At 38.0% G+C, this 144179-nt stretch overlaps 1 protein-coding gene across 1 annotated transcript; it reads right to left on the bottom strand.

The window, feature by feature from the left end:
* Window positions 1-22844: 22844 nt before the first annotated feature.
* gjb5.S (gap junction protein beta 5 S homeolog) lies at window positions 22845-24801 on the bottom strand. Its single transcript, XM_018249582.2, has 2 exons — window positions 24628-24801; window positions 22845-24075 (listed from the first exon to the last, which is right to left on the bottom strand). Exon 2 carries the CDS (start codon window positions 24066-24068, stop codon window positions 23262-23264), a length of 807 nt encoding a protein of 268 aa, XP_018105071.1. The 5' UTR covers window positions 24069-24075; window positions 24628-24801; the 3' UTR covers window positions 22845-23261.
* Between the last annotated feature and the right edge of the window lie 119378 nt (window positions 24802-144179).

Raw genomic sequence — 144179 nt, 5'->3', positions numbered from 1 at the left:
TACTTGAGCCACTGGTGGGGGATCACTGTTGTAGAGCATTTCCCAAAATTCAATTTGATGGTCTTTGGTGTTTTTTCAACCCAACACAGTAAGAAAACACATGAAGTAGCACCTCCTTAAGTTTAGGTGAAGCCTTGCATTCGATCACTCTCTACTTTGTACCTTGTGTGCAGGCTGAGCAGGCTAAACCTGTTTTAAATACACAGGAATTTATTCCTAGTTTTACTCTTTGCACATTTTTTTTTAGAGATTAGTGTTTAGCTATATACTGTTTTATATATAAAAGAAGAAGATGCACACCAGGATTTGTATACAAAAAGTTAAAATTCCATATTTATTGGTTTACATTAAAAAATCGGCCAATGTTTCGGTCTGCTCCTAAGACCTTTATCAAGACCATATTCTTAGTAAAGCCATCATGTTTAAATAACTAAAAACATGTCACTCACCCATTCGTGCACATCCCTACGATCATGTGACTGTGAGGAAACCCAGCACCATGCAGATAAAACAGATATATATTGTTGCTGCAAACGTATAAAAAAAACCTTGTTACACAAATATTGTTACAAAGTAAAACAAAACATACAGACAAATCTATGAGGAAACATTTTAGAGCTTAATGGCAACAATGTAACTAGTAAATGCTGATTAGCGCTCATTTAAAAAACATAGTAGAGAACAAAATTCATTCAATCCTGACTTTAAAAAACATAGTAGAGAACAATATTCATTCAATCCTGAATTTAAAAAACATAGTAGAGAACAATATTCATTCAATCCTGAATTAAATCAGCGCTAAGAATATGGTCTTGATAAAGGTCTTAGGAGCAGACCGAAACGTTGGCCGATTTTTTAATGTAAACCAATAAATATGGAATTTTAACTTTTTGTACACACATCCTGGTGTGCATCTTCTTTCCTCTGCTATTTGGATAATTTTGCCAGTAAAGATAGCACCCAGGTATTGACTCAGCTAGATATATATTACGGTGTGCGTTAAGGACTTCTGGACTGTATATATATATATATATATATATATATATATATATATATATATATATATATATATATTTTTTTTTTAATTTTGTTTAGAACTATTCGGTTACTGGTGAAGGCAAACACAAAAGTGTGATCACCATAGATAAATAGATAGATAGACAGATAGATGATAGATAGTAATTTGTGACCCTCCATCTAATCCACATGTTTGGTAAAGTAACTAGAAACGGCTACTCCCAACAATAAGAATTTTTATTATAAAGAGGGGCAGCTAACTGGACAGTACATTTCCAAAATCCCCCAAATAGTCTAATAGGCCGACTCCATCCCACCAACAGAAGCATATGAAACCTTATCCTAAAAGCAAAGTTCCATCTGGAATGTGAAACAACTGGAATGATTTAAGGGATATCTATCTAATTAAATAACACCAAACAAAGCAATTTTACAAACACTGTTGATGGAACTTTTCCCCCAAGTATAATCCCAAAATTGCAACACTAGAATGAATTACATGCTAGTATGAGGTATTGTCCAAGGGGCACATTTACTAAAGGGTGAAGTGGCCGCTGCTAGTGAAAATGCACAAGAAATCTCAACTGCAGGGACATCGCCAATCGCAAAAGAGACCGTCACTAGCGTACGTTCGCACCTTATCGCAAGGTGACTTTTCACTAAAGTATGAATTTTACAGAATTTAACCTCTTTCGCCAGAGTTTCCTTCGCCACCTTAGACCATGCGAACTGATAAAACAAAGCTTCATCTTTCTCAATCTTATGTCAGTGACATCATATCCTGTATGCCAGAAATGCATTAAAGTTGTAAAAAACGTTGATTGCAGGATTGCATTCAGAAGTCTGAACTATTAAAGATTTTTGTGTTAAAAAATTTTTTCCAGACATATGAGGGCCATGCCACATTTGTTTTAGGGTGGGCTCATGCAGGGTCAGACTTTGGGGCCTGAGGCCAACCGGGGCTGCTGTTTCAGGGCCCCCCCTGCACACGTAAGGGCGCACGTGCACTGTGTTTTTAGGGCCCTTCTTCGGGCAGGTCGTGGCAGCTCAGGGTGAGGATCGGGGCTAGCGGGGCACACGAACCGGATTTTTTGCCGGTGCCCCCACAGCCCAGTCTGACCCTGGGCTCATGTCTAGGGCATTAGAGGATCTTTTATGTCTTTATTGTGTTTCCTTGGACATTTATAATAAAAAGTAGCCACTTCAACCATTTGCACCAACATCACTAATAAAGACGTCCATACTACTTTTATGTACCCACTCTATTCAAATGAACCTAAGCGGAAGAGTACTATTTAAAGTTTCGCTAGGCAGAAATGAATGCTAGTGAAACATCGCTATGAAATGCTTGTACTGCTAAAGTAACACTAGCGAACATTCGCCAGTATTCAGCTGCTAAGACGCAACTCCGCATTTTAGTGAATCAGCAAATTGGTAGAACACTTGCTCCTGGTGAAGTGACGTGAAGTGTGGCGAAGTGGTTGCTGGCGAAAATTCACCCTTTAGTGAATTTGTCCCCAAGTGTAGTAGGAACAGCAAAAACTTAACAAAGTAATTAAACAACAATAATGCAAGCTTTCCCTTAGGACATTGACTCACAGGACATCTTGTCTATTTGTCTATCCCTTGCCTTGAGCTGAAAGAAAAAAACTATATTGTACTTAAACTTAAGGTAACAAGTCTATGTTATCTAAGTATTTTACAACTGCTTAAAGTTAGGGGTCATTTACATTACAGAAGAATAGATAGTGTGCATTTGCAAAAACAGGCCTCAATCAGACATTTTTTTCACACTTCAAGCAAGCATCACATACACTTCCTTGTCAATTGACTTGAAATATTGTTGACACTGTGGCACATTTACTATGGGTCGAATATCGAGGGTTAATTAACCCTCGATATTCGACCATAGAAGTTAAATCCTTCGACTTTGAATATCGAAATCGAAGGATTTACCGCACTTCGACCACCTACTTCACCACCTAAAACCTACCGAGCACCAATGTTAGCCTATGAGGACCTTCCCCATTGGCTTTTCTGATTTTTTTTCTGATCGAAGGAAAATCGTTTGATTGATGGATTAAAATCCTTCGAATCGTACGATTCAAAGGATTTAATCATTCGATCGAACGATTTTTCCTTCGATCAGAAATTACTTAGAAAGCCAATGGGGAAGGTCCCCATAGGTGGAGAAGTAGGTGGTCGAAGTTTTTTTTTAAAGAGACAGTACTTCGACTATCGAATGGTCGAATAGTGGAATGATTTTTAGTTTGAATCGTTCGATTCGAAGTCGTAGTGGAAGGTCGAAGTAGCCAATTCGATGGTTGAAGTAGCCAAAAAAATACTTCGAAATTCGAAGTATTTTTTATTCTAATCCTTCACTCGAGCTAAGTAAATGTGCCTATGTGTATTGACACAACCAATGGAATCTGAACAGCACTTTCATTGTAACAAGCTGTGCTTAGATGAACAGTTTGTCTGTTTGATTTAACTAGTTTGTGTTGAAAAAGTACAGGATGTGAAGAGCTTGAGAGTACAAATTGCCTTTAATGTGTGATGATAAAATGTAAAGATGCATTATGAATTCTGGATTCACTGGTATATATATGCCTCTAAGAATTTCAATGTCCGTTATCCGTTATAATGAGCAGTTCTCCCACATTAGTGGCTGTTAGTGCTACAAATGCCACTAAAATAGGAGCTATGTCAGGGGTGCCCAAAAGGTAGATTGGGATTTACATAAGAAATAGTTGATTGTTAAATATACCAATAAACATTTTCTCATAGATCAATATTTAAGTAATATTTTCCACAGAGCAGAATGCGAACAATGCTTTTTTGAAGTAGATCATCATGGGACAACAACACTAAAAGTAGACCCCGCATTCATAAAGTATGGGCACTCCTGAGATATGTCAACCTCCTCTGTTTATGACCAACCTCTCACTTTCCCTCCCCTTCTGATATGAACCTCTGTTACAATTTCCTCAAACAGGGGGTGCATTTATAGTTCAGGTGTTGCAGCTGAAAGGGTTCCAAAGGGCACTGATCCGGTGAGAAAAACTTCAGGGGTAGCCATCTTCAACTCAGCAGCAGGCAGTATCTGTATAGAAGAGCATTTTTACTCTACAGGCCTTGTCTTCCAAGTATGTCCATTTTCTTGAACAGTCCCAGTGTTGGGTCTCAGTCACTCCTACCTTTCCCTATCAAGTCTCCATGCCCTGTCCTACTAAAGAGCCTGCTTAAACTGGATATTCAGTCTTAGGGGCAAATTCACTAAGATTCGTAGTTGCGCCAGGCGTAACTTCGCCGCACTTTGCCGCACTTTGCCGCACTTTGCCACACTTCGCCAGGCGTAGTTTCGCCAGCGCTTCGCAAATTCACTAAAATCCGAAGTTGCGCTCAGGGGTAGCGTAAGGTTGCGAAGTTGCGCTAGCGTTGATTCGCTAAGTAAAGCGAAGTTACGCTAGCGAAGGCTCATTTGCATACGGCGCGAAATTCAAATTTCAATGGAGGAATACGTATCAGCACTACAAATGGCTAGAAAACCTTCAAATCATCAAATAAAATTTTTATTTTGCACTACACATGTGCCCACTGTCTAGGTAAGTTGCCACGAGTCAGGAAATGTAGGGGGGAAGGAGGGGATCTTTTTCAGCCTATCACCCATAATGTAGAAAACACGCCAGCGTCTTTTGGGACTTAGAAAAATTTTTGACTTTTTTTTTAAACAATCCCTATCTACTCTATTGCGCTTCGCCTGGTCTGAGGTGGCGAAGGAAGTCTAGCATAAAAGGTAGCGTTCAGTACACTGCGCGCGTTAGTGAATTTGCGTAGTTACGTCGCTAGCGAAACTTCACCAGACGTAAGGGTGCGAAGTAACACTAGCGAAACTACGCCAGCGTTCGTTACTGAATTTGCGCAGTAACGAAAATGACAAACGCTAGCGAAGTAACGCTAGCGTTCGGCGCTTCGGCGCTTAGTGAATTTGCCCCTTAGTATGATGCTGACGGATATTCGAAGACAATTTGCAATTGGTCTTCATTTATTTTTTGTGGTGTTTGAATTATTTCGTTCAGTTGTTCAGTAGCTCTCCAGTTTAGCATCATCTGATTGCTAAGGTCCAACTTGCCCTATCAACTAAGTAGTAATGGGAATGAGAGACTGGAAGATGAAAAGCAGAGAACCTTATTAAAATGATAAGTAATAAAAATTAATCCATAGCCTCACCGTGCAATATTATTTGTCTTACAGTTGTCCCGAATTGTGGGAAGAGCCAGAAGAGGAAAGGAAATAATTAAAAAGAAAACATTCTCCTTAATAATGAAGACCAATTGAAAAGTTGCTAAGAATAGGCCATGCTACATAGAAAAAATAACATAAAGGTAAAATAACCCTTTAACCCCCTTTTGTTTTTCTGGAAACTGACACTATAAGGCTGTAAAAACAAAAGACACATCACCAGGCATCACAGTGTAAAAAACAAACAAAACCAAAGTTTTTATCAAGCTGTTTATTGATATTCAGTGATAATGTACTTGTATGTAAACATGTGGTGTAAACAGAGGCAGTGGTTTTAAAAATGCTTTCATCCACTCCTTTTTTCCCCCACTTTTTTCCCATAGGAACTTGCTGAACTTCAGAGCCGCTTGAATTTTTTCAATTGACTTTAATGGATTACACACGGTCTGAAGTGGTACAAAATATTGGCATCAAATGCAGTGTTTGGGCAGAATACATTTGCAGTTTATTTTACACAGGTTTTTTTGTTGCCATTAATTGTTTACACTGTATGATAAATAGGTCCCATCATGTAGACATATGAGCTTTGCTATTTGCTCTGAGCAATGCTCATAACAATGTTATATGTGTTTTTAAATATGATATATGTTTTCAATGACTTATGTTCCTGAATATACAAAGTTACTTCCATGTGTAAAAGAAGCTTTGTTCAAATTTTAAGCCCTGGCATGCACCCCAGTTTTTTGCCTCATATGGACATTTTTCATTACGTTGTGGATGATCTTACCTTCTCAGTGCAATCATGGCTGTTCATAAGAACAAACAGAAATAGGTAAATAAATAAGACCTGCTGCGCAGTACAATGGCAGTATACAGTATTTCACTGAACACTCATAGGAAAATAAAACAGATGTAAAGCCGACTTGGAAACAGGATACAATTGTTCTTTAAGCATGAAACTTTCATCTCTTACTAAATCTCCTTAAATGAGCCATAAGTTATCCCTGTGACACGTGGGCCAACTTTCAGTATTTACTAGAGGTTTGTAGAATTCGTCCATAAACTGATTTATTTTTTTTAATTTTTTTTACTGTAGATGTATGCAACAATGTATGCCCAAGCAACCCAGACCAGCTGATGTTCGCAAAGGCTTTTGTGAACATTTGCAGTGTATGTACTAAAATTTCGCAATTGCAAAGCATATTTTGCGATGACATATTTAACGAAACTTCAGAGCAGGTGTTAACACTCACTTTTTCTTTGCGAATATTGGCCAGCAACTGATTTTACATTGTTGCTCAGTGCATTTTTTGGCGCATTTTCGCCATTCTGCTAATTTTTGGGGAAGCAACACAGGTCAGATTTGCCCATTGTTACTTCTGATCTCAAAATCCATAATGTTTTCTTAATCCCTCAGAAATTAATAATGTAAATGGCTTTAGATTCTGCAGCAAAGTTAAAACCTTTTTTTAGGATAGGATCTCTCACCACTGTGTACTGAACAGCTAGAATCTCAGTCTTTCTTTCTTTGCAAATGCTCTTTATTGAAACAATTAATCCCGTAGACTGTTTGATGGAAATTGTAGAACACAAAATGAGAATCTCAGTCATTAACGATCCTCTTTCCCAAACATCAATCATTGTTTACAGGTACAGTTGTTTTTTCACAGTGCTCACTGCAGCTTTCGAACTTTTCGAATCATAGATTCAATAGATATATGTGTTTGTTTCCCTATAATGAAATACTATTTTGTGCTCCTTAAGGATCCAGCTGACAAATTTCCATTATACCTGAGTAGAGTGTACACTAGGTTGCATGGCCTCATGTCATATTGTCATAACAAACAGACAAAAGCTGTCAACAGGTGCAGAAAAGGTGCTAATTTTTCCACGAGCCATGATAAGAAATGTAAAGGCAATAGAAAGAATGCAGAATACCATATATCTATTAGGCAAATCACTGTGGTTTGCTTCTAAATATACCTAGTAATTGTTGCTCAAACATCCATTTTATTAGTCATTAATTGTGACATTTCCAGAATATATTAAGCAATATCTTAAGTTCTTTATGGCATGCATGGGTCCAGCTTCTAATCAGGGTTGAATCTGTTCTCTGAGATGACTCCTGCAATGCTTCCCCCCTCGCTTACCTTTCCTACACCAGAGCAGATCCAGGGAGGTGCATTACTAGTGCATAGAGCAAAGTTGCCAAAGTCAGAGATTTGCCACTCAAAGGAGATATATAATGTTAAAACAATAATCTGCCAACGCATTACATTACTTTAACTATAAAAGGAAGATGCTTAAAAATATGTTTGGAGCTAATTTCTTTAAAAATTCACCCAAAAACCCAACTAGCTCTGCTCATCTGTTCCACTTCCTGCCTGCTGAATTCTCAGGCTGTGCAGGGAAACACTCAGCACACTGCACTGTAGGATAGGAACCAATCAGCTGCACTGAGAGGAAACATGGGCGACCAGTTGGAGGCGTAGAATATAACGTAAGTTATAGAAACATCGTACCTACAAACTACATGCATTCATCACAACACGACTGTCCAATGCGAACGCCGCATGCTGCGTCTTCATCTGACAGTCGTTTTGTGTGTAGTTTGTAGGTGCAATGTTTCTATTACTTACATTATATTTGGCGCCTCCGACTGGTCTCTTGCATTTCCTCTTGTCGTATCAAAAGACATCGCGCTGTGGAGTTTGGGCCTAATAGGTAACACAATTTTTTATAGAGCTGTTATTAAATTGGGTCATGTAGAGTATGCATGATTAATCATAGCTTCTCCACCAGCCATAAAACACTTCACTCAAACAAGATCAGTGGTATCATTCTCTGTAGTCTAGTTACTAACAAACAATATCATCATCTGAGCAGAGTTTAAATAGCAAAGCCATTTAAATGTATGTACGTGTATGTAAAAGTAAATGACATATAGTAAAAACTTGGTTGGGATACTAGGTTGGGAAGCTAAGTTTGTGCAATACATAGTTGCTTTGTGTTAAAGCAGAACTAAACCCCAAAAATAAATATGGTTAAAAATGCCATATTTTGTATAATGACATTATTGCACGAGCCTAAAGTTTCAGCTTCTCAATAGCAGCCACGATCCAGGATTTCAACTTGTCACAGGGGGTCACCATCTTGGAAAGTGATGCTCAGTGGGCTCTGAGTAGCTTTTAAGAAGCTAAGCTTAGGGGTCGTTGCAAATTCTCAAGCAGAAAATTAGATTGTCCTGTAATATAATCTGATGCTACAAGACTGATTATTAAATTTTGATGCTAATTACACTGGTCTCTGTGCTGCCAAGTAGTAATTATCTGTATTAATTACTAATCAGCCTTATATTGTGACATTTATATTCCATGTGTACTGTATATTGTGAGTGGGTCCCTAAGCTCAGTAACTGACAGCAGCACAGAGCATGTGTAGTGAATCAACAGAAAAGAAGATGGGCAGCTACTGGGGCATCTTTGGAGGCACAGATCTTTACTGCTAAAGGGATGTGGGGGGGACTTGGACTGGTACAGACGCCCAAAACATAATGTGCAACATTTCTAGGCTACTTCTTTAGTTAAGTTTTAGTTCTCCTTTAAATACTGTACCTACCAAAGGCTGGCTAGAAATAGGATTTTTATAAAGAAAAGGGTTTACCTTCAGTTTACTGATCCTTATGTACAGAGAAATATTAGTGTAGGGTCCTTGTTATTGTCATTTTTATTTATTTGTAGATTTTGTGTATCTTGTTTTTTTGTTGCTAACTGAACCAGTTATTTTTGCTATGGGAAGGAAACCTCAATAAAGACATTTAATAATAAGTAGAGCTCATATACTCATTTTTGTTCAATTTAAGCTGGGGTGTGAACCCAGAGGAACCAGACACAGGTTCATTTTCATTATTCTACCAGCTCTAAACTAAAAGCTAATAGCCATTTTTTTGTTATGGGTAAGTGCATAGGAGCACATTTGCCTAGTGTTAATATCAAAGCCACACTAAGTTTTGGCAGCCAAATTTTCATGAAAAATGAGTACCTATATTTACCAAGCAATAGTTTTTGAACCTACCTTTCCTAAGGGATGGTGAATCCATATTTTAGTCAGAAACCCGATTCTTGCAAAACGTGCTACAAAAAACCCATATTTATACATTGCAATGTGTATGTGATAGAAACCCAACCAACTAGTCAGCAACAAGCAGAAAAAAACTGAGCAGTGATCTATTGAGTAAACATGTTTATGCTTGCTTAAATTATTCTTAACATTGAGTTGATTGAACCTTTGTTTAGACCAATAGCAACATTTTTTTCAGTTTTACAAAGTCCCTTTGTATTCTTTGTCTCAGTACAACTGTAGTGAGGAATATTCTTTAGAGCAGGGGTGCCCAGACTTTGTCACCTCGTGAGCTACTTTTGACACCTGACTTCCATCATGAGATCTACCTTAAGAACTCCTAGCAGGATGGCACAGAGGCAACTCCATGCATAAATACCCCCAGTACCCCAATTCGCCAAAATGCATTAAAGTCTATGGGCGACTTTTGCATGGGACAATTTTTTTACACGTGACAATTTTTCCCACAGTCTACCAGGAACTTTAAAGGTATTAACTGGTAGACACCTTGGGCACCCCTGCCCTAGAGCATTTATGCATTAAGAAATAATGTGAGATATTAGCATGGTATATGAAAAAGTGGCTGTGCTGTAATTATAACTATAGTTCTCCAGCCTGACCATGGTGAAGTTACTCTTTGTGAAAATTTGTTTTATGCTCTTGATAAACTGGTGAATATTCAAAATTTCACACTATAGAAATTCACCTGGTAAAAAAAAATGCATAGTGCAACAAAAGGACGCACTTTGAATGCTGTGTTCGGGTGTGTTTAAATTGCTGCAGGTCTCCCTTTGCTAATTTACAGCTAACGTGAAGGACATATGGGGGAGACATGTAGGTATTCGACCTCCCACCCCTACCCGCCAGTACCTTGTGCATCATCAGGGCCCTGTCCATACCACCTTCTCTAAGACAGATGAAAGTACAGGGCTGGTGTGCATGAAGTCTGCGCAAAGAGCAACACATCCCTGAGCGCCAGTGCTCTGTAGGTGAGCAATAAGTGGCATGATCTTGCACTCAGGGGCATTCTAAATGACCCCGTGACATTTGCCAATGCAAAGTTTATGTGCCAAAACAAAACGTTTGGTGCAAAATGAAAACTTTGCCCTCTGGTAAATATGTCCCTAAGTACACTCTGGCAGTAGTTTGATGCGTGAAATAAATCTTTTCATGCTATATTCTTATATAAACACATGAAGGAGTTTAGTCAGTCTGTCACATGTATACATGATATCAGCAGAACAGTATACACATCTGCAGTTCAGACTTTGCACTTGTAAACGTGCTTCTGTAAACATTTAAATCCATGTCACTGAAAATCTACAATTCAATGCTTACAAAATTATGCAATAGAAGACTTTTACTGGGAACCATCAACTTTTTCTGCAACCAGGTCACTTAATAGGATTGGTTCCTAATGCATTTTAGATGAATGCCCTAATTGGTGCACACCCAACAGTATGTTGACATGAAGTAATGAATATGCTGCATGACACTCCCTTAAATATTTATTTATTTTTACATAAAAATCTTGGAGAAGGCTGTTTGGTGAACTTACAAAAACCAAGTAAAAATCCGACACTTTTTCATAAACACTTGCAATCAGAGGTCACTGATTCTAGCAGCTTCCAATAGATGTAAATACACAAATACACCTTAATGCATACATTTCTCTATGCACGTAAAAATAAATTGTATTTTGCAGGGGAATTATAAGAGGGACATACATGACACAACTGTTCTGTTAAAGGACGGCTAAAGCTCAAGAAAGATATTTCCCATTTATTCAACTACTCACAAGAATGTGGTATGGTAGTCATTAGTTGGAGACAGCTCAACAGTGGTTTTGTTCTACACTTTTTAAAAGACCAAACACTATGGCTTATTATGACATTTGCAATTTAGGTTTGGTGCTGAACATATGAATGCAGATTTTAGCAGGCAGTGATCCTCTTTGAAACAAACCTTTACCCAAAACCCAGTTGGCAAAGTAGTAAGTAAAATACCTTTTATGGTCATAGATGTGAGTTCAGTTGTGGGTATTAAAAAGCAAAAAAACAAAAAAACCTTATTTAGAAAAAATGGCATTTTCATTAAGCATGGGAACACTCACAACTCAAACCTCCCCTTAATTAAATACATCCCCTTTGAATGCAATAAATTCACAGAATTAAATCATGCATGCCTGTATACAATTCATTAACCAAAACAGCAAATCCCTTTTTTGATTTGGGCAGACACCATGAAAGTTTACTTGTAGAGTTTCTGTATATATTTCATTTATAAAAATGATTAATATATTGAAATATTAAACTAGCTAGATCAGTTGGATTTGCAGTGTATTTGTCTGGTCACAGGGTAACTGCAGTTGATGTTATTAATTGTAACAACTGAAATGGGGCTTTGTTTTACCATTTTAAACACCCAAATACACTGCCCTTTTGACATATTTCCATTAGTTTGGAGTCACCTACATACTGGTGTTCAGGAAATAAACATTCTCAGATTAGCCGTTAGTAACTCCTGTACATACAAAAATACAAAGCTATACAGCAATATTGAAGTGCGCTAATATCATATTTCTTCATTTAGTCTAATGTGGTGAAACTGTGCAAACGGCACAGTAAGTTGTGGTTACAGTTGTGGTTTGATCTGGGAAAACATAGGCTTTTGGGAACGTTAGTTGGACTTTTGGGAAGTCAGTTGGACTGGTTGTGTTGGTTTAAAAATAGGCTGTATTTTATTGTTCAACTTGGAGCTTCTGTCTTCTAAGGAGCTGAATTGTTGACACAGAAAGGTTTGGCTTACTGTAAGGTGTTTGTTATTCCTAGCTCTATCTGCCTATTTGTATTTTTCCTTGCCATGTCTTTTAAAATCCTTCTAGAGTATCTGTCACAGAACATCTTATATTATTATTTCATAGTTACATAATTAAATTGATTTGAAAAAAGACCAAAGTTCATCAAGTTCAACCCCTCCAAATGAAACCCAGCATTCATACACACACCCCTCCATACCCTCACATAAAATATATATATATACTCATACACTAACCATAGATTTTACACACCAACATCTGGCAGTGCATTCCATAACCTCACTGTCCTCACTGTGAAGAACCACCTACATTGCTTCAAATGAAAGTTCTTTAATTCTAGTCTGAAGGGGTGGCCTCTGGTGCGTTGATCCACTTTATGGGTAAAAAGGCCTATAATGTCCTCTAATGTACTTGTAAAGTGTAATCATGTCCCCTCTCAAGTGTCTTTTTTCCAGAGGAAACAACCCCAACCTTGACAGTCTACCCTTATAATTTTTCCATCACTCCAACCAGTTTAGATGCACATCTCTGCATTTTTATCCCTTGAGTTTATGTTCTTTTTTATGCAAGACAATTACATAGTAAGTTAGGTTAGAAATAGACACACGTCCATCAAGTTCAACATTTTAAGTTATATATAACCTGCCTAACTGCCAGTTGATCCAGAGGAAAGTAAAAAACCCATCTGAAGCCTCTCCAATTTGCCTCAGAGGGGGAAAAAAAATCCTTCTTGACTCCAAGATGGCAATCGGACTAGTCCCTGGATCAACTTGTACTATTAGCTATTTCCCATAACCCTGTATTCCCTCACTTGCTAAAAAGCTATCCAACCCCTTCTTAAAGCTATCTAATGTATCAGCCTGTACAGCTGATTCAGGGAGAGAATTCCACATCTTCACAGCTCTCACTGTAAAAAAACCCTTCTGAATATTTAGCCGGAACCTTTTTTCTTGGGTGACCTTGTGTCAGTTGGAAAGATCTACTGGTAAATAAAGCATAATAATTAATAAATACGTTATTTGCTTTAGTGGCCACAGAATGACACTGCCCAGAATTAGACAACTTGTTATCTACAAAAAACCCCAGATTCTTCTCAGATAACGAAAATCCCAACACACTGCAATTTAGTATAACAGAGTTAAAATTGCAAAAAACAACAAATATTTGCAAGATTTAAAGGAAAAGTAAACCCTCAGAATTTTTTCCTTTGCCGATCTTTTACACCGTTCCTCCACTGGATCATCAAATCAAGATACAGTTAAAGATCAGGAAAAAACAAATAACAGAACCTAGTGCAATATTGTTAATGTTCAGTGCAGTCACCAAAGTGTTACAACACTAATCTGTGTGTGTCTTGAACCATAGAAAGTCTATGCACAGATTTTTTTGTGTGTGTTATAAAGTGCAATAGTGATTTCTGCAAGGTGCTATCTTCAAAATAAAATTATAATTAAGTCAAACAAAGTGATTTCAGTGCTTGCTTCAAAAGGTAAAATGAATTAAAATAAGGTGCAATGGTGTTGTCTTCAATCAGTAAAAATCATCATATGGCTTCTCCACTCTCTGGTGGGATTGGCAATTTACAAGATTACTGATTTCAAAACAGCATATCAACTCCAGGGTATTCCTTTTTCTGTAAAGACATTAAAAAGCAGGGACAGCTGCTAGAAATGAACAATTTGTAAAAATACTTCTCCATCTCTTCCCCATCTAGCATCTCCTCGCTGTTAATTTGCATCAAGCATCGAAACATTAGCTGGCAGAAGGGCCTAGGGAGAGGACTGACTACAATGCAGCCAACCCAGTGGCCCTCCCTGTCCCCTAGCCCACCCCCCTCGTGGGCCAGGGTCTGCTGCATGGTAGTTAGGCCATTACCAGAAAGCCACCAAGCCAAAGTCATGCTGCCTCTGGTGGTTCTGGTCAGCATTTCGTACACCAAATTTTAAGATTTGCCTCCGTTTTTTTGTGGTCCCACCAATGTATATTGCATAATGTATTTCCCTGATTTTAAAATTTTCATAGATTTTACACCATTTAACACCAATGTAAAATGGAGGTTCTACTGTATTACTTAAAATAGAAATTTCAAGCAAGAAATAAGTATACAAAGGCATTCTTCCGTGAGAATGCCACCAAGTCTGGCTCCATGTTCTTCACTCTTGCAAAAGGAGATAAAAACTTTAAATACAGTGTTTTTAGAACAGAACAACTAAAAAGTAGTATAGCATTCCTGATTTTTTCCTGTTTTATTTCAATGTAATATTATGAAGGCCGAATTACACAATAACCTCCATATGTATGATAACAGCAAAATGTCTGATATTTTTCAATCTTCTACCCTAGAGACAAGGGGCACAGTGGGATAGTTTTGGGAAGAGTTACAACCCCCTTTAATAGTTTCTCTTGTCCTAACATTAGTTTGTGGTGGTGTTGTTGTATTGTAATTAGCAAGCCTGTAAACTATCATTTGAGAACAAAATGCGCTTGATAAAAATTGTTCTCACAAACTGTGATGTGGCAATAGGAGGAAAGACATGGAAGATATCATTGAAAGGCAGGTGCATTTATACTTTATTAAATTGATTATGTTATTCATCAATAATAGGCTTTTGATATAATGGGCATTTGACAAAATGTTTCCCTATTCCTACCTAACAGGTTGGTGGCAAAAAGCTTGATAATACCACTGCATAGATTGATGTGTAAATTACTATGACCCTGTCAGTACACCCAATGTTCAGGTGATAACTTTAAGGGGCAGGTTTATCAAGGGTCGAATTTCGAAGTACAAAAAACGTTGAAATTCCACCATCGAATTAAAAAACTTTGAATTCTAATATCGAATTTGAAATTTTTTCAACAAATTTGGCAATCCTGCGGTTGAATAAAAATCGTTCAAATCGAATGATTCAAATGATTTTAGCGATCGAAGGATTTTTATTCGACCTCTAAAGACTTAGAAAATGGTTGCAGAAGGTCCCCATAGGCTAACATAGCACTTCACTTCGGCAGGTTTAATTTGGCGAAGTATTGAAGTCAAAGTTTTTTTAAAGAGACAGTACTTCGACTATCGGATGGTCGAATATTTGAACGATTTTTACTTCGAATCAAAGTCAAAGGAAAATCGAAGTCGTAGTATTCTATTTGATGGTCGAAGTATCCAAAAAATTACTACGAATGTCGAATTTTTTTACTTCGAAAAATCCCTCGAATTCACGTCGACCCTTAGCAATTCTGCCCCTAAATTTAGTAAAATGTATAAGTGAGTAGTGAAATTTAGTAATGAGCATTTCTAAGTGACCACGTGGCCAGTGGTTGCACCAATAGCAGCAATTTTAGGTCACTATATACAAGAGTATTTTCAAACATGATGTCACCTGTGAGTGATATCAGACATTTTATATACAGTATGTATCATAACCCCTGCTGTAATTTATAGTTTCTTTATCTTGTTTCATCTCCTGTTTCTAAAAAGACAAAGCCTATGGCAGAATTCTTCCACTCCAAACTGTACATTCTAAAAAACTGTTTCTGACACCCAAATGAACTGCATTTATTACCAACTCAGGAATGTTATGTTCAGTCTGCACACTTCTCATCTTATAATGAGCCAAGAAGAATTAAACAACAAGGGATAAGCAAGGACTTGCTGGTTCTAAACATTCTAATGGGAGCTAAATCCTTTGCCTTTTTTTATTTGCATTGTTGTTTTATTGATACAGCTGCATTAAGATATTATTGTACATCTGCTGCAACATGCTTTTGTTGGCCTTATTTGAGCATTGCTACCCAACCTGTTATGGCAAGTTCCAGTAAATAAATAAGATTCAGCCAACAATGAAACATGACTTGGGCAGCTAAGGTTTTGGGGAAGGTATGAACATTTACTGGGTAGTTCTTGCTGACCAAATTTTTCCACTACAGTTTCCGCCTGTTTGGGGGAAGGCACAGATGCTAAAGACTAAACGCTTTAAATTTTGCCACGCATCACCACTCAACAGCGAGATTTTGTAGGACGCTATGAAATCTGATCTCCCACACCTGTATTATAATTTCGGATTAGATTGGAGTTGAATGGAGTCTTTTGTTCATGCGTTTACATCCAACAGCCAATGTATTTCAATTAGAAAAAAAAGTCTTTCCAACCCCATCTTGTCAGGTGAAGACACAGCATTCTGTGTTCCTATCCGACAGGCTTGTTGCATCGGTTGACAAATCAGTCCCATTATATTTTAACCCATGCGACTACATCTGAATTATAGAATGTGTTATGTGGATCCAATACCATCCTACGAAATCTCCCATGGAGTTTAGCCCTAACTGGGTACTTTCTATCAGAAACAATTTACTCAGCTTAGAATCTGTTTTATAAATAGGAGGGTACTGTTTCAAATGCCGGTACCAAAACAGTGGGAACTGGATTATGTGCAACTGGTGTTATATACTGTACTGAAAATCATCACAACATTGTTCTTGGCATATCCACTATATTGTGATTTGAGGTTTTAAATCACTTATTGTCTTTTAAAAGTCTTGTGATTAAAAAGCTGAAAAGCTTATCAGTGCTCATTGGGTACAAATGATAGGGAAAGAGGGAAATGAGAACTAGTTAAAGAGGGAAATGAGAACTAGTTAAAGAGGGAAATGAGAACTAGTCAAATTGTTGAAGGAAAGAAATGAAATAGACCAGAATGAACTGGATACATCTAAGGCATTTCAATTAAACCCTCTTATGTTTACTGGAAATAAAAGTATCGTTTGTGGCATTCAAATAAAAAGAATGTTGATATTTATCACACAAGTAAAACTGTGTAATAAAAAAGACTGTGTTATGTAAAAACTGAAAGCAAGATAAAATATAACGTACTTTATAAGTTTTTGCACAGTGACTTTTTAAAATATAGTAAGGGGAATGTCTATGCATAAAATCCTTGGTTACATGCCCAAGGTCATACACACATTTCATAGGGTCAGTTTAAAAAAAAACAAAGTAATATAAATAGGGCTCATTTGCTATGGACAGAGTTGGATATGCTGGTTTGTTTGAGGGCACAAAATTGCTCTCTCAGTGCTCATACGCAAAATATTTGCACCCCTGCAGCCCAGCACTGCCAGGTACAAGGGAATCTGTACTTTACACTTGCCCATTGTTTAAGCATGACTTGACAAGAAGCAGGCACAAGGTGCACACATTAAATGGTGGACATAAGGTACAAAAAGAGTAAATCACAACTCTATGTGCTCAATTTGCAAAGAACTACATTTGACAGAAGGGCCGGAACTAGGGGTAGACAGAAAAGGCAAGTGCCTAGGGCACATTGGTGGAGTTGCAAGACACACAATTCTTCTGTCACCTAGTACAAGAAACCGGACAGCACAGACTGGACCAAAGTCAGTAGTCACTGTTTAATAATTTGTCACCCCCACCGCCTGGTGGTCACTCCACCTCTATTGTTTGTCAGGGTGCGTGCTCGAGTGAGGGAGCGAGGTGGCCTGCAAGGTTAGGTGGTTAGGTGTGTCTAGCAAGCTTGGCCCAGCACCTCCTGACAGCACTAGGTGCTCTAGCTGAACATAGTTACAAAGTTAAATTGGGTTGAAAAAAGACAAAGCCCATCAAGTTCAACCTCTCCAAATGAAAACCCAGCATCCATACACACACCCCTCCCTACTTTCACATAAATTCTATATACCCATACCTATACAAACTATAGAGTTTAGTATCACAATAGCCTTTGATATTATGTCTGTCCAAAAAATCATCCAAGCCACTCTTAAAGGCATTAACTGAATCAGCCATCACAACATCACCCGGCAGTGCATTCCACAACCTCACTGTCCTGACTGTGAAGAACCACCTACGTTGCTTCAAATGAAAGTTCTTTTCTTCTAGTCTAAAGGGGTGGTCTCTGGTACGGTGATCCTCTTTATGGGTAAAAAGGTCCCCTGCTATTTGTCTATAATGTCCTCTAATGTACTTGTAAAGTGCAATCATGTCCCCTCGCAAGCGCCTTTTTTCCAGAGAAAACAACCCCAACCTTGACAGTTAACAGAGATTTTTCTGTTACTGTGGTTGTGTGCTGGAGAACATTCTCATTTTGAATACAGGTATGGGACCTGTGACGTAAACTGCTCGGGACCTGGGGTTTTACAGATAACGGATGTTTCCGTAATTTGGATCTCCATACCTTAAGTCTTCTAGAAAATCATTTAAGGGGCTGATTCATTAAGGGTCGAATATTGAGGGTTAATTAACCCTCAATATTCGACTAGGAATTGAAATCCTTCGACTTCGAATATCGAAGTCGAAGGATTTAGCGCAAATTCTGCGATCGTACGATCAAAGGATTATTCCTTCGATCGAACGATTAAATCCTTCGAATCGAACGATTCGAAGGATTTTAATCCAACGATCGAAGGAATATCCTTCGATCAAAAAAACTTAGGAAAACCTATGGGGACCTTCCCCATAGGCTAACATTGACTTGGGTAGCTTTTAGCTGCCGAACTAGGGGGTCGAAGTTTTTTTTAAAGAGACAGTACTTCGACTATCGAATGGTCGAATAGTCGAACGAGTTTTACTTTGAATCCTTCTATTCAAAGTCGTAGTCGAAGGTCGAAGTAGCCCATTCGATGGTCGAAGTAGCCCAAAAAATACTTTTTTGAAGTTTTTTTACTTCGAATCCTTCACTCTAATTTAGTGAATTGGCCCCTAAATGTTAAATAAACCCAACAGGCTTATTTTGCCTTCAATAATGAATGATTATAGCTTAGTTAGGATCAAGTACAAGGTACTGTTTTTATTACAGAGAAAAAGGAAATACTTTTTAAAAATGTGGATTATTTAGATCAAATGGAGTCTAGGCCTTCCTGTAATTCAGAGCTTCTGGATAACGGATCCCAACCTGTACACAGCTATAATTGCAGACTTCTGCCAAGGTTCTAGAAACTCCCCATATAATGTAAGAACTGACATTTGACATTACACTCTTAAAGTGCAAACTTATGAACAAATTTACAGTATTTTGTATGAACATGAATACAACTTGCATGTTTATTCAGTACAGGTGTGGGACCTGTTATCCACAATGGGGTTTTCCTAATAATTTGGATCTTCAATAGGCTGGTTTTGCGTCCAATAGTAAGTTTGGAACAAGTTTGGAACAAGTACAAGGTACTGTTTATTACTACAGAGAAAAAGGAAATAGTTTGTAAAAATTTGGATTAATTGGATAAAATGGAGTCTACGGGAGACAGCTCTCTGGATAATGGGCTACCGGATAATCGATCCCATACCTGTATATGTATATAGTTGAGCTAATGACAAATGATTGGGCCCAACATTGTTTTCTTGAATGCAGGTTTTCCTGCTGTACTTGAAACTACTGTAAATATTGCTACTCCACCAATTTGTTTTTAGTGTGTGTTCTATATTACTGTACTCATGGACAGTAAAATAAAGTGGTTATCAATTAAAAAATGTAATCTCATAAAGTCATCGTAGACTTTACAGCAACTGTATGCACTTGCAGAGGACATTTGGATTTATTCAACCCTCTGCTTTACCTTCAGTATAGGTCATCCTGGATGACCTGCCAGTTAAAACTTAATACAGTCCATACCCATAGAGTACAGCTGCTACCCCAACCATTCTCTTTTGCTGGCTATTCAATAAACCTGTGCCCAACATAGGAACATAGAATCCAAAGCCCCAGCAGTTGTCACTACCGCCAAGAGTACCATACTTATCAGTAATACCAAGGTTCCCCATATGAATGTGTAAAGGGCACCCAAAGAACACCTGGGTACCCACAGCCTATAAATGCAATAGTAGAGAAATTAGCTTTGTACCACAAAGACAGGATGTGAGTGATCATGACCATTTACTGATATAGAACTTTAGTATATGAACTCTTGCATGCTTAAATAAAGACATGTGGACTTTCTACCTCTTAGTCACAAATACATTAGTAATGTCATTCATTATATACTAGATAAATCTCGTCTGGTCCTGAACATTTCCCAATACCTCTGATAACCTCCTGTTTACTGTTCTTCCTGATTCTATACTAATTGCAGTCTCTTGAAAAGTGATGCTCTTTTTAACACATCTAAAAGTATTACTCTGGCTTCCCTGTCCCAAAAGAACTACAGAGTCCTCTTCCATAATTCTTCTTTCAACTTACATCCATAGATTTGTGTTTTCCTAGTCTCCACCTCTCCATAGAGTTTCCCTTCTATTAACACTTACAAGGTGGTAGGTGGCTCTTCATGGTGAGGAGGTTTTGGCAGCATCAAACTGTTTGCCAGAGGCCCACTGGGGCTACTGCCCCTCAGGGGCCCCCACCTCCCGCTCGCTCCCCAGGCCAGCTCCTTACAGCTTGCTCCTGCCTCCAGCCCCTTACTACTCTCTTTCCTCCACACACACTTAGAGGTCATTGATAAGGGGAGGGAAGCAAGCAGGGGAGTGGCAGCATCTACAGGTAGGTATTGGGGGGGGGTTCCAGGTGCCCTGCTGGCCCAGTCCTACCCTGGGTTTTGGAATGCCCTACTAGATGATGTTGTGATGGCAGATTCTATTAATGCCCAGAGTGGTCTGGATTATTATATCCAATAACATCTACATTTTGTTAGTATAGATATTGGTATGATATAGTTTATATATGAGAGGGTATAGATCAGTAGGTATTAGTATGTGCATATATGTGCAATGGGTTACATTTGGAGAGGTTGACCTTGATAGAATTTGGTCTTTTTTCAGGCCAACTTAACTATGTACCTATGTATGCTTTCAGCATTCAAACACATTAATTTTCTATACCAAAACATTGCTAAGTCTTAGCACCGTCCCTGCTTTTATTATAGATTCACAGTCACAAGCATTCAAAGGAGGGTGATTTTTTTATTTATAATTTTCTATAAAAAAAAGCAATATAAAAAATAAATATATATATAAATATACATTTAGATATGGAAATGACAATATCACCATATTGATCATGCATATAGCTTCAGCTTTGTTTGGATTTAGTGTATCAATTAATCTGTTTTCTGCATGGTGTCTATAAGTCTTGCCAAGAATTTGATCATTAAAATATTCAAGCAAACTTCAGTGCCATCTTCTTTACGCTAGTAACGTATTATAGTTTTCTTGTAACAGTCTGACCCTTGCCTTGGTATCTTCTAGAGAGGCAGTTTCATTGGTATAGTTGTTGGGTGAGCAGTATGTGTGAGATATCCCCATTTCATTCCAATGACATTGCTATATCTTCTAAGACATTATTGCCCCTTGCCCCATGGCTATAGTTAAATAGTGTATTTAAAACCTTAAATCAAAGTAGATATAGAAATTAGGTTAATATATGTACTTTATCCATAGTTCAGCTATGATCGAATTGCATAATGGTCTCTGTGAAATGATTGATTTTGTCTACCATCCCACTGTGCAGTTTTCCTCTAAGTCAGACAAATATGGAAAACCAAGCTTAACCAGTAATTTGACGTGATGTAGACTGGGAAATGCAAGAGCCTCAGCAAAGGAGCTGTGCCATTATTCCTTGCCTAGGTGTTAATATCTGGATGATTGCCCAGAGGACCTTCAGCACGTTGCTAGCAATTGGGTAGGAAAAATCAGAAGTGTCAATTCACTTTGTATATAATTATTTTGCAATATGTGCAGCCTAGCTTATTGATTTTATTTTTTATTGCTCTGGTAATGCAGTTAAAGCAGTTAAGTTGCAGAGCTATACATTTCCCTGGCATGAGACAGTGGATCTGTGCTGTATTCTCTATAGCTGTACTGTCAACCATTAAGGTATTTCAAAGATCAGAAACCGCTGTGCAAGTACAGATGATTTTCCATTATTAGTGCAACCTTTGTATCATCAGATCAAGTACAAGAACCCTGGGATCTTTGTGATGTCACTGGCTGGCGACTGAAGTGTCTCTAAACTGTAGTTTACAAATGAAGAACTTCATAATGAAATACTTTTGATACAGAAATATGAAAACATTGCCTATGGCAGTGATTAAAAAAGCAGGTATATTTTCCTTAAAGGGATCCTGTCATCGAAAAACATGTTATTTTCAAAAATGCATCAGTTAATAGTGCTACTCCTGAGAATTCTGCACTGAAATCCATTTCTCAAAAGAGCAAACAGATTGTTTTATATTCAATTTTGAAATCTGACATGGGGCTAGACATTTTGTCAATTTCCCAGCTGCCCCCAGTCATGTGACTTGTGCCTGCACTTTAGGAGAGAAATGCTTTCTGGCAGGCTGCTGTTTTCCTTCTCAATGTAACTGGCAGGCTGCTGTTTTTCCCTCCCAGTGTAACTGAATGTGTCTCAGTGGGACATGGGTTTTTACTATTGAGTGTTCTTAGATCTACCAGGCAGCTGTTATCTTGTGTTAGGGAGCTGCTATCTCGTTACCTTCCCATTGTTCTTTTGTTTGGCTGCTGGGGGGAAAAGGGGAGGGGGTGATATCATTCTAACTTGCTGTACAGCAGTAAAGAGTGATTGAAGTTTATCAGAGTCACATGACTTGGGGCAGCTGGGAAATTGACAATATGTCTAGCCCCATCTCAGATTTCAAAATTGAATATAAAAAATCTGTTTGCTCTTTTGAGAAATGGATTTCAGTACAGAATTCTGCTGGAGTAGCACTATTAACTGATTCATTTTGAAATCTTTTTTTTCCCAAGACAGTATCCCTTTAAATATCTCAGATAAAGTGCCTATCCAGCTACATAGATAATGTACACATTTCTGCATGGATTCTTCTCATGTATCTTACAGAAGGAGGCTTATTTCCACTCAGATTGTCTTTCTTTTGAAAAATTTCTAATCTTGTTACATTGGGAACACATACTGTACAATTATATTCTGTGCTATCCCAGGTTTTGCCCTATTATTATTTGTATATTCTATACGCTCTCATTTTGAAGTAAAGCCATATTCCATTTGTTCTTTAAACAGCTCTTACAATAAAAACAAAGAAAAATCCTTTGCTTCTCTGATTATTTAACTTCAAACCAGCGAAAGCAATGCTGGAACACATCCTTCCATTATTTTAATTCAGTCTCTGCTGGTGTTGTCAAACGAATGCATGGATGTAATTGAGACATTTTTTCATTCATCTTGTTGTTGGCATGGAAAATCTCTTGCGTCTCAATGTATGCAAAGACATTGTTGTGAGTTCTGGATTTCTTGTTACTGTGTCCCAGGCACTCTCGACACCTTTTGCCAATCAGATACACCATCTCACAAAGATTTAAGAAAATGCAGAGTATTGTAGTGGCAACCATGAATAGAGTAAATATGTTTTTTTCTGTGGGTCTTGATATAAAACAGTCCACAATGTTTGGACATGGCTGTATGGAGCATTTAACCAGATTGGGGAGAGAATAGTTTTGGTAGATCCGATGAAAGACATAGAGGAAAACTGAATCCACTGCTGCTTTAGCTAGAAGGCTTAATAGATATGTCCACCACAGGCCTCCTCTCTTTTTTCCTGTGTCTAAATAAAGTCGGCCACTATTTTCTCCCAGTTTCTCTATGTGTTTTCTCTCCCGGTCCTCTCGGTAAGCAACATGCATTATGACAAGAAGGGATGGACAGGTGACCAGGATAAGCTGGAGAGCCCAAAGTCGTATATGCGAGACAGGGAAATAATAATCATAGCAGACATTGGTACATCCTGGTTGTTTAGTGTTGCAGTCGAACTCTCCCTGTTCATCACCCCAAACCCTTTCTGCTGCAACCACATAGACCATAAGCCTGAAAATGAATACAATAGAAAGCCATATGCGGCCAAAGGCAGTAGAATAATTGCTCACGCCACTGAGAAGACCTTGAAAGATTGCCCAATTCATGGTGCACCTGTTAAAAAAATCATAATAAAAAAATTTGCATTTATTGTGTGAATACGAGGACTATTAAAAAGCCAGGCCACTATACACATATAGCAAAGTTGCGCACTTGCGTGCATGTGTGGTGCTGCCGCCATTCTCAAGCGCAAGTTGTGTCTGGTGAGCAGGTGAGTCTGGTCTAAGGGTAGGCAGAAAAGGCAGCTGCCCAGTGCCCCCCCATTGTTGCGCCCTAGGCAGCTGCCTCTTCTGCCTACCCCTAGTTCTGACCCTGGACCCAGCAATATCTAGTTACACCACTGCTTACTGTCATTGCTTTTTGTGTGACTACATGGCGGAGGGTACAGTATGGTATATCACCTTCCTGCACATCAAAGCATGTTTTACAGATCTTAAAAGAACTCAACTTTAATATGGGACGCCCATAATAAAACAGATTTCTACAGGACTGTATGGAGTGTAGTTGTATTGTATGTATTTTGTGGAGTATTTTGTGGAGATTCTCCTAAACAAATGGCACATGGATCCCATCCTGGGTTTCTATACAAAAATATAAAGCACTTACCTTCATCTGTTGGTATTAACTCCCAGCAGGTTACGCTATCCGCAGCACATTGCAAACATTCAGCTCAGCCAGAAAAGAACACTTTCCATTGTGTAGAATTGCAAACCGAGGGTATGTTTCTGACATCTGAGTCACAGGGAGTGTCGAAATTTTCGAACAGCACAGCTTTCCCCTCAGCCTACTAAAAAAAAAGAATAAAAAAGAAACCGGATCTGTAAGTTTTTTTAGCCAATCCAAGGGCAAGCATCTGACAGAGGTGTGTGTTTAAATTCCTCTATGCATGAGAAGATTAACCCTTCAGTAATGGTGGCTTCCAGTAAATAAGGCTTTTTCAGCCACATGGTTTAAATGGGTTGTTCACCTTTGAGTTTAATTTTAGTATGATGTAGATAGTGAAATTCTGCATTTGGTTTTCATTTTTTATTATTTGTGTTTTTTTTGTTATTTAGCTTTTTATTCAGCAGCTCTCCAATGTGCAATTTCAGCATCCTGGTTGCTAGTGTCCAAATAACCCTAGCAACCATGCATTGATTTGAATAAGAGACTAGAATATGAATAGGAGAGGGGCTGAATGTAAAGATGAGCAATAACAATACAATACATTTATAGGCCTACAGACACGCACGGACTTCCTTGTCTGGTGCCATTAGGCCGCCAGGTCCTAGAGCCCGCCAGATCTGTTGTGCACCATCCTCATCCCTGTGCGAGTGCGCGTGCGCAGGCACGCATGCGCCGGATCGATGGGGAGCTGCAGCTCCCCGGGGCTCACTACGGTGCGGCTGGGCAGCATGCTGTCCCTGAAAATTTTCCACCCTAGGCCCTGGCCTTTGTGGCCTCACCACAAATTCGGGTCTGCCTACAGAGCATTTGCTTTTAGATGGGGTCAGTGACCCAATTTGAAAGCTGGAGAGTCAGAAGACAAAGGCAAATAATTCAAAACTATAAAAATACATACAAAATGAGAAAAAAAGTTGCTTAGAATTGTTCATTCCACAACATACTAAAAGTTAGTTGAATCACCCCTTTTAGCATCAACCTTTATTTATAGTATGTAGTGCCACTATATCAGAGTTCATTTTACAGCGATTGTTTATCATTCACAGTCCCTGCCCCAGTGGAGTTTTAGCTCCCTATCACATTCATACACAGTAGGTAGAAATTGCCTGAGGAGCCAATTAAGCTGCCAGTGTGTTTATGAATCATATGAGGAAACTACTGTTTCCAGGCAAAACACATACAGAACATACAAACTGCTCTGTGGCTTGGGAATGCTAAGAGTTGTTGTCAGCAACTCTGAACAGCAGCAAGTTGCCCATGATACCTGAAATTTGTCCCCAAATTTTCTGCACTGGGTTCTTCTATTTTCATCTTCTTTCAACTGTTAGCCACACTTTACACTGAAGCGTCACATTGAGACTTTTTTTTATAAAAGGTCAACAATTTTAATTAAACAATATGGATTGTGATATTTACAGCAGTGTGGTGATTAAAGCTTGAAGAGATTTAAAAATAAAATAAGGTCAGCTGTAAAAAAAACAAAAAACAAACAACTTTATTATTATTCATGGTTCATTATTCGAAAGTAAAGTCAGTGTTAACTGCCCTTATTTTTACCTGAAGTTCTTCAGCCAGTGCTGAACTAAAAGGTCTACACATAGAGAAAAGTTTAACTAGACATTTATGTTTCTTCTTCTTTCCTCCTTGCTCGTGTACATATGCAATCTGTGCTGCATGTTAAACTTATCTTTACTTTGCTGTTAACGTTTATTATTAACATGTCACAATTCTTTTTTTTCTTTCCTTGAAACGCAGTGATTATTTTGCCCATTGCATTTTGTTAAAAATATTTTGAATTATGAATTTAAAACAAGGGTTCCGGCATCTCTCCGCTAAGATGATGTTGAAAATACATTTGATTGGGAAATATTACTGATTTTGCAAAATCCAGCTGGGATTCCATCAGTCTTAATATAAATAAACATACAGATCATCACACACTGTAATAAAAAACTACTGGATTTAAGATAAAACTGTTCTGAATGTATTAGGGATTTATCTATTGCAAAGAAAAAACTGAAATTGATTGATTTCTATAATTGTACTGGTGGAATTTGGAGGGCCAGACTGACTTCTGTTTAAAGAATAGTTCACCTTTAAAGGAAAACTATACCCCCAAAATAAACACTTAAGCAACAGATAGTTTATATCAAATTGAATGACATATTAAAGAATCTTACCAAACTGGAATATATATTTACATAAATATTGCCCTTTTACATCTCTTGCCTTGAGCCACCATTTCGTGATGGTCTCTGTGCTGCCTCAGAGATCACCTGACCAGAAATACTAAAACACTAACTGTAACAGGAAGAAGTGAGGAAGCAAAAGGCAGAACTCTGTCTGTTAATTGGCTCATGTGACCTTACATGTGGTTTGTATGTGTGCACAGTGAATCTTACGATCTCAGGGGGTGACCCTTATTTTTTAAAATGGCAATTTTCTATTTATGATTACCCAATGGCACATACTACTAAAAAAGTATATTATTATGATAATGGTTCATTTACATGAAACAGGGTTTTACACATGAGCTGTTTTACTCAGTATCTTTTAATAGAGACCTACATTGTTTGGGGGGTATAGTTTTCCTTTAAGTTAACTTTTAGTATGTTATACAAAGGGCAATTTTTAGCAACCTTTCAATTGATATTCACTTTTTTTATACTTTTTTTTATTTGCATTCTTTTTACTCTTTCCAGCTTTCAAATGGTGGTCACCGATAGCCAAAACTACTTGTTTAGGATTTGCCTCTCACTAAAACTTGCCTGTAAAATCAGGCTTATTTGTAGCCCCAGCTGCAGAGGTCACACAACATTGAATCAGGTTCTTTCTTTACTATACAGTACTTACAACTTATAGAATTAACTTATGCACCACTAGATTATCAGAATGATTCCATTTTAGATTTTAACTCTTGTTTGTTGACTTATTTTATGACTGTGTTTATTATAAACTATTGTAAAGTGATCTATAACTGTAACAGGTGTATGGTGGTGGGGCACCACAAAATCACTATTACCTCTGGTTTTATACCTTGAGCCCAATCCAAGGGACTCTCGACAACTCCAGGAAGGGCACTTAATATATGACACCCTTCTCTCTCAGGTGAGCTAATGCTTAGCTATCGGAGGACCATAAAACAAATACTTTAAATAATTTGGGGGCCAATGATTCTTCAAAAACAGATTAATTAATTTACTTCTGTGCATTTTCAAAAGTATAGATGTTTGTTCTCGCAAACACCTTTATTTCCACTTTAGAAAATGGTGGGCGTTGGCTTAATGTTGCAGTATAAATCAGTTAGGGAGGCACCGAGCATCCTGGATTCGTTTCGGGATTCGGCCAGGATTCTGCCTTTTTCAGCAGGATTCAGCCGAATCCTTGTGCATGACTGAACCGAATCCAAATTTGCATACGCAAATAAAGTGTGGGAAGGGAAATCGTGTGATTTTTTTGTCACAAAACAAGGAAGTAAAAATTTTTTTTTCCCGTCCCTAATGTGCATATACAAATTATTATTCGGATTCAGTTCGGTATTCGGCCGAATCTTTCATGAAGGATTCGGGCATTCGGCCGAAACCCAAACAGTGGATTCTGTGCATCCTTAAAATCAGTAAATGCTGCCAACAACAATCATACTCACAACCTTTCAGTTTGATGTGTTCACAACACCGCAGAGGTAGTATTGCTTGACTTTGGTGCACAATCCCCTTTGACGGCAACTTTCATAGTGGTCCCACAGACAAAGTATCTCTCTCTCCCTGAGCCCAACCGACGAGTCTCTATTCTGATGGTTACCACACGGTACTAACCCTCTTGGGTCTCCTTGTTGGAGCTTTGCCTTTTTTATTAACTAACCCTTGACTCTATCTTTTACTCCAAGAGTGAATATAACAAAACTTCCCTTGAACTTCTCCTATACTAGAATCTTCCTCCATCACATGCCCTCTGGAGCACCACACCACTTCCTCCAGCCTATGGGGGAACCAAAGAGGCAGAGCACATTTGTGCTTCCCCTTTTATAACCTAGAGATGTGCTGTCCAACTTGTGTGGTGCTGAAGGCCATCATTTTTCTGGCCTGCGTGGTGGAGGGCCAATAATCAAAGCCAGTCTTGACCATTCCCTGTTTTTAAACCACATCCACTGTAAATCACACCCATGCTTCCACAAGAACTTTTACGTTTTTTCACACAAAAAAAACAAATGGTTGATGCTCACTGCCGGGAAATGACTCATCATTTATATGTGAAAAAATTGAAATTAAGTCATATTAAGACATATTCTTAAACCCTGTGGATAGCAAAGAAACCTACAATTCTTCAATAATGGGTTTGCACACTGACACCAGAAAATAAACTTATTTAATATCTATCATAAAATTGTCTTTGAATGCTAGTTATAATTTTGCCATAAATGTATCTGCCTGATATTTTACATTACCTTTCTTAACCCCCTTTTTCCCTATGAGGGGGGCTGCCATATTTGTGCAGCAGTAGTCCGTTATCATTAGAATCTCTAACTGACAGGTTATGAAGGGACAATCAGGTTGACAAAACAGTCAGGTTTAGGAACTTCAAGTAACAATTACTTACAAAAGCAGAGATATCAGCGAAAAACGATCAACATGACCTATAGGTAACTTTTCATGTAGATTAATATTATGAAATACATTTTTTAATGTCAGTATCACTTTAAATAATATGCACACGGTGACACTGCATTAAAAATATCTTTATAAAAAAGATAATTCATTGCACAAAAAATTCTCAGTGTATACAATACAATACAATTTGAGTTTCATACACCTAAATTAATTATAACACATTATACTACTTTATGCTATATTATAGTTCCCTCTATTGATCTATATTTCTTATAGCACAGAAACCCCCAGAACATAATTAAACAACTTATGCACACCTTTATAACTAATTTTGAATAAATAACAACCCTCTCCTAGAACAAACCTGCACGAGGTTCACCTCCCACAGACAGAGTAGGGCAGGTAGAATATGGCACACACATTGTTGGCTTGCTGTGCGGTTTGCCATCAGTGCATGCAGTGCCGGGCCCAAGAGGCTGGATGACCTAGGAGACCTGACTGACCATGTCGCCCCCCCTCCTCTTGCACCCGCATAAACGAGCACGCATAAGCAAGGACGAGCACTCGTGCTGAAGATTCTTTCTGGAGTGCATATGCCTGGAAAGCGGAGAATGCTGCAGAAGGTGGAGGAAACAAGGTAATGAACAAGGGGAAGGAGGCAGAAGAAGTACTGTGGCTGGCGCCCCTCCAACTTTGTGCACTAGGCACGTGCCTTTTCTGCCTACCTCTAGTTCCTCCTTGTTTACAAGTCTCTTCCTGTACTGACACCAGTGCTGGGCCTGGACATTTTTACTGTTGGGGGTCCTCTAAAGTGCATCCGCTAGGGGTCCCCAAAACTCTATTTATGCCACTGGCCTAATTCTTGATCATTGCATTGTTCCCCTCTGTTTTGAGCAGTGTGTACTGAACATGAGCATGGTGACTGTTGCAGGCTGTGTTGTTTTAAGGAAAGAGTGGAGGAGTATTACAAAATGAGTGCAGTATTCTGTCAGTGGTATATTTCAAATAACGAATGCAGGAATGAGCCACTAAGATCTCACTCCATGCGCATCATTTTATCTACTATGATGGGATATCATAGTCACCAACTGCCATTTCTTTTACCCAAAGGTCACTTTCCTTTTCATTTATCATTCCAGGATAGCTGCAACCACTGCTACCCAATATAAATCTTTGCACCTGTTTCTTGAGGCAAAGGTAGATTTGTACCATAGAGTTGCTCCTTTCATGTAAGGGATGGCATATATGGTGGACTTGGGCTTGTTGCCTGTTCATAGAGTGTATTCCACAGGAAGAGTTATTGGTGCAAGTATATATATATATACACACAAGAACCATCACACATATTTGGCTAGAAGGATGATTCATTCAGGCCTTGCATGTCTGTATTTTAATTCCTTAGACACTTTGAAGTCTTTTACTTGTGGTTAGTCTTAGCTGACCCAGTCATTTAACGTTCAAAAGTCTGAATGTGATTTGTATTCTTTCACCTTTGGCTGCTATTGAATGTTAATATGAATAAGTCTCTTGATAAGTAGTTTTGACACACCCCACTGAGATTGCAGCTTGTAGGGATGGTAGTGGTTTGCTATTGTGTATATTGTGCAATACAACTTTACAACCCCCACTACTTTTTTAGCTCACACATACAATAATATTTTATACATTTTTTACAATGGTTAAAAGCATTGTGAAATGAGACTAGAATGTTTTCTAATATACTGTACTGACATCTGGTGGTAAATCAATGAACTGACTAATACTTTTAATTCAATCTAATTTTCACAGCATTATTTCACTAAATAATGCTGGAAAAAATGATCCAGTCAGAAACTGGGGTAACCATCATTTCCCATTTAAATGTTAATATGGAAGAGTTCACTGCCCATACAAATTAGGATTATGATTCAGTTCAGTATTAGGCCAAATCCTTCATTAAAGATTCAGGATTCAAAATTCCACTATAGTGGATTCGGTAGATCATTACTTTTCATTGGACAACTCCATGTCATACTTACCGGGATAGCTCCTGCCCCAGTGCTCCCATCAGAAGGACCCTCCCCAAAGCTTTAAGAGCCCAACCCCAATCCGATGTCTTTTTCCTTCTGCTTCAGTTTATTTTTACTCATCTTAGAATCAAGTTTTCTTTTTAACCTTTTGGAAGCATTGAGGCTTTCTGGAAAGCGTCCTAGGGACTGGGGTTTTGAAGTAAATATTCACGAGTATAGTTACCCTTTTTACCTTATCCAGATATCAGGAACCCTTGCTCCCATCTAAAGCAGTGCAATCAGTAAATCAAGTAGATGGGTAATGATACCAAAAGGCGCAGGGATTCTGCTGCAAGGTGCCTTTATTAACAATACAACATGTTTTGAGCTTCACAGCTCTTTATCAAGTGCGAACAACTCCACCTTGGTACACAAATTAAATACATCAATAACACCCTCCCACCTCCATTTTGATAGGTCATCCAGCAACTGCTGAGAGGATCCCCCAACTTGTGAAATTTCAGTCCAGCCATATATCAAAGTCCAGCATATGGTTTCCTTGTGCAATAATGTATCCATCAATTTCCTTGAAGACCAAGCGTTCAAAACATTTTACGCTAATAAAAATCAATAAAAGCATTAAAAACATTAAGCCCTTGAACCTCAGCACTACCAAATATAGGTCTGCTAAAGAGAATGTTAGTCGAAACAAACTGCATCAAATATATTTCAATAGCTTAAACAAAGTATTGCTACAAAGTATTCTTGTTGCTGCCATCCTTACATTGTACATTACTAAGAGGTATCTTACCATATAGAAGGTTTCAATTCACATTCATATTCAAAGGCAGCATTATCTGTTAAAGAAAGAAACAATATTAGTTACCCAATTTACAAGAAACAGGCTACACTCCATTGGTCATTTAGACCTAATGGATCCAAAGCACATACAGTAGCTTTTCTATCCACAGCGCTTCTTTTTGCAGAAGTATTTTCTTATGATCTCCCCCTCTCTGCAGTACTTGGACCACTTCCAAGACCAGCTATTTAAGTTGTGACATATTATGTCTGTTCTGGCTAAAGTGGCGTGATACTTGGGTGTCAGTATAGGAGTTTGCTTTGAAGTTCTTGATGTCTCCTCTATGTTCCTTTATTCTAGTTTTTATTTGACTACTTGTTTGCCCAACGTAGCCTTTCCCACAGGGGCATTTTAACATATAAACCGCCCCCTCGTGTTGCACGTCGCATAATGTTTTAAGGTAATGTTGTAACGTTTAGTTGGGTGTTGCACTACTCCCCCTTTAATAATAGAATTGCAGCAGACACTGTTCAAACAAGGGAAAGTACCTATGTTTGGATTACTTTTAAATATTCTTTCCATTCTATTCAATCTCTTAGGATCTGCAGGGCAAAGCATATCTTTTAATGTGGAGCCTTTTATAGCTAAAATAAGGTGGTTGTAGACATGAGAATCTTTTAATGATTTTCTCTATTGGTTTACTTTGTTTTGCATATTTGCTAACAAAGGGGATACTTAATGGGAAATCTTTCCCTTCTGCTTTCTTGTTTTGTGTCAACAGTGTGCTTCTAGGCATCTCACCTACTTGTTTTGCGGTGTCAATCAAGGATCTTTCACTAAAGCCTTTTGCTTTGAACCAATCTAGTAAGGTAGAAGCTGCTTTCCAGTACTTCTCATTGCTGGATGTTATCCTCCTTGCCCTTAAGCTGGCCCTAGACACAAAGATTAGTGATTTGTGAAATTTGCGAAACTGGTGAAAAAATTGCGAAACGGCAGTTTTGACGCTGGCGACAATTCGCCTGAATCAAAATGGGCTCTGGCGTCAAAGTTGACAATGTCAATGGGTGTCTGTTTAAATTTTCACCATGGAATTTTCACTGCAAATTCGCTAATTTATTCGCCGGCGGCGAAACGGCCAAATTCGCACCTAGCGAATAAATTTGCCCTCACTGTTGTGGATATTAGCTTGCTAAGTCCCAGTAAGTATGACAAGGAGTTCTCTAGTGAAAAGGTAAAATAGTATCATACTTACTGTGATTTTCCTTTCATGGACAACTCCATGTCATAGTTGCCATCCCTTTATCGGTAGTTACTAGAAGCTTATTACGAGACACTGGATTGGGGGGTGAGGTTGGGCTTTAAAAGCTTTGAGGAGGGTCATTCTGATGGGAGCATCCCACTGGTTCAAATGGGTTCAAGTTCAACTTTTTGTTCAAGTTGATAACTTTTTGTGACTCTTGGCAGGTCAGAATCCACAGAGCTTGTGTAAAATAAACACATCAAATGGTCTCCAGTAACTTAAATTCCACAAAATTAGTCATAAAGAAATGGAATCCCCCCCCCCATGTGATGACAGAAATCAATAATACCCTTGCTTCTATGGACAGTGCAACACAACAATCTACAGTACCTGTTGTTATAAAAACTAAATGTAAAGGCATTTGTAGCTGTACTTAGAGTTGTGTGATTTCTCAAACCTAGTCTTGTATGTATGTATGAATGTATGTATGTTTGTGTGCTTGACGGGTCCTAATCCAAATCCTTAAAATCATGAGTTTTTGTCTCACAAGGCAGTCAAAAACATTGCACTTCAGTGCTTTCTAGACCTAATTTGCATATGATAATAATTGTGTATTTGTTTATATAAATTTATTAGGTGGCATACAATAAACTCGCTGGTGCTTTATTCATCGTTACACTGCATTGGCAGTGTTTCAAACCTTTCTAGCAAGAGAAAATGCAAGATTACTGAAATGAACTCTTTGTTTAAAGCTAATGTAAATATACAGAAAATTAAGCAGATTCATGGCCTGGCCTGAAGTATAATTATAACCTGACAGGGATTTTGTAGAAATAGGAGACTATAATCAGATTGGTCAGCGTGAGAATGGGCAAAATCAGATCACAATTGGGTGATCTAGGGAATAACAACAGGGCGAGATATATCTACTGGCAATTACATTGCAGGTACATTATTAATAATGTCCAAACCTGGAAATAAGCTGTTTATGAATTTTATTACGACTTCTTTATTATTGTTTAATATTATAGCTCAGCCAACTTGCTTCAGCTGGACTTCATTTGCTAAACCCATCTGTGATAATTAAATCTGAGAATATGATTTAGGGGCCGATTCACTAACTTTGAGTGAAGGATTCGAAGTAAAAAAACTTCGGATTTCGAAGTGTTTTTTGGGCTACTTCGACCATCGAATGGGCTACTTCGACCTTCGACTTTGAAACGAAGGATTCAAACTAAAAATCGTTTGACTATTCGACTATTCGATAGTCAAAGTACTGTCTCTTTAAAAAAATACTTTGACCCCATACTTCGCCATCTAAAACCTACCGAACTCAATGTTAGCCTATGGGGAAGGTCCCCATAGGCCTGCCTAAATTTTTTTGGTCGAAGGATAATCCTTCGATCGCTGGATTAAAATTCTTTCTTTCTAATCGTTCGATCGAAGGATTATTCCTTCGAGCGAACGATCGAACTATTTGCGCTAAAATCCTTCGACTTTGATATCTGAGTCGAAGGATTTTAATTCCCAGTCGAATATCAAGGGTTAATTAACCCTCGATATTCGACCCTTGGTGAATCGGCCCCTTAGCATGTGGAAAAGTCTAATATATTTGTGATTTCATTACTATGTATGATGTGATTATCTCATCATTTCACAAAGAAAGTAGAAAACTACTAGCCACCCAAACAAAATTTTGCATTCTGGAGTATGGATTGCTTTTCAAGAATAAAATACAGGTATCTGATCTGTTATCCATTATGCTCGGGACCTGGGGTTTTCCAGATAAGGGGCCTTTCCGTATGGTCTACATACTGTAAAAATCATGTAAACATTAATTAAACCCAATAGGATTGTTTTGTCTCCAATATCAATTAATAGCTTAGTTGGGATCAAGTTCCAGGTACTGTTTTATTATGAAAGAGAAAAAGTAAATATTGGAAAGTACAAGTACAGGTATGGGACCTGTTATCCAGAATGCTTGGGACCTGAGGTTTTCCTGATAACAGATCTTTCCATAATTTAGATCTTTATACCTTAAGTCTACTAGAAAATCATGTAAACAGTAAATAAACCCAATACGCTGGTTTTGCTTCCAATAAGGATTAATTATATCTTAGTTTGGATCAAGTACAAGGTACTGTTTTATTACAGAGAAAAAGGAAATCCTTTTTAAAAGCTTGGATTATTTAGATAAAATGGAGTCTATTTGGGAGATGACCATTCCGTAATGCCGAGCTTTCTGGATAACAGGTTTCCGGATAACTGATCCCATACCTGGAACTGCAGTCCATAGTAAATAGTGGCTGTTTTCTGCACTCATTAACACTAGATGGAGCTGTGGTCATAACTTTCTTTTTCCTTGTGTGCCAATATCACAGATTTCAATTTAGATTTAAAATTCTCCTCCACCCACATATAAATATCGTCTTTTAAATAACTGGTATAATTTTTAGCAGTCAGTAGAACTATATCGTTAAAGACCATTTTCAAACATCATATCATTTTTGCCAATGCACCCGCTATTTGAACATCGAATATAAAATGCTTGTGTGTGTGAATATTTCCCTAGAGACATGTAATGGAAAATGTGAGTGTATCTATGAATATTTTAATAGATCCATATTCAAATGATCTCCAGTCATGCGCATAAACATATGCATTGAGTAGAAGTTGAAGTTGGCTTGCATAGTCATTATTTTGACCACGTTAATTAATAAAATTTTAAACATTCTTTGATATGACAAGTTCATTACAGTTAAACTTTTATGAGCACAGTGTCAACTGTCAAGCTTTCCTCTTGCACAATAGTGAATATTGCTCAGGTGAGCCATTCACCAGACAACTAGTCCTATTCTTAAAATATGTTGGGTTTGTTTAAATAAACACCAAAACTATAGTATGCTTGCTAGATCCTCTCAGTGCTAAGGGCACTATATCCATGGCCAAAGAAGATACTCCAGAATATGAACCAGGCTTCAGAGTCAAAACATTTTTATAATTTACAAATTAGAAAATATCTAATGTGTTTTTTCCAGGGGATTAATATGTGTTGCTATAGCTCTTATTATATTATGCCTTTGGCTTACACTACTGTTTCAAGAAAAAATTGGTAGGATACCTAGTGATGAATGAACTGGAGATTCACACAGCTTTTGCAGATCATTTTGCAGATAATTGGTTAGAGGAATGGAAGACTTAAATTATGAGGGTAGACTGTCAAGGTTGAGGTTGTTTTCTCTGGAAAAAAGGTGCTTGGCAATGGGACATGATTACACTTTACAAGTACATTAGAGAACATTATAGACAAATAGCAGGGGACCTTTTTACCCATAAAGTGGATCACCGTACCAGAGGCCTCCCCTTTAGACTAGAAGAAAAGAACTTTCATTTGAAGCAACGTAGGGGGTTATTCACAATGAGGACAGTGAGGTTGTGGAATGCACTGCCGGGTGATGTTGTGATGGCTGATTCAGTTAATGCCTTTAAGAATGGCTTGGATGATTTTTTGGACAGACATGATATCAAAGGCTATTGTGATACTAAACTCTATAGTTAATATAGGTATGGGTAGATAGAATTTATGTGAAAGTAGAGAGGGGGTGTGTGTATGGATGCTGAGTTTTCATTTTGGGGGGTTGAACTTGATGGACTTTGTCTTTTTTCAACCCAATTTAATTATGTAACTATAAACCAAGGAACAGATTTTATTCACAAAAATGTTGTTTGTCTCTCTTTACTCACACAGGTGTCTGGCCCAGGATCAAGTACATAACTAGCCCTTTTTACCCTGAAACTATGTCACTGATTGTACTGCCAGGGAGCTAATAGGGTTGCCATCTCTATGAAAAAAATACAGACTTTATTATATTTTAATAATTTTTCCTAATTAATAACATTGGTATCAACCATAATTTATACCGACCAGGTGCTAACCATTTCCTGAGCCTCAGTAGCTCATAGTGTTGCCACCTTTTCTGGAAAAAAATACCGGCCTTCCTATATATTTATCTTTTTTCCCTATTAATAACATTGGGATCAACCATCATTTTCACTTTTACCTGGACAGTTATGAACTCATTGCAAGCATCTTTCACAGAGCTAAAGCTCCTTTAAGCAGTCTAAAAACAGTGCATTTCAACCAATTTAAAAGGTGTATTACTTTTAAACCATTGGCTGTTGGAGGTGTAGTCTAAAGTGTAATTTTGGACACTATTGGCATGGGTTTTTCCTAGGGATGCAGCAAATCCATGATTCGTTCCGGCATTTGGCCAGGATTCTGCCTTTTTCAGCAGGATTCGGCCAATTCTGTGACTTTTTGTCACAAAACAAGGAAGTAAAAAATGTTTTAGGCGCGCACACGCCTTTTTTTCCTTCCCTGCCCTCATTTGCATATGCAATTTAGGGTTTGTTATTCGGCTGAATCTAAAAAAGTGGATTTGGTGCATCCCTAGATTTTCCCGCAATGCACTGGTTCATGATTGCAAGTACAATATGGGAGTTGAATCAGAAGCAATAATTAAGTCTGTCTGGTACTATTTCTGGTGTTCAGAATGTGAGTGAAATCTGCATCCAACTGTGCTGTAGCAATTGACACTGGGCGCTGAGGGAACCCTAGCTACCGCTTGATCAGGAGGTAATCAGGGTTCGCACAGCGATCTGTGTCAAAAGGGAGAATGCATTTGGACTTGAAAAGTGGTTTTAGATTGAAATCACAGCAGGGAACAGCATTACTTACCCACTGCATCTGCAGACTCAGTTGTGCTCCAAGTGGAAATAGTAGCACCACACCAATTGCAAAAAAGTAGGGAAGTCATTTGGAGAGCACCAGTGATTTCATTTATAGCTACATTATTTGCACTACATGTTTCCATTAACAGCCTTCCTCAGGTGCATATACTGTATGATATGCACTTGCAGGAGGTTGTAGATGTTTCTACTACTCTAGTAGTGTAGATGATAATACTGCTGATAAAGTTAATGCAAGCATGAGTATGCATAGTAAACATAGTAAATGTACATGTCTGCATTAACATTATCAGCGTAATTATTAGAGGCCAGGACAAGCTGGAGAAAGATACTTCTGATGGCCATCTAACTTTATTGGGGATGTGCACAAACCAAAAATAAAGAGGCCTTCATGCCCTGTTAACTACAAATTCTTAATCAGACTTAAAAAGCATTCTTAAAGAATACATAAAATTGTTGAGAATTTTCAATAGCTGCATACTGCAAAATATGTGCATATTCTGAACAGAAGGTAAATATTATTGATGGGAAAAGTTTATTGATGATGGATGAATAATTGTTTGGGCTTGTTTTCAAGGGTTTGGTCTAGGGCAGGGGTCTCCAACCTTTTTTTTTTTACCCATGAGCCACATTCAATGGAAAAAGAGTTGAGGAGCAACACAAGCATGAAAAATTACCTGGGGGTGCCAAATAAGGTTTACGATTGGCTCTTTGGTATCCCTATGTAGACTGTCAGACTACAGGAGGTTCTGCTTGGCTGTAAATATGTTTTTTTATGCAACCAAAACTTGCCTCCAAATCATAAATTGAAAAATAAGCACCTGCTTTGAGGCCTCTGGGAGCAACAACCAACGGGTTGGAGACCAATATGTTGCTAGTGAGCCACTGGTTTGGGATCACCACCGTTCTAGGGTAACTTGTTCCATTGAAAGCAAACATTTAGGCTGCAGCACACAATGACATTCCTGACCGTTCTATTTGTCCTACTTTGATATAACTGTTGAAGGGTGGCTGCCCACATGTTCAGAGCAAGGTGTGTACAAAATGGGTTTGCCAAAATGGGATTGTGGGATGATTTCGAACACTGATAGAGCCAAATATGAAATCCAACATCAGTGTCCAACCCTACTAATGCTATTGTTGATGAATGAAAATAAATCCCAACAACAATGTGCTAAATTGTATTGGAATGCCTTCCAAAGGTGTAGAGTTTGTAGAGCAAAGGGAAGAGCATATTAATATTAATAGCCTTAATCTTGAAACAAGATGTTGGACAGGCAGGTATGGTATGATCCCTGGTTGTCATTGAAGCTAATTCTGGGCTAATGCTTGTCATTGCCATAATGTAATGTGGCTTTCTGGTCCTTTGTGAAAATGGATATTAATTTAAACATATTAAGCTAATGATCAGCTATTATTATGGCTACCAATTTTGTTCATTTGTATTAAGTTGGTTGCGTTCAGAATTTTTACCTGATATGTACATTAGTGATGGGCGAATCTGACCCATTTCGCTTTGCTGAAAATTCATAAAATGGCAAAAAATTTGCCAAATTCATTGAAGTCTATGGGGGACAATTTTTTTTGACGTGCGTCAATTTTTTCACCCATTGGAGTCTATGGGCATATTTTTCGAGGCAAAATCTGCCAAAAATTTTTGCTCATCACTAATGAACATGTGTGTGTTGGTTTCCTCCTGGTACTCTATGGTTTTCTACCATACTTCAAAAAGATCCAAACCGGTTAACTGGCTTCGTTTGAAATGAACCCTAGTGTATGTGAATGTAAAATCAATTAATGACAATAAAATTTGTAGTTTTCACTGTTTTCTTTTTTTAAAAGTGTCGCACAGTAACACTTTTGTCGTACCAAGGCAGACAATAGCATTTACCATAAATTATTACTTTAGTTTTCTATAAACAGGATAGAACAAACATGTCCGTTGCTACAGGCTAGCTTTTATGCCTTTTACTCTTTTAGATCACATAGAAAGTCATAAAAGAAATTGGAGGTGACCGCAAACACCTTCAGCTACTGGATGTGGAGGAGAGCCTTCAATTATTTATTGGTGCTAGGGTGAAATTCCATAAAACAGCTTTTTGTTTTGAAATTATACATATTCCAATATGATTGGATAAGCTGCAAAAAAACTGAGAAATGTTCAAACCTCTTCAGCCGTGAAAGGATTGAGGGTGATGACTTAATTTCAGCATTGATTGTAGCTTATATCACAAAAAGCCCTCAACTGAATGCATTAGCTTGGCATACGCATGGTTAAAATCCAGGCTCAGAAAGCATTAATTTGCTTTCCCAGCATACGTTTCTTGAGTTGTCTCTCTCTGCTCAGACACATAATAGTCTGTGAAGATGATTGGGAAGAAATGCATAAAAAAGAGCCATTAAAAGACATTAGTGTTAATTATTCAAATTGACAGCTTAATTCTGTGAGCCGCTAGTACTGTTGGCTCCCTCCATTGGTCTGCTGGCACTGCTTGAGGTTTCTGCGGTTGTGGGGCAGTGAGTGAGCTATATTGACTTTGGGTGCTGTAGAACACTCTGTCTTCATATGGACTAAATAACAGTTTCTTATAATTTATTCCCAGATGATTTTGAACTTTGAATTCCAGAATTCTTCAACCCATATGCAAAGCTTTAAAAATGATGAGAGTTGTAGTCCATTAGCAACTATAAACCCAAAGTTAAGAGACAGGTGTGCAGATGTGAGTGTAAGAGGTACATTTTATATAGAAAGTATATTCTATGTAAATAGTTGTTGTTGTTATTTTAGTCACTAAATGGTGTTGCTAGGTAGATAAGATGGTTCTAGAGCAGGTACTCTAGATTGACTATATACGAGTGAAGTACCATACCACCTGCAACCACTAGTATAGAACTGGCTCTCAGAGCCACCTCCTCCATAAAATGTGTCACCAAACTGTACTCACTACTCCTATCCACCATCGGACCTCCATTTAACAGAGAGATATCTCTGATTTAGTTGATAATGACTGGGAAGGGCCTATGACCAGGGCCGCCATCAGAAATCGCATCAAAAATGCCCTTGGCCCCCTGGGCTGCACCCACCACAAGCCCCACCTACAGGTCGGCCCTCTCCACCCCACAGGTCCACCCCCCACCACACACAAAAAAAAAAACATTGGTGGCTATAGTTCCCACATGATAATAAAAAAATATTGGTGGTCAAGGCCCCCCCCATTAAAAAAAACATTTGTGGTCAGGGCCCCCCATTAAAAAATATTGGTGGCTAGGACCCCACATGGGGAAAAACAATTGGTGGCCAGGCCCCCCCCACTTGTAAGAAAATTGGTGGTCAGGGCCCCCCTTAAACATCCATGTAAAAAAACTTGCACCCCCAGAAGTGCCCAGGGCCCCGCCACACAAAAGGGACCACAAAGGGTTACCTTTAGGGGGGCCCTGCCATGTAACATGACAGGGCCCCCCTAAAGATGAGTTGCCAACTACAGAAGGGACAGCATTTTCTTCCCTTATTGGTCACAGAATTTCAAGTCCTGGTAAAGCTGCATGGTGATTGGATGAGCTGGAGGAGAAGATCAAACCTCAGCTATCCAATCGCTGAGCAGCTCAACCGGGACTTAAACTCAGTGACCAATAAGGGAAATGAATGGACAGAAGATGCCTCCCCTTGTGCGCCCACTCTGCCTTCCCTAAGTCAGCAGCATTCAGAAAGCAGGGGGGCCCGGCTAATCAATAAATTGAGGCGTGGCGGGGCCCCCTACAACTCTCCCCCCTGTCCCCCCCTGATGTCAGCCCTGCCTATGACCATTCAAACTAAATTTCTACACCAACCCACTTATCCCCACTCCAACTATTCCGTATGAATAGGCGAGACTCACCCCAGTGACTATATCCAGGACAAAATGTCCAAACTGTTAACCCCCGAGGTATGCCTCTTCAGCATTTTAGATGAGATCACCCCAAGAGCAACCATAAGAATTCTCTTCCGTACCCTACAGTTTTATGTTAGGAAGTTTATTCTATTAAAATTGATGTCTCCCCAGCTCCCTACAGTTAATGGCTGGTTAAACCTGATACTCTAACCCACCACTCCAGCTACCTGGGGGTAACTTGTAGTCAAGCCTAAATCTATCACTGTCTGTTCTATTGCTAGTAATATAAAAGGTTGCATGGTAGTAATGTAGGTCCGACAAATGTACTTGTCTAATAATGTATGGGATAGCATATAGTATCACTGCTTGTATGAAAATGAAAACACCACGGAACCATAACTGTTTTATTGTTCAGGTTATATAGTAAATTTTTAAATAAAAACCTTTAAAAAAATATTTGGGGGGGAGCAGTGAGTCACTTTCTTTTTGGCTGGTGTTAAGAAGGCAATATTAAATGACACCAGGGAGCCTGAGTTCGTGCACCTCAGAGTGGTACCAAGGCAAGTCAAGACATTAGGTTAATAGGCAAGCCAGTCAAACAGCTGAAGTTCTAAGGAGGGATAAGGAAGTAGCCAGTGTCCTGGCGGTACCTCACCAATCAGGAACCTAGTGTATAAGGAATTAAGTACTGTTGCTATAGAGAGAATAACTATAATGTAAGCTGTTTTTTTTGTGGCAGATTCCTGCGGGCGGAAGAGCCACCCAACCGGAAGAGAAGGGGAAGGAAATTAGGCAACAGGAGGGGGGCAATCCGTTTGGTGATCCTTCTACTGATTTGATTATATTTTTATTGGAACTTGTGTGAACAACTGAAATTCGGAAAGCTGTGCTAGTGACTGTGTGTAAAGCTGTTCCAGTGTTCATATGTGAGACCATGGACTGCCAGTTTATGACTTTTCTAAGGGGCATATTTCGAATCCATGTGAGTTTTTTTAAACTCCAATAAACTCCCATGAACTCGAAATTCGACCAATTGAAATTTATGCAAAAAAATTCTAATTTCCTAAACTCAGGTGAATAGCATCATCCCGAAAGCTCAAATCGAATTCAATTCGAATTTTAAAAACTCGATTCAAGTGTTTTCTCTGAAGAAAGGCAGCAAACAACTCCAAATTGATCCCAGGAGGTCTCCCATTGACTAAAAAACAATTCGGCAGGTTTTAGGTGGCAAATAGTGGAATTAGAGTTCTTAAAGGGCCAGAGTATGATAAATCTTAAAAATCTAATTTCAAATTTTTAAAAAAACTTGAATCAAATTTTAACAATCCCCTAGTTAAATTTGGCCATGTTGGCCATAAAACTCGAAAATTCAAAATTCGAATTTTGAAATTCGAATTTCAAGTTTACTTTATGGTAACTTGACTGTGGAATAGCCCAAATTCGATTAGAGTTTTAAAAAAATTTGAAATTCTAATTTGGAAATTTATTGTGTACTGTCTATTTAAGAATTCAAATGTGACTAATCGTCATTTAAAATCTGCCAAATTGGTGTTTTAGCCTATGGGAGACCTCCTAAAAACAATGTGGAGTCGGGGTGGACTTTTGAAAATTAATTTTTTTTTTGGTGAAAAAACTTGAATCTAATTCGATTTGAGTTTGCAGGTCGATCATATTCACCCGGATTTAAAAAATTCGATTTTTTTTGATAAACTTTGGTTGGTTGTTTTATTTTTTTCAAGTATATGGGAGTTTATGGGATTTTTTATAAACTCCCATAAACTCGAAATTCGACCCTTGATAGATATGACCCTAGGGGGCTGATTTACTAAGCTCGAGTGAAGGATTCGAATGAAAAGAAATTAGATTTAGATCAAATGAACGATTTTTATTCAATCGTTTGATCAAAGCATTTGCGCTAAACCCTTCGAATTCGATATTCGAAGGATTTTACTTTGAGGGTCGAATTCGAGGGTTTATTAACCCTCGAAATTCGACCCTTGATAAATGCCCCTTTGTGTTCAGTTACAAGTCTCATGTTCTCTGAAATGCGGTGTGTCCCCTTAAGGGTTAATTTGACTATTTTTTTTTATAAAAGTGACTTTTGCACCACGTTACAAGAGCAGCTACTGGCCCCCATTAATTTTAGAGGCTTTGGCTAGCTTACAGGGGTCACAGTGCCTTTGCCCTAATTAAAGGGGCTGTTCACCTTTCAGATAACTTTTAAAATGATGTAGAGAGGGATTTGATTTTCATTTTTTATTATTGAAGGTTTTTGAGTTATTTGGCTTTTTATTCAGCAGCTCTTCAATTTGCATTTTAAGCAATCTGGTAGCTAGGGTCCCAATTAGCCTAGCAACCATGAACTGATTTGAATAAGAGACTTGAATATAAATAGGAGAGGCCTGAATAGAAAGATAAGTAAAAAAAAAATAGCAATAACAACTAATGTGTAGCCTTACAGAGCATTTGCTTTTTAGAAGGGGTCAGCGACACTCATTTGAAAGCTTCAGAGAGTCAGAAGACAAAGTTAAATAACTATAAAACTATAAAAAATAAATAATGAAAACCAATTGAAAAGTTGCTTAGAATTGGCCATTCTAAACAAACTAGAAGTTTCCAGTTACCTTAAAGGCGAACCACCCGTTTAAAAAAGAAATTGAAAGTGCTATAAACATGTAATCCTTCTCTTTAAAAAACAGAATAAAAATAATAAAAATAATGTCAAACCATAAAACACTGACTTATAGTAAGATGGTAACACTGCATATACACAATGCACGGAGAACTGTATATCCATGCTGCACTGGGAAAATTATTCTCTCACAGACTGTTGTGGAACCTCATGTAAATGTCACCGCAATACGGCCTACTGCATGACCTTTTCTGTTGAATGACACAGGAAAAACAAATGTCATCATTTTTAAATGTAATTGGGGACAGATAGATTGCTGTTTTAATTTGCCCAGGAAATGTAGGTGAGATCATTTATATTTGGTATGAGAACACGTACATTTGGAATTGATTTCCTCTCAAACCTTTTCCTAGGAAGCAGTTTGATGATGGTGGATACACTTTATTAGTATAAATACAAGCACATTTTCCGTTTATGATGTACCCTGAGTATGCCGTGGACTTGCTGAACACATAGTTCTTCTGTGAGTCTCTGAACAGCAGCTCTAATGGCACTTTGAGATACAATGTGAAATCTGTGCCATACTGTGTCTAAGTCTGGTAAATGGGATGCACATTGTGAATTACGCATGATTGATCAGAGATTGCGGATCAACACCAATACATTTTAATGACGCCTATTTATACCTTTCAAAAAAGCTCCAAATGAATGCTTTTAAAAACCATTGGGTATATTTTAACATGGTATATTCCTATTGACACCCTTTACTGTTTATAGCTCGGACTACTTAATATGCAGAGCTAGTAATGCACCTAAAGCAAAGGTTTAAGATAAACACATTTGATTGATTCGAGACTCTACATTTTGTAACCCTTGCCTTAGTTTCTGCTATAAACAAAGCAACCCAAGCAGCATGGACCCTTCTTTCATTTCTCTGCATCTCAGGCACATGTAGGACATTGCGCTTCAGTGGAAATGCTATTCCAAAGCCAATATGCACATGGAAAATACTTGGAATTCATAGAGTCCTACAAAAAATTTGCATAGAAAGAGCTGCTTGACATTTTTTATCATCCAGATCACTGACAGTAGGAAGGGAATCCAGACTAAGGCCCTGGAATAATTACCCTCACATTTATGGTCTAAACCCCAGAAGAAAACAGTATTTCCAGTCACAACTAATAGCAATTTCCACACTCATGAATTGACTTTTACCGCAGTGTTCAAAACACACAATTTACAGTAGATTACTCTGCCTATTCCTCCGCTATAAAAAACCAAGGCCCTAATACATTTCCTTCAATGAATAGAAGAAATTCATCCCAAGCAATTTAGCCTGTTCCTATTATATTACACTTTAAACCCTGTTCTTAGAAGTGATTCAGCGGATATGTTCTGTTTTGCTCATTATATTCTCTACTGACCAGCCAACCCTTGCCATTAATGCATACACCATGTTATTTTGCACTTCTTTCTAAAGAAAAACCTTTCATCTCATCTCTACATCCACTCTGAATCATGTTGAATACTTTGTTAGAAAGATTGTGCTCTATTTCTGTAATCTGAATTCAGACGATTTAAAAGTATTTGATATTTCAAATATAATATTCAGAGCAAGCTCTTGATAAAGGGCGTAGGCCCGAAACATGTTGTGTAACTCAGTTTCCCAATAAAGAACTTTGCAGACAAGTTGCTGCCCTGGATTTGTTCCACAAACTACTGAATGTATTTGATATTTCATTCACTGTATTGCTTTTATCTATAGTGATATTAAATGTTATGCACTAAATTAAAAACATACTTGTCAAGTTTACCTGGGCTCTTGGATGGGAGCTTTGCCACCATTTTTCCTGAAGTGATGAATACCAGCCTGGTATAGCCTGAGCTAGGGTTTAGGCTGGTGCAGAGAGGACATTTGCTTTAAGTTTCTAAAACTGAATTGATCAACAAAGAGTTTTTGAAAGGACAGATGAGCATTTATGTTTAATATTTATACCACTCATGCTAGAGATTCCAACTGTCTTACATTATTTTGCCAAATGCAGAAGGTAGGTAGGTCAGATGCTTCTTGTTCTTGAAGTACATTTCTTATTTTGGTGTTACAACTATTCTGCCTTGTATTGCCACCCACTCTGCTGTCTGCATTGAATAGCACCAAATGATGCACTTTGCATTTTTATAAAATGGACATAGAATACTATCGGATCGGACAATGTGTATCTGATTGATCAACCTATTGATTGGACCTTGCAAAGCTGAATTGTTTATTCACGGTGGTGTTCAATAAGCCAGAAGGATGATAAGTAGGATTGCCCAACCCTACCATCATGTAGATAGAGACACCAGACAAACACCAATTAATAGTGGATCAACTCCAATAAAACTGATTTTCAACCTGAAAAATGTTGGGCTATGCACAGCACATTTATGAACCATTAGAAAATGAAAATAAAACAACCAGGTCACCTAGGGGCATATTTATCTGGGGTCGAATTTCAAATGGAAAAAACGTCGAAATTTGATTTCAAAAAGACCAGCCGAAATTACGTTTTTTTTGGGTCAAATAGGTCAGTTCTTGATTGAGTAAGCCCATATTCATCCGAATTCGAATCGTATGAATCGAAGATATATCGCATTCGATAGAATTCGATTCAAAGTTTTTCCTAGGTCATAGGAGGCCCCCCATAGCTTAAAACAGCAATTCGGCAGGTTTTAGATGGCGAATGGTCGAAGTTGAATAGTTGAGACAGTACATGATAAATTTCAATTTCAAATTTTTTTTCAAATTCAAATCAAATTTGGACTATTCCCTAGTCGAATTACACAAAAAATAGCTTGAAAATCGATTTTTTTCATTTGAAAATTCACCTCGACCTTTGATAAATCTGCCCCTCAGTGTTGTCCTCCTCTAAAAGCTAAGACTTTTTTTTTTTTAACAACATTTTTTTCAATTATGTTTAGCTTTTCTTCCCCCAGTCTGGCTGTGGATAAAAAAAAAACAACACGAGGTGCAAACCACATAATAAGAGTCGCAGGCCAGCCTGCAGGGCCGGCGGATGCACAGGTTAGTAGACAATAAGGGAAGGGAGGGGAGACACCTATGTGCCTTCCTCCAATTACTTCTCTTGAATTTTCAATGGGACAGCCAAAGGTCCTGTGGCAATTTAGGACCCAAAGACGGTAGTGTGCAAAAAAATAGCCAATTGTGGAAGAATTGTGATAGAAGCACAGCACATGAAGTGTTATAAGAATGGATTATTGTACCACTTCAGAAATATCTAGTTTGCTAACATAGACACAAACTTAATGCTTGTGTCATGTCCATGTTAGAGCATCCTAACATCTTTCTTTATATTTACTGCGAGTGTGCCCCTTAGTGCTCATTTAGCAAGCACTGGTCTAGCTGTGGTTTGCATCTCATGCCACATAAAAAAAAATCTGGTGCAAACCACAGTTTTCCACACGGCAGAGCCAGGGCCGCCATCAGGGGGTACAAGTGTACAGGGCCCTGGCCTGAAGGGGGGTCCGGCAATGCTGAACTTTTCGAAAGAGTCGGTCCCCCCTTGACATCACCGAAGCCGTTGCCGCCTCCTTCCGAAGTCCTGAACAGCTGAAAGTCGCGAATCGGTGAAAAGACCCAAAGCCATGAAAACAGCCGACATGAAGTCCTGAGGGCAGAAAAGACCCAAATTTGCGAAAGGAGGTGAAGTTAAAGTTATGAAGCCACGAGTTCAATTCCTCTGAACACCAACGTGTGTTTTTTTATTTATTTTTTTAATCCCCTGGCCACCTATGTATTATTTTAATACTCTATAGGCCCCTGCCACCAATGTTTTTTTAAAAAATATTCTTTGGGGCCCCAATTTTTCAACTTGTAAGGGGTGCGCTGGTGCCAATGTTTTTTTAAAAAACATTCTTTGGGGCCCCATGGAAATTGTGTACAGGGCCCTGTGATTTCTAACGGCAGCTCTGGGTAGAGCGCTAGAGCACTGAAAGGGCAAAAGAGTGCTAACCAGGGATGATCCCGGGGCTTTGCTGCTGCCTGTGGTGCTTAAAACATTAGCGTCTGAGCGGATCAAGGGGGGCAATAAGTGCAATAAGCTCACTGCAGAGCCAAATTTTTTTGCTGCCCCTTGAGCAGCCCTGCATCTAATCTGCCCTGTTGTGGCAATACAATTCTTAAAGAGGCAAAATGCCCACACCCTAACTGAGGTCCTAATTGACCCAGCTACATGCGTGAGTACAGCCACATTGTACAATAATTCAATGCGTCAACTCCTGCGCTCCCCTGCGGTTGAACGCATGAAACTGGAACGCAGGGGGAGCGCAGGTAAAAAAGCTTGTCTGTAAGAGCCCTTAAGCCCAACAACTGAACATTTTTCCATTACTTTTTTGGCATATAAATGTGAGACTGAAGTTCACAAATTGCCTTAAAAGAATGGATTTAAAGTAATTCACTATTGTTGTAAATTTAGTGTATGGGCTCTTAATATTGCCAAAATATCTTGTACAGACAAAAAAAATCCTTTCTTTTGGTAGCTTCACCTTGCCTTAATAATCCTGGCACAGAGGCAAAGTCACAAATTATAAAGATATGTTTATCTGACACGTCAAAATATCAATATGAATTTGTAAACAACCTGTATTATGTGTTGTAACTTGGAAACAACAAAATTAACAGCAGCTGATACTTTGTGCAACATGTTGCTGTCTTTTTGGCACCTTAGGAGTTACCAGCTGCCCTAAATGCTTTTTAGAGCTCTCAGCTAAAACCCAGTACAATTTAGCAGAGAGGTTGCTATTGGCACAGAATCCGGCAGCAATTAATATTTCTAATTGCGACTCGAGGGTAAAGAAGTCATACAGCAGGATCAGAGCAAGATGCATCAATCAGGAGGAGCAGCCAGTCTGAACAGGCAACAAGTAGATATCTTCTATGAGATAGGACAAACCCATGCAAATGGAGTTAATTAGCTGGCCATTAACAGTGACTAAACATATTCTACTCTCATATTCTTAATTATTGGTGAATTCGTTTATACTTGATATGTACAATTACCATCTTAAATGGAAATGTTCATGCTTTGTTCAATTTAATTATTTTGCTTTAAAGGTTATAACATGTAAGGGGCATAGAATTAACTCATATCTTCTGTCTGACCAGCTGGAAAGAATCTCTTTTCACTCCTCTACAGGCTGGATAGAATCAGATTAGGGGATACTGCGAGTAAAGATTAACCAGTGCATGACTAGTTACTAAGGTAAAAATGATATAGATAGTTAAATAGTGGAGTAATTCTAAATGTCATCAAATAATATGTAGGTGAGAGAGACACATCAAAAGGTGCAGCTCAGTCCTTGAAACAAGGGGCAAGCTGCAGTGTGCAATGTGCAAAAGAAATGTCTGATTGTGGCTTTCCTTTGAACACTGTGTCCTGCATTTACTTTACCGTGGGCTGTTAATACTAAAGCACTATAGGCAGGGCTGGATTTATCTTCTGGGCACTCAGAGATTGGCATCCTTCACTTCCAATCCTGCTAGAATCACAGGGACAGGATGCACAGAAATCTCCTGCGCATCTAGAACCCAGTAACCCAGCGGGTGCCCAAACTACAGGCAGGGTCTCACTGGGCCTGGCAGGACACCAGGAAAAAACCTGGTGGGCCCCCGGGTCTCGTGGGTCCCTCCGGCTCTCTTCCTGCTGCGACCTACCAGTCGGGGGGTGGAGGGGGCCCTGAGGCAGCAGCCCCGGTGGGCACCGGCCCCCCAGCCCGACCCAGACTACAGATGCAGCTGTGTGGCATGCTGACCCTTAATTTGTGCCGCCCTAGGCCCGGGCCTGACTAAGGGGCACACAAGCACACTTCATGGTGCTCACTTAAAGGAGAACTAAAGCTTAACTAAAGAAGTAGGCTAGAAATGTTGTACATTATGTTTTGGGCTTCTGTACCAACCCAAGGCAACCACAGTCCTTTAGCAGTGAAGATCTGAGTCTCCAATCTTGCCCCAGTAGCTCCACATCTTCTTTTCTGTGGATTCACTGCACATGCTCTGTGCTGCTGTCACTTCCTGAGCTTAGGGACTGACTCCCAATAAACAGTCCACAGAATATAAATGTCACAATATAAGGCTGATTGGTAAATAATACAGATAATTACTACATGGCAGCACAGAAACCAGTGCAAATAGCATCAGAATTGTAATAATCGACTGTAGCATCAGCTTATATTACAGACCAACCTGATTTTCTGCTTGATCGTTTCCGATGACCCCTAAGCTTATCTTCTCAACAGCTGCTCAGAGCCCACTGAATATGGTGACTCCCTGTGACAAGTTTGAAGTCCTGGATCATTGCTACTATTGAAAGGCTGAAACTTTAGACTGGTGCAATAAGTTCAGTATATAAAATATGGCATTTTTTTTTACCATATTCATTTTTAGGGTTTAGATCTCCTTTAAGAAGTACTTGCACCATGAGGTAAGCAGCACTCTGCAACTCGCATCATATGGAACAGATCTTAGAATGGAATTAGGAGAGCACAGCTAGCCATGTCGATGGTGTATGTGTCTACAATTGCTGATAAGGACTCCAACACCACCGGCAAAGATGACTCTTATATTTACCGTATATAACTTTTAAAAGGACCTATTTAATTTATTACTCTACTTTTTTGGGATTACGAGACACAGTGGCATTTTGCTGCTGTCAAAATCTTTTTCTCAATATAGTTTTTTTTTCCATTTTAAGTCAATAAAAGCAATTAGTGGCACAAACTTTCTCACTTGTCCAGCACACATCAAATAGTTTATAAGGCGTTGTTTCAAATGTGGTAATGGCGCAACAAAAGTGAGCTGTCACACTTGTGCATCTCAGTATGACAATGTAGCAATCCTTATATTAGGGAAACCTACTGACAGCATATAGTATGAACATAACTCATTAGCAATATACTGCTCTTACCTAAGGGATCTTAATTATAATCCATATTACTAATGAGTCACTCTCATATTTCATGCTTTGCAGTTACATTTAAGAGTAATCATTAGAATTAATATATCGTTATTACAATGACCTAAAACCCTGTGATGGCCCTTTGCTTGACCTGTCTGTGTCTGTGTCCCTGTCAATGGCAAACAAATATACCATTAACAACAAATTCGACTGTCAGCCTGTTTTACACCTACAGAGGGGGTTTGCAGTTATTCTTAGATTCACACCTTTGTGGTTGTATTCTTAAACTGTCATATGGCAAGACATCCTGGTCTGGCTTCATTTTGCCGAATATAGGAGCAAGATTTTGAAAGGTTCCAATTAGTTTGTCCTTGAACACTGGCCACCACATTTACTGAACAATCAATATATATTTTGTTCCCAATAACATTTTGATCAGGTCTCGTACATGAAGTGATATTCTAACTGTTCAGCTCCAAATGCAGAATTGCTTGGCCATATAACAATACATATGCTAATCTTCACACCAAGGGATTTAATATACTGGAGTTTTAAATTTATTGGGGTGAGAGATATTACATTATGCTCTGAGCTTTTAAGCTGACCAATAACTATAAAATAATTGGAAACACTAGAAGTCAGCAAATTGAGACATCATATTGACTGTTTGTTAATAGGTTTTTCAATTCTTAAGTAGAAAAAGTATAATCATAAAAAAATGACCAGAATTGTCTTTTCAAGTGCATCACAGCCAGACAATGACTCAACTCATAACATTTCGCTGATCTTCCCATATATCAAGTAGTGCATACCCTGTCAGCTTCATCTGCATAACCTGAACTGTGCACCATCTATGCAGTCACAGAAATCCATGGCTCTTTGTGTATATATAACATAACTAAGGGACTGATTTAGATCATAATTTGTAGCACTGTTTAAACTGCAGCCAAAAAAATCAACCTTTATATAAAAATCTTTTATATCTATGATTTAAAAATACCGCGACATGACAGGTTTTAGGTGGCAAGAAAATTCAAGAAAAAAAAAACTCAATCAGCCCCTTATTATTACAGGCATTGGACCTGTTATCCAAAATGCTCAGTACCTGGATTTTTCTGGATAATGGATCTTTCCATAATTTGGCTCTTCATACCTTAAGTCTGCTAAAAAATGATGTAAACATTATGCCTTGGTTAATGAGAAGGCATTGAAACCAAACTCAAGTATTACTTCACACAATATTCATATTTAAAAATGTATTTCCTTACAGATGTTTGCCAGTGGGGGAACAAGAATTAGAGCCCAAGATATGGTGTTGGTTTGGTCTACCATTCCTTTCCACCTCTCAGAAAAATGCTGGGGATGTTACCTCTCCAAGAATCCAGTGTCACTAACCAAAGGACAGACATCTCATCCTCAGACCTGCAGTGAGACAAAATGATTTCCATATTGTATATTGTAAATGTTAATTGCCTCAAAGCAATCCTGACCTTGTTTCTTACAGGTAATAATAGAGTCCAATGGGTAACCACTGAAGTTTACTGAAGGTAGATAGGAGATAAAACACATCAGGGTTATGTGGCCATTTGCATGAAGTTAATCCTTATACCCCCATATGTAATAAAAGGTACAAAGTTTGCCCAGAAGCAAAACCAAGCTATACGATGTTTGATGTTAATCAGTTAATGTTACCTGGTGACTGATAGCTATTAATAATTAAATGCACCTTATGTTACATAACACTCCTAGAAGCTGTTCTATGTAACTTTTTTGCCATGTTTTTTAGGGTTACTTTGAGAATTACCAATCATTGTTAATATACCTAGTATGTTTTTTAAGCATGAAGGAAATTGTATTAATACTATTCATAAAATAGCCCTTATATATATAAATAAACACCTACACATATAATTTTTTTGTATTGTCAGTTTTGCATAATAAGCTGTTTTAGTGTTTCTTTGAAAACTCCTACAAATTACTTGTTTTGGTTATTTGCTTTGTCTAAGCTCTAAAAAGTGGTCTACTTGCTTGCATGAAAGGATTGAAACTTTTCTTTTTGCTTTGAAGTACAAAAGTCATGTTTTGGTGATGTACCCACATTTGGCTGCAACTTGCTTAATGATATAATGAAGCCAAGTTGCTTCCAAGTAGCTTAATGATAAAAGGTAATTAGAAGTTGCTTTTGAAGTGTGTTTATTTTTGAGAGTGGTAGTGATGTCCAATGCCTTTGAGACATCAGGGTTTTAAAATAGAATATATAATTTCAGGACCAAGGACAGCAATCAGAGAAGAACTACTATTTCCTCTGCATTGCTTAGCCACTCACATGCTGAAAAAATAGCAGGGAAGAAATTCATCTGCAGGTAATTTTTCCTTCTATGCCAGAAATTGACATATACAGTGTCACAAATTCTCAACACGTGTGAACTAACACTGTTAAAAAAATGTAACCCCTTGTTTTATTCATGAGAGACTTTATTCACATATCTGTGTGTCAGCAAGGTGCTACATTAGTTACTATTGTGTAGGGTTAGGCTCTTTCTTCGCTCGAGTGTGCATGCGCAGTGACATGAAAAGCCAAACTTTAACGAAGAAGTCGGCTATTTTGTTCTACTATGCATGTGTCTGCCCCAGGAAATTTAAAGAAGAAGAAAAAGGAAGCCGATCAATCTGTGGTGCTCGCTGGACCTGGACCGGTGCAGTTTTCTGCTGATAAGAGCAATGGCCTGGGGTTTCAGGTACATTTATACAATATCTTGGGGTGCCTAACTGTAGGCACCCCCAAGTATATCGGCTTTTCCTTCTCTTTTAAAGTTTTTCTATCACAAAACAACTAAACAGCATTATTTCCTGGTGTTTAATTGCAATATAATATAATGAATTACACAATAATCTATGTATATAGTATAACAGCAAGATGGCTGATATATTATCGGTAAGCATCGTTCTCACTGGTTAATTCTTTTGTATCTCTAATTACATTTTTGGTCATCTGCAGTATATTATTATTATTAACATGTATTTATATAGCGCCAACATATTGCGTAGCACTATTAGAGCACTAGTGTAGTGGGAGACGTTTATTCAACCCCTTTAACATTGATCTCTTCCTTTTGGGAAGCAGTGGCGAGTGTGCAGCATACAATGTGCTTAATATCTTCTATAACAGATTTTACTTTTACAATATTCTCTGAATTGTCATAAAAGGATGGCAGAGAAAAGTTTAGCTTAAACACCCATAAGAAGGCACGTCATATATATGTGACATTTTATTATTTGATTCATTTTTCAAGAATTTTATACATAAGAAGTTGTACACTGATAAAAATAGTTTCCCCTTCAGCATAAACACTAATTAACCATAGTTATACAGTAGGTCATATTTTGTTATTGTTGCTAGGTGCTTGTTAACAGAGTGCATTAACTAGTTGCATGTTTTACAACAAATGTCAATAATGTTTTAGTGTAGGTAAACTAACTGTAACTACTGGTTTCATAGGAACTTTTACCACTCTAACCAAAACAGTATACTGGTTTGTCAACCGCATTGTACTTTTGCCTTGGAATGCTTGACATTACCAGGTTTCTGAAATACAGTCTGATTTTGGAAGATCGCTTAAATTTGAAACCGTATTTCTGTTGGGGTTAGAATCAAGGCCTATCCTTTATTATTTTATATTTATTAAGGTCTCACATGTTTAAAGGGATAGTGTCATGGGAATTTTTTTTATTTTTCAAAATACATCAGTTAATAGTGCTGCTCCAGCAGAATTCTGCACTGAAGTCCATTTCTCAAAAGAGCAAACAGATTTTTTATATTTAATTTTTAAATCTGACATGGGGCTAGACATATTGTCAGTTTCCCAGCTGTCCCAAGTCATGTGACTTGTGATCTGAACTTCAGTCACTCTTTACTGCTGTACTGCAAGTTGGAGTGATATCAACTCCTCCCTTACCCCTCAGCAACCTAACAACAGAAAAATGAGAAGGTAACGAGATAACAGCTCCACTCAATAGAAAAAGCCAAGTCCCACTGTGACACATTCAGTTACATTGAGTAGGAGAAACAACAGCTTGCCAGAAAGCAGTTCAATCCTAAAGTGCTGGCTCTTTCTGAAAGCACATGACGAGGCAAAATGACCTGGGATTGCTGCCTACGCACTAATTTTACAACTAAATGAAATGAATTATTTGCAGTATGAATTTAGAAATAAAAATACATCGTAAAATCATGACAGAATCCCTTTAAACAACAGCAAACAAATTCTCAACAGGTAAAAATACATTATATATAAAAATACTCTATATAAAATTACCCAGGTGTGAAATGTTGATCTACATAAAATTCTACATGTGTGGCATATGTGGAGTAATATATTCCAAATAAGGTAAGTTTCATTTTAATCAAAATGCTCAGAAATCTCATTATCTTGACTATGGACTACTAGTGTTAATTAATTTGCATGTATAAACAAATTATTTTGTTTTATCAGTGTTGTTTGAGAAAATGAGAGAGTTCAGCAAGTTTTTCTTACTTAGCCTCATACCCATAAGTAAGGGAAATGAACATGTTCTCTGTGCCTGCGAGGCTGCTCATACTTCATTTCATTTGAGACTAACCTACAAAGTGTTTGCTCTAAATGTCTTGTGATACACAGAAATGGTTAGACTTTTATCAGAGCATAAACAAAGCTGTAGGCTGATGTTTACTTGTTGTTAATTTATGTATTGCTTAGCAGGACACAGCAGGAATATAAAGAAGTTTTGCTTATCTTCCTGCCATCTGAAGAACACAACCTATCTAAACATGGAAGGACGAGTTTTGGCAGATTTCTTTACAGCAAGTCAGAGAAATGAATGGGAAAACAAAGTCTGTAATGTTACAGAAGTCATAGTGGGACAGTCTGGTGCACACATTATAATTCTCACTCAGGAGTGATGGTAAAACTTTTCACATTTCTCTGAAACCCTTTGACATTTTTTTTCTTTTTGTAATATTTGTAAGCCCAACCATCCTAAGTACAAACTAGGCTAGCAGCGGGAGGGAATCTTTAAAGAAAAATATTTGACAGTTTCTCCCGGTGTCACTACTTGCTTGCAATGTGCTTTTCCAAACAGCTTATTTTAAGATACAGCTGAAGAAAAAGAGGTGGAAACAGTAGAACAGTTATTGAGGAACTAAAGCTAATACTAAAATATCAGGTTGAATTCAGAGTAAATTACTATGTAGAACGTTCACTGTTGATGACTCAACACAAAAGTGTTAACGAAAGATGCAGTTAGGGTTTCCCAGCATCAAATGCTTACAGTTGTGTGATTAATTGCAATGCCACATTATTAACCTCCCCTTCCTTGTCTTTATCTTATAATTTGGCTCCCAGTCAGTGTGCATAATCCTGGTACAATGTGGTGTATTGAAGAAACCAATCTCAGAACATTCTGACAAGTATTTATTCAGTCTGTGAAGTTGGTTTGCTGAAACGAAGTGCTTATTAAGAAACCACATAATATTGTGTGATTCAAAAATATTGCATTCTCCTATAAATGATTGTTTTAAATGAAACATCTGTTGTATATGCACCTGAATATTCAATTATGTGTTTAACATAATGGGGGTGGTAACCATTAAATGTGCTTTGGCACTAGCTGAAATATGCTAGCTGCAATCTGTCCAGTATGCCATGGTTCCAGTTGTTTTTGTTTTAATTTATTTATTTATATAGGCTCTAAATTCTAGAACTTTCCAATTCCCAAGACCATCAGCAGCCAGTTATGAGGAAAATCCTGTGAATTAACAATAAAATAAATTGATGGATCAGGGCAGCTTACACTGATAATGGAAACTTCTCACCATCAGTCTCAATGAACTCCATGTTAGTACTTCAGTGTTCCAGATCAGCCAGAATTAATTTAGCGTATAACAGTAACATTTTTTAAGTTATTAGATTTTTTTTTCTGTTTAGCTTTTTTTCATTCATTTTAACAGCCTGGTGAAATATTTATTAATATATCCAGAATTGGGATCTTTCCATTAAATCAATTCTCCTTTCCACTCATGTGCAGCTCTGTTAGTAATTTCCAGATAGAAGAGGATAATAAGTAAACTGTTTTATGTATGTATTTATTTTTTGTTAAACATGTCAGGAACCTCTCTACAAAACTAGGCATGTAGGTTTTCTCCTCTTCTGAAATGCTCCCTGGTCTTTGTAAAAGCCAGAAGGATGCTATTGAGGGTCGATAAGCTTTGGCAACCTTTGTTTTTTTTTTGTTTTTTGACAAAAAAAAAAATTATTACCTTTTGTACCTTTTGCCTTGGCATAAGTAGGTGACTCCCTGTGGAACAGGGGATATGATGTGGCTTAGTGCCTAGTGAATTAGATCAAGGCCAAATAAGCAAGTCGATTTATACATAAGCGCATACATTCTTCTCCTTGCATTACATCTATGGCAAAGAGAGATTTGTCTCAAGTGAACTAGGATCTACTATGTAAGTACAATCTCAGGTGTACAGTCTTGGTGCAGTGGTGTAATATACCAACGTTCCATATGCGATCAGAGCGACAGACAGCACCAAATGTGATCAATGTGCTAAATACCTTATGATGCAAAACCATACTGGAAGACCACACAGGAACACCAAGCTTGCAAGTTTTTTAAAAACTTACTTTGAGCACCTTCTGTCAATTCAGTACCTTATACCCCTCTAAACTAAGTTTATTTAATAACCCAAGCTCCCCTTTACCATCTTGATTTTAGTTTTTAACCCCCTAACTTCCCTTTACCGTTTCATTAACTCAAGCCTCCCCCTTCTGTCCAAGAATTTGCTTAAATGAAATCTCATTTCCTTGCCCTAGTTGATTTAAATAAAGCCGTTCTTGCACTTTAATAAACTACATTATCTCCCTTTCTCCGTTGATCAAACTCAAGATTCCCCTTATTGTCACTGGTTTATTAATCCAAAAGCATCTGTATTGCATGGAGGACTCTGAATATCATGCCGCACAACACCAGAATATTTATGATAATGGCCCTGACACTTGCAACCACTGAGGGTGGGAACATTTGCTAATCCTTGCACTAAAAAACACCAAGCAACAGCCTTTTTTTAGAGAGGAAACTCCACATCATAAGGTGGAGATATATCCCAGGATATAAACACACACTTTTACTCTACAGAAATTATAGCTCCATCATTAAATTATTTTAGATTGCTGTCATTCAGAGTTTTTTTAAGATGCCACTTGACTTGCTATTTATTAGGGTACTGGGTGGAGGGAAACTTGGTGGCTAAACCACTGCCCAGGGATTATAACATGAACATCTGATATCCATGTTTAAGGGGAATATTTATCAAGGGTTGAATTTCTAATTGAAAAAACTTCGAAATTCGAATTCAAAAAGACCAACCGAAATTAAGTTTTTTTTGGTCGAATAGGTCTGTTTTCGATTGAATAGGTCCATATTTGGGTGAATTCAAATCGTACGATTCGATCGAATTCGATTCAAAGTTTTTCCCCTCCACCAATTGACTCCAAATAGGTTCTAGGAGGTCCCCCATAGGCTAAAACAGCAATTTGGCAGGTTTTAGATGGCGAATGGTCGAAGTCAAATTTTTAAAGAGACAGTCATGATAAATTTCGATATTCGAATTCTCGAATTTTGTTTCAAATTCAAATTGAATTTGGACTATTTCCTAGTCGAAGTACACAAAAAATAGCTTGATATTTAAATTTTCAAAAATACACCTCGACCATTGATAAATCTGCCCCTTAATGTCATAAATACTTCAAAATTCTGAAAAGAGCACCAATCAACCAGCTCTGTGTGCTTATTAAGATATACAGTCCTTATATTTATATAGCACAGCAAGTAGTGCTTTAGATAAGTAAGAAGAAAGCTGTGCAAGGAATACATTTTACTACAAAAAGAAAAGAAATATGAAATATGAGCTCATGTGAAGAATGTAGGGATGCACCGAACCCAAGATTCTTTTTGGGATTCGGCCAGGATTCTGCCTTTTTTAACAGGAGATTCGGTTGAATCCTTCTGCCCAGCCAAACCAACTTCTAATTTGCATATTCGGGGAGGGAAATCTCATGACTTATTGTCACAAAATAAGGAAGTAAAAAATGTTTTCACCTTCTCACCCCTAATTTGCATATACAAATTAGGATTCAGATTCCGTCCGATATTTGGCGAATCTTTCACAAAGGATTCGGGAGTTCGGCCAAATCCAAAATAGTGGATTCACTGCATCCCGAGAAAAATGTATATCTAGGGGCCCATTTAGTTAGCTCGAGTGAAGGATTAGAATAAAAAAAACTTTGAATTTCGGATGATTTTTTTGGCTACTTCGACCATCGAATTGGCTACTTCGACCTTCGACTACGACTTCGAATCGAATGATTCAAACTAAAAATCGTTCGACTATTCGACCATTCGATAGTCGAAGTACTGTCTCTTTAAAAAAAAACTTAGACCCCCTACTTCGCCACGTAAAACCTACTGAAGTGCAATGCTAGCCTATTGAGAAGGTCCCCAAAGGCTTTCTAATTTTTTTTGGTCGAAGAAAAATCGTTCGATCGATGGATTAAAATCCTTCGAATCGAATGATTCGAAGGATTTAATCGTTCGATCGAACGATTTTTTTGTTCGATCAAACTATTTGCGCTAAATCCTTCGACTTCGATATTTGAAGTATTTACATTCGACAGTCGAATATCGAAGGTTAATTAACACTCGATATTGGACCCTATGTAAATCTGCCTCTAAATGTTTATTTCAGTTCTCAAAAATCCTTTACAAGTCATTTCAACACCCAGGAACAATACAGACCCTGAAACTTACAAATTTATCCCTCTGGAAAAGGAACTGTAAAATGTAAAAAAAAAACTCTTTTAAAACTTCTGTTTATACCCTGAAGCTTAAGTACAGACTCAGCATGCATTATATATCAAGCCACGATCATTTAAAAATGCTAATGCAGTAGGATAGCGAAAGCACACATTTATAACAACATAGGGGGAAACACTGCCTTTTGAATAGCATACTTAATGCAAACACATTTTTAAATCATGCATTTTTTAAAAAAGCAGTGGCGCCCTTGTCTACAGTTGTTAGTCTAGTGGCATGAGTCCAGATTTTGAATATACAGCTGTACTTTGCCATCTTTTTTAGCTTTAATAAAAAATGACAATAAGAGAATACTTTGGATCACTAAATGAGAGTACTGCAGCGGGTTGGGTACCCATGAAATAAATGCAAATAATTTAGGATTTGAGCCATGTGGGGGCCTGCTGGTATCCATCTAGGAAGTTGTGGGTAGTTTTAAGACCAAAAAAAACTGAGCATTTTGTGACATCATTTCCAGTTCCAAGTCTGTTCTACCCCAAAATAGTGGTGTAATTTCCTGTTTAAAGGTGCATTTGGTGTTGAGCAGAGAAGGTTTAGTAAGGGACTACTTCAGGAATATGGGTAGGTAGAGATGCCAGAAACAATGTAGGGTCTGGGCTGGGTGTGGCCCTTTAAAAACAGACCCACGCAGGACTCTAAGTAACTAATGCTGCTGTGTTGAATTAAGCAGAAAAAAAGCTGGACATATATAAAACAAGACAAGAGGCTTATCATTGTTGGAGTTGCTGGTTCCCATGACTCCTTAAGGCAATGATATATGTGGGATGATTTATTGCTTTTCCAGTCGATGACAATTGCCCAAAAATGCCTTGACATCTGTTGCTATTAGAATTGTTTTCTTGCATTCATGCATTTTTTAAAAATTGTTTTATAAAAGAATATTAAAAAGATCACCAAGATTTTAAGTGATGAACTTTATCGTTAAAAAAAAAAAGATTGAGAGGAAAAATAAAAAGAACCTCACCGCAATTTAAATCATTGTATGATTTATACATAAATATCTACAAACACATCAAAATCAAATCATGGATACATGGCTACCAGTTAATATATCTGTGTAAATATATTTACATAAATAAACACGTAATAAAAATGAATCTCTTATTGAGGGTCTAGAGAAAAGCCAATTGGTTTAAATTTAAACTTGCCTCATGGCTTGGTCCGTGACTGCGTGCTGTTGGCTGTGGGCTTGACATTTGTTCTTTGTGCATTGTTATGATTAGAAATATTGGTTATTCTAAAAAAAATCACAGCTGGAAGTTTATACACAGAAATCCATATTTTGCAAGGGTCTAGAAAAGTCTTGATCTCCCTCTGGGTATAAATCTGCAGGTGCTGGAAAAAGACCTGCCAATAATGTAATAAACAAGCTTGCTTTGAAGTCACTGTGTATTCTACTAAATGTGCAGATAGGTATGGACATAAAAATATAAAACAAGAATAAGAGAACAAAGAAAACCAAAACATTACACAAAATGTAGTCTACTGAAAGCTTTATGGAAGCAACACAGTTGGATAGCTGTGGCCCTGGGACAGTAAACACTCTATTCTTGTCTTTTAAAGGCTTCCTATTATATAAAATGGTTTCCCCCACAAAAGGTCTAGACTGATAGCGCTTGCCTTCTAATGGGGCAAACAACAGTATTTTTTCAAGAAATCTCCCCCTGCCCCCCACACGTTTTAGGGGGACGTGTTAAAATAAAATAACATCTTGAATATATTTTGTATAGTTATTAATGTTACAATATTGTATTGCTTCCCTTGTTTTCTTAATGTATTGTTTGGATGTACAGTGCTGGGTATCGGATCCGTTATCTGGAAACCTTGTCTCCCCTCTACCGCCTTTATGTCCTATGTGTTAAAAGTTCTGCCTCCCTCCCAGTGTGCCAACTCAGTCCAAAGATTTCTGTCATTACTGTATCCTCCAACCATTTCATGTTGCTTAATGCCCAGAGGCTCATCATCCTGAATGTCAAAACAGAACAGCAGTCCTGTACACTTAAGCAAATAAACAACAATAAGAAAAATATAGGAAGTTTAATTGTCATAATTTTATGTGCATTCATATAACTTTTTCAGACTATACTATATTACATATATCTCTTGCGTTTGATGCACGCTGCATGTCAGTGTCCATTTATATTCGGTTTGCCGTGTCAACACGCTTGGTGCTAAATTCAAATATTTAAAGGTGCCTTGTCCATTTCTTCATTGCCCAATGTAAGTCTATTTCTGGGTGCGATTCGTATCTAATTCTCTGGTCTTTGACCCTTGCCTGTCACCAATGCTGTGTCGATGCCTGACCAATCTTTGCCTGTTACTGACTATTCTTATGGATCCTGACTAAGTACTGTGCTGACTCATTGGTTTTGACCCTCGCCCGTTTCTTTGACTACACCTAGCTCTTTCCCTACCTCAAGTTCTGATTCCCTTACCTGCATAGAACCCTCTCCTTGGTTCGCTCACTTTAAGACCTGGCATCTGAGTAGCAAAGAGCTCCTCCTGATGTGAAAGGTGGCTGTTATAGGCAGAAACATGACCCATGACTGGAACCTTAGCCTCTGTTCTCGGTTTGGGATACCAAACATGACAGCAATACTTTATATAAAAGTCAAAATGCATGTCCTTATAGGATGCTTAGAGACAAACATACCATTGAATTTGTTTGTTGATTAAACCTGTATTGATTTTTGGGTATATTGTCCAAATTCTCATTGATTCCATGAACCATAAATATGGTAAATATACAAAAAAAAGGTCTCTAGATTTCCATAGGCAGCTATTGGATCCTGCATACTACAGGTTAGCTCCCATCATTTCCTTCACATGCAATCCCAAGAGAAAAGGATAATCTAGAATAAAAAAATAAAGCTGTTGTATTCTTCAGGGAAATATTAAAGAATATGATATATAGAAAAAAACAAAGAATACTATTCTTATATTTCCCAACACAGCTTTTCACTTGAAATAAGACAATAATAAATAACAGTGAGATCACAAGAAACGGATAGTATCATCATGCTCCCATCACACTTTATCACCATATCTCAACCTTGTGTGTGCTTCACCTCTGACCTCATTCTATCTAAGTCACTCTGAGTGTTCAAGTCTTTATTGTAGCTTATAATGGGAATGTCAATATGAAATCTCACTGCTGTCATTATCACAGCCTAGATCCTCTTCGAGGTTATTCTCTCTGCATCTGGACTGACCCTTGTTTATTTAGTAATGAATAGCTGTGACATTAGCCCAGGCATGACCTCTGCTGGTGACACACTGAAGACCTACATGTGATTTAATGTGACAAATGCCAATTGGGATGCTTGAAGGGCATTCATGTAACTCTTATAAATTGATGTGTTAGGAGGGGGGAATTATAATGACCAATACCAAGTTCAATAACCCTTCTTCAGTGTGAAAGCGGAACAACACATGTTTTTTATCCTCTTGAAAAAAGTATGTTCTCATTATAATTCCCACCAATATTATTATTTAGATGTGCAAATGCATATTTCAATGAACTTTTGAAGTCCCTGCTCTGTGGAGTTTACAATCTAGGATCCTCATCACGTTCATACATGCTATAGTATTTTTTTTTTTTCAGGAGTCAATTAACTTGTCTGAATTTTTTAAAGAATGTGGGAGATAACTAGAGTACCTAGAGGAAACCCAACTAAGAAAGGTGAGAACATACAACCTCAGACTGCAAGAAAACACTTCTTGTACTACTTGATCATAACATGGTCTCCTTTGAGATTATTTTGCAAACTCTATAAGGGAGCAACTAAAACACTACATTTTAAAAGTGCAAACTTTGACAGTATGAGGACATCTCTGCAACATATTAAGTGGGAAATTATATTCATGGGGTTAAACACAGAACAACATTTTTTAAAATGCTGCTTAATAAATATAAATGCCTATACAGTATATTCCCCTTTTAAGCAAAGGACGCCATTGAAAAATCAAAACCTTTTTGGTTCAATAGAAGTGTTGAGGTGGGTAAGAAAATAAGAAAATACATGTTTTTAAGACTTTTAAATTAGATGGGAGAGCTGAAATGTTTATCAGGTTCAAGGAGGCCAATAAATCATGCAAAAAAGCAATATGGAAAAAGCTAAAATTAATATGGAAAAGGGTATTACAGCAAACAGTCAAAAGAATCCGAAACTATTTTTTAAATATGTAAATAGTAAAAAAATGAAGCCGGAAGTGATGGGACCCTTTATATCAGAGGGGGGTCAGCTGCTTGATGAGAACAGAAAAAAATCAGAGATTCTGAACTCTTATTTTTCACCAGTCTTCACAATTGAGAAACCAATTAATGAAGGGTTCCTTATTAATAGTCCCAATCCGAGTAATACAATTAGGGGCAAATTTACTTATGGTCGAATATCAAAGGTTAATTAACCCTCGATATTCGACTGTCGAAGTTAAATCCTTCGACTTTGAATATTGAAGTCAAAGGATTTAGCGCTATTCGTTCGATTGAACGAAAAATCGTTTGATCGAATGATTAAATCCTTGAATTCGAAATGCTCGATTCGAAGGATTTTAATCCATCGATCTAACGATTTTTCTTCGACCAAAAAAAGATTGCTAAGCCTATGGGCCCTTCCCCATAGGCTAACATTGACTTCGGTAGCTTTTAGGTGGAGAACTAGGGGGCCGAATTTTTTTCTTAAAGAGACTTCTTAAAGTACTTTGACTATTGAATGGTCGAATAGTCGAACGATTTTTAGTTCGAATCGTTCGATTCGAAGTCGTAGTTGAAGGTCGAAGTAGCCCATTCAATGCTCGAAGTTTTTTTTCTTCTATTCCTTCACTCTAACTAAGTAAATGGGCCCCCTAATGTTGCTTTGTTCGCGCATTCGGAAATTCAAGAGACTAGAACATGTTAGGATAAACAAAAGTCCGGGACCGGATTGGTATTCATCCTAGGGTACTTAAGAGAGTTTAGCTGTGTGATTCCAAACTTTACTTAATTTTTCAGGATTCATTGAGGTCTGGCATGGTGCCAAGAGACTGGCATATTGCTAACGTGGTGCTGCTATTCAAAAAGGGAACCCTGTTCTCAGCCTCAAATCTATAGGCCGGTTAGTCTGACATCAGTGGCAGGAAAGATTTTTGAAGTGGTATTAAGGGATAAGATAATGGATATCATTGCAAATCATAATACTATGAGTTTGTGCCAGCATGGTTTTATCCATAATAGATCTTGCCAGACTAATTTAATTTCCTTTTAGGAGACGGTAAGTAGAGACCTTGATTCTGGGATGGCAGTGGATGTGATTTACTTAGACTTCGCTAAAGCATTTCATATAGTGCCACACAAAAGGTTACTGGTTAAATTAAGAAATGTTGGTCTGGAACATAGTATTTGTACCTGGATAAGGGAACTGGCTAAAAGATAGATTACAAATTGTGGTGGTAAATGGAACATTTTCTAATTGGACCAGTGTTGTTAGTAGAATACGCAGGGCTCTATACTTGGTCCTTTGCTTTTCAACTTGTTTATTAATGACCTGGAGGTGGGCAGAACTATAAGTTCCATGCAGGATGCTGCCAATTTGCAGAGTGATTTGACTAAATTAGAAAACTGGGCAGCAAACTGAAACATGACGTTCAATGTTGAAAATGCAAGATTATGTACTTTGGCAAAAATAATATAAATGCAAGTTATACACTAAATGGCAGTGTGTTGGGAGTTTCCTTAACTGGGAAGTATATAGGGGTTTTTGTGGACAAGTTGTCTAATTCAGGGCAGTGCCATTCTGTGGCCACTAAAGAAAATAAAGTGCTCTCTTGCATAAAAAAGGGCACAAATTCAAGGGGTGAAACCATCATTTTGCCTCTTTATAGGTCCCTGGTAAGGCCTCACCTAGAGTATGCAGTGCAGTTTTGGGTTTGAGTCCTTAAGAAGAATATAAATGAGCTGGAGAGAGTGCAGAGACGTGCAACTAAACTGGTTAGTGGGATGGAAGAATAATGAGGGGAGATTGTCAAGGTTGGGGTTGTTTTCTCTGGAAAAAAGACGCTTGAGAATGGACATAATTACCCTTTACTAGTATATTAGAGGACATTATAGTCAAATAACAGGGGACCTTTTTACCCATAAAGCGGATCACTGCACCAGAGGCCATCCCTTCAGACCAGAGGAAAATAACTGTCATTTAAAGCAGTGTAGGTGGTTCTTCGCAGTGAGATTGTGCAATGTCGGATGATGTTGTAATGGCCGATTCTCTTACACCTCTCGCTGTTGTGTAAAAAATTACAGATTGATGACAAAAGAGGTTCTTGCACACAAAACAGAAAGAGCTTTATTGTCAAAGTGCCATAAGGTTAATACAAGAAATAGGTAGTATTATTTAGGATCTGATGTCATTTAATAAAAGTAATAATTCAGATACGCTAGTAAGCTTAGATACATGGTCATCTGCCTAGAAAAATATACCAAACGCATTGAAATCTATGTCTATGGGCGACACATTTTTTGACTTGCAACAAGTTTTTTCACCCTAAAGGCGTCTTTTTTTGCGGCAAAACCATTAAGGATGAATATGTGCAGCCAGCCTGTCAGCAAATTCAACCTAGGAAACGTTCAATACGGTTCTTGCCGAGGCTGACATTAATACTTTAACTGAATCTGAAGGAAAGTTATTCCAAACATAAACAGAAAATATTAGTTGAATACGTGAAACTTTACAGCTCTACACATATAACCTGTTCAAATGACATTTACCTATAAAAGATTCCTTATTGTTCATCGGCGTAAATAACTTGTAATAGTAATAGTATTACCAGCTGTTTTCAAGTGTTCAAAAATATGCTATTCCCAGTTTTAAGCATTCTGCTTTCTACTGTTTTTCTACTACATTAATTGCTCATAAAAACTGACCCGAATCAACATTTGCTATGGGATCATAAAAGTAAATGAAGGGAAGACCAAATACTATTTCTTAAAATGAATACTTATGCTATGAATAAAAACTTCAGTGCCTTGCAAGGAAACAAAAAAAGAAATGAAGGGGTCCACATAGGCAGTTAAATCATCGATGCAGATATTGTGCTTTTCCAGTCCCTCATAAATAATAATCATAAAAAAGTAATGGTTGATTTATTCAACATTTTTCTCCCTAGGGTGAATTACAGCACTAAAAGCAGCCATCTTCAATCCAAACCTCCACAGAGCTTTAACTAGAGCAAGTGGAAAATGGAAGAAATCTCCTTTCCTCTATTATGGGGTAGGGGTAGAATTATTCATCTTATTCAATCATGTGAATTTCGAGTTGTGTGGAACTCGTTTAAATTGTTTTTTTTTGAAGTTCAACGGTGATCATATTGAATTGTTTCGATTTGAATCAAGTTTTTTACCACACCACTTGAGAGTGTATTCGAGTTTCTGCTTGCCCCACTTTTAAAATGGGGCTTGCCCAACATTTTAAAAGAACTTCTTTTTCTGCATTTTTTTCATATCGAGCAGCCATTTTAGTTGCATTTTCACGCTGTTTTGTCACTTGCTATTTTTATAGCAAGTGACGTTCAAACTAAAATAGCGTTAGGTGAGGGTTTTTTGTTAACCCAGTGTTTCCCAGCATTCCATGTAACCTTTAACCAGTTCCTGAATCATAAGGATAGCTAGGCTAAGTTTAAATTTAGAATTTTTAAAATTCAAATATTTGAATTATTGTAGTCTCTCAGGGAAATCGACATGTTAAAACAGGCGAAAAAATGTGTTGCTAAAATTTTTTATAAATCTTAAATTTGAATTAAAACTTTGAGTTTTGGATTTATGTATTCAAATTTCGAGTTCCCGGTTCTCGAAACTCGTATTCTGTTACTCGCATTGGTGATTTCTAGTTAATATATTTCAAAAATACGAATGCCAACTCAAACATCTTGAAAAAACTCTCTCCAACTTTAATAAATGTGACCCTGTGAGAGACACAGTGGGGCAAATGTACTATCATGGAACAGGGGATGTTTACAGTAACTGTGCATTACTATGCCAGAATTTGGTTATATTTCACAGGTGAAGCTATCAAACGCTCAGGTCCATAAATCCATGGCTCAGGACACAATGGCCCCACATCTAAAAATCACCAATTCCTTTGAACCATACCAGACCTGAAAACCTTCTTGATTTAGCTGCTACTGACTTAACTTTCTAAAATAAAGTACCAAGTATCTTTAGACATTCACAATGCTGGTTTAATGTTGTGAGATAATAGGGGTCATTTCCAACAAATGCAATGAGCAAAATGCAATTCTGAGCTCAATTGTGTTATTTTTTTCCCAAAATGCAGAGTTTCCCCCAAAATTCCAGCGTCATTGTGGTCGCAAGGGGTGTTGCACCTGGTGCAATTTCACTGCATCTGATGCAGTCTTAATGCACCTACTTCAATACAAATCTGATGCAATTGCTCTGAAAGGTTTCCAAGTTCACTTGGCGTCATTTACAAGTGTGACGTGTGTCCAAAGTTGTTAAAGCACGGGTTGTGCACCTATTGACACTAGAGGGAACCCTAGATCACCACTTCCAGGACCCGGTGGTAACTCTAGGGTTCCTTTCACAACTTGCATTAATATGTGCAGCTGTATTTAATTCAGAACAAAAGTCAAGAAGGACTGAGCAGCACAGAGAACAACGTTGGCTCAAGGAGAGCATTTTAACACAAATAATGGGGTTTAAAACTCAACTCACTGTAGGGAACTTTGTAGAAGTACAACTGTGCTTGTAGACATGATGACCTTCAATATCTCAATGGTCAATATATTCAATGACATGGAATTCACAAGCAAAAAATATCTATAACATATGTTATCTTAATCAGATTTATTATTAAAAATAGTTAACCAATAATCATTATAGCTGAGAATAGTTATTGTTCTACAAGCACACTGTGGTAAGAAGTGGTCAGCTGGCAAACTTGGTCAGCTTCTTCTGCTGTAGACAAATAGAAAATATAGACATAGAGAACATATGTAGAATATAAATAATGCTCATTAATACATATTAAATCTGAAAGTACCTTCTATGTCAGATGGTTTATATTGCACTCTACCCATCCCCTTATACTGGAATGCATATTAACAAAAGCTTACTTAAGACATACAATTGTAAAAAAAAAAAAGACATTGCTGCTTAGCATAAATGTTAGTGATGCTTCTATATCATCCCTGTATTCAGGGATTATACAGAATGCAATATATGAATTTATAAGTTACAAGGCCCTGAGCACTATTGTATAAATACTGATTCATCTTGCAGTCTGCCCTTGTTCTTTTAGGTATCACTAGATGGCAGCATGTCATAGCAAAGTTATTCTAAGTATATTGCAGTGTTCCTGAGTTTTATGCATCATTGTCATTGCACAAAGATTGGTGCAGTGCCAGAGAGCTGTGTGTGGGTGCTACTGGGCAGAAGTGATGTGCAGCGACTTGGGAGCCAATGTTGGAATAGCAGATGGCAGTGGCGTAACTAGTTGTTACTGGGCCCCATAGCAAATTCAATTTAGGGCCCCAAAATATTTATAAGTTGTCCTATTTTACCAAGATATATTAAAATTGCTAATTAATTAGGGTCTCACTGGGTCCCCTACACTCCTGGGCCCCCCTGCAACCGCAGGGTCTGCTTCCTCTATAGTTACGCCCCTGGCAGATGGTGCTGTGGTGGAGGGTTGGAAGGTGGTAGCTAAATTCTTTTTAAGTGTTGCGCTCAGTGTAGGGGATAATAAGGGAAAGGTGTGGTGCATGGATAGCAGTGAGGTACTGATTAGAAATAACTGAAAAAGGCATAGGGTAGGTGCACATTTCTTCCTTGGAGTGTTTAATGTTTATATTGTTAGAAAAGGGACTCTACTGGTGTCTCATTAGGACTAGTAGAAAGAGAGAGGGGTGAAAGCATTTAATCCAGTAAATGAGATTGCATTAGCTTGGACTGTAGCTATAAGGACATATACTCAGTCACAATAACTGGATGGGTGGGTGGATATGAATTGGATTAGTATTTTATTTACATTGATTTAACATATGAAAGCTCCTTTGTAAAACCTCCTTGGGTTATCTCACAGCTTTAGTATACCTTTGGTAACGCTGCCACAGTATCAGTGTTAATCTACATTCACTGACTTTTTCCTATATGTGTTGTGCCTATAGGTCATTTAGAGCATCTGTAACCTGTCTCTTGTCCTATGTTTACACAATGTATGATGTTGCTGTATCTAGGTTTTGACCAGCTTGTGTATCATTCTGACTTCAGTCTCTTGTTATTTCTATACTGACCCCCATGCCACCAAAGTACCTGCTTTCTTTTCTGTTCCTGCATTGCCTGTCACTGGCTCCTGATTTTCCTTCAGAGCACTGCATATTGTGTCTCTAATGCCCCAATGCACCCTTGTCGCTTCACCCCAATCTTGCCCTGCTTTCGTCTCTGCTATCCTTGTGAAATTGTCACTTTTTATATCATCCTCACAGTTTCCATGAATAAAACGAACTACCTTGTGTTACCATGACATCCAGTGTCGGAGAAGTACTTTATGAAATGAAGGAATGGTGGAGCACAGCAGATGGCTGTGAGAATTTCAAAATAGGTTGAGAATCTGTGGATTTCAATAACCTTTTAGCTGCCAGAGAACTTAGTAACACATGTTGAAGCAATATGTTGCAGCACACTGGGGCAGTAGCTACACAGCAAAGCCAAAAAGATTCACATTTTGTGCATCGTAAGAGTTAAATATAGTCCATTTCCCAACGATGTGTGGCAAGAGAGAAGTTAGAGAGTTAGCAGCTCTCAAACACAGGGAGCTTTCACCATTGCAGACAAGCCGTTAAAAGAAAATAAATAGCTCTCATTAATACATATTAAATCCAAATGAATCCACTGTGTCAAAGAGTGAAATGGATTCATCTTAAGAGAGACTGAAAGCAGCCTGCACAAAGCAACGCAGGATCGTTACATCCCTCTTATTTTTGCATTTAAAAGTTTTAGCAGAAGACAGATGCATTCATTCTGCTTAATGAAAAATGTTGGCACATTCAACCGGGGACATTGCAGTCACTTTTCTGTGTCTACAGATATTTTTACTAAAAATAGGTAAAATTAAAAATATTAAAGAGCTTCCTATTGCTCTGCAGGGCTCATTTGCCAATGTCAATCACAAGTGCTATGCTCTAATGGGTGATAAATTATGCCCATCTGGATTTGATTCACTTGCTGCTAAGGCTTGAACTCTGTTCCTCTTGTGCCAGACGTGCCTTTAATGGTGCATCCAGTGTAAGGTGCAAGCAACCAGCAATCACACAAGGCAGAATGCACATATATTTATACTACTAAGCAGAATTGAGCAAAAAGATTTGGACATTTTCAAAACGTAATGTATTTGAAATTTCTATTAAAAGAATCCATAGATATGCATCTAAAAATGTTGCAAAGGCAGATTAAAAAAAGTACTAAAAAATGCAGGATCTTAGGCAGTGATATTTCTTCCCTTTCTGAGTTGTTTTCTAATTTCTATTACACTGTATGCTGCCTATAAAAATAAACATTTTGAAAGAAATGTTAAAGAATGCTCTATTTTTCAAATCTTGAACTAAATATTTTAGGGAAGTGAATTATGAGCAATTTATATAACTTTAGAAATATTGTAAGTAGTCAGGGGCTGAGGCCAACTTCCATGGACATAGGGTTTGAGTCAGGGTTGTTGTTTTTTTTACAGATCTCAGATGAATACAGTAGATTGGACTAATTCTTTATTTGAGAGTTCAAGCCTGGAGCCAAGTTTTAGACAAAGGAGTTTCCATGACTGGAATGCCAGCTTTAACCCCTCGTGCAGACATTAATAAAATGTTTGCCACCAAAGTCTTAAGTAGAACACGCACCCTCTAATTTCACTCAGTATCAAGCTCACAGGCAGCAAATGAGCCACAGTGCAGGGTCTCAACGCTGAGGATAGCCATCGATTTCTCTGTTAATTCTCAGGACTAGTCTAGCAAGTAATTGACATGTGAGAAATACAGCACATCCTGTTCCAAATATTATAGAAGCCATTAACCTATTTCTGCATGGTATGCTTTTCTTCTGTGTTATAACCTTTTATTTTCTGCTACCCTGCTAATTGTTTGTAATGCCCAAGCAGCACAACAAGGAGATCTGTAGGAAGAATCTTATAAGGCACTGTTGGATTTCCCTTACAGGGTTTGCACACATCTGGAGGAGGTTAAAAAACAAACTGGATTAAACAATGTGAAATGGTGTGGCCAAGACCTTTTCTGCATGAAATAAACTGGCCAATGCACACAATCCACAATAAAAATAAACACATTTTCTTAATTAGAATCAGCATCAAAACATAAAGGCAGGGTCCGGGCCCCTCTCTTGACTGGGCCTCCCTGTGACTGGGGTGTCTGCTGGATAGGTAGTTACGCCAGTGCAATGCTTGTAGCTGATATGCAATGTATTGTAAGAAGCAGTTACCTAAACCATCTCTCAAACTGTAGGCAGTACTACAGCCTTTGAATATGAATTGTACAAGACCAAAGCATCTAAGGGGCAGATTTACTAAAGAGCGAAGTGGCTAATGCTAGCGACTTTTCTCCAGCATTGCCACCCGCAAGGACATCGCCAATTCACTTGCAAACCGGACCATCGCTATTGTTTATTTGCACTCTATAGCCAGACGACTTTTTGCTCTGGTGACCGATTGTTACTCTGCAAATTCACTGAATTTACTGAATGTTAAATCTTTTGCCTGAGTTGACTTCGCCACCTCAGACCAGGCGAAGTGCTTAAAAAAAAGCTAGATCTTCCTCAATCTTCTGTCACTTGCATCATATCCTGTGTGCCAAAAATGCATTAAAGTTCCAAAAACATTAATGCTGGCGACTTTTTTGAAGCGGAATTGCCTGCAAAAGTCCTGACAAACTTTTTTTGGCTGAATTAAACTTTTTTTGCGCAGGGCGAAGTGGTGCGATGGGTGTGAAGATGAAGCTGGCGAAATTATGCCCGTTAGTGAATCTGCCCCGTAGTGTATATTGTATAAACTTATTCTTAAATTCTACTTTTCAGTATGGCCTCAGCAACCAGGCTAGCCTCAGCTAGGAATGCTCTGGGACCTTTTCAGACAGGGGAATTGCCCTCGGTCCCTGCACCTTTATAATGAGACAGAGCAAGACCTTCTGGTTTGACCAAGATCTTTATGCTTAGCCAGCACATGGGTAGACACGGTTATACCTCAAGTAATTGCAGAAATAGCAACCTCCTGGGAACCCCTTATACCCAAACCATGTCTTTGAAGGTTTACAGGTCTGACAGTGGCCAACCCTAAGAGGTGCTTTTTCTCCTGTCATATCCACGATGTATGTTGGACCACACTGCACTCTTTTGTTGCTTCTCCTGCAGCTGCTCAGGTGTTGATTCTCTCTAAACTGCACAATTTATTGTTTACCTATTTACAATTCTGTTTGACTGTTAGGTATGTTTTGCTGTTGTTCTTTTTCAGCCTTACTGGATTTGTTGATCTATTAGAAAGGGGGAGCATAATCAAATGTAACACTGACTGTAAACAGTTGCTTGATCACTCTAACTTCACTCTTTGATAAATATACCCCATGGTATATTGGCTGCAGTACTGCTTCATCAGATTAGGTAACTGAGCTTATTTCCTGTAGGATTGTAGTAGAAGCATGCCAAAGACAGATAAGACATTGACTTTTTAAATTCAATAAGAATGCTAAAAAACATTTTTTTCAGGGACTGGGGACAGAACAACTTTTAAGGGAGATTTTGCCCATTCACACATTTGCATGTGGAGATAATATATCTTAAGCCATCTATTGGGGCATTATACTAGTGATCTTTAACAAACCAACTCCAATGTGAAATAAAAGCCCAATTGTGAATGGTCTCAGAATCATGACTACATTTTAAAGACATTATTTCCCCTTTGATCCTGAATCAAAAGCAACTATATTTGCTGTAGATTTTATTATAACATTCTCTTATTTTCTTGTAAACAGTTTCTACTAAACCATTTAACAAACTGAATGTAGGAATTCATTTCAAATAGGAGTCATTTTCACAGTATGGCCATATAGTCCAATAACAGTTGCTCTCCTTCTGTGAAATTCTTCTGCACAGTGGCTAAGGCAAAAAACCGAGTATGCTTATTTGAATAAATACTCCATTATAAAGACTTGCATGGAATGCCATTTTACCAACCAACTAAACAGTACACATTTGTTATAACAGGTGTATAGTACACTCCAGTAGTCTATAGAAGCTTGTCTGCAGGTAACATTTACTGGGCTTGCCATTGAAAGCAAACATCTGATATGTAACTATTGCTAACTGAACCTGAAGCAAAATAAAATTCTCACCTGTTATATAAATGTAAAATAATATTCCCTCTTCATACCACACTGTTGTCTTTTATTATAGGCCTGCACTTGTGCTTCTAAGGCATTCAACACGTGGAATTATTCTGGGACTTTTCTTATATAATACAACTTCATGATAAGCCCACGATAAGAAAACAAATCTTTATTCTTCTCTGGGATATGGTGTTTGATTCCCATGAAGAGTGCACATTGTTTACTTCATGGTAGAGTGCAGCACTGCGCTCACTTCTCTGTTGAATGTAGCTTAGATCATAATCCTAGTGAACGTGCGGTCAGAGGAAGTATTGAGGTTAATGCACCAGAGTAGATTACTTGGAGTTCATTTGCTGTTAAAAGATGATTTCCAGAGCTTTGCTTCCAGCACCCTGCTGATAAATAATTTAGTTCTGTTGCATACTGGCTCGGTCACAGTGGAGTTTTAGTGTTCCGTGAGAGTATCAGCATGGAAAATCCTAGGGCCTGTTTCTGTGCACTAGAGCCTAGCTAAAGTGCTTATTTGTTGTTTAAATCAATTGTTTGCTGTTGCCTTGTGGTTTGTAGCAACATAAAAACTGGGTGAATATAGAGTTGTTAATAAACCAGCCACTTGAAAAATCCCGATCAATGAAACTCTGCAGTTCCATCAGGTACATTTTTGTTTATATTTAATACCCGTTACCAAATGAACTGTTACACAAGGCACATGACAGGTTTCTTTAAATCACTTATCCATCTTCTCATTTCTGTCTGTAACGCATCCTAATATTCCATTTGATCACCTTCATATTTGTATTTTTTTTCTGATTCCACAAGTGTTAAAAATAAAGTAAAACAGATATGGTCTGGGTGAGTGACTATTTGTTTTGAAGGTATATTATCATTTGTTCTGCTTTGTCTTTCATAATGGCCCACCATCCAACGGTATCTAACATTTTACCACCTGGCAACTGTAGGTAATGCAGAGGAAACACCTATTAAGGATACAGGAGGCTCAGAAGAAGAACATTTTCTTTCTCACTGTTACGGGAAGGCATTTAACTCTTGAACAGGCAATCCTAATTAAATGACTGCCATGCAGAATTTGGATTAGGGAAATAATGCACCTTAATTACAGCAACTTCTGTATGTCTTAAAGTAACAGCATGCTCACTTAGAGAGATAAAAAGAGTGTTTTTTCAGATGTACAGTGATATTGCCATTAAATCTGAAAGTCTATTGCACTGTTATAAAGCTATCCAGAACACCTGTCATAAAGCATGACAGTGATGCTGCACATTCCTCACCCACTGTAAAGAAGAGATAGTCCCTCAGGGCTTTAATGCATGAGCTCTTCCACATCCAGCCAAGGACATATGCATTGCACATTGCTTTTAAACAATTGTACAGATTTATATTTTGGAAAATATTTATTTTGTTAATTCTAGAGGGAGTGGGACCAAGCAATATCACCTGTATGCTGTCCCCTCTGTTGAGGGAATCTGACACTTTACACCTTGATTGCCAATGCAGATGACAGGAGCCTGTTGTCAGGATTTAAATGACTGCCATGTTATTCTGTCAATGTGCACAATGCATGCTTGATAGGAGATCTTGATAGGAGGGAAATAAAACTCAGCTATCTGCAGATTAACTCCCTTCATTTTCAAGCCCCTTTCATTCCCGAAAACACATTTTTTAATTTATTTTCTTCTTAGATGGTGAGGGGGAGGATAACAAGAGCAGGCAATTAGATTGTAAGGCCTGTAATTCGATTGCTCCTTTATTTAGGAAGTTTTGCCCTGAATAAAATTTAATCTGTTATGTGCTAAAATGCCCAGCAATGTGGCAATCTTCCCTTCACTTTCCTGCATTTAGATAGAGTATGTGATGGCTCTTGTCATTAAAATTATTAGGGAACATACAATTTTCCATAAGGGTTACTCGACTCCTACTGCCAAATATATTTATTTTATTGCTAGGAGCTGTAGTGTAGTATGAAGTCAAATTGAAATTTGGAAGGCGCACACCCATTAGCATGCTGAGGTGCTAATCCAAGGGGGGCTGCCCAAACATAGCCTCCTGAAAAATGTCATAGAAATAGATATATCTGTGGATTGCACACTCAGACTTATAAGTCTGAGTGTGCAATCCATAGATATATCTATTTATATGTATATATGAATACACATTTCTTAAATTCCCGTGTACTTCAAAGGATTGTAATTAACCTCCATTTAGCTAGTATAGGTCCTGAGTTTTTATAACCCATCCTGTCTTGTAATAAAATGCAAAAATAAGAACCATTCCCCATTTGGTCAATGGCATAGAAACAGTATAACAATGGAATTGGTTTTTGGCTGAAGAGAAAGGGAAGCAGAAGAGAAAGGGAAGCAGAGGAGAAGAGGAAGGGAAGCAGAGGAGAAGAGGAAGGGAAGCAGGGGAGAAGAGAAAGGGAAGCAGGAGAGAAGAGGAAAGGAAAGCAGGGGAGAAGAGGAAAGGGAAGCAGAGAAAAAGAAAAAGGGAAGCAGAGGAGAAGAGAAAGGGAAGCAGAGGAAAAGAGAAAGGGAAGCAGAGGAGAAGAGGAAGGGAAGCAGAGGTAGAGACAAAGAGAATGATTGGGAAAAAGAAGAGGGAGAGATAAAAGGAGGGACGTATAACCTGTGGGCACATTTTGAAAGATCTCTGCATAATTTGCTGTCTCTGGGCTCGATGATCTGAATAAATTGTTTCATCTCTGGGAACCTTGGTTGCATCCTTTACTTGGCTGTGGTAAATTGCGGACTCTACATTTCATAACACTATATGGATACTTGGATATATCTATAAAATACACAACAGAGTGCAGCTGCAATCTCAATGCAAACCTTCAATGAGGATACCATTTGGTGTTACCCATATTTTTACCAACTCTAATTACACTTTACAGCTCTATATCTGCCCTTCTGGTGATTAAATGGTGGTACAGGTATGGGACCTGTTATCCAGGTCAGGACCTGGGGCTTTCCGGATAATGGATCTTTCCACAATTTGGATCTTCATACCTTAAGTCTATTAGTAAATCATGTAAATATTAAATAAACCCAATAGGCTGGTTTTGCTTCCAATAAGAATTAATTATATATTAGTTTGGATCAAGTACAATGTACTGTTTTATTAATACAGAGAAAAAATAAATAATTTTTAAAAATGTAGACTATTTCATTATAATAGGGTCTATGGGAGACGGTCTTTCTGTAATTTTGAGCTTTCTGGATAATGGGTTTCCGGAAAACAGATCCAATATCCGTATAGTGTAGGTAAAAGGATACAGCAGAATAACTTTGTGGCCCTTGGTCCCCCTGCAAAATGTTTTTTATATGGAGGGAAGTCGCATGAGAAATCACTGGTCACCCATGACCCCCCTGTTTCCTGCCCCCCCTAGTTGTGTGTGGTTGCCCCTGTATGGTAAAGACACTACAAGAAAAACTGTAATGTTAGAATTGAAATGTCAGCTCATTATGTTAGATTACATTAAAGTAAGTGATATATTTCTTATAGAGATTATTCCCATTGTAGAGCCTTTTTTTTTGCATCTGATATTAAGACTGGGGTGTCAATTTTAGAGGGCTACATGTAATTGCTTTATGGTTTATGTCAAGTTTAGCCCTTTCCACAGATCATAAAATCGACAGCACCAACTATGTAGAACTTATAAAAAAACAAGCTCATACAAATAGAACACAACAATATCAGCCCTAGTGATGCCCCATTAAACTGGAAATGTCCTGGTCCAATCAAGCCCACCCACTCAGCCCTTTTGTAGTCAGTCATTGCCAAAGGCCACTCTGCATAATGGTAAATTATCATGTCCCATGAGACACTTCATCAGAACTCTATGATGCTTCAATAAACAGAAAAATATGAGGGCAAACATTTATGTATACAAGACAGTGCTAACATACAGGAATGGGATCCATTGTCCAGAAACCCGTTATCTGTAAAGATCTAAATTAGGGAAAGGCTCCCATAGACTTGATTTTATCCAAATAATCCACATTTTTAAAATGTATCCCCTTGTTCTCTGTATTAATAAAACAGTACCCTGATTTTCTAGTAGACTTAAGGAATGAAGAGCCATTACGGAAATATCCATTATCAGGTGTGCTTTTGAGCAAGTGACCAGTAAATACTACCTGTTAATTGGTTGCTATAAGTGGTTAGACCCAGGGCCAGCCGTAGGTCAATTGGGCCCTGGGCCCATGGGTGCCCTACACTACAGCAACTCAGACAAGGAGATATGCGCTTTTTCTTAACCCCCCCCACCTGCCCAGCCTGCCCCAAACCACTAACAAACCAACTTGCATCACTTGGAGAAAGAGAGAGAGAGAGAGACAGGCTGTGGTCAGAGAGTCTGATAAAATGGGCATTTGTGCAGGAAGTTGACAGAAAACAAAGCAAGAGAGATACAGGTATAGTATCCATTATCATAAAATGACAAAGTGTTTATATAATCCTAATGTCTCAATTGTACCCTAACCTTTTAGTTTGTAAACTCTAATCTCTAGGTCCTTCTAACCCTATTGTACTCTGTAATCCTTGTTTGTTATCCACCATTTATTCCCTGTTTGCTATAACTGCAGTAAAGCACTGCGTATCTTGACAGCACTATATAAATAAATGATGATGATGATGATGATGATCCCGAAAACTGTTATCCCCAAAAGCTCAGTATTATGGGAAAACCATCTCCCAGAAACTCCATTTTAATAAAATAATTCAAAAATGATATTTACTTTTTTCTCTGTAATAATAAAGCAGTACCTTGTACTTGATCCCAGCTAAAGATATAGTTAATCCTTATTGGAGGAAAAACAGCCATATTGTGTTTATTTAATGCTTAATTAATTTAAACGAGCATATATTTGGAGTACTGTTTATTTGACCAAATTCATAGAAAGTGGCATTTTCAATCTCATTAGAACAATGTCAGGATTGGTCAGAAGCAGCGACTGATTATGACTAACTAAAGAGCTGTGCATTAACAGTGCAGGCAAGCTTACTGTATATACCCAATAGCCATTGTGTAGCCCTCGATATTCGACCCCAAGTAAATGTGTCCCATAATGTATGACAGCAGGTAATGAGCAAAAAATGAAAAGAAGAAAAACACACCCATGTCGGTGCCCCTTGATTCATTAGATATATGCTGAGAGTAACTTTAACACTGCATCTTTTATGTTGTTCAGCTATGGGTAAGATTATAAATATCTTACATACACCTTTGAACATTACTTTGCTTAAAGATGTCTTTAGTGGTATTTTTATTATTTACCCCTGAAGAGACCAACTGCAGTATATCAGCATATATTTAATAACTCCTGTTTAACTTCTTATAATTAGTCTCATAAGACACCAAGCTCATCCTCTTTGTAGGATATGCTTCATTATTGCATTTATACTTGCAGGATAGGTTTGATTTACTTCACATTTGTCAATTATGATCCGTCACATTATTCTGGAATCTGCACTTTTGTATTTGTAGTTATTTTTGCATCACTGTTGTGTTCTGACTATATATAGTTTGCTGTTTGGCTGGTTCCAATGCATTTCTAGAGTTCTACTGATCTGGTCAATTATGGAACTTTCTTTTTTTAGGCTACAGCACCGTAGGAATGAAGGACACCTACAGCATTCTTTCAGTAAAACTTTTGTTCTGCAGCTGAAATAAGCATCAATAAGATGCCTACTCTCGGCACATTATGTGATGTTTTCATGCTAAGTCTATTATTTTCTTTGTAAAGTATAAAATCTTTCCTATGCCCCATGGACTTTTTCGTCACTTCCAACCTTGTGAGTTAATGTTGCGGTTGGCACATGTTAGTGTCCTCAGGTGGAGACTGATCTTGGTGATAAATTGGGTGGAAAGACTCTCCTGCTTCACAAGATGGACTTGGCCCTGGAATTGCTTTGCTCTCACCACCCAAACACTTTCAGGATTTAGATTCTACATGGCGACAGTTTATGTGACAGAGGAAGAAAATGATGCAATGTGACAGAAAACATTAGCAAAGCTGTATTGGGACTTGGAGCTATGCTCAAACTGAAGAGCTTATTGTTCTGTTTCAGCAGAGGACATGGGTTTGTACATGAAGGTTACTCTTTATCCTTGCTTGCTATAACCTTTTTAACAGAGATTGTGAATAAATGCACGCACTCAAGTTATAATCTTTGGCAAGAGACACACATTTAGCATCAGATAGACAAACAGACAGATGATAGATAGATAGATAGATAGATTAGATTGACCAATCTCAGTAACAAGTATATATCCTCTCAATTAGTATAACAGAATATCAAGCTCATGTGCCCTTTGAGTAAGGCAGGGGCACCACATTAACTTCTGGTTGTGTCCAATTGAAAAAAAAACATTTTCACTGTGTTGAGAACAGTATTATCTATTTTATATGCAATTTCTACATAGACACAAAGTTTTTTCAAGAATAATGTGGCCGGCTTTCGGGATGAATGACTATATTAACCTGCAAAACTCAAACTGTCAGTTCAACATATTATTTCCCTTTAGATATAATTATCGCTTAGAAAATCACAATGGCTCCCCCGTGGTCTCCTGATTGAACCCAGAGACACATGAAGATGGCTGATTGCAAAGCCACTGGGCCAATTCAAACATCATTACTGCTCAGTCCTGCCCTGCTGACTAAATTCAGCCCTTCAGTCTTATATGTATTGCTAATAGCGTTGGGTTAATTGTGAAAAGCAAACAGTCAAGGTGGCTAAAAAAGGAAATATTCACAAAGTGGAATTAGAGTAAAATAACCACCAATAACTATTTAGTGATTACAATTGTTTGTGTCTTTTTTTCCCCTTCGTTTACATGTAGTTCATTTAGTGATTTATCTACATTAGTTAACCCTAGAAATAAATCTGGGGGTGCAACTACAGGTATGGGTCCTGTTATGTGTTATGTAGAATGCTTGGGACCTGGCCTTTCCCAGATCAGTAATTCAGTAATTTGGATATTCATAGCTTGTCTACTAGAAAATGATGTAAACATTAAATAAACCCAATAGACTGGGTTTGCTTCCAATAAGAGCTATTTATATCTTAGTTTGGATGAAGTATAAGGTACTGTTTTATTATTACGGAGAAACATTTTATTTAAAAATTTGGATAAAATTCAGTCTGTGGGAAATGGCCTTTCCATAATTCAGAGCTTTTTAGACAACTGGTTTCTGGATAACAGATCCCATACTTGTACTGCGGTGCTTGCTAGCCTTATATGCAGTTAACACTTCACACTTAACATAACCTTTGCTACTCTTATATGTTATGGGGATTACTTTTTCAAACCCCTAAAATTCATAACAGGTTGACTTTAATCCTGCCCATGGCAAACACAAGGTACATACAGATGAAGCCATCAAGATTTCACATTTTTTAGCACCATGTCCAGACATCATTTTTTAGGTATGATGAAATCTGGGGGGATGCCAGTTTATTCTCCTACTTTCTCTTGTAAGATAACCTGTTATGATAAATAAACTAAGATTTGTGGTGAACACATTTTCTGCCCTAGATATTCATGAAATACAAAAGTTTTAATTTGCCTGTAACCTTGCTATAAGACAAGCTGGGTTGACCCTTACCAAAAACCCTCTAAAATATTGAAGTTGCCCAACACACACATAAATAATTGGGCTACCTTGTTCGCCATTATTTACCCAATAGGAACCACTACCTGCTGACCAAAGTCCATCCTTTCTCTTTTATTTCACACAGTCCTATTAGTTTTATTTCACTGCTGCTTCATACATTTGCTATATGCTTGGATCCAGAAACTTGGAGGTTATCCAAAAAAGGCTGGGTTTCGATTTATTTTGTAAAGTATAGCCTGACCTCTGTTTCCCAGCTGTTTCTTTGTTAAGTTTTCACTAAATCAAATATTAGACTGTAAAACATCTGCTACATAACCTCTGTTGTTGTCGACCAAAGATGCATAGCCCTTTTACTAGTAGACAAAGGGATTTTGAAGTAAGAAAAGCTTTGTGCAGAAGTGGCTACAGAATTGTTCCCTCTGGGTAGAATTACATTGCCGTACACTGGAAGAATAGTGCAGCTGAATCCATGATGTGCATCCTATTCAGAGGAATAATGAGACACATACTGAAGTTGAGTATGAAAAGTTAAGTTTGATTTTTGCAGGAATTTAATTTGGTGGTTAGATAATTTCCATTCATAATGGGAAATCTCTTTTGCACGGGTATACATTTGTGATTCTTTCTTCCAGCTGATGCTTTTTCTTAAATTCATTTTTCGAAATTTTCTCCATTATTATTATTAGAATGACGTACAAATACCTTGCATTTTCACTGTACTGAACTGAACTGATCATATTGGAGAAGAATAAGTAATTTACCACTGGTGGCTTTGCATGAGCTCTAATACATCTTCTAGGCAAAAGGAGCCCACCTATAAGATGTATTGGATCTGTCAATGAATATCTGACATCCAACTCCTGCAAGAAGACAGAATGAAGAGAAACAGATGCTGAGAGAGGAATAGTGAAGACTAACATGATTATTTCAGAAACTACAGAATTTTTAACTTTTTGCGGTACAGAATTTTTTCTATATTTAGAAAACATCTTATTTAAATATGCCGGAGCTACTATCAAATTTAAATTTTTGCGATAGTTGACCTTTAACATATACATATTCAAGAAGATATTTCAGCAGCACTCCGATTTTTGTGAAAGCTTAGCTTGAGGCATGAATAAAATGATACTTTTTTCACAAGAATCAGAGTGCTGCTGAAATATCTTCTTGAATATGGATTAGACCTGGGCAGACAGAGTCACGGTTGGCACCCGACGCTACAAAAAGCAGTGAGAGTGTTTGTGTAGCACTACTTTGTCTTTGTGCCTTTAACTTTTTGAACATATACAACACATTTAAAAGGACAGTATTTTTAAAATAAAATATTAATGTTAATTATTGAAAACATTATCCAGTGCTTGATAAAGTAGAGAATTGTTGGGGAAAAATATAGAACTTGCATACTAATCCATTTGCTTCTTTGAAAGGGTTGTGCATTCTCTATGTCTGATATGGCTTCCCTCAGTCTCAAAAAGCAACACTTCAGCTGTGAATTACGCTAAAACTACTAAGTGGGTAGCACTTCTGTAGCACTGGGGTCCTGAATTCGATTCTGGCCTGAGCACTGCAAGGAGTTTAAATGTTGCTATATGTGTGTTTTATGTGTGTATTCCTTCTACAATCCAAAAACCTACAGATAGGTTAATTTGCTTATGAATGTGAAAGATTGTAAACTCTACTGGGGCAGTGAATAATATATCATTTCTGTAAATATGTTAGCAGCATATCAATAACAGCAAACAATAATAACTCTTAGTTATCTAAACTTTCCATTCTACCATAGTGGTCATAGATCGTCTCTGAAACTATTTGTTTTATATTTTTGTTTGATGAAGCAGCGGAAAATAAATCTATCTAGACATGGCATGGGAATAACAATAACCTCTGTGAGCACAATGTGCAAGATGCAATTTTTGAATACAAAACAATCCACAATGCAGACTTCCAGTATTGTTTGAGGGCAGTGCAAATTGCACATCCAATATGGATGCTCTTTGTATTTGTGTTGGAATGGCTTCAATTCCTTCCAAAGTTAATTGCAACTATTGATGCTATTGGAGAGTGCTGGATTTAGCATGACATATAGACTACCAGTAATTCCATGGCTAATGCTGTCCATGTGTGAAGTTGCCATTCATCAAATCAAGCTGAACAGGTGTTGCTCCCTGCAAGTAACTGAAAGTTGCTAGTATATATATGGATGCAATTAACTTTTGTGAACTAAAATGAGATTATTAGACAGAACAGACCCTTTTGCATGGTTTAAGTCTAGAATACAGAGTACTTTAATGAAAAGGCTTACCCAGAAAAAGTCATAAAAATTTTCAGCATTCCTTAAAATACATGTGCTCATTAATGATTTTTTACTCAAGGCCTCTGAAGTACTGTAGCTTCTGTCTTACTCTTAAGGATTTAGCACACTTTATTAAAAAAGAGTACAGACCAATTGAAAGATAAATATAATTATCCTACACAAGGTAGCCTGCCGTTTGGATTGATTCACACTAACTGCCCCTTTGTCTTTTTTTCTTTAAATCAATATTACCTGCTGGCACGTTTGAATATGTATCCATTTATCCATGCACTGCTTTCATTACTCTAATAGAAAAAAAACCCACTCACTGTGGGACAGAATTTGCCTTGCAGCCTTTTTCCAGTGATTTTATCTTAACTTACTAGAGATGCAAATTGTGGAGTTTATGACCTATTTCTTACCTTTTGCCTCTGTGCACCCCCTAGGTTGCAAGGTTAACTATGTATTTCCCATCTTATAGTAAAATTTAAAGTTAAATAATTAGTAAATGTCATTAAATTATCATAAACCCTGATAATATTTCCATGGTGATGGCATTGTATTCCACCTAAAAGCCTTTTGACCTTGTGTGGCTTGTCCTAACCAGAATCAGCACAGATTCAACATCAAGTTTTCTGGTGTAGATTAATCTTTCCTATAAGTTTTACTTAATGATCATAGAGGAGAGGTGGTAGGTAATGAAATTTTAAGACCCCTAAGTGGGCCTGTAATTTGGTATACTAGCTACAAATTTTTGATATTTAACATTACAGGAAATGTGTGTATTTAATGGGACACTATAATCAAAATCTGTTTATATTTGTGTTCACGAGTAATTTGTAGGAAGGCCGATAGGTGTTATATGATTAAAATGGTAATTATAAAAAGTAGTGGTTATTAAATGGCAAAAAAATCCCAGCTTATTCAATTGAGCTTACGTAGAAAAGATGCATAGGGGCAGATTTACTAAAGAGCGAAGGTGCAGACAACAATTCGCTAGCAAAAGAGACCGTCGCTAGCGTTTATTTGCTACACTCTATCGCCAGGCAACTTTTCGCTCAGGGCGAATGGCGCGGGACGTGCAGCCAGGCCCCCCTCCGCACGTCCGGAACTCCGTCGAAGACAGTGGCTCATGAGCTGCCGGGGGGCCCTGAGGGGGTGCGGGCCCTGGCCAAATCGTAGCCCCTGCTCCCCTGGTAGTTACGCCACTGGTAGTTGCTCCACAAATTCACTAAAGTGCGGATTTTACCAAACCTTACTTCTTTTGCCTGAGTTGACTTTGCCTCCTCAGACCAGGCGAACTGCTAAAATGAAGCTAGATCTTCCTCAATCTTATGTCAGTGACATCATATCCTGTCTGCCGAAAATGCATTAAAGTTGTAAAAATGCTGGCGACTTTTCCTTTTTTTAAAGCGAGATTATCTGCAAAAGTCATGACTCTTTTGGGTTAACATTTTTCCCCAGATATGAGTGCCATGGAATATTCATTTTACAGTGGACTCATGTCTAGGGCATTACTATTTTATTATTATTAACATGTATTTATATAGCGCCAACATATTGCGTAGCACTGTAAAGTAAATGTGATTATACAACTAAATCACATGAATTATATACATAGAACATGATCTCTTTTGTCTTTATTAAGGTTCCTCGGACATGTGTAATAAAAAGTGGCCACTTCAAGCATTTGCACCAACATCATAAAGACGTCCATACAAATTTAATGTACCCGCCCTAAGCCTAAAATCACTAGAGACTTTTTGCTAAGCATAAACGAACGCTAGGGAATCTTTGATACGAAATGCTTACACTAAAGAAGTATTACTAGCGAAAAGTCACCGTTTGGCGCCCAGGACGCAAATTAGCATAATGGTAACGAATTTGCACCTGTTGAAGTAGTGCAAAGTGTGTGAAGCGGTCCCTGGTGACAATTTGCCCTTTAGTAAATCTGCCCCATAGATTCGATCCTGCAACCTGTCCCTCACCGAGTTCCATTGTGAAGTAATAAATCCTGGACTTGAAGTTCTTGTTCACCACCAAACCAAAGAATCTGTGCTCCAGCCACCACGAAAAGCACAGGGACTTTAAGTTCCAAAACCTTGGAATTTAAAAGACATTTCACAATAAAACAATGAAAGGAGGAGGTTGCATAGTGTCTATTCAATCTATGGACTCATGTATGTATGTATGTGTAACAAATGTATATTTATTTTTTGAAGGTCAGTTATGGGGTTAATTATCAAACACAAAAAAAACATTATTTTTTTGTACAAAACTGAGTAAAAAAAAAGTACTCCAACTCGCACCTACCAAGTTCATGTAACAGTCAATAGCAGGTGTCCCATTGATATCCTGATCTGTTCTGGGTTTCGTTAAATAATCCAAAGATTTCGTGTTCATCAAATCTGAAAAAGTCAGAGGTTTCGGGCATCAAATCAGAAAAAAATCACAGTGTTCTGAGACAGATCCAAACAATTTGCAAGATTTGGATCACAAATTTAGAGAGTTTTTTCTCGCACAAAAATTTTTGGGAAAAAGTATTAATAAATGGGGGAAAAGTCTGTGCGGCTTTGGTTGTAGTCATTTTCAGAAAAAAGTGAGAACCCTGAGTGTCAAAATTGGGAGTGCATATTCTCTTTGAATAAAGTGGTGTTACTTATATTTCTGTTTCTTTTACTTCTCCTAAAAATGATCAGTCATGTGATTATGTAAGGCTGAGAATCTAGCATCCTAGGAAAACTATGTCGGAATACAGACTTAATTGTCTTTAATTGCCACACCCTCCTATGGAAATTGTAGTTTGCACCTACACATTCTACTGTGTCACTTAACCATTTGGACGGTGCTGTCAGTTAGATGGAAAAATATTCAGTTTACCTTATTATTAGCATATTTACATGCCACTCTAATTATGGCACAGGAACTACAAAACATACAATTAGGTGCAATTTCTATTTTGGCTTTTCTTTTATTATTTATTGCTAGGGATGTCGCGGACTGTTCGCCTGCGAACTAATTCGCGCGAACATCGACTGTTCGCGTCCGCCGAATGTTCGCGAACGTCGCGCGACGTTCGCCAATTTGGGTTCGCCTTAGCTGGCGCTTATTTTTGACCTCTCACCCCAGACCAGCAGATACATGGCAGCCAATCAGGAAGCTCTCCCTCCTGGACCACCCCTACACCCCCTGGACCACTCTCCTTCCATATATAAACTGAAGCCCTGCAGCGTTTTTTCATTCTGCCTGTGTGTGCTTGGAAGAGCTAGTGTAGGGAGAGAGCTGGTTAGTGATTTGAGGGACAGTTGATAGTAACTTTGCTGGCTAGTAATCTACTTGATACTGCTCTGTATTGTAGGGACAGAACTCTGCAGGGATTTGAGGGACATTTTAGGTTAGGTAGCTTTGCTGGCTAGTAATCTACCTTCTACTGCAGTGCTCTGTATGTAGCTGCTGTGGGCAGCTGTCCTGCTGCTGATCTCTCATCTGCTGACTGCTGCCTGTAACCCAATAGTCCTTGTAAGGACTGCTTTTATTTTCTTTTTTGTTTTTTTACTTTGCTACTATAAGAGCCCAGTGCTATTAGTCTAGCTGTGTTGGGGAGTGGGACTGGTGTGCTGCTCCTCCTAGTAGTTCACCACTACCAGCACCAACCAGAGTCAAAATTGTTACAAAGTATCTTATTTGCACCTGTTAGCTGTTCTGAGCTCTTTGCCAAAAGCTAATTAAGTTAGCTGTTCAGTTCAGAGAAAAGAGGGACTTTCCAGTACAAAAGAGGGACAGGGGGTTGAGTGGTCAAAAGAGGGACAGTTGGGAGGTATGCAAGTGCCACCTAGCTGTGTGAGCTTTTTCACATTCTGTCTAAATAACAATAATAATTCTGTGTCCGTAAACATCACCTGAGTGATACAGCAGCAATAATATATTCCGTATCCACTACTGTATACGTTGCCCTTGCAGGCATTGTTTGCCCAGTCTTTAACCAAGTGCCACCTCGCTGTGTGAGCTTTTTCACATTCCGTGTCCAGAAACATCACCTGAGTGACGTAGTGTGATTTCTGCCCTTTACAGCACAAAACGCAGCGCTGTGTCAACAATGTATTTTTCAGATACATTTTTGCCCTTGATCCCCCTCTGGCATGCCACTGTCCAGGTCGTTGCACCCTTTAAACAACTTTAAAATCATTTTTCTGGCCAGAAATGTCTTTTCTAGCTTTTAAAATTCGCCTTCCAATTGAAGTCTATGGGGTTCGCGACGTTCGCGAACCGTTCACATTTTTGACGCAAGTTCGCGAATATGTTCGCGAACATTTTTTCCGCCGTTCGCTACATCCCTATTTATTGCACTCTCTATTACTGAAATCCCAGGTCATCTCTGATACCAGTATTTAAAGAATGGAAGCTTTTTGGCATATTGCACATAAAACATTCTTTATAAGGGATAAATTGCAATGTAAAAAATTCTGCTAAATGAGAAGCACTCTGCACTAAGGCAGCCAGTAGAGCCATCAAGTGAGCATCAGAAATGTTAACTTCAGAGAACCTCAGTTGTACTAGTCTACAATATATCATAGGACACCACATTAAACAGAATAGGAGTGATTACACTTATTTAATATGAAAGATATCTGAAGTACTATACTATTTTTCAAAACGTATCAGTTAATAGTGCTACTCCAGCAGAATTCTGCACTGAAATCCATTTCTCAAAAGAGCAAACAGATTTTTTTATATTCAATTTTGAAATCTGACTATACATTTTGTCATTTTCCCAGCTGCCCCTGGTCATGTGACTTGTGCCTGCACTTTAGGAGAGAAATGCTTTCTGGCACGCTGCTGTTTTTCCTTCTCAATGTAACTGAATGTGTCTCAGTGAGACATGGGTTTTTACTATTGAGTGTTGTTTTTAGATCTACCAGGCAGCTGTTATCTTGTGTTAGGGAGCTGCTATCTGGTTACCTTCCTATTGTTCTTTTGTTTGGCAGCTGGGTGGGAAAAGGGAGGGGGGGTGATATCACTCCAACTTGCAGTACAGCAGTAAAGAGTGATTGAAGTTTATCAGAGCACAAGTCACATGACTTGGGGCAGCTGGGTAATTGACAATATGTCTAGCCCCATGTCAGATTTCAAAATTGAATATAAAAAAAATCTGTTTGCTCTTTTGAGAAATGGATTCCAGTGCAGAATTCTGCTGGAGCAGCACTATTAACTGATTCATTTTGAATTTTTTTTTCTCCCCATGACAGTATCCCTTTAACTAGTGTAATACTTGATGCATCACAGTGCATTTTCTATTTGTCCGCAATTCAGAGTTTCTCCTGTAGAGGCATTAAACAAAACGAAGACTGGATATTCTTTCCTCAATGCTATGTTGGTTATACTTCACAATATTATTAAGCAGTCATACAAAATATACATTATCTCCTTTAACTAATACATTGTGCTTGGTTTATCTCCCATGGTCTCCCTGCTGTTTGATCTTTATGTCACATTAAGCAGTAACTCAGCAACTCCCTGTGTCTCAGTGCATGCGTTCATTTGTCTTTATTGTGACTATAATGGATATTTTTCATAGATTTAATGCTTTGTTTTTCCGTACTTGAGGGAATATTAATTCCTTCAGAAATGTGACACTTTTCTGCAACTAGGGCTGTTTTAGATGAACCACAAATTTTTAGCAACTCTTGGGATGGCTTGGAGATGACATTGATCAACAACATTTCTCACTGTATGTTCATAGAATTTTGGTTTGAATTATTTAATGTTCTTCCGCCAGTAATTTCCTTACAATGGAAAATAACATTGCTTAAAGTGCAGATGAAAACCCCAGTTTTAATTTCTATTTAACTTGAATTCTTTATTCAAAGAACCTTAGTGTATAAGGGAGTATATTGTGAGTATCAATACACCTATGTATTGGTATTACTATCATACCATATTCCTAGCTCACCAGCATTAAGACTAAAAATCGGATCCAGGCATTTAATATTGATAGCTAAGACATAAGTGCCTATGAATTAGAAATGAGCTATAACCAAATGTGCCATCTGTTGTGTTCATGAATTTTGCAGCCAGTGCTCATGAAAAAAAGTCAAGAGTTTGTACCCTTCCTAACTCCTAATCTGGCACCCAGAAATGTCACTGGCAGCCTCAAAATTTGCATCCCTGGACAGCCTCTTTTACAGCCTTCAGAATAAATCACTAATTATATGGTTAAAAGTTTTGCTAAATGCTGAATTCTAACATATGTTAGATGCTGCAGAATTTATGTGGCAGTAAATGTTTCATTCAGTATTGCTTCTGCGAGGTATTATGTATGGAATTTTGAAGCATTTACAAATAGATAGAATCTCTTGATATAATATAATGTATTCATTATGTTTAAATACAATACGGGTTAGAGCAGTGGTCCCCAACCAGTAGCTCGTGAGCAACATGTTGCTCTCCAACCTCTTGGATGTTGCTCCCAGTGGCCTCAAAGCAGGAGCTTATTTTTTAATTCCAGGCTTGGAGGTAAATTCTGGTTGTATAAAAACCAGGTGTACTGCCAAACCGAGCATCAATGTAGGTTGACAATCCACAAAGGGGCTACTAAATGGCCAAATACAGCACTTATTTGGCACCCCAAGAACATTTTTCATGTTTGTGTTGCTCCCCAACTGCTTTTTTTTCTGAATGTTGCTCACGGGTTCAAAAGGTTGGGGATCCCTGGGTTAGAGGATAGTTTTGTCAGCATACCCTAATTGATAAGATATAGGTCTGTATGCCTGAGGTCCCAAATGCCATTGTGACAAAAGTAGAAAAATACAATTTTATATTTCATTTAGAATTATAATTTTTAAAAGTTATGAACACATGTTATTAATCATCAGAAAACTCCCTTTCATATGCTCTTGTGGAGGGGTTTTATTAAAACGAATATACTAATACACTTCAGGAACTGAGAGCCATTTGGTGTTCTATACATACCAGGTTTACTGCATTAAGGTTTGTTGGAACTCTTTATAAATCCAAAAAGAGTCCTGGACGAAAGTGAACACATTGCAGGGGCTGCTTGAGGGCAAAAAGGATGCACATGAGTAGTAAAGGGGCTCACCGCTGGTTCTGCTTCCAATTAAAAATACGTATATCTTAGTTAGTATCATGTACAAGCTACTGTTCTATTGTTATAGAGGAAAAGGTAATCAGTTTTAAATATTTGTATTATATGGATAAAATGGAATCTATGGGGCAGATTTACTAAAGGACAAAGTGGCTACTGATAGCAACATTTCACCAGAAATCCCACCCACAGAGACATTGGCAATTTACTAACAGGTGTAGGCGCAATTTGCTAGCGAATGGGACCGTCACTAGTGTTCATTCACACTCTATCTCCAGGCGACTTTTCGCTCTTGCGAACAGCCATTACTCTGCAAATTCAGTAAAGTTTGAATTTTACTGAACGTTACTTCTTTCGCCAAAATTGATTTGCCACCTCAGACCAGACGAACTGCTAAAATTAAGCTACATCTTCCTTAATCTTGTGTAAAAAAGCTTGAGAAAAGTCGTCAGCATTCGGCGTCCAGGACGCAACTTTGCATTTTAGTGAATTAGCGTTGTGGTTACAAATTTGCACCTGGTGAAGTGATACGGATTGTGCGAATCGGTCGTTAATTCCCCCTTTAGTAATTCTGCCCCTATGAGAGATGGCCTGTCGATAATTCGGATCTTTCTCAATAAGGGTTTTTGGATAACCTGTAAAGAGAAAAAGGAAATCATTTTTTATCAGGTGGATTATTTGATTATAATGGAGTCTATGGGAGACAGCCTTTCCGTAATTTGGAGCTTTCTGAACTGGTTTCAGGATTATACATCCCATACCTGTATAGGTGTTGAGATAACACTGAAGCTTAAAGAAAAACTATACCCCCCAAACAATGTAGGTCTCTATTAAAAGATACTGAGTAAAACAGCTCATGTGTAAAACCCTGCTTCATGTAAATGAACCATTATCATAATAATATACTTTTTTAGTAGTATGTGCCATTGGGTAATCATAAATAGAAAATTGCCATTTTAAAAAATAAGGGCCGCCCCCTGAGATCGTACGATTCACTGTGCACACATACAAACCACATGTAAGGTCACATGAGCCAATTAACAGACAGAGTTCTGCCTTTTGCTTCCTCACTTCTTCCTGTTACAGTTAGTGTTGTAGTATTTCTGGTCTGGTGATCTCTGAGGCAGCACAGATAGAGTCACGAAATGGTGGTTCAAGGCAAGAGATGTAAAAGGACAATATTTATGTAAATATATATTCCAATTTGGTAAGCTCCTTTAATATGTCATTCAATTTGATATAAACTATCTGTTGCTTAAGTATTCATTTTGGGGGTATAGTTTTCCTTTAAGTTATTGTTACCCCACCATTTTTATTTAAATGTTTGTGCTAATCTGTATGTGTTTGCAAATCTGTTTGTGTCCAAGATTTTAAAGGATATTGGCAGATTAAAATGTTATAACCCAACAAAAATGTTATATTGGCAGATTAAAATGTTATAACCCCAAAAAATGTATGCTTTCAGTTGTCCAGAGTGTTGTCACATGAATTTAAGGACTTGGATTTGGTGCAGCCAGGCATTCAGGACAAGTCGTAATAAAAAGTGCAGCTCAAATGAATTTGGTGCATTTGGTGCATCCCACAAAGTGGAAGTCCTTTTCTCTTTTTTAATAACTTTGTCCTTCAATAAATTAGTTTGTGACAGTGTGAGACATATACCTGTAGTTCAGCTTGGGTATCTGTTAACTCTGTTTTACCTGTAAAGGCCCAGCTAAGAGAGTTGCTTGCATTTCTGCTGCATTTATCTAGTGTACAAGCTGCTTTTTATAATGAACGGAAAGACTTATTTCAATGAATTCCTTCAGAAAGTAAAAGGTTAACATGCTGATATCAAGTCCTTGCTGTCCTATAAGTCTGGGTATACTGGGACAGCCAGATCAGGCTGTATTACTGTTAGAATAAAGAGAGAGATGGATTTGCTGAATAGAGAAAATGACTGCAATGTTCTGCATAGAGCACATATTACCATTTCATTCACCCTGACTGTCAAAAAATAGCACAAGCAGAAATGCGCTAGCTATATCAAACTGATGTATGCCCTGGATGATTTCTCCATATTGTCTGAATACTTTTCATTAGCAGTTCTCCCCTGCTTTTCTCTAAGTCAATAATCAAAGTGAAATCACGCTGGTATGCATTACAGGTTTCTGTGCTGATCTCTTAAAGTCTCGCAGGTCTCTTTGTGCTGTGCACAGTCAGTACCTTTGTGTGCTCAGCTGAAGGCATATCCACGTGCTCAGAGATAACCCTCTATGCCTGTGGTGCTCTGGAAAATGTAATTAGAAAACAAAAGAAAAACACATGGGCATAACTATGGTTGCTGCTTTGTGGTTGGTTACGGCGGATTCACCTTGATCTGAAAAAATGTCCTGAAATGTAAAAGATTTTGAGTAATATACTGAATATACTTCCATCCTGAGAAACACAGTCATGGCCGCATTTATGGTCCTATTAACCCAATCATTTTGAGTAGGAAAAAAATACCAACACAAATATTTTATTCTAAAACTTTATGTGCCCTCAGATGATCAACTATAATACAAAAATCAAATTGCTCCGGGTTCTTGTAGCTTTAGGTTTCTGCGTATTTATTTAAGACCAGGGTTCCCCAATCTTTTTTACCCATGAGCCACATTCAAATGTAAAAATAGTTGGAGAGCAACGCAAGCATGAAAAATGGGGTCTGGCAGCCTACAGGAGGCTCTGTATAGTAGTGAACCTGGTTTTAATGCAACCAGAACTTGCCATTTAGTTTGGAATTAAAAATAAAGAGGCCACCTAGAGCACATCCAGGGGGTTGGTGGGCAAAGTGTTGCTTGTGAGCAACTGGTTGGAGACCACTGGTTTTCACATTCCTAAACAGCTGTCCTTGGTTATGGAGCCTGGGGGAAAATACAGTATATAGGCACATACTTTTCTCCACCTGTTATTCAGAGGATACTGTGAATTGTAGTTCAACAACAGATGGGGGTCTCAGGTTTTACTGGCACCATGGTTCCTTACTATACAATTTATACAATTTATCCACTACTTGCAGTCCCTTCCCAGAAAAAATACAAATCCACATGACTCATTAATCTGCTCGAGTGGAGGGCTTGCTCTAAAGACTACTATGCATTTCTATTACCAAGCTTTTATTGAAATGGAAAATGGCAGTCTGCATTATTCAATAAAAGTGTATTAATTTTTATGTGGTAGTTCATGCATATTAACAAGTGCTACCTGATAACGAGTCACTAAGGCAAAGGGTCATGAATAAAGTGATGAAAAAAGCTCAAATCGAAACGTTTTGGTTTCTCATTTAGTTCATGAGCCGAGATGGTAGTACCAGGGGCAAGGAAATCAGAATCAAACATCTCTTTTGAAGGTATTTTTATGCAATGCAAAATTAAAATGTTATTGCGTTAAATGGAAATGTTCAGTCTGCATGTACTGGACAATTAAATTTTCGACATTTTAATAGCAATTGCCCTCTAACTACAGTGTCAAAATTCCTTTGTAGGAGATGATCTACTCCCTGGTGCCTGCTACCTCTCTGCACATTGCAGAGCATGACAGCTTGTATGCATGTGAGAGGATACTATTACTTCACCCAGTTTCAGCTCTGGGATTTTGTCAAATGCCACTGGTAGAAGGCTTTCTCTCTTAAAGGACCCATTCACGTGGTTTTCCTTCCTCATACACGAGGAGTCTTCAGGCTAGGAGGAACTGTAGCACTCATTAATACAAGGTGCTTAAAATTACCAGTTACCAGTCAAGAAAGATAAAAGTGATCTGCGACCTCAAATTCTTTGGGCTCAACACCAGTGAGTCCCTCTTGCTTCCTCTTCTGAAAGGCACCCATCTGCGCCTATTGACTCATGAGAACTCTCAAGTTATCTCCAAGTTTTGCTTTTTTTACTGAAAAAGAAACCTATCTCCAATATACGTCAATTAGAAAATCTGTACTGGTTTTAAGAAAATCCTGATTGTATGCAGTGAAATTGACTTGACTTGCTCTGACTACTACTGATATAAATCATATTTGCTGGCTGCTCTTCAGGGAAACAAAAATAGCTCCTCGAGTATTGCATGGCTGGGAAAGAAGGCGCAGGGGTTGATTCATATAAAGATTAGCTAATGCCAGTCAGGTTATGCAAATAAAAGCATAAAATAAACCAGCACAATGCTTCCTTATGTGGTCGAGTGCCCAAGAAAATGTGTAAAAAGGTGTATTTTGCCTTTAATTTCTCCCCAATAGGAGATGAAAGCTGCAAGGAAGTTGTTATTGGTCCAGATCACATGCTGGAGATCACTTTCCACAGGAAGACTGTACTGTAGTAGTGAAAATGTTAGGAAGGTCTCTCAGATCAGGGCACAGAACAGGCAGTGTGTGAGGAACTCCCAGATGGGCTGAGGGTGTTGCTTGTCACTACAAGGAGCAGAGGGAGACATGACCAGGTAACTGTGGAGTCTAAAGTGATTGAGGAAAGCCAGAAGGTGAGACAGGCCATAGGCTGGTAAATTTGTCAGCAGGGCTTAGTGAGAAGCCCAGAAAATTCCAGAGTGTGGAAGCCACCCTGTATGGTGAGAACCCCAGAGAGGGGAAAGTTGTGAATGCGTGCTGTTAAAACACTAACTCTGTGTTCCTGTAACCTCTATGTTGGCAAGAGTCTGCCAAAATAAACCTGTGTTTTTGCCTGAAGACGCAGTGTCCCTGCAGGGTCAAACTGGATATTCGGGGCCTACCGGGTTCCAAACCTCTGCGGGCCCCCCGAATGCATGTGTGTACTCTGGGTCACCCTTGCGCATGTGCCAAAGGCGTCGCACATACCGTCACAGTTTGTTTTTTCGGGGGGCCTGGCAGATGGGGGGAGGAGGTCTGGGCCAGTCCATGAGGACTGGGGCACACCGGGTTTTTTCCTGGTGTCCCGTCAGCCCAGTCCGACCCTGTGTCCCTGTCTTTATGCTCCTGATCCTCTGCTTACCTGCCTACCATAGCTAATTTAACCCAAAATTTGTGTGTGCAGGCAATCAGCTTGTCACACCTGCCATTCGAAAGTAAGATCGTTTCCCTGTAGAGCAGTGAGGGACCATCCTATCAGAGCAGTCAGAGCAAGTGAAACAAAGGGGGAATTTCACTGCATACAATCAGGTTTCTTATAAAAATGGTACACATTTTTAAATTAAAGTATATTTGGGATAGGTTTCTTTTACATTAAAGAAAGTTAAACATGGGATTGTATTTTTTTGCTTTACATACCCTTAAAGTTAGCAGCAATACCAGGATTCCATCTGAGGTCTGCATCAATTGAATTTTCTCCAGTAATAACACACACATGTTATGATAACATGCAATTTTCACTTAAAGTTTGGATGCAATTTTAACTAGCAAAACGCACACCTGCTATTGTGTTGATTTTGATGAAATTGAGGTAACACTGAGATTGTGGGGAAAACGCTGCATTGTGGGCAAAAAAAAGTGGCAATTTGCACGTGAAATAGCACTTTGGACACTATACTTGTGGTCATAAATGGGACCTAAAAATTTGTGTTGATAGCCCTAGACCCCCTTCCATATCAGAATTGCCTTCAACTGTACATGCTCTGTATGGGCAATCTGAGAGTATAGGACCTGAAGGAGCATGAGATGGAGGCCATCAACACTTCTGCCCTACTCTGCATCTGAGAGTAGATGGATGCCTTTGGAGGGAGCCTAAGGTTATATGTGACCTGCCTTGTGTTGCACTAGGACTTTAGGCAGAAGCAGACATTCTGGAGTTTCAGCTTTTTTATTAAGGTGGATTGCATTAAGCTTTGTAATAGTACTACTTACATACATTGCAATAAAGCTTCACACGCAGATGCCAAACACTCCTGAAGAAGTGGAGTTGATACTCTCTCAGTGTCTGCATGTGAAGCTTCAGGGAGATTTCTTATCACTTGTTTTTGACAGGTGTGCTTATAAGTAGCTATTTTGGCACTCCTGGTAGGCATGTTGGTACAGGTTTTTCTTCGTATTATTAAAAACCTGAAATATTTGGAGACTAATGTATAAAGGTGCTTCATTACATAGACACACTTTTGTTCATTAATGTAAATGGAATAGCAGAACTGAGTAAGGGACAGAATAATCCAGTTCCATGTCTGACATACAGGTAAATCAACCAGGACCTACGAACCTTTACCTACCCCTTAGGTAACTAATATTTTGTAAGATACTGATTTGGGTGAAAGTATAATAATTTTCCAATTATTGACAGCACCAATCATAGGTTTCTTTTCTTAAAAGGCCTTTATTGAGACATGGGCTGTGACCCCAAAACACTTAACAACGTTTTCAAGCCTTGATAAAAGACCGATGGCAGTCTGAAACGTTGCCAAGTGTTTTGGGGTCAGAGCTCATGTCTCAATTAAAGCATTTTAAGAAAAGAAACCTATGATTGGTGCTGTCAATAATTGGAAAATTGTGACTAAATGGATGGAAGGTGGAAACCTTTGGACGTGCACCAGGCTCAAGTAATTTGGAGGTTATGGGTGCTGACTAAGAAACCTGCTTGAAAGTATAATAAGCCATTACAATTTTCAGTTCAAGCCTTGCAATGAATTGCAGATTAACTTGGTTGCTCAGTGTTTTAGCTCTAATATGCTGTATAAATTAATTATTTTAAGTAAAATAATATCTGAAACATGTTAATATATGCATAATATGCAATAATATGCATATCTGAAACATATTAAAAGGCGCCAAAATGTTATTAGAAAAGCGTTTTTATCCCATCTAAAGATTCCATTACCTTCCATTTCCTTTCTCTCTTGAACACTGTATGTTTATCCTTATTTCTGCACCAAAGAAGATAAAAATAAAGAGTTAAAAAAAGTTAATTTATATTATGCAAAAATATCTGAAACTCTGTAGTTCTTTTACTAAAAATGTATCATCTGTAAAACAGCTTTTCCACGGGTTCTGCACTAAAAATCAAAATGTCTTAAGCCATTGTGGGCATAGAACTGAGATGCATCAAAATAAAATTGAGCTTTCCACAAAGAATACGTCCTGAACAGGGACTATTTTGTTGGTGTTTTGTAGCAGATTGGGTAAAGGTGCATGTGATGTTTTGATCATATCTTTTGAATTATTTTACTTGAATGGCCTAGGCTGCTCAAGTCTATGAGGATTGCAATCAGTCACAAAATACTTGCTTCTATTTCCAGTAGAAGGGAAGTATAAATCACTGGAGGTGCTAAATGTTAAGCACTCCCCAGTGCTTGCACCTACTTACCTAATACCCCAAGCTGGCGCTCCTGTTAGCAGAAAACTGTCCATGGCGAAAAGATGAATTTTAACAAAAAGCCGTCTTTTTCACTCTACTGTGCATGTGTCTGCCCTGGATATTAAAGAAAGAACAAAGGAAAGAAGAGGATCGCTCTGTGGTGCTCTCTGAGAAGAGCCCTGTGCTGGTGTAATTTTCTGCTAATGGGAATATTAGCCTGGGCTATTATTTAAGTATGTATCTTTTTTTTATAGCGTTACTTATGTAAGCAGTGAAGTGAAATTGTTAAAGATGGTGGGTGCCAACAGATCTATATTTCAGAAGTCAAAATGGAAAAACTGAGATTTACTGGAGGGCTAGGGCTATGTGCACTGGGTGTAAATGGAGGAATTATTGGGACACTACTTCTCCTTTAAATATATTTACTAAATGATTGCATCAAGTAATCTAAATAAATTGTACCAAACAGCACATCTTAATGAAGCATGCATATGCTAATAAAACTAAGGAGTCAGGCCTTGGGCAACCAGTCCCGACAATGGGGCAGATTTACTAAAGGGCGAAGTGGCAATTGCTAGCGACAATTAGCCAGAAATCTCATCCACAGGGATAACGTCAATTTACCAACAAGCAAAGAGGACTATTCGCTACCGAAAGAGACCGTCACAAGCACAGTTTTGTGCTCTATCGCCATTGCGTATTTTCGCTCAGGGGAACGGTTGTTACTCTGCAAATTCACCAAAGTGAGAATTTTAAAGAACGTTACCTTTTACCCCCAGAGTTTCCTTCTCCACCTTAGACCTGGCGAACTGATAAGATGAAGCTATATCCTTCTCAATCTAATATATATATTATATATATATATAAGAGCTATATGTACTCACCCTATTCAAAATGCTAGCAAAAGATCACTAAGAAATGCCGCGCTGATGAATTAATGCTATTGAAACTTTGCGTTCGGCTGCTGAGACACAACTTCGCATCTTAGTGAATTAGAGTAGTGGTAACGAATTCGCGCCTGGCAAAGTGGTGTGAAGTGTGGCTGCCAAAATTCCCCCCTTTAGTCAATTTGCCCCAATGAATATATACATTAAGAATCATGGCCTACACTTTAGGTGGCATCAGGGATGGGAATGGGATCACTCCTGATTTTCTATTCTATTTTCCTTCACATGTCTGTCTTGTTGCCAAGGATAATTAGGCCCTAGTAATTGGATAGCTCTTGAACTTCCAAGTTTGAAGAAAAAACTTTTTTATAAGATTAAAATAAAAATCGAAGATTAATTGCAAAAATGTCTTAAAATACTTCACACTAAAAGCTAATTGTAATGTGACCACATTTCTAATGCAAGGGGTGCCTACTTTGCATTGTTTTTTTTTTTCTATTTGACTATATCATCTATACATAATCACAATTATTTTCTCTGACAAGTGCATGACTCTGCACTGTTTCCAGCTCATTGATATTCTTCCTTCACTCTAGAACCCTAAACTGCACTGCATAACTGAAAGTGAAGTCTTACCAGGGAAGTCAGATGGGACATTTATGCTCATTCTCCACCAGCAGGTGCAGCAAGTATGAAGTAATGTTTTTGTGATATTGAAAAGGAGAACAAAACCTCTGTTTTAATTTCCAGTCATTCCCAGACACTTCTATAGGGAATAGTCCATAAAGTTATTCTGCTCTACAGCCACAGCAAGCCATGACAGATGGTGAGGTTGTAGCTTGCAGCTCCTTAGGTGTTTTGCCAGATAAGGAAACTTAACAGTCTGATGGTGATCTTGTGAATCAGGGGAAGCAGCCTTATTCCTCTCTGGAATGTAAAGAGATTTTACATGGGTAAATTTGTTGTATGAAGAAAATCACTTTTATTCATTGCAGGCAGTTATCTCAGGTTCTGTAGAATTTGCATCCAATCAACAGTTTCAGATGTGGTCTGGAGGTTTGGTTAAAGGGGCTGTTCACCTTCCAAACACTTTTTTCAGTTGTTTTCAGATTGTTCACCAGAAATAAAGACTTTTTTTTCAATTGCTTTTCATTTTTTATTTTTTTACAACATTTCCCAAAATGTAAGTTTAATGTTTGTTTCTCTGGTGCTTCAGTCTGGCTGCTCGGGTGCTGAATCTGAATTGTCACAATTTGCTACATTTAGTTGATACATTTCTCAGCAGCATCTGGGGAATATTAGCAACTATTGTATCAATTATAACTGCTGCCTTTAAAGGAATTGTTCAGAATAAACTTAGAAACTAGGCAAATACTGTAGATAGGCTGTGTAAAATAAAATATGTTTTCAATATAGTTAGTTAGCCAAAAATGTTATCTATAAAAGCTGACTGGATGTCTAACATAATAGCCAGAACACTACTTCCTGCTTTGCAGCTCTCTTGCTTGGTTACCAGGCAGTAACCAATCAGTGACTTGAGGGGGGGGGGACATGGGCCATAACTGTTTGCTTTTGAATCTGAGCTGCATGCTTAGGATCAATTGCAAACTCACTTCAAGTCACTGACTAACTCAGAGTTAGAGAGCTGAAAAGCAGGAAGTAATGTTCTGGCTATTATTTTAGACATCCAGTCACTCCAGCCTTTATACATTACATTTTTGGCTAACTAAATGTATTATTTATTTATTTATTATATTTTTTATTTTGCACACTCTATCTATTTACCCAGTTTTTATTTTTTACACTGAACTGTTCCTTAAATGAAACTCAGGGATTGTGCTCAGTAGGGCTAATGATAAAAAAGAAATGTATCAACTAATGTATCATTTAGAACATTTACAGAATCGGTGACACCCCCCCACCTGAGCTACTTTAGACATTAGATATTAGACATTAGAAAATGAAAAAAATGTAAACCTCAATATTAGAAAAATGATCCCAAATAGAACATAATAGAAAAAAATCTTTATTACAGGTGAACTACAGTATGTGAAAAAAACTAAACACATACTGGGACAAAAGTCAGCCATAAAACCATAAATTCACTCATTTACATTTGGTTATATAGATAGCTATGTACATAATGTGTTAATGGTTAGAAATAGTATCACATTAGGAAAGGTGACTGCTGGCACTTATATGACAGCAGTAGATGAAACAGACAATCCTATTAGAACAGTGCAGAGACATAAGAAGTGAAGGATGGGGTCATGTAATAAAAGTTGTAAATGATATGAAAGATTAAGTGACAGGTTTGTATAAAGTATGTGTATTTAATGACAAAGAAAAGGGAAAACATCAAGTGGCCGATTCATCAAGGGTCGAATATCGAGGGTTAATTAACCCTCGATATTCGACTAGGAATTGAAATCCTTCGACTTCGAATATCGAAGTCGAAGGATTTAGCGCAAATGCTACGATCGAACGATCGAATGATTATTCCTTCGATCGAACGATTAAATCCTTCGAATCGAACGATTCGAAGGATTTTAATCCAACGATCGAAGGAATATCCTTCGATCAAAAAAACTTAGGCAAGCCTATGGGGACCTTCCCCATAGGCTAACATTGAGTTCGGTAGCTTTTATCTGCCGAACTAGGGGGTCGAAGTTTTTTTTAAAGAGACAGTACTTCGACTATCGAATGGTCGAATAGTTGAACGATTTTTAATTCGAATCCTTCGATTCGAGGTCGTAGTCGAAGGTCGAAGTAGCCCATTCGATGGTCGAAGTAGCCCAAAAAACACTTCGAAATTCGAAGTTTTTTTACTTCGAATCCTTCACTCGAGCTTGATGAATCGGCCCCCAAATGTCAACCCCATTGTAGCCATGTCTATGTCTATATATGTTGATCTGCATAATTTTTTTCAGCTGTCAAAGAATCTGATGATATGATTAAGGGGGGGGGAATATAAAGAGCTGCTCTTTGCCGAGGGAGTGGTTCCAGGAAAGAGACGTAGATCTGGGAATGCATTGCAAGGCCTGGAATTGTTATGTACATTTTTTGCATCATCTCCATATAGATGGCACTTAAAGCCAATTTGTCTTTTTCCAGAGATGGTTACATTGCATTTGCAGAGGATGCTTTTTTCCCCCCAATGTTTATTTTTCGAAAAATGTTTCCTTTTCAGTGTGTAAATGACCATCAAGCAAACTCTAGGCTTTTTTACTTCATTTATAGCCGCAAATGAAAGCAAAGCTGATCCAATGTCGCATGTGCTTGTTGAAAACACACAGTCCCAGCCTTAATATACTGACATGCACGAACTTGTAGATTATTACAAAAATGAATAAATGTATAGCTTCCTAAACATAGTTTCTGTATTGTTAGATCTTCTATGTAGCAGTGAAAAGGTTTCAGAGATTGAATGCTAATGGGCTTCGGTTGTAAAAATTCCACTTTTATAGCTTTCCCTCTTTGCTGAATTATTGCCCGGTGTATTTCAAGAAAGAGGAAATGTGCATCCCTTGCAGACTTCTAAGTTCTCATATTTCATATGTGCACGGAGGACACGGGGCATCTCTTCCAAAACATCTGACACTGGCATCATTCCAATCTTCCAATGGGAAATCAATTAGGTTGGGCACAAACTTTGAGGCCTGTGTGATTTTAGCTTTGTTAACAGCCTTTTCTATGACAATCAAGCCCTAGTTTACTGCCTTGTTTGGGATATGAGTTTAACTTCATTAAAACCCCTTCACTTCTTTTTCCTCAACAAAATAAAAAAAGTTCACAGCATGTATGGAAAAAGCCTGTTTTTCAACTGTGATAACAAGGAGAAAATGTTTCCTATTAAGGTAAGTCTGTCCTGTGTACATCTGTGCAGATGGGGAATAATTGATTTGACTTATCTGATAATGTGACAGTTTCTCAAAGCTGTAAGATTAATCTAACAAAGCTTAAAAGGTACTTAGAGGTCTTTTGCATGATCTATTGCAGTATTGCATCTACAAATCCCATGATAACCCCTAGGATCAGGGGCAGTGGACCTCAAATCTGAGCCGGGGCCAGGGGTGTGTGTAAGGGCTCCTAAGCCAGCAGTCATGATCTGATTCTGATAACCCCATACTTCAGTATGCCTTTGACAACTACTATAAGCTGTCTATTGCTTTATACGATTCATCTTGATCACTTTGCGAGTGTGACACAGACTCCTTGGAATTTGCAGCAGTACCCCTATGCGACAAGATACGCTGGAACCAGCAACCTCTTTACCAGGCCTGGACTGGGAGTCAAAATAGGCCCTGCCATTCTAAGTACAAAGAGGCCCAAACAGCCCTCTACCAGCCCAAACAGCCCCCTACCAGCCCACTATATGGTAACTTTCTATTTTTGAGTTGGCAATTAATACATCCATTCAGGCAAACTATTGCTGGCAAATACCAACATGTAGCTACCTTACCTGTTGTTGTATTGCAACTGCCATCATATCCATAATAGCTAAACACTGCTGATGTTATGATGCCAGTTCTTATTAAATTACTAGACTACAAATACCAACATACTTAAAACAGACTGTACTATCAAGGGGTAAAATATGTTTTATTTCTTCAGGTCTGCAAGTCACCATTCAGCTCTCCAATGGCCCCATTAAAATACAAAAGAATCCTCCAACGATGTATAAATCTGGTTCCATATCTCTACAGACATTTTATACAATATGGAAATCATATGTACAGAGTCATATGTAAGATAACAGCAAGGTGACTGAGGGCTAGTACATGAAATTCTCATTGGTGTACTCTCTCTGTGCTTAATATTTTGATTACCTGCTTTATTATTATGATTAGCCTTTATTTAGTGCCAACATATTCTACAGCTTTTTACACAGATTATACATTATTAATAGTGCCACCTGATTAACATTGTCTTTATATATCCCTCTAAGAAACAATGTTTCAGAAAGTTCAGCCAGTATCAGTTTTAGGAAAACTCTTTCTGTACCTAATGCCCCCAAATCCTTCCTAACACAGTTACCATACTGTACAAGAAAAGGCCCTATTACTATGGGATAATCGAATGGGAGAACAGGGGACCTGTAGATCTTACTGTAGTTTATAATGCTCTGCAATGACTATATTACTGCCACAATTACCTTTTAATTTCCACAAGTATGATTCCATGATGTGGCTTTATGTTGTATTATAATTATAATGTATCCATAATTAAAAGATGGCACCTTTTTGGGGATAATTGTCATTTGATAATAACCAGGTAAGTGCAAGGCACATGTTTAAACATTCCCAAAGGTATTGCAACGTAGCAGTTGTAGAAATTTTACCACCTTGTATTCGGATGAAATATACTTGTGCTTTCAGAGAATTAAAAAAAAAAAAAAACATTACTCCAGTTGAAACTGTTCAGCATGACATTCTGCATATAAAGACATAAATAATCTTTTGGTTATGTTTTCTTTTAAAACATATACATCACCTTAAGCAGTTCAGTTTCTGCTTCAGGCAAACCCAGTGACGAAAATGGGACTTAGCAGAGCCCCCTGATTACATTTTTATAGGTTCCCCTCTGATGACCTGCACCTCAGCTATAACACATGTGTGTGATCTTACTAAATTGTGGCAAGACAGGAAGGATCAAGGGTGCAATTTTGACCCATGCAGCAGAACCCAAAACCCCAAGTCCCCCAGGATAGAATGGTCTGCATCCCCTTATACATCTTACTTGTATACTATACTATGGGCAGATTTACAAAGGTTTGAATGGTAAATTCGAATTTTTAATTTTTTTTTGGTCAAAACTCACAAATTTGGATTTAAAACCACCAACTAATTTGAATTTGAATATGAGATTTATTACACCTCAACCCTAGAAACAGTTCTAATTTGACTATCAACACCTAAAACCAGCCAAGTTCATGTAGAAGTCAATGTATGACTACAGTGAATCTTGAATTTTAAAAAACGTTTTGTGCAAAAAAACTCTGAAACACTTTATATAATTAGTGATTGCAGTTACAGTACAACAAGAGGTAATGAGCCACTGTTAACTTAGCTGCTATATGACATCAAAATATCAAAAGTCTGTAGTAGTAATAGGGCAAGCATGTAGCTCAATGGATTGTAAAATATGAGTACAGGTATGGAACCCGTTTTCTAGAATGATCGGAACCTGGAGCTTTCCGCATAAGGGATCTTTCAGTTATCAGTTATTTAGATGTTCATGGATCTTAAGTCTGCTAGAAAATCATGTAAACATGAAATAAACCCAATAGGCTGATTTTGCTTTCAATAAGGATTAATTATATCTTAGTTCTGTTTTATTATTACAGTGAAAAAGGAAATCATTTAAAAAAAAATTGGATTTTTTGGATAAAATGGGAGACAGCCTTTCTGTAATTCGGAGCTTTCTTGATAACGGATTTTCAGATAACGGATTCTATACCTGTATATGTGTAATTAACCACAACTGATAAGACTGCTTGAAATTTAAAATATATATATATATGTACAGTATATGATAGATACTCCAGAGAATAAATATGCATGAGTCTAAAGAAGCAGAGTCCTTTCAACTAATACCAGATTTTCTGTATATCTATCCTGCATTATCCTTGAACTTTTTCCACTGTCCTTGATCTAGAGAAAGGTGGGTGTTAATTCATTAGATTTCATGATGGAAGGGACAACAGGATAATTTGTATGGTAAGTTTACAGCTCCAGCGCTTGCTGTCTTGGACCACATCAATCCCTCACACCTCCTGACTGCCTGAGATCACAGGTCTATCAACGTCACCTCTGCTGGGCAGGGCCATTCATCTTCCACTCACTCACATTAGTCCGCTCCCTTGCTGACTCTGCCATGATGCGGACCCAGTTCTCTTCCAGCCATCACTAGGAAATTATTACGTGTAATGGGTGCTGTAGACAGGATGGCAAATAGCTTAAGCTTCTGTCAATGAGAGGGGGAAGGTCATATAGAACTACTCCATGGAAGTCAAAGGAAGAAATTACACACTGCAAGAGTTGTAATGATAGCAAGTGCCTAAAATAAATCACCTTCTTTAGAAAAGATGGATTGACAAGCAGGGCACTCTAATCGTTTAAACTGTATTTTGGCTTTTGCCTTACCTTGCACAGCATCTTCTACAAAGAGATGACATTCCTGTTTGTTCCCAAGTTGTGTGAATTATTATTCCTCATACACAACACTGTTCTCCCAGCAGGATTAAGCAACATTACAAGTTCAATACTTGAAATAAAGCAGATGTTGCAGTTGTTAGCAGTGAGCAGTATGTGGAACTGTCGCAGTTGTTAAACACCAAACTGTGTTGAACGATTAATAAATAGTTTTCATGAAAATAAAGTGTCATTTATTACAGGGGTTCCAAAGGATGCCAAAAGTTCCATGTTGGTTTTACGAACAGCATACCTGCCCCCCATGAGTTGTGCAGCTGAAACTCTGCTCTACATGCCAGTGCTGCATACAGGAATATATATATATATATCGCATATCAATTATAAGTAGAAATATTTCTATTACATAAATGGTGTATCAGCATGTACTTAAAGATTATATAATCCATGTTGTCAGGAATTCCCACATATGCATGTATTCCTTCAGAGAAAACAATTCAATGACAATGAGCTGTTCAAACCCTTGTGACATATCAACATATATGCGAATGGGAAGATTTCCCCACATTTGTAGTAATGATTTGCTATTATGGAAGTATACATTGTTGGAGCGTGACAAAATTGTTTTTAATAGACATGTTTTTAATGTTATCACGTACACATCAATTTTCTCGTTTATATACACTTCGTATATCTTAACAAACCTTTCGAATCGTGCACAGGATTTTAAGAACGAATATATTATTCATGCACATGTTTATTATCGTAAGGTTAACATTTAACATGTTAATGACACTAGTCACTTTGAACAGAAACATGATTAATAAGCTACCAGTACTAGTCACTTTTTAAAAAACACATTTTTTTGCACATAGCAATCACAAGATGGTAATGAGGTCACTTCCTTTTGATGGGTATTTATGGGGATTTGGAATGTGAGCATGGTTGCCATGAGGAAGGTCCCTGTATGGACCGAAATGTCACATCGGCTATTCATGCCAATGTGAATACACTTTAACTTTGATGCATAAATATCCCGGTGTTGCTGGTCTTTTTTGGAAAATTTGAACTATTTACTGTGCACCTGGGGCAAGTTATATAAGCGGAGTGCTGCCCTTGTGAAGATATATATATATATATATATATATATATATATATATATATATATAAAGCCATTGGTTGCCGGCACTCACCTCTGCCATTCGATCATTCGATTCGTCCTGATGACGGTCATTTGAGGTACCGAAACACGTAGATGTTTATATGATTCAGTAAAGGACTTCTCACAACCTTTATGCCGTGAGTGCTTCCTTTTATTTTTGGACTATATATATATATATATATATATATATATATATATATATATATATATATATATATACACATAGTTATAAAAGAAACCACACTCAAGGACTTTTTAAGTGAAAAGAAAAAGTTGGTTATTTATTTTCAACGTTTTGGCACCATCACTCGGGCCGTCTGGTGCACTCAAAACCAAAACATTATATATATATATATATATATATATATATATATATATATATATATATATATATATATATATATATATAGTTAGGTCCATAAATATTTGGACAGACAAATTATTTTTCTATTTTTGGTTCTGTACATTACCACAATGAAGTTTAGTCTTCAACAAGTGAAATGCATGCTCAATTGGGTTCAGATCAGGGGACTGACTTTGTCATTCAAGAATATTCCACTTTTTTGCTTTAATAAACTCCTGGGTTGATTTGGCTGTATGTTTTAGGTCTTTGTCCATCTGTATTATGAAACGCCTCCCAATCAATTTGACTGCATTTAGCTGGATTTGAGCAGACAGTATGTCTCTGAACACCTCAGAATTCATTTGGCTGCTTCTGTCCTGTGTCACATCATCGATAAACACAAGTGTCCCAGTGCCACTGGCAGCCATGCAAGCCCAGGCCATCACACTGCCTCTGCCATTTTACAGATATTGTGGTATGCTTTGGATCATGAGCTGTTCCATGCCTTCTTTCTTTTTTCTTGCCATCCTTCTGGTAGAGGTTGATCTTGGTTTCATCTATCCAAAGAATGTTTTTCCAGAACTGTGCTGGTTTTTTTTAGATGTTTTTTAGCAAAGTCCAATCTAGCCTTTCTATTCTTGAGCATTATGAGTGACTTGCACTTTGCAGTGCACCCTCTGTATTTACTTTCATACAGTCTTCTCTTTATGGTAGACTTGGATATCGATACACCTCCCTCCTGGAGAGTGTCGTTCACTTGTTTGGCTGTTGTGAAGGGGTTTCTCTTCACCGTGGAAATAATTCTGCGATCACCCACCACTGTTGTCTCCCCTGGACGTCCAGGTCTTTTTGCGTTGCTGAGTTCACCAGTGCTTTCTTTCTCAGAATGTACCAAACTGGAGATTTTGCTACTCCTAATATTGTAGCAATTTCTCAGATGGGTTTTTTCTGTTTTTGCAGCTTAAGGATGGTTTGTTTCACCTGCATGGAGAGCTCCATTGACCGCATGTTGTCTGTTCACAGCAAAATCTTCCACATACAAGCACCCCCCCTAATATCAACTCCAGGCCTTTAATCTGTTTTATTGATAATGACATAACAAAGGAATTGTCCACAACTGCCTAAGAAATAGCCTTTGAGTCATTTGTCCAATTACTTTTGAACCCCTAAAATTAAGTGATTGTTTTAAAAAAAGGCTTTAGTTCCTCACATTTTTATGCAATCTTTTTGTTCAACCCACTGAAATAAAGCTGAAAGTCTGCAGTTCAACTGCATCTGAGTTTAAAATTCATTGTGGTAATATACAAATTAGAAAAAAAGTTGTCTGTCCAAATATTTATGGACCTAACTGTATAAATACAGTATTGTTGGGCTCTTTTTTTTTGTATCTAACCATAAATGAGTGCTAACATTTTAATCTGTCTTCTTATCCAGCCGAATAAGAGGTTTGTGCATCCATGACACAACGAGAGCTATTGTACTCCTCTGCTTAAACTGTTCCTCAGCGGCCTCTACCAGCTGTGTTCCATTCTATATGTCTTGCTTAAATACTATTTTGCTTAGTCAGCAGGAACAAGAACCTAGTTAGTACAAAAAAATTCTGGTAAAAACTGTAGAAAGCAGTAAAAACTGTAAAGTAGGTACATTTCACAAAATTCAGCCTGCCCGGGTACTGAATGTACTGTAAAAAATACATTATAATGGCTTCAATTTCTTGATGGATCTCCAGTGCTTTGTAAAATATCAGCTGCACTCCAGCAAATCAATACTGCTCACATGAAGAATTTCCACTGCCTAGATAAAGGGCCTTATTGATGAAAATCCAATTTTTTATTATTATTTTAATTAAAAAAGTCTGACCAAACTAGAATCCATGATTAGACCTAATTTATTATTAAAAAAATTATTAAAAGGGACCTCTCTCACTGACTTTCATACAACCTGGGTAGGTCTGAAATGCCAGATTTATGGCTTCTGACTTTTTTGATCCTCAGGGTATAATACATTTCTTACACTATTACACGGATTGTGGACATCATAATGATGTTTGGTGGAAAAGTTGGCCTGTCTATGGTTTATAGAATCTCCGTGAGTCCCTTTGCTATTTTCTACCAGATATCCTTATTCAATCTAGTTAGAAAAATGTGCAGAAGGTCTATAATTCAGCTACATGCTGCCACCTTTTACTGTGTCTTACATAAGTCAAGCTGCTGTGACCTCGGCTATGAAGCACTTTCACACACCCATATCTCTTTCTTAACTAATTTTTTGATTATTTAAGACTTCAAATGACACAATTGTTTTGTTTGTAATAAGGCATATGGCTTCTATACTGCTTTCCATTACTTCATTAAAGTTATTTAACTCTTACTCTACCGCTACCTTGAAACACAACAGGAGATGCAATGCACTTACTGACACCAGTTTTGTGACTCTGTTGTAGTACCTTACCCTTCCAATGCATGCTGGGAATTGTAGTTTGGGCAGTAGAGGCTACAGAAGATTCACACAAATTGATAATAAACCTATTTAAATTTCAATAGGCAGGGCTTTTTTTACAGCATCAAAAGCCTTCTATTATCTAAGAATGCTTTATTTGAAAATGAGAAATTATTTTAACATTGATATTTGCCTTTTTAAAGGATAACTAAACCCTAAAAATGAATATGGTTAAAAATGCCATATTTTTATATACTGAACTTATTGCACCAGCCTAAAGTTTCTACATCTTTTTTTTTTTTGTTACTTAAATTTTTTATTATTTTTCACACAAAGAACAAAGCATGACATATTCAAGAATTGTTCATTTACATCAATCATAACATTGCTCTATGCAGTATCCAGATACAGAAATGAAGAAGCATATCAAATGAATCATGCAGTAAAATCAAAATAAGATAAAATAAAATAAGAGAAGACTGTGACATTGAAGCAATTATCATCTCAGGACCCCAAAGTCATGAGGGTTGTAGAAAAGTAAAAGCCTGTTATATGTGATAAAAGAGAGAGATCCAACCATACCGCCAAAAAACAAAAAAAAACAAGTATAGGAGCCAGTTGACTATCTAAGCCTATGATAGCAGTTCCCAAGCCGCCCAAGTTTCCGTAAATTGAGTCATTTGGTTATTTAATGTCGCTATGCCCGCCTCAAAAGCTTTATTGCTATTTCCTCCAGGGAAGGTATATTCTGTGTCTTCCATTTAGCAGCTATGCTCATGCGGGTAGCCGTAAAAATTTGGTTGAGAAGAGACTGAGTCTGTTTATGAGCATCTGAGAGAGACTTGCCCATCAGGAAGATTTGAATATCCGCTGTTACTGGTTTGCGAAGTAGCCTACTTATGAGTACTGCTATTTCAGTCCATAGTGGTTGGATCATAGGGCAAGTCCAAAAAATGTGAGGCACATCGCCGATTTCCACACAACCTCTCCAACAAAGTGGCGAATGATCTGGAAAGAAAGAATGAAACTTGGCTGGCGTATGGTACCAATGTAGGAGGATTTTGTAAATGTGTTCTCTTTGTCTAGAGCAAAGCACCATTTTCTTTGCGTTGGACCAAATACCCAACCAGTCCTCATCCAAAATTGGTTGAGGTAAAATAACGTCCCATCTCTCCATATATGAGTGTCTTGGGAGAGTGTGTGACTGAGGGTCATTGAGTATTTTATAAATCTTTGAGACAAGACCCTTTTGTGGGAGCCCTGATCGAGCTAGGCGTTCAAAAGAGGTAGGTGGCACATTCTTGAGTCCAGAACAGTATGGTGTAAGGAAATGCCTAAGTTGCAAGTATTCAAAGAATCGGCATGTCCCTTGTGGTACCTTCGCTGAGAGGCCATTAAAAGACATCATATCTTTAGTGAGTGGGTCGATCAGATCGTATATCGTCTGGTACTGAGTGCAGCCCCATCTGTTGGTAAAATGTCGACAGGTTCCAGGTAAAAAGTTGGGGTTATTCAGGAACGTCAAGTTTACAGACTTCATGGAGGACAGTCTGTCCCTATGCCTTCTCCAGAGAGATAACATGCTCCGCGTAGAAGACAACAGCATTGAGAGGTCTGCTGTGCATGTAGGTCGAGACCATATAAGATGGTTTACATGGCCCCCTGGTGAGAAAGCATTTTCTATAGAACTCCAATTGTTGCATGAGGTCCATCTGGACCATGCCAAAATTTGTTTGAGTTGAGCGGCCTCGTAGTATTTCTGAAAGGCTGGAACTCCGAGACCCCCAAACTCAGTCGAGGTTGTTAATATTTTCCCTGCTATTCTGTGTCTACTGTTGCTCCAAATGAATTTATGGCAGCATGATTGGATATCTCTCAGCACATACAAAGGAACAGTAATAGGCAATGTTTGAAATAAGTATAAAAACTTAGGTAAAATACTCATTTTTACTGCTGATATTTTGCCAAAGCATGAGATTGGATATGTAGCCCATTTTCCTAATAATAGTTTCATGTGTTGGATTAAAGGGATAAAGTTTTGCTTAAAAAGATCGGAGTAATGTGGCGTAATTTGGGTCCCCAAATAGGATATCGAGGCTGTCTTCCATTTATACTAGAAAGCTGATTGTAAAGCCAACAGACTATTCCGAGGAATGTTAAGTGGAAGTGCCTCCATTTTACTTACATTAGCTTTATAATTAGAAAGTTTGCTATAGATGTCTAGAATCCTATGCAGATTAGGTAGGGAAACTTGTAGGTTTGTCAACGTGAGCAGCACATCGTCTGCGAATAATGCTATTTTGAACTGTGTCCCGTTGACATTCACTCCCGTTATGTCGGCCGAGTTCCTAATAGTGGCAGCTAAGGGCTCTATACTTAGTGCATATAGAAGTGGGGATAAAGGGCACCCCTGCCGTGTGCCGTTCCTGATGTTTATGACTGATGCTGCTTGACCCGGTAGTTTCAGCTGTGTAGTCGGGTGGCTATACAAACCTTGAAGAGCCAACAAAAAGGGACCCGAGAAATTTAGGTGTTTGAGAAGGGCAAATAAGTAGGGCCAACTTAAGCGATCAAATGCCTTTTCAGCGTCAAGGCTCAAGAGTAGAGCTGGTGTGCACTTCCTATGTAACACTTCTATTAGGTCAATAGTCCGTCTTGTGTTGTCGCCTGCTTGGCGACCCTGAATAAAGCCGACCTGGTCGTCATTGATTAACCGAGAAAGAATGGGGGCTAATCTATTGGCTAGTATTTTAGAAAAAAGCTTTAGGTCTGAATTTAATAATGCTATCGGTCTATAATTGGTGCAATTGGTATGGTCTTTATTTTCTTTAGGGATTAGGGATAGATAAGATTTTAAATTCGAATTTGGGATTGGGCTACCTTTTAAAAAGTCATTGAATAACTTCACCATGTAGGGGCTTAAAATATGTGCAAATGTTTTATAATATTTGTAGGGCAGGCCATCAGGGCCCGGGGTTTTTCCTGTAGGTAAATTCTTTAGAGTATTAGTCAACTCCTCGAGTGTGATTTCCGTATTTAACAGTTGGATCTCGTCATCTGTTAGGGAGTCCTGCCTCTGTGAGAAAGTTAGATAGTAAATCCAGGTCTACTTGTTGGGCTGAAGGTATGTTGTATAGATGGTGGTAGAAATCATGGAATATTTTCCCTATCTGTGTTTGGTCATATGTGAGTTGGCCTGTAGGGGTTTGTATGGAGGAAATCCGGGACTGTGTTTGTTGGTCCTTTAATTTTCTTGCTAGTAACGTGTGTTGTTTGTCCCCTTTCTCATAAAACCGTTGTCTGGTCCATATAACTGCTTTTTGTGCTGCTGCGTAGTCAAGCATAGCTACCTCCTTCCTAATACTTAATATTTGTGTTAAGAGCGGGCTAGAATGTTGTAATGGCTTTCATGGGTAGACAGTTGTACTGTGAGAGCGGTATATTTAAGCAAGGATCGCTTTTTCCTCTGAGTCGTAAGAGCTATAATGTGCCCTCTCATGGTGGCCTTATGGGCCTCCCACAACGTAGATAAAGAATTAACTGACCCCACATTAAGGGGAAAATATTCCTGCAACAATTCCTCCATCTGTTGGAGTGTCTCTGGATCATGTAAGAATGTCTCATGCATCCGCCAGTGAGGTTCCCGAGGAGGAAGTCTTGAGAATTCTAAACATAAAGTTATTGGCGAGTGATCCGACCAAGTAATCGGGAGAATTTTCGGCATGGATGTGTTACAAAATATACAGTCTATTCGGGAATGTACTTTATGCACCGGGGAGTAGTATGTATGTTGGCGGTCTAGTGGGTGATTAATCCTCTAGCAATCAAAAAAAGAAAACTGTCTTACCAATTTTCTAAACTCCCTTGAGAGGCTATGAGCTGAGTGGTCAGGGGAGGGTTGGGTTCTATCCTTAGTTTGCGAGAAAATGACATTTAAGTCTCCCCCTATAATCTGATAAGGTATGTTAAATCCAGAACACTTTCTTAAGAACTTAATTTGGCTCCTGTTTGGCGCATATGCATTTACAATAAGAACTGGTACGTCCATGTATTTGAAAGTTTCTACATCTTAATAGCAGCAATGATCCAGGACTTCAAACTTGTCACAGGGGGTCACCATCTTGGAAAGTGTCTGTGACACTCAACATGCTCAGAGCAGCTGTTGAGAAGCTAAGCTTAGGGGTTGTTGCAAATGTTAAGCAGAAAATGAAGTTGGCCTGTAATATAAGCTGATGCTATAGGATTGATAGTTAAATTCTGATGCTTATTGCACTGGTTTCTGTGCTGCCATGTAGTAATTATCTTTATTAATTACTAATCAGCCTTATATTGTGACAATTATATTCTATGTGTACTGTATATTGAGAATGGGTCCCTAAGCTCAGTAAGTGACAGCAGCACAGAGAATGTGCAGTGAATCAGCAGAAAAGAAGATGGGGAGCTACTGGGGCATCTTCAGAGACACAGATCTTTCCTGATAAACTGGCTGTGGTTCCCTTGGGCAGGTGTAGAAGGCCAAAACATAACGTACAATATTTTCAGCCTACTTCTTTGGTTATGCTTTAACAGAGAAAGGTTCTGAACAATAATGGTCATGCTAGATTGTACCCAAATGCCCTTAGCTTTCCTTAGTCTTGCAAGACCCAAATAATACAGTATATGTTACCTTCTTAGTAAAAATAAGGTAAAAACTGTTGTTCTATGCTTTTTAGTAATTCTCTAACAAAAAATATATTGGCACTATTATAAAAAGGTAAAACATGCACCAGCGGCATCCTGGGTATTTTTAAGGGATAATAGTCTCATATTATATCCCTCACCCATAGTGCCTAGTTGTGATTGTAGCACCGTGACTTCCCAGTGCTTTGCCCTATTTTCATAACTTTTTTCTGTAAGAAGCTAAAACTGTAGCTGATATTTATTTTTATGCTGAAGCCAGAAAAAGGAATTGCTGTCAAATGTAACTAGTCAGCTTGTGTCCTGACAGAATCATCCCTCTAAAGCTTATGTTGGATGCTTCTCACTGACAGGAAAGAAGTGAATGAAATCTTGGGGAGCTGAATTTAGGCCTGGTAGCCTGATCCTAAGGGACTCCCATGTATTCACTCAGCAGAATGGAGACTAATTATGTATAAATATAGACACACGCACGCTATTTCTGTACATTCCCAGCAATTGCTACCAGCCATGGAAATTTCCTAAGTAATTAGCAGGCTGAGGCAATTCTTAGCTTTCTGCTGGTGAGTTGCTAGGTTTTACGTCATGAAGAGCTTCCATATCCTAGTGCAGTTATATATTGAGAGAGAGCATATAAAACATATTTTGCATTGGGTTTTATTTGAAATAATACCACAATGTCTTTGTAAAAGTAGGAATGCTAAATTTGCAGAGTGCAGAGCCTCATCACACTACTACCAGTAGAAAATGACTAGTAAAGTGTTAATTGGTCGCTATGGGCATATTGCAACTGGTGAAATTTATTACCTATACTGGCAGAGAGGAAGTCAAAAAATGTTTTTTCAGGGCAGTCTGTCAGTTTTTGCAAAAATCTCATTAATCTCATTCATGACTTGCGTCATGATGAAGAACACCCACTGTTGATGGGTTTGGTCTACACAAAGGGACATTTAATAGAATATGATACCTAATATGCTCTCATTTTGTCCTCTATAAAGGCAAACCTAAATCTAGGTGGGGAAGGAGATATTTTTGTAGTGACATAATAAAGTGATATTAGACATTGCTACCAGAGGTCAAAGGGTTATCTTAAATTGAGGTGCTAGACAGGAATGCAGCACAAACAGCACATACTCCCTGTTTGCCCTTACCAAAATAGACCACAGTGCTTGCTCCATTGCACCTAAGAAACCATTTGTTTGGGAAATGTGTCTCTGCCCTGGTGCAGAAAAATCTTTCCCCTTGGATAATTTTGTAAACCATTGTACCTCTTTTGTCTTAATGTAAGTGTCCAGCAAAGGGAATATACATGATATGTGTGATATTTGAGGCTCTTATGACACACCTGCAAGTGTGTTATTGTGTCAACGTCCCAAGATTCCAATTTTTTGACTGATAAATAAGTCTGTTATTCAGAAGAACCTTGTCTTGAAGTCTTGCTTAATAATAAAGTTCTGGTGAGCAAATTACCAACAGTCAACATGCACTACTTGCACTTCCCTGCCTTCTTCCTGCCCCATCATGAATGTTGTGCAGTTGTGTCTTTTGACACAGGGAAACTCTGATGCTACTGCCACCTCTGAACCAGGTTGCAGCTCCATGGTTCCACAGCGGCCTGCGTCAATTGCCACTAGGGTCGGCCTGGGCCAGCGGGACACCAGAAAAAAACCTGGTGGGCCTGCGTTTCTTGTGGGCCCTGGCAGCCCTGATCCACACCCTGCTCTTCTTCCTTTAGTCCTCCCTTTGCTGCAAAAACAGTGCGTGTAAGTGCACTTTTGCACATGTGCACATGCCTTTTCCTCTCTTTACTGGCCCCGGCAACAGTGCGTGACTGTGCGCGTGTGCACACGCATGGCAGGGCGGGCCCTAAGGCAGAGCTCCGCTGGGCTCCGGGCCCCCCAGTCTGACCCTGACTGCCACAGTGCAGTCTTGCCAAAAGTATAGGATGCACACTTTACTCTCATGCAGAAATTACACCAACATGACTTAGGACATCTTTTAGCACAGTCAGATTGGCCTTGATGTGTAGGCCCGGATTTGTGGAAAGGCCACCTAGGCCCGGGCCTAGGGCGGCAGGATTTTAGGGGGGCAGCATGCTACCCAACCACACCCACATTGGTTCAAAAACACTGGGAATGTGCTGGAGATACAATCATTTTTTAAATTTCCTATGCGCCAATCCCCATTGATGATGAAAATTTGCATGAATAAAGGGGAGGGGACAGGGGCAATGAATGTCAGTAAGCCTAGGGGCCTAAGCCTATGTAAATCCGGCCCCTGTTGATGTGCAACAAAATCCGGCCCTGTTGATGTGACTCATTCAACACAATTGCATCAGACACCTCTCCTCCTGGCACATCCCTATAAAACTGAAATCATGGAAACAACACTGAATTATGGATAATAAGGCATCATGATTGCCCTTGAATTTCCACTTGTGACTTGTTATCGTAAATGACACCAATGCTTACCTTAAAGCAGTCATTTCAGTGTCTGTTTTGGTATAAGGTCTCCTTTGTGGAATCAAGATTTTGCTTTCCAAGTATTTAAAACCTCAACTTTGCACCATGCCATGCAACCAAAGTAATAAAAGTCTAATAGCAACTGATCAGATCTCTTTCTTTCAAACAGGGGAAATGCTGGTTGGTTGCCAAAGAATATTATACCCGGTGCAAACTTTAATTATTACATTATAGTAATCATGATGAAGAACCAGAACACCTGAGAAACTGGCCACTTCAGAAGATATCCTAATTTTAAATAACTAAAACCTGACTGAGATTAAAGGGGACAATACTAAGAAATATGTATTTAAATACTTCTTATCTTATAGACAGAGCTGAGCAACACTTTAAAGCTTTGTATTGTTATTGGTTCCAGGATAAATAAGGCATCATTTTTCTGAGAGTGCCTGAAATATACAGTAAATAGGCTCTTAAGGTTTCCATTCCTCCAGGTATCTCCATTTTTGATATCCAGGAGATTTAATGCTGAATTATTGCTTGCTCCAAGCCTGATGCAGCCTTCTTTCCAACAGCTCAAATTAGACTCCAGCTGATTATTCTTGAATACATATCAGGTATACTTGTGCAGATAATACAAGTCAGTCTTCAAACTGTGGATCTGTATGTATGATGCGAAGCAGCTCAGAAAGGCAATGAATACAGCCGCCTCCAGATTTCTACCAGTCATATGAATGGGGCACAGCATGAGACCCACTGTTTTCTCTTGTAACAAATACTAGCGGATGAATTGTGCATCACCAGGAACGCACAGAGTCATATGAAATTGCATTACCTTGCTGCTTTATGTTTCTATGACAACTAAATGTTTGGAGCAAATTTTATTAAAAAATGCTCTGAGATATAAGAGCAACATTTTTCTACATCTTTTGAAGACAGGGCTCTTTCAAACCAGCAAATAATGACTGGCAGTATTGAAAGCTCCTGTAGCAGTCTGATTAATATGGGTGCTGGGGAGTTATTATTAATGAGTATTTATGAAGCACCAAAATGTTCCATAGCACTATAAAAGCAATAAAAGCAGGGGTTACAGACATCTGAGAGGTTAATATGTTTTCCTTTACTGACATGCCTCAGTAATAAATAAACTGTATTAGTAATCAGACTTGCGGTTGTAGAGTGTAGAGTTTTACAGTGGTCAGTTATTACTGTTTTTGTAATACTTAACCTTAGTGTCATTCCAGGGATATTTTTTAGAGGAACTACTGAGCTAGAAAGGGTTGGGAAGGCATTTACCATGTCCTCAGGTTAGAAGTGCAAGAGTACTAAGGGCTGGTCATGCACAGAGCTGCCCTTTAAAAACTCAGAGTACAACATTGGCAAGGGTAGGACAGCTCTTTCTTTGTCTTTGCCTTAGGGCAATTTATGGGATGGGTAGAGAGGAGGAAAGATAGGAGATATTTAATAAAAGGCACTACGTTTGCCCAGATGCAGTAACTGATAGCAACTAATAAGATTTTTATTTTTAAGAAGGTGACCTGTAAATGCTGCCTGCTGATTGGTTGCTATAAGGTTACCGCTCTCTGCAAACTTTGCACCTTTTATTACATAACATTACCAAACCCCCAGCAATTCTTCAAAGCAGGAAAGCAGTGTGCAAAGTGGTTTCTAATTGTTCTTACCTCATTGTTTGCTAGCATTCTCATATTGCAATATTGTAGTTGATACAGTTAGAGTTAAAACTATCACTCTGTGATAACCTGTATTGTTTAGCAAACTTGATAAAAATGCAGAGTTGAAAAATACACATTGAGATATTGGGGTGGGGACCCTTTGATGCCCTACCTTTTAGTACTCATTTACTCGATGCTTGTATCTGGGTTATTGCTGTTCTGCACCTGGCAAAAAATTAACAATCCAATGTGGGGAGCAAAATACTCACAGGCACAAGCAGCCTTGTTCTTACCAACTGCCACTGCAGGCTATTGCGGCACAGTATTTATAAAAAGTGCAGAGTGAAAACATTCAAACAAACATGTCAGTTTGTTACCGTTTTTTTAACGTGGCACCCTGAAGTTTGTAAACAATCGCTTTGATCTTGTTCCCCTTCCTGATCATAATACTACATGCATTCTATACATAATGTCTGGGGAAAAATCTTTTATCAATCTTTTTAGATTGAAACAAGTAAACCACAGTCTGCAAATTCTGGTGTACATGTTGGATTCTGCATATATTCTGATGTACATGTTGGATTCTGCAAATTAGTGGCGCAAAACAATTATTTAGTATTGTGCTTTCTAAGGGGTGAGCTCTGTTAATAAAACAAGTGTGACTCAAGATTATACTGTTCAGATTTTGTGTAGTATACTATCGACTTCATATTTTATGATATGATATTTATGTAGAGCAAGTGGTTCTATGAAACTGCACAGTTTTCTTTCTTTTCAACTATTGACAAAAATACTTCTGAAATCCTGTTTTATTCATTTTTCACTTCACCCACATTCTTTAGAGGTTCTAATAAGGTTAAAGAAGCTTCACTACAGGATAAATGGCTTTGTATTTATAAGAAGCTATATTGTCCTATAATGGAATGAATGGACTGAAAATTCTTCAAGTTTTTACAGTACCCACCACACCATAACAAAAGCTCCAAAACATTTTAGCATGGGGCACATTTCCCTGTTCAGTACATACTATATATACAGTAACTGGAAGGTTTCTCTGCGACAAACATTCATTTTTAGGTAAAAAATATCCTGCAACCATAACATAGCATTCCTGTGGCTGAAGATTTTTAAGAACTACCTGCCCCATACATCAACTTAGTGTCACTTTGCCAAATGGTTTAGAGATGTTGCACTGTTTTGTCTTTGATATCAGGCCTACAGTTTTGTTGACGCTTGCTCGTTGCATTGCTCTCCATGATAAAAAGACTTTAGTGTTGCTTAAAATTATTGTAGATCCTGCCAAATATACCCCAGTTATTATCCCTCCCTTTATCTAGAAATTGGACAGCTTCACCTTCATATATATAACCCTAGGCACCATGGAATGAAAGATTTTAACGTATAGTAACAGAGAAAACATGGATGACTCAGGCATTTCATTTACTTTGCCATCTACAGTTTGTACATTTTATTTTTCGTAATTCCTTATATTCCATATTTCTGAATGACATGCTCTATTGGTAAAACGTGACAAAGCTGTTTAACTGTAATAGTGATATTCTTAGCCTCCCTTACTATTTAGCGTAATGAAATTCACTAATGGCTGCTTATTGATATATATATTTTTAGCTTGCAATAAAATGTGCCTTGGTGTTGCTAATAATTGATTTTGAACTTCCAACAGCAATTTTAATGGATAGCCTTATTTTACAGACCATTCTGCTAATAAATCAGATTGAGCTTTAATGGATTTGTCTGTAGTATGTGGTTTCATAGTCTAGACATTTAACCTTTTGGCTTTTCTTTATATGCATGAAGGCAACCATTCAGAATGGAACATAATAGCATGCATAATGGGTTTTCTACATCAAAAGTATCAAACATACCTGCATGTAAGCATTTTAATCATCATAAATTACTTTGCAATGTATATTATAATCTAACAAACAGGTTGAGGTAAGAGGTGATAAGGCAGCAAATGAAGTCTGTTAACTGTACAAAGAATGAGCTCTGGTTTATGTCTTGGTTCCAACCAACTCTTAAATAAAAGGGATAGGCTATTACTGTAGTTGTCTTCTTTCAGCCTGTCACTTTTAGCATCAACCTGTTTCACAAGAACAATCCGAATTACTAATAATCTCAAAAAACATTCCTTGTGCAGCAAACGTCTATCCATAAATGCCTACATGACTTCCATTAAAACATAACCTCTTGGTAATTCATTATTTTTAGATCTTCCATGATATTATGGTATGTTCAAACCTGTCAATATGCTGTCAAAAAAGCCAAAGATTTGTATTCATCCAGGTCATGATGTACAGCGTGTAGTTAAATCTAAAGCCACTGTAATTTTGTGAGTTTCCTTGAAAACGTTTCACTAGTCATCCAAGCGAATTCTTTAATTCCGAACTGAATTAGATAAATGGTGAAACATTTTCAAGAAAACTCGGAAAAGTCCAGTTGCTGCTATAGTTTATGAAAATGATCTGCTGTGTAGCTTTGGGGGCAGCCATTCAGTCTGAAAAAGGATCAGATTACAGACAGGCAGCAGAAAAGCTCTGTAAAATACAATGGTATTCTACAGAGTTTATCTGTAATTTGCTATTTAACCTGTGCCATTTAGCCATATTTCAACTTTCCCCATCAGGCCCAGACTGGCAATCTGTGGGTTCTGGCAAATGCCAGAGGGACTGCTATAAGGTAGAATAGAAAGTCAGTATTTAGTGGGCTGGTGGGGGTTGTATGGGCCTCTGTGTGGGCTGAGTGGGCCTCTATGTACCTGAAATGCCAGGGCCTATTTTAATTCTCAGTCCAGACCTGGTCCCCATGACTAAACAGCAGCTTGTTAATCTACACTGTAGTGAAGGGCAGCAGTACATTATATTCTAACTACTTTAAAATATTAAAATTTTTGGTTATGGGCCCTTTAATTACAGTCTAAAGTAACACTGACAGATTCCAATCACAGGATTCAAATACATACTTGCCCTAAATCTATTAAATCCCTCTGCTGGTGAAAGACAACAAGCCCTATTTACCTCTTTAGATTCCTCAGTAATAGTGATGGGCAAATCTGTGGTGTTTCGCTTCTCTGAAAAATTTGCAAATTTACCGAAAATTTCCAGAAACTGCGAAAGATTCAATGGGTGTCAAAATTATTTTGACTCGCGTCACTTCTAGTTGCAAACAACGAAATTTGCAGTGAATCCATGCCTGGCAAATTTATTCACCCATCACTACTCAATACATTTTTAAACTAAATACCCCTCTCTGTCTTTTGCTCCTAGACCAACCACATGTTATATCTATCCTTGTACTAGCTAATCTAAATCCTTATTCCTCATTTTACTGAGCTTTCACTCACTCTCAGGGCTCACTAGAACCTTTACAACACCATCCTCCTGGCACCACCACACTCCTTCATGACAGGAATCCAACCTACTTTTAACCCACCCAACCTATGCCTGAAGTTGCCTCAAGAGAAAACTTCAGATGACTTCGGAAGACTATAGCAACACGTGGGTTTTAATACTGGCAATTCACTTTATCACTGGTGAGAAAGCATTTAGGAGATTAGTCACCTGCAGTCACCATTTTCCTTAAATAGCACCAGTCTAATCTAGGTTACTATCAATGAACTCTTTGTGAGGCATAGAAACAACAGAAAAAACGAAACCCCTACTGCCCTAGAAGAAATTATCAGAGAGGTTTCAAAAGGAGTCATAGTCTACTAGAGGGACTTAATAAACACTGTAATATATATTTTAAGGTGAACGATTCATACACTGGAAATGCTATGGAAGCCCACATGTTCTAACTTAAAGATATTATATTCTTAGTTATATGAATAGTGACTAAGAAGTATATGCATATCTATTGCTACTTGGTGGAGAATGTGTGATCCTGAGCTAGAAGGCCCATCAAAATGTAAGTTGAGAAGGAGACAGTAGGAGGAGAAATATACAGTTCAGGGCTGAATCTTACATTTAGGTGATTTATGAGCTAAACAAAATTAGGACTAGGTAGCATAGCCAACTACACTCCACCTAGAAAGGTATAGCGCAGTTGGTACCCATGAAGGTATTTCGCATTTCTGCATAAATTTCACTTTTATTAAGGAAAAATTAAAAACACCATAGGTCAGGTTGGAGCCCTTGTCATGTCCTGACCTGCAAGAATAATTCCCTTTTTATATGTGTTTATCCCTGCATGATCACCCTGTATAATATAAAAGCCAGATTTTTCTATCATAGAAAAAAACCTTGCTGTGTGTTCCCGGGTTCTGTCCTTTTGCTACAAACAGTAGAAATAGTGTGAGAAAGTGAATGGCTGCCGCAGTCAGTCGTTGGTATTCTGTGACACACTCCTCCAGTATACTCTTCTAAGCCGTGTTTTATGCTGCAGTAAAACATTCATAAAGGGAATGAGTTTAACTCCTGTATGAATGTGTTTCCAGATTCACTCTGCTTTCACAGGTGTCACACATCATGCTTCTATATATCAGAAGGACAGGATACAATCCCAAATCTGTAAACTCAGCACAGCCAGATGGGATAGTGCAGTGAAAAGTTGGCACCATAAATATTTTGCACCATTTATGAACAGTGTATAAAATGGTCCACTGAAAAATCAGATACACGAAGAAAATAATCAAACACTACCCACAACAATCTGCACTGCTATATGCATTATACTCTTGCAACATGAAGCATTATGTACTTCTGTGTGTTTAGTCTGATTGGACCGCAGTAGAAGCCAATCAGTTCAGTATACATCCTGTGGAAAGTAAAGAGTTTTGTTCCAGTTTCTCCTGAACACTTCACAGGAGGTAATGAAAGAAATAATAGAAACAATAAACAATGCTGTCACGTACGCAGGGGGTGCTTCGCCAATGAGGTGACTTGAGACTGTCGCCTCAGGCGACAGCGCCCCACTAGGTACCAGGGGCTGGAAAAATTTAAAAAAAGTAAAAGGTAAAAAGTGCTAAGCTCCCTGTTCACGGCTCAACCTTCCGCCTGTAGCAGCCGCATTTGACCTCAGGATGAGTCCTCTGCTACTAAGATGCCACCAGGTCTTACCTTAAGAGGAACAAAGCCGATGTTCTGAACGAGCAAAGGGGCACGTGCATTTCCAAGGTTTTGGACCGAAGGCAACAGTTCAGGGAATAGACGAAAAGCATACTCAGCCAGGTCGTGGTCGGTACAGGCAGAGTTTGGGCAGGGTCAGAAAGGCAGTGGTCAGTTCAGGCAGAGTTTAAGCAAGGTCAATTTGGTCGGTACAGGCAGCGTTTAAATAAAAGTAAGGCAGGCAAGGGTCAATAATGGTAGAATTCAGAGTAGTCAGGCAGGCAAGGGTCAGGATTGGCAGAGTTCAGAGTAGTCAGGCAGGCAAGAGTCAAAACTGAAATCAAGCATGACAGAAATCGCACCCAGGATACTAACAAGTTAGACCTAACAATGGGCAATGAGTTTGGATTCAAAGCCCCTTTAAATATTCAAAATCGCGATGTAGTCATGACCCACACGACACGTAAAACCTGGAAGTGCGCGCTGACCGGAAGGCTTATAAATCCTGACCCTTTAAAAGCCTGCCCCTGACCTTTGCTCAGTGCTTGGTCATGATGTTGTTGCCGTGATCTTGCTTCTGGTTCTTGTGACTCCTGATCTTGTTCTAGTATCCTAGTTCTCATGACCCCCTCTGGCTCCTTGTTCCTGATTCCCAGTCCTGTTCCAGTTTACTCCCTTGTTTCAGTAGTCACGTGTCCCTCCTCTCCTTGCTCTTGGATTCCCCGGTTCTGACTCCTGGCCTGTCCCTCGACTTTGCTTGTCTGCCGCCAGCCTCAACTTTTTGGCCTGATTCTGGATTGTGCCCCTGCCTGCCAATTTCTACTATTCAAGTCTGTATATTCATAGACAGCACGTTACTTGTGTAATCGCTTCTCTGAATTTATTAAAGTTTTCTTTTACAAGCAAATATAGGTCCAACAACATCCACTGCTAAATAAACAATAGTTTATAATGTATAGTCCAGGGTGTGTTCCCCTTGGGTGCTTGAAAGGGGTAATTTATGTGTAAAAGCCAAAGTTCAAAGTGAAAAAATGATTTACGAGTGTGAATGATGTGCATGGTAGGAGGCGCTTGTTGGCGCAAGTTGCCCATTAGTGCTCTACTGTACTTCTGCATGGGGTCTTTATAAATATTTACAAATTTAGTATAATGTGCAAAATTCAGATGCAAGTCCCCTTGTTTTTTACCTACAATGCAATATTTTCTCCAGATTTCCAGCATTGTTACCTGTGATGCACCTGCTGATGAATTAAAATGTATGTGATGCACCTGCTGATGTCCTAAATGTATGTCTGGTTTGTAATAAATAGTCTCCTTTCCACACTCTACTGATATTTTTTTTTTGTATTATTGTTTTTTATTGAATCTTTCAGAAATTAAGTGAGGTTTGGGGCTGGGGGTGGGGGAACAATAATTAAACGTGTTTCCTTCAACCAACAGGGTCTTGCTTCACCAGTAGCCCTCATAGTTTCTCATTTTCTTGTATTATCTGATGTGAAAATGAGTTTATGAACATAAGGGGCATCTATGAATGTTAATCCCTACACCAACCCCTGTACTTTGTGTTCTGAACGATCCTCTGGATTTCTCAATCTCCCCAACTTTTGAACAGTAGGGAGTTGGTATTTTTTTAAAATATATGTTCTCCAATCCAACTTCATAGTCTTTATGAATTGGGGAGATGATCCAAAGCACACAGATTTTTTTAACAGGTTTCTGCTCTCTATATAACTCACCTTTCCTACCCCTGCTTCTTGTGTATAACCTTGAAGTTCAGCAGTTACCTATTATGAGTATTGTGTTCCTTCAATAACCATACCATCAAAGTCATATACTATTTCCAAAACAATTTCACGTATATAATGTATGCAGTAGGATACACTAATTTATTCCTTTCACAATTTCTTTTTTATAAAGAACATAAAACAGATAGCATTTTCAAGTGAGAAAAGATCCACTAACAAATTGACAGTAGCAATCACTGACAATAGAGTAGAATCCCTTACAGAGGAAAATGAACATAAACCCGTCCGCTAATCCTTTCAAAATAAGGTTAAATCAAAAGTTGAAATCTCCTGGAGTGTCCTTAACACAGGGCAATAGCATGCAGCTCTGATTACCATACATTGTGGCTACAAAGTACAAATATATTGTAGGTAGTAATACAAGCAGTCCTGTATAGTGGAGTATATTTATTAATTTTATTATGAGGAAATTTGTTTCAACAGGAATGGATTTGGCATGAAAAAAAAAAACCCTGAACCCCCGCCTATTGATGTCAATGCATTTTGCATTAAAAACCCAGCAAAAAACACCCATTTAGGGTACAGAGCTTTTACCTGCAATAGCATCTGTTCCAATGCACTGAGACGAATTGCAGGCATCGGATGCGCCGAATCTAAAGTAAGTAATAGGAATGTCGGACATTGTCGCTGCGTGCATGCAACACATCACAACTGTCAGATGAAGACCTATTATGCAGCGTTCGCATCCGACAATCATGTTGTATCGGTTGCATGCAGCATCAACGTCCTACATTCCTATTTCTTACCTTAGATTCGGCGCATCCACCATGACGCCTGCAATTCATCGCAGGTAAAAGTGCTCAGGTAGTTTTACACTAACTTAAATATATTTTGAGCAGGAAAAAAGCTGTGAGCAAAAACACCTGCGGAAAAAAACGCCGGTTCACTTTAATATGTTTTGTGAATTTTTTGTGTTTTTTTGCATATTTTCCTCAGTTTTACAAATTTTTTAGCAAAGCAAAATGGGACAAATTTGATCATCACTATGATAGCTACATCTGATCACATAACAGAACTTTGCTGGTGTCTTATTTGAATCCTTTCCATTCTTTTAAATTCATTTAAACATTGGATAAATTGCACAAGTTTGCCTGGTCCATTATGCTTTCTATACAAACATGCAGTTTTAATTGTAACTCATTACTAGTTATGAGCCCTGCAGGTTTGGCACCAGTACGTTTTGTAATTATTGTCAGGTCCAGCCTAGAAGTCGTTTAAGCATTCAAATTTTTTTAAAAAGACAGTACTTCGACTATCGAATGGTCGAATAGTCGAAAATTTTTTAGTTCGAATCGTTCTATTCGAAGTCGTCAATTCGATGGTCGAAGTCGCCAAAATAAACATTCGAAATTCAAAGTTTTTTTTATTCTATTCCTTCACTCGAACTGAGTAAATGTGCCCCTAAGCGTTTAAAATGAAGTCTTTGGGGGATGGTCTTCCTGTAATTCAGAGCTTTTTGGATAAGGAGTTTCTGGATAACACATTCTAAACCTGTACAGGGGGAAACAACATTCACCACAACTTGTGGACAATTTACTTACATTTGCATACTTTCTTCCTTTGCACATCTATTAATTCATCACACGCATATTTCGGAGTAAAACAGAATTATGCTGAAATTCTGTAAAAACATCTTGCTTTATGGTTTTAAAAAAATGTTGATTTTTGTCAAAAAACAACCATCACCTTTATAATTGAACCCTCTAGTATTTCTATTTAAAATGTCTGGGAGAGGAAGTGATATTGATTGATATATGTTTTCCTACATTGGTACATTAGACCATTAGAATATTATACCAAAGGGTTGCACTGGCAAAGCAATTGCTACCTCTAAATAAAAAATTCTGGGCATTAGCCCAAGTCTGTTTTTATGCCCCTGGGATGTAATTATATAAATGACAGCTTTTGCTGCCCCATTTCTCTTTCTAAGAAATAAGAACATTTTATGATTGGAATACATTTTGAAGAGTATATGATTTTAAAGAGCTTATATATTTTAAAGAGCACCCTGTATCAGTTGGATTTCATTTAAAATTGACACTAAACCCTACTGCACTGCACAGTCAATCTATTTTCTGGTAAATTTTTAATAACTAGTATATCTGCCCCGGGCCATCTCTCATCCACCCATATCTCCCATCCCAACTTCCACAGACAGGCACTATTCACCAAATATCCTCCCAATTGGGTCTTTCGCATTTTGACTCTGCCCCTTTGGGTCCTTTGCATCACTGTGAATAGGAGACAGTAGGGGCAGTTTCCTCACTTGCTAAAATACAGGACAGTTTGTTTATCTGTTTTTTTAACTCAATTTCAGTACATGAGTCTGCTTGAGAAGCAATATTAATTGATGGGTTTTGAAAATACATTTTTCACTGTGACAGAATCCCTTTAATGTGCTTGAGGAGGAACATAAGTTAATCCACCATATTTTTAACATTATTATTACAGGTCTATGAGCACTGTTTAAGATGGTTTGGGTTCAGCAGTGATGTATTGATAAGGGAAGGGTGGAGTCATATATTTATTCAAACGTACAAGGAAGGCTCATTAACTAACCTTTGGTGAATGTATTCAGTTGCAGTTAGGGCACTACATACAGTGTCGGACTGGGACACCAGGGGCCCACCAAAAAACCTTAGACCAGGGGCCCACCAAAAGTTTTTAGACCATGGGCCCACCCACAGTACTATTTTTTTTCTCTCCTCACTCAACCTCTATTTTCAAAGTCTCTTTAATCTATTATTCCACCTGTTTAGCCACTTTGTTCTCATAGAAATAGTGAATGGCCATGAAATAGGCCAAAAGTTTAGCAGCATGAGGGGCCACTGACACCTTGGCCCACCTGGAGTTTTCCTGGTATCCCGGTGGCCCAGTCTGACACTGAACATAGCAATTAGGAATGTGTTACTGCCTGCATGATTCCCAGTTTAGTTATCTGGTGGCAGAATGCTCCTATATTTGCTTCAAAATCACCTGGAGGGAAGGAGGAACATCTGCAAGGCTTAAAAGAAGGAAAAATATCCTGGAATGATTTTAGGTCTATTGGATCACATAGAGATCCAGAGAGAAGAAGATCCCTGATAATCTCAGCTCAGTAGAGATGACTATCTTGCCCATGATGTGTAGAGGAACCAGAGGAATCGGTGTTGGAGACCTCATTAAAATCGGAAATCTCCCAATTGTTTGTATAATGACCTGCATAAATCTGGCTCCATGTTGTTTGTGACTGTAACTGGAGTTGGAAGGGTTAGTTTCTCCTGTGAACATGCTATAAAGTTCAGAGGTTTGCCTGAGCATCAGCAGATAAACATTACAGAAATGTGTAATCCAAGGATTGTGGATAGCACAAAGAATGGGTTACATTAAAATGTTTCAAAACCTTGTACATTCTACAAATAGAAATTGACAAAATGGTTTATTTTGTATTATATTTACACGTGAAAAATGGCTATTTTCCTTCTTAAGATGATAAAACCAGAGTCGAGAACATTATTTTCATTATTTCATTGTGTTTTAGTTTAAAGGGTCAGTTGATACTTAACTTTTATGTGTTAATATCTCACAAGTCAACATTTTATTGGAGGTAATATGTCATGGAGATAAATCAAGATATTGCTCTGATCAATTGAAAATAACCGCACATTTTTTGGCTGTAACTTGTGTTATTTTAAACTGACCTTTCGTAAATGGTCTGTGAGTTATGCCATGCTTCATTTCCTAGCAATATAGTCAGGGCTTACTCTTAAAGAGGACATAAAGTTTCAGAAACACTGTTGCTAGACTACAGAGGCCAACATTCTTCAACATATTATCAACAATATAAAATATTATGAGCATTATTAACCAGCAACACCAGGGATTTTTCTGCTATTCTTCAGGGATCACTTTTTTCACTTAGATAGGACTGACGCATGGACACTGCCTTGACGGGGCCCGTCAGTTTATGCATGTTTTATACAAATTTTGTAACTAAAAGGTTTTTTTTATTTATTAGAGTTACAGTTCAGTTGTGCAAAACAGGTTTTCCCAGGTGGCTATATGTTGGAGTGCTGTGGTAAACTGTGTAATTTGTATATCAAGCCTGACCACCTGCACCCAATGAGGTCAGGGATTAGCTGCATTTCATTGTGTTTTTTATATCGATCTATCTATCTATCTATCTATTATCTATCTATCTATCTATCTATCTATCTATCTATCTATCTACGTACACCTTCTGTTTTCAGTAGGCTTTTTGCTGCATTGTGAAGGACTTTTTGGCTCCTTTTAGTTCGTCACACCCTAACCAGTTTGGTTTCTCTTCTAATTAATCCAGTCTTGTTTCGATATTCATGTTACTTTAAAGGGCATTTAACCTAAACCTCTCCCAGGAGAGCTGGGCTGGTCCCCATTTAAGTGGTCTACCTGTACCTAGTTTTGTAGACCTAGTTTTGAATTTTCTTTATATTACATAACGAGCCAAATTCAATTTCATGTAAAAAACGTATCTCCTAATTGCTACTGACTGATTCATCTATCTTGCCACTCAACATCAGCTGCTCCCCTATACATATCCCTTTACTGGCTCCCAATCTCCTCTAGAATCAAATTCAAACTTCAGGTATCGGATTCATTATACAGAAAACCAGAAAAGTGCCAAATTACGGAATAGCCATCTCCCATAGTCTCTATTTTATCCAAATAATCCTATTTCCTTTTTCTCTGCAGTAATAAATCAGTACTTTGTACTTGATACAAATATATACAGATATTAATAAATAAATTAATTCTAACTTGAGGCACAACAGTCTATTGGGTTTATTTAATGTTTAAATGATTTTCGACTAGACTAGTATGAAGGTCCAAATTACCATTTTTCATCTCTCATCACTTCAACCCATTCTTTGCTTTTCTCTAGAACTCCCTGCCTCCAGCTGTCAGACATTCTCCTTCCTTAAAAACTTTTAAATGCTCCCCAAAAACCCTCCTGCTTAGGGAAGCTTATTTAATTAATCAGTCATAAATGTATTGTAAATTACAAATTTGTTTCTAAAATCCTTATGTCTCATTTGTACCCTAACCCTTTAGTTTGTAAATTATTTTGAGTAGGGCCCTCTAATCCTATCGTACTCTGTAACCCCTTGTGTGTTATTCGCTGTCTGTTCCTGACTCTGTCACTATAAAAAAAGTCCTATTTTTCATCATCTTGATATAATGGTGATGTGTTGTATTCTCCTTTATGCCCCCTTAGGCTGTAGGAATTCGTTTACATGACATTAAAGTCTTGTCTAGGTAGAGAATAATGAGGCATGGAACTAATGTAGTGAAAAAGCAACTTAGAGAATATGCTACTCATCTGTCATCCCTGAAGGGTCTATTGTTTTATGTGATATTAGCCCCCTTTTTTACCCTCTTATCACTTTTACATTTTCCTGTGATGCCTTTCATTTTTTTATTACTGATGCCCCTTTTGGTTTTTAAGGTATACAGAACATTTGCTTGTGAATGTTTTTCTCCAAACTGATGGTTGCTCAAAAAGAAATGTTAGAACTTTCAAAGTAGTCACTGTTTTGTATGGGAAAAATGAACGCTGTGTATGTGTACTTATGCAAAAAAAAAATGTTCTTTTAGATTTGGAAGTAGAGGGACTAGCAGCCTTCATATAGACATGTATTAGATTAAAGACACATTTGACTTTGATAAGAAGATGAAAGCTTTTAAAATACAAACTGATTTTGTTTTACAGTTTGGATTTGGTATGTACTTTGATAGCTTTTATGGATCAACTATGTTACCAATAAACAAAGTTGTTCCCTGGACTGCTTAGGTGACACTGGGTCCTATATCATCTGTTCATTCACAGGACACTGTCTTTGCTGCAGTTTATTTTCCTGTCCATGTTAGAGTTGTGATCATACAGTGATTGGACTGGGCGATGAGGGACTTTCATTTGTGAGCTAGATGTTTCATCTGGATAATGCTACCAAGCACTTCCAGCAGCACAACCAATACTGATATAGTGGGGACAAAGAGAGAAGAAAATGGGATATATAAAGGAAGAGACTGGATGGTAAAAGTAATGTATGTGATAGGGTGTAGAGAAGAAATGTTTTTGAAACATTTTGTGAAACAGAATAAAACAGACAAGGAGGGAGAAGAATAATTAACACATTTATTTTCAGTTTCAAGTGATAAGGAAAAGTTAAAATAAACTACACTACAGTGATAGAGAGATAGTGAATTAATGTTAGCTTATTTGCAATTGACATTATTTTCTATTATTTATGGTTTCTCAGATGTTAGCAGTTTTAGCTTAAAGTGGATCTGTCACCCAGACACAAAAATTGGTATAATAAGAGTCCTTTTCAAATTAGACATGAAATCCATTTTAGAAGGAGTAGAAGAAGTCTACTTACTACTAGTGATGGGCGAATAAATTCAGCAGGCGCAAATTCACGGCAAACAAATTCTTGAAACCCCAGCGAAAATTCACCGGCGTCAAAATTTTTTGGATGTGCGTCGGAAAACCGATGCGTCAACACTATTTCAACACCCATTGACTTTAATGCCAGTGTCAAAATTGAAGCGGGTGTCAAAATTGCCGCCGGTGTAAATTTTCGAGTTTCACAAATTTTTCTCTTTCTTGAATTTTGCGAATTTTTTGGTGAAGTGAAACGGGAGAAGCTCGCCCATCTGCAATATACAGTTTCCAAGGTAATTGGCATCATATGGTATAAAAAACGTACTGCTTTCTGTGCTTATCTCTATAAACTTTTGCCATTTGCTTTTATCATTAATGACCAGCTTGAAAAAGAGCAAGAGTCAGCCTAAAACGTCACATTACTGATGGTAATGAAACTTGGCAATTCAATACGTCTGCACTTGATTTGAGTAGCGGGCTTCCAGGGAATAGTGAATATACATTCGTAACCAACATTCAGAGAAATAGATTCTTTTATTGACAGTGATCATGCATGAAAATTGATTGCATAGATTTTTTTTCTGTTTTAATTTGCATTGCACAGTGAAATATGTTGATACCATATAAGTGTAAGTAAGTTTATCCTTTATCCTGGATTTCCAGCTATTTTTTGTATAACATATTTCCAAAGTATTGCTAGTACTGATATTGCTTGTATTTCCAGCTTCTAGTATCTCCTGTTAGCATATATTAATGAAATATATTTTCCTTTGTGCCCTCTTTCCATATGTTGTCTTTGTTTAAAGGTATTGTAAAGGTATGGGATCTGTTATCCGGACACCCGTTATCTAGAAAGCTACAAATTACAGAATATCTCACATACACTCCAATAATCCAAATGTTTTCTGTAATAATAAAACAGTACCTTGTACTTAATACAAACTAAGATATAATTCATCTTTATTGAAAGCAGAACACGCCTATTGATTTATTTAATGTTTACATGATTTTCTAGTAGACTTAAGGTATGAAGATCCAAATTACGGGAAGATCAGTTATCCAGAAAGCCCCAGGTTCCAAGCATTCTGAATAACAGGTCCCATGCCTGTATTTCGAAAATACTTTAAAATAGGGAAGTTTATGATTATGTAATATGGTAGCAAGAACATTTACAACAGGACTAATATCTTGATAGAATGAGGTTCATGAGGTTCCAGCCCACCAGGTTTTATTACAGTGTCCCGCCAGGCCAGTCTGACACTGCCTGCGTGTGGATACTTTGGCCACATGTGATTCACCAGGGTAAGGACAGGTCTTGCTTGTGTACTTGCCACATGAGAGCAGCTACTAAATCCAAAGGCAGAGGTACTTTGGGGACATGTAGTGCTTCCTGGAGACATAGGCGGTTATTTATCAAAGTCCGAATTTATCTCAATTTTTTCTGAAAAAAACTCATGGTTTTTTATGGCTTATTTATTAATACACTTTCCCGAAGATTTTGCTTGCAGGAAAGAAATCCGAAATAATTATGAAAAATCTGATTTTTCATGGTTTTTTTTGGATTTTCATCCAATTTTCACGTTTTTTTTAGATGTTTGGACTTCTCCCATTGACTTATATGCAACCTTGACAGGTCTGAGATGCCAGATTTGCAGATTCAGACTTTTCCCTTCCTCTGGGTTTAAAATATTCAGAAAAATTCAGGATATTTTTAAAAGTCCGATTTTATAAAAAAAATCACACATTTTTCGTGATTTTTGCATTCGGAGTTTAGTAAATAACCCCCAAACAGTATGAGCATTTGAGGACGGGGACAAATTGCCAAGGACTGAACTGTGCTAATTGGCATTTTCCAGTAGACTGTGCCAGGGGTTGCATAGTCCACACAGGTTCCCCAGGGCAGTGTTTCTATTGTTGCTGCTTGCATTAACATTTAATATTTTTTTGCTATAGAAAATTTTTATATAAAGTTAAATTGTTTTACTGCAAACTGTGTGTTTTATTTTCCTAGTGAAATTGTTGTACCATGTTAGCCAGTCACGGGGTAAAAAAATAACAAAAAGGTGGTATAAAGGTGAGACCTTTATTGGCTAACTTTTCTTTTTTTTTTTTTTTTTTTTAGATTTACCTATACTAGATAAGATAATCATAGCAAACGAACCCCTGAGGTGTGCTTCTCAGTGCCCACTAGGTGGAGGCATTGCACTGAAAATCCCAGTTCCCAGTATCTTTCATATGGAAAGAGAAATCAGGGCCCTGGATTTCAAAGGGTTAAAAAGAGAGAGTACAAAATAGGGTTATACTTCTAAAAATATCAGCACAAGAAAACACATTGCTACACACAGCATATCTGCTGGGCTGTAAAATGTAAAGCTTCTGGGAGGTGGTGGGCAGTGCTTTCGTTTTTTAGTACAGTATTTCAATTTACTGCTAGTGTTTCATCTTAAAACAAAAAAGATTAGACTTTTGACAGGTAGTGTTGTTTGCTGTGGTGCCAGGTATCTACTCAAACCCCTGAAGAATTTCAGACTTCTATTTTGATAGTATGTAAGCTCCGATGTAAGTATCACCTAAAGTGGATGAATAGCTGCCATACAGATAGCAACAGAAGTGCACTATCCATGTAAAGTAATAGTAACTGTATTTGCTTAGATATCTGGTGAGTATAATATTCCAAAACACATGACATCCACTTGGCCTGTCGGTAGTCATGTTCTTAATTATGAAATATCTATTTGACTTGGACGTTTCTGCTTTCAACTTGCTGTGACATAAACATGTTTAACCAATCATTTTCAAGAAATAGTAAGGTATATAAATGGTCTTCCATAGTCTAACCAAAACAGTGGTTACCCCTCTTGTACAGCTATTTCCAAGCTACTTTTTCCACCTGCATTCCCGTGACCCCCATCCCGCCTTCATTCTTACAGCACTTTGAACGGTTGAGCAAAATAGTGATCACATAAGTGAATTATGAAGTGTTTTCTCTGTTTATTAATCACAAGCCTGTGCCATCAGTAAGAAGTGGTTTAAAGTGATGCCGACTTTAAATTATTATTGTACATTAAAAGTTACCTATAGGTCATGTTGGTTACTTTTCAATGATGGGTCTGCTATTTTAAGTAATTGTTACTTAAAGTTCTGAAACCTGACTGTCCCTTGTCAACTAATTAGTCAGCTGCAGCACAAAAATGGCAGCCTCCTCACAGAGGAACATGGGGATTGGATAGATAATGTAAAAAAATACTTTTATTGTAAAATTCTACAGTTTATTCAATAACAATGTTATTATAGTTGTAAAAAAAACGATTTTAATTTCTGTCAGTATCTTTTTAAGCAAGGTGAATAGACACCCATGAAATAATTGCAGATTCTTTAGCAGATTGTTGGCTGCTCTACTGGAATCACTGCTTTACATTTTGGTAATACATCACAACAATGTTATCAATCCTTCACTTTAGCCCATTTAGCTTCGCTCAGGACATGAATAGCTGCTTCTAATACAATTAGTGTGAAACGGGTTTAAACAGCATTCTTTCAGAAAAACCCTTTAATAAATGCAACTCATCAGGTTCAAATCCTCTTTGCCTATGAATTACTTGTGGTGTGTGTAAAAGAAACCAGCTGAGAACCAGGGGACAATTGAGGAAAAACGTGGCAGAGAAAGTGAAAGTGGTACAGCAAAGAGTGGGTTCTGGATAATGAAATAAGGATTAGATGAACACATAAGTAAAAAGATGAGACAAACAGAGAGTACAAACGAGTAAGGAAGAGATAAACATGTTCTGTGTTTTATAGGCTGAATGTGCTGCTGCAGTGGCTGACATGTTATGACAGTTTGGAGGGGAAACTGCATCCAGATTTAATAGATTTTATTGAAGCACTTTCTAGACTGGTGTCCAAGGGCTGCATTTCTAGGCTGTCAGTTCTGATGGCCTCCTGACACATCTATTCATTGAGTGATTGGTTTGGAAAACAGACAGGGGAAGCTGTGGGAAAGCAATATGACAAGCTGGTGAAGAGATGGGAGAATATCAAAAGGTAGGGATGGAGAGAAGCAGGAGACTGGGAGGTGGGGTGAATACTGCAGGGATAGAGATTAGATAGTAAACAGGAAAAGGGATAAAAAAAAAAACTATAAAGGATTTAAGGGTGATAAGATGCCAGTTGGAAAAATAAGAAAAAATAGGTTACCATCATCATTTATTTATATAACCCCAACAAGTTAAGCAGTTCTTTACAATAATATTATAAGGCAGAACAGTAATCTCTTATAAGAGAAACAAATGAAAAGCAAGCAATATACACAAATTTTACTTGTTACCCACTTAGCATTAATATTCATATAGAAGTTTAAAATACACACTACACACTCTTAGGTGGGTCTGAGATTTGAGAAAATAGGGTGACTTGCTGTCAGTTTACCCCGGGCACCCTTAGGTTGCCTATGGGAAACTCTCTGCAACTCCCAGTAGTGTGTAGCAGCCTCTTTAAGCACCTTGCCCTGGTGGATCCTGGGTATCTTCTGGTGCACTGATCAATCAGCTTGGTAACAGCAGCAGTCCAGGGATTGCTTCAAACAAATAAACTTCTTTATTGAGCAAACAGGCAGGCCTCTAGTGATTGCAATAGTTCTCAATGGCAGAGTGTAAGGGGATGTAAAGTGATGAAGAGTGTTATGTGTGGGAATGTTGTAATCTTTATGTGTGACAAAATGTGCATGTATGTAAAATGTATATATGTGTGTTGGATGTAATTTCTAGGAATCACCATTAGATGGCATGGTTATTTAACTTAATTTTTTGTGTAATTTTTACCCCGGCTACCAGAGGCAAGAGGGCTATAAAAGGAGGTACCCCGCTCAAGGTGAGTTGTCTTGATGGGGGGATGTGGCTGAAGCAACCTGGCAGTCGAGACCTACATTGGTAGATAGGGCAAGTTAGCATAGGAAAGATCAAAGTGAGCGAGCACTAGGTGCACGAGATAGTCAGGATATTTAGTAAGGGCAGTTGTGGCCCCATCAAGGAGGAAAGTGGAGTTAGTCTCCTACGGGCACTCCATAAGTAAGGAATCAGCGGTAGTCTAGGAACAGGGAGGAAGGACACCGGGGCTTTATGCCAGGACTTGGATGGAAAAAGGGTCCTAACCTGGAAGAGTAGAGGGGTATCACTCTGAAAGTATAGGGCCACTATTGGAGAGTGAGGGGATACGGGTGGAGTATATACTGAAAAATTAGGCGGTTAGGTGGAATCCGAGATCCTAAGGAAGGTGTGCCTATCAAGAAACTGATTTGTTGAAATATATGTAACTGAATGTGTCTGAAGAAGTATTTACTGGAGTGTGTAAAGTGTGCCTGACTGAAGAAAAGCTTCTGCTGTGCCTGTAAATAAAAATCTTCTGTTTTCCATCGAGTTCCATGTGGTGAGTAACAGTTGGGTTTACTTCCCCTTTAAAATCTGGAAGCCCCTCCTACAAGTTGGTACAAATTCACATGAATTCTAGAGATCCTCTCAATAGATTGTAACATTCACTGATAGTAAATCCTCTTGGTAAATCTCCTCCCCAGTGATAGCACTTCCTGCCTTGGTGATCTTTTCCTCAGCAGAGGTATACTCACTGCATCTTGCTCTCTGGCAGCTCCACCTGCCCACTCTCTGGTGGTATCTTGCGTCCTTGGCAGTCCTGCTGCCTCTGAGCTCACCCACTCACTTGTGGTGTCTTGCTCCCTGGCAAATCTCCTGCCCTAAGCTCACCCACTCGTGTCCCTGTGCTGGTGGCTGATCACAGCAAGGATACTAATCCCATTGTCCTTGTTGGGGCCTTGAGCTGCCCAGCTAAACAACCTGGCCCTGCCTTTTGCTCCTAGAGTGACTATACCGCAGTCAACTATACTGAACTTTAACTAACAGGCCTGGGAATTGCACAGACCCAGTCCTGTACCCACCTCCCTGCAAGGTGGGATCCAGGAAGAGCCCTGAGCATTTGTGCTCTTCTTTTATGCAAACTTATCCTGCCACCTACTGGGCAACTGCATTGGACCCATGAAAAGGGTGAATCAAAGGACCACTTAGGTGTCCAAATACTCAGGAAACTTCCTGGGTAAAACATACCTAAACCTCAGGGTTTCTACAAGATTAAAACGTTTATCATTTCTTTTCATTAATGTAAGCATTGTGCTGGGGATAAATGCATTGTGTTCATTTGAGTTTTCCCTTTTGAAATCTACTTTTATATGTGGTAATCACTGTGCTTCTAGGAGAATTGTTGTTCAGCATTGTACCCAGACTTCTATAGTAAAGCAAAAAAAGAATGTGATGCATTAAAATAATTTTGAATAATGGATAAAACAGCAAATTGCCCGATACAATTTTTAACTGAAACGAAAACTATTAGCCTGTATATTCTGTGGCTTCAATAGATTATTTAGTTGTGAGAAAAATACTGCAGTATGAAGGCCAAATGCCATCCTAGCCATCTCCCTGTTTAGGCTGTGAATTCTAGGTCCTCCAGTCTGATACTGCTTTCAGCAAGATTATGGGTGTCTCAAATGTTATATTTCTACATGACCTAGGAGGTCAAGTGAGTTTGCTACTGTAACCCTTCCGGGATAATCAGTATCCACGCTACTTTGTAGTGTCTGATGTGGACACTTGCTCTTTCCATTTTTCTCATGTTCTCATGCTCCTGGATTCCACAGTTATGATGAAACAAATTCATTAAGCAAACACATACACATGCACAAAAGGCTAATAAGATACACAATTCCACAACCATTAAGTGAGAGTAGTTTAAAGAAATTCTATTTATTTCTGTGTGCATTGTAAGTATTCATTCTAACATACATTTTTATTTATACATTTATTAAGCAACGATGGCTAAAGGTGATGCCTCCACACAACATTTTGGAGGCATGCCCCATCAGCATCACCTGACAAAGGGACAGCCCCTGAAACATTGTGTGGTTTTGGCATAATAAAAACTTAGGGGCTAGACCTCATTTGGATCTGCTTTTTGTGCTAGTAGCCTTTATTCTACTTGATACTTTGGAGGGAGTGCCATCTCCCAGAACTGAGCACCAAGCATACACTATTATGGCCAGGGTGTGCATGTTGGTTACTTTGAATCAAATCTTTTTTTTTAACTCTTCAAGTGTGACATGCAGTGACCATTACTAAGTGTTAATAGGCAATGTTTTTCCCATAGATTTATACATATCCCAGGAAACATAGTATCTGTGTTGCTGGTAGCCTGGGAGTCCTGTGTTAGCATAGTAAATGTTATGATATATGGCACATACAAGGTTAACCCCAAACAATATGAATACTTTTTAAGAGTGTATTTTTCACATTCCTTATACTAACACCCTTTTGTCTTTATTAAATACAGTATTACAGAAGCTTGTTTAAGTATGCATTACTGTGATTAAATAAGTTCTATTTCTTGAGTTTGTTTACAAAACCTATTTAGGGATCCCATTAAGGGAATTTTATGATGCACATTTAAACATAATGTTATGAAGCCAAAAATGTATTTGCACGTGAAATTCATTAAAGCTATGTGTATGAAGAATAGTAATCCCACAAGAGATTCCTGCTGTTCTTCTACCAAAGTTGCTCTGTAACAACTCATTTCAGTTTGTAAAGAAATTCACAGTCAAAAAAAGTAGTTACACCCCAAAGAATGCAGCCAGGTTTCCTTCCGCTGTATGATAGTAAAAACAATTGGGAATATCAATAGATAGAGTGCATTACAATTGGCTGTAAGATAAAGAGCACTGGTATTCATATAAATGGGTGTAAGAATTTGCAAGGTCTGATGATTAAAACTCCAATCTTTACAGGTTGGATTCCCTTTTATTGCTGGTATTATTCCCTACTCTGTCATTCTGGGTCTAATTGCTCTGTCTTGAAAAAAGTTGGGGTACATTGAGGCTCCCATAGGACAATCACGTGTGGAAGGAAAAGGGGCAGATGGGCAACTAATAACAAGGGAGACACTCCTGGAAAGAAATTGGAGGAGAGAGAGAGAAACAAACAATGGAATATTACACAATATATGTTACTTACTCCAGTAAGTAATTTGCTGTGCAAGTGAATAATACACAGGATGCCACTAAAATTCTAATTTGCCTCTCATGCCATGTTTGTTACAAATATACTAGTGGAAAGCAGACAGGTGGAATCGAAGGCCCCTGCCTCCGTTGAGGTTTCTCCACCTTGACATGAATCGCCTCTTTTACGCATCTTTCAAACCAGCGGTCTTCTTTATCCAAGATTTGGACATTGTTATTTTTAAAGGAGCATGCCTTAGGCACCACCTGTCTGCTACATACAGTGCTGTTCTAACATCTGTACCCCAGCGGTTTCAGAACACTTCACACATCCAATCATGCAACTCTCATAGGTAACACCTGTTTCTAGGAATTGCATGACACATTGGATAATCCTATCACAGTAACTACACAGAATCAACACCTCTGTGAATTTCAGATTTCACCTCTTTGAAGAGTTAAATGTGACATTATGATTGAATTAGTGGAAGAGTTTATATGTCGAGGACTTCCCACACCAGTCAGTTGAACTGAAGAAGCTGCTCGGATTAATAGTGAAACGATCTTCATTGATTACTCAGCAAGTCCAGTTGTTTTAGAATTACTTATACTAAATGTATAAGTAATTCTAAAAGGAATATACACATCTATTTATACTAGATGTGTATATTCCTTTAGATGCACTCTGACACTTTGCTTTTTCCTCAACAAAGACATTTTCTGAAGAGATATTCATTAAAGAGGGCACATTAAAAAGAAAAACTATACATGTTTTAAAGGCAACAAAAGCCTGGTAGTTTTAAAAGAATATTATCTCAGAATTCACTGGTGCTTGCTGCAGTACGATCAATCTGGCCTAGGGACTTGATTGAGGCAAAGCAAAGAACCCAGATCATCTTATTGATCTCACATGACAATGTAGACAGTAAACTTGCATTGTTGGGACTTGGTGTGCTTGAACACTGTAATAACAATGATATTGATCCAATTTGTTCCTCATTAAGTGATATAGTGCCAGTTTGCAGACCCAAAAGGAGCAGGGCTTTTCCAAAAATAGGATATCTTTTGGTGTAACTGGAATGACCTTGCTAATCAGTGTATGACTTGAAAATGTTGATAGACAAGCATTATATATAAAAAAATAGACCTTTAGTTGGGATAGTCAATCTTAGCAGTCAAGTTTCAGAATAAATACAACCCAGCACCTGTTGAGTAATTTACCTGTTGGAATAATTTCTCAAATGTGCAGTTTTACACAGGAGTGGTAACCCCATGGGTCAAATCAGAATTTTGTTTTCATTGAAGGGGTACTTCACCTTTATGTTAACTTTTAATACCGTATGTTATAGAATGGCCATTTCTTAGCACTTTCTTTAATAGGTCTTCATTTTTTATTTTCTATAGTTTTTTAATTATTTGCTATCTTCTTCTGACTCTTTCCAGCTTTCAAATGGGGGGAGGGGGGTCAGCCAAAAATGTATTGTTATTGTAATGTTTTAGTACTTATCTTTATATTCAGGCCCTATTTATTCATATTCTTGTCTCTCATTCAAACCACTGCTTGGTTGCTAGTGTAGTTTGGATCCCAGCAACCTAATAGGTGCTGATATTAAAACTGAAGAGTTACACAAGAAGCAAAACAACTCAAAAACCACAAATTAAAAATATGAAGACCAGTTGCAAATTATCTCAGAGTATTCATTTTTCATTTTCTTTATTAATGTCTATCATAATTATCAGGTCGGTGGAGAAATGTTTACACAGACAAACTTTGTCATTTAGATATTATTTTTCAGCGATTTTTGGTCTTCTGCTAATGTGTGAGATTCAGGAAATAAATAGGTTAAATCCAGAGCTGCTATTCCCCTGCTGTCTGTAATTAATCTGATGCTGGAGGCTGGCAGCGTCCGTCACTTTTATGACATGAAGGACAAGCAGAGTGAGAAAGCTGGCATGATGGCAAGAAGCTGCATGCTTGCCTGGCTGTTAACTCCTTAGGTTTAAAACACCATATTGTATGAATGCTATCCTTCATTTTTTTCATAGTTGCATGGAGTTGTTACTGATTTATGAGCTCAGCTGTAATGTCATAACTGTGATTTCATGTTTTCCAAAGCTCTCTTATGCATCGGCAACTTATACCTATTTCCACCTACTAATTATACACACTGATCTAACTAGTGCTACCTTTGGACTACAGAGAAGTATTACAATTACTGTAGGGTCCTCAACACCATGTTAAATGAGTAGACATCCTGCTGACATTCAAAAACGCTTGTTTTGTGATTCTCTGCCAAAAGGGGAGGATTAACCAAGTATGAACTTTGCTACTATCACTGGCTAGTATGTATGTATGTATAACTTTATTTGTAAATCATTGTTAAGAAGCCACAGTGCCGTACAATGTATAAAAGTACAATATATAAAAGTATGCAATAAATACAATAAATATACACAGTACACACAGCTCATTAAAGGACACAGAGCTTAAGTGCTATATGGTACAGTGGGAAGGAGGCCATTGGCCCATGGAGCTTATAGTCTAAGCGGGTGAGTGGCTAACATACAGGCACAAGTTGGAGTGGAAAGTGCACTTGTCCAATAGGTACCAGGACTAGAGTAATGATTAAAGAGAGTCTGGAAATTCACCGCAAACCCATACCTGCCTACTAATTCACCCATCACTAATGTCTAGAACTGCTGCCACTCAGGTCCTGTTCTCAGTGCACATATTCAGGAGTATACCAGGCCTTGTGTTAGTTTAGCCCCAAGTCCAATCAAACATTAGTATTATGCAATTGTTTTGCACCTTGATTTTCCAATATTAATGGTATTTAATTTCTATTTATAAATCACAGACATATTGAACAGCGCTTTATAACCCACTTCTAAAACAAACAAACAAAAAATATACACATTTTTAATATTTTATAGCAAGGCTTTGGGCAAGATACCAAAAATGGCTTTCT

Source organism: Xenopus laevis, chromosome 2S (assembly GCF_017654675.1).
Source record: "Xenopus laevis strain J_2021 chromosome 2S, Xenopus_laevis_v10.1, whole genome shotgun sequence".
Taxonomy (NCBI): domain Eukaryota; kingdom Metazoa; phylum Chordata; class Amphibia; order Anura; family Pipidae; genus Xenopus; species Xenopus laevis.
This window is presented reverse-complemented; position numbering and strand designations above follow the sequence as displayed.

Coding starts and splice junctions, on each gene's coding strand:
- gjb5.S (XM_018249582.2), bottom strand. CDS start 24,068: ATGAATTGGGCAATCTTTCAAGGTCTTCTCAGTGGCGTGAGCAATTAT.